Raw genomic sequence first — 116,389 nt, 5'->3', positions numbered from 1 at the left:
TTTTAAGGTATCTGCCACCAACAGATGCATATCTGTATTCCCAATCATGTGAAATCCATAGATTAGGGCCTACTGAATTTATTTCAGTTGACTGATTTCCTTATATGAACTGTAACTCAGTAAAAATCAATGAAATTGTTGCATGTTGCACTATTTTTGTTCAGTATACATCCATTTTGGAAACTGGTGCAGTGACTAGAAAGATTGTAGTCTGCAACCATTTGAGACACCATCTCTTAAGTTTAGTAAAGGGAGATGTTTAAACCCACTTCCCACTTTATGTTATAACCTTTATGTCTGCACTAAAATAGCAAACTCAAACGGCTCATGGGAAATTATTTACAGAACAACAAATACAAGTATAACAAGAATCAAAATTAATTGTTTTGACTGATTTTGGAGTCACACCACTTAGGTAGAATTTGACCACAAAGGGGTGATGAGTAAGGCAGAAGTAACCCAGTGAATATCCTCATGATAAACTAAAGGACAGAAATCACCTGAGAGCAACCATTACAAAACCTCACAGCAACTTCTATATTTTATTTTGCACAAAAATTCCCCTGCATCTTCACATTTGTTTTCCTGCATCATAAAACCATGAGACCCGTTTTTCATTTCGGTTTGCATCCCATCCAACACTCTACATAAAAACAAAAAGTTTACTTGGGTGTTACCCAGCCCCCTCGCTGGCCCAGGTCCCCAAAATCCTTGACAGTTTTGATTCTCAATTTCAGAGGTGTTATACCCACAAACAGTATCCAGTCCCTTCCGTGCCCTCTCTCAGCAGCCCCCACCCAACCATTCCCCTACTCCAGATATCTGCTCTCCCGGCCGCAATGTTTTTTTTTTAAGAAAAAAAAGGAAAAAAGGTCCAAACTACTCCAAATTGTTAAGTTCTTGTTGACAGCTATTCCATTTAACGGCCATCGTTGTATTTTCTTCTGAACAGGGCTTCTGAATGGGTCATGGCAGTTAGTACAGATGGGACCAAAAAAAAAAGATATAAAAAAAAATAAAAATAAAAAGATGAAGGACAAAACCCCTCAGTCAGCTGTGTACAGTCAACTCTAGAACGCCTACAGTGGAGAAAATTGAGGTGTTGACAGTAAATCTGCAGGTTCAAGCCTCAATAGCGAGAGAAGTAAAAACTGACAGAAGCCCTTGTCGTGTCCACTTTGGATATTAATTACCTTTTTTTGTTTTTGTTTAGTTTTTCTTCCTTTTGAAAGTTTCGATTTTTTTCTCTAAAACCTTACTTTGGGGATGATGAGATTTGTTTCAAAAAGCGCACACATGAAGGAAAATAAAATGTTAGCATCTACTGAGTATGTGTTAGTATAATTTTCCTGTCATGTTTGTCTTACTGTACATGCATGTTGTGTAGTTACACGTGTGTGTTATATAGCGAATTGTGCAGTGTGTGTATAAGATATCTGGTACAATCATGACAGACTTCAGTTGGGATGGTAACTAAAATGGCTTAAGGTCCATGTGATGGAAGGGAGAGAGAGCGTGGAGAAGGACCAACTCCTCCGACTCCCTGCCTGGCAGCGGTAGTGCAGGTCAAAGTTCAAAGGTAAAGAAATAAAAATGGGCGGTGGGTTCTCTTTCCAGGAAGTCCATCGGTCCATCTGTCAGGCGGTCAGTACGTCGTGTGGTCTCCTGGCCTAACTGTGACGCTCGGGGGGTGAAGAGGGATGTCACTGTAGTACTAAGCCAACCTGTGAACCACAGAAAAAGGAAGCTTATGATAGTTTCACCAGAAGTTAAAATGAGAACCCACATGATGACATCTGTGAGGCCTGTATACTTCTCTGCCTGGCTTAACTGCGATAGCAAGATAATCAAGTCGATGGTTCCCTCCCTCTCTCATAACACTTCCTCCTTTTGTACCAGAAAAAAACAACTACAGTACAGTCTAGGTACCACAAAACACTGTTTCAATATCATCATATTACCATGAATAATTTATATCAATGTGAAAAAAGAGTCATCACTCCAGGAACTGACTGAACTATCAGTAAATATGAACTATGGGCATCATGACGCACCTTCTCTGATCCCATGCTAGGACACTTCCAATTGTACAGATAATACTGTAGATTCCCGTCTCCGATGCCAAACTTGAGCTTCTCCAGGAAAGTCTTATTCTCCATCAGGTCCAGTGCATTGAAAACGTCAAACCCTTTCTGGATATTGACAATAGATATGGATGAGCGAGGGGGATATGGAGAGAGATGGGGAAAGGGATTGAATTAAAGATGAATTATTCACTGAGTATACAAAACATTAAGAACACTTGCTCTTTCCATGACAGACTGACCAGATGAATGCTATGATCCCTAATTGATGTCGCTTGTTAAATCCACTTCAAATCAGTGTAGATCAAGGGGAGGAGACAGATTAAAAGGATTTAAAGTTGAGACAATTGAGACATGGATTGTGTATGTGTGCCATTCAGAGGGTGAATGAACAAGACAAAAGATTGAAGTGCCTTTGAACGGGGTATGGTAGTAGGTAACAAGCGCACCAGTTTGTGTCAAGAACTGCAATACAGCTGCATTTTTCACACTCAACAGTTTCCCGTGTGTATCAAGCATGGTCCACCACCCAAATGACATCCAACCAACTTGACACAACTGTGGGAAGTATTGGAGTCAACATGGGCCAGCATCCCTGTGGAACGCATTCGACACCTTGTGGAGTCGATGGCCCGACAAACGGAGGCTGTTCTGAGAGCAAAAAAGTGGGGGTGCAACTCAATATCAGGAAAGTGTTCCTAATGTTTGGTTTACTCAGTGTAAACAGTCAATATTTGACCTGGTACCCAAATCCAACTCCCATTTGACCTCCAACCCCCAGCCGCCTGAACCAAGAGAACCAACTCACCGACTTGGCCAGAATGAGCGCGTCAGACATCAGGTCCAACAGGGTGGTGGTGGTGTGCACGTTGTAGAAGGAGTAGGCTGCCTTGAGGCTGCGGTGCACTGGATGGTTCATAATAGTAGAGGGGAGCGTGTAGAAGCTCAGGAAGTCCGTCACCTTGCCCCCAGAGGTCTGCCACAGGGAGGGAAAACACAAACTCCAACTTTACAGTCACTCCATTTTAGATGTGTGTGAAATGCATTTCCAGAGCTCTGAAGGTGACATAAGGTGAACAATGTTGTCTAGAGGTAGAAGAGTCTACAAAGGGTATCTGGATAGGTGTCCATACGGTAATGTGTAACGGTCTACTAAGACTATACCATTTACTAGGTGTGTAAGGTGCTGCAATGTTATAGGTGTCTACGGTAGTGTACATTTTAACAATGGTACTGACCACGACCAGGTAGGTGTCGATGATGTTCTCCTGGGGCAGCAGCCAGTGCTCCACCTCCTCGGGGCTCATGACGGGGGCCAGGTGGAACTGGCTCAGGTACTCCAGGAGCAGGCGATGCACCGCCGGAACATCCTTCCTGGTCATTGGCCGCAAGCCAGACGTCTTTGGTGCCTGGAGAGAAGGAGACGGAAGGTCACCGTAATCCCTTTCAACGGAGAGTTTCACGTCAACACAACAGACATTTCAAATAGAGGCATCAGGTGACGGCTGGGCGGTTGGGTGTTGTGCAGAGGATAGCCTCTAGATGGCGCTTTGCTCACTGACTCACCTCATTCAGACGGTACAGCTTCATGGTGCGTTGCATAGTCATGTTCCGGCTCAGGTGAGAGAACTTCACCTCGATCAGCTTGCGTGGGTTCAGCGAGCGATGCCAGTACCTATACAGATGATAACAGATCCCTTTTCGCTTACTTTGTTTTTGTGTTTACGAGCAAATGAATTTGGTTGGATGGGTATCCGTCTGGTGTGGGTGTAGTGTGTCTCTCAGTGACCCACCTGCAGGTGCCCACAGGTTTGGGCAGTACCACGCCAGCGGTGTAGACAGCCTGGAAGATGCCCTTCAGGTTGACCCGTCTGGTGATCTCTCGGATCAGGACTGGCGCTACCCGCTTGGAGCGCAGCTTCTTGTGGACGCACAGGAAGTTGATCTCCACCATCTTCTTATCTCTAAATGACGAAAACAGTCTAAAGTGAGTAAGGCCTCCTCTTAATGTCTGACTTCTTACAGCAAATAAACAAAGGAAATTATATAATCAAGGAGCAAATATTACATTCTTATTGTTAGCTATATTAAAATACTACAGTGTTTGGGAGTAATAAAAGTGTGTGAACAAGAGCATGATGCATATTCACTGACTGGTCATAGATGCGGATGTTGGCAGGGATGGCACTGATGAAGCCCACCAGCTTCTGGTTGGAGTTCACCCTCACCCCACAATGCCACTGGGGCAGCCAGCCTGGGGGACGCAGAGCCCTGAGGGAGAGACATCACAATTACAGGTCAGTTCCCAACTATGATAGAAAACACGAGGGCCAGGTTTTGCTGGTCAGAAAAAACTCCTGCCTTTAAAAGATAACACATCTAACATTAGAGAGATATCTATTGAAAGAGATTGTTACATAAATGAGACAAACTGAGTAACAAACGTGACGTAGTTAAGTAATAAAGCGTTACCAGAGCAGGAACTCTGGGGAGTAGTCGAAGCGGAACATGTTGTCATCATCCTCCACGTAGTTCTCATTGAGCAGAGTGTACAGCTCCTTTAGCTAAGAGGAGGAAGAGGAAGAGTAAGAGACTGAGCCACGACTGAAAGGTCTAAGGTTAAATTAAGTAGGGTAAAGTGGGGTCAGCTGATGGAATAACCACAACCAAAAGTGAAGAATTTTGATTGCTATCGCTATATTGTTTTTGGGACACTCAGTCTGGGGTGGAGGGGTTGTAGAGGAGCCTCCTCACCACAGCGGCGTCGCCCAGGTCCAAGGCGTCCCACGTGAAGCCTGGAGGAAGGCTGTAGGGCTCCTCCCGGATGTTGTCTTTGTCAGGCTCGATGGAACCATGCGATGTCACCATCTCCCCTAAGGTAAACAACAAAACGCAACGTAAGAGGATATTAGCAATCTGCATATTCAACGCAAATATACAAAGCATAAAATGTATTTTATTTAACTAGGCAAGTCAGTTAAGAAAAACATTTTATTTTACAATGACGGCCTACCCCGGCCAAACCCTCCCCTAATCCGGACGACGCTGGGCCAATTGTGCGCAGCCCTGTGACTCCCGATCACAGCCGGTTGTGATACAGCCCGGGATCGAACCAGGGTCTGTAGTGACGCCTCTAGCACTGAGATGCAGTGCCTTAGAGCGCAACGCCACTCGGGAGCCATCATAGTAGGTTTCATCCAAAAACAAAGAGGCCAATTGGACTATTCATATCAAATCTCAGGTCAGTACTACTTTTTGAAAAAATTTATAATAAATAAGAAAAAAACACATCATGGGCCTATTTTAACAATGAAAAAGGCCTTGTCTAAATTAAATCATTTATGTGACTAATTAAGTAATTATTTATTTAAGAAACAAATCTTAGGCAAATTTTAACAATGAAAGGCCTGTCTAAATGTAATTAATCTACACTGAACATAATTATAAACAAAACATGCAAAGTGTTGGTCCCATGTTTCATGAGCTGAAATAAAAGATCCCAGAAACATTTCATATGCACAAAAAGCTTCTCGCCCTCTCAAATGTTGTGCACAAATATGTTCACATCCCTGTTATTAAGCATTTCTCCTTTGCCAAGATAATCCATCCACCTGACAGGTGTGGCATATAAATAAGCTGATAAACAGCATGATCATTACACAGGTGCACCTTGTGCTGGGGATAATAAAAGGAAACTAAAATGTGCAGTTTTGTTACACAACCCAATGCCACAGATGCCTCAAGTTGAGGGAGCGTGCAATTGGCCTGCTGACTGCAGGAATGTCCACCAGAGATGTTGCCAGAATAATGAATATTAATTTCTCTACCACAAGTACAACGCAATGGTAGAAAACGATGCTGTAGTTAAAGAATTTGGCAGTTCATTCAATCGGCCTCAACCGCAGACCACGTGTAACCACGTCAGCCCAGGACATCCACTTCTGGCTTCTTCACCTGCGGAATCATCCGAGACCAGCCACCCAGACAGCTGATGAAACTGGGTTTGAAGAAATAATTTCTGCAAACTGTCAGAAACAGTCTCAGGGAAGCTCATCTGCGTGCTCGTCGTCCTTACCAGGGTCTTCACCTGACTGCAGTTCGGCGTTGGAACCGACTTCAGTGGGAAAATTCTCACCTTTGACGGCCACTGGCAAGCTGGAGAAGGGTGCTCTTCACGGATGAATCCCCGTTTCAACTGAACCAAGCAGATGACGTGTATGGCATCAAATGGGCGAGCGATTTACTGATGTCAACGTTGTGAACAGTGCCCCATGGTGGTGGTGGGATTTTGGTATGAGCAGGCATAAGCTACAGACAATGAACAATTGCATTTTAGTGATGGCAATTTGAATGCACAGAGATACCGTGACGAGATACTGAGGCCCATTGTCATGCCATTCAGCCACCACCATCAACTCATGTTTCATCATGATAATGCACGGCCCCATGTTGCAAGGATCTGTACACAATTCCTGGAAGCTGAAAAATTTCCCAATTCTTCCATGGCCTGCATACTCACCAGGCATGTCACCCATCAAGCATGTTTAGGATGCTCTGGATCAACGTGTACGATACCGTATTCCAGTTCCCGCCAATATTCATCAACTTCGCAAAGCCATTGAAGAGGAGCGGGACACCATTCCACAGGCCAATCAACAGCCTGATCTCTATGCGAAGGAGACGTGGCACGCTACACGAGGCAAATTGTGGTCACACCAGATAGTGACTGGTTCTGGTCCACACCCCCACTTTTTTTTTAAGGCATCTGTGACCAACAGATGCATATCTGTATTCCCAGTCGTGTGAAATCTGTAGATTAGGGACTGATTTCCTTATATGAACTGTAACTCAGTAAACATTTAGAAATTGTTGCATGTTGCGTTTATATACTTTTTTCAGTGTATGTAACATTGCTACACACAAGGATACACCATGACATTTTAAATTCTTAATTCAATAAAACAAACTTTTCAATGTTGTTTTTATGACGTGCGACCCATAAAATGACAACGTAGCCAACACGGGTTTCACGCTTCTGTTATTATTGTCAGCCAATCAACGTGGCACTAGTTTCATATGTAGCAAGCAACATGGGAGATTAGAGATCAATGCGAAATGGAATTGAAATTACAAAATGAAGTTAGCTAAATGAGAAGGAGAAGGCTACACCGAGTTGTTGTAAACAAGGACAGGAAGCGAACCAAAACAGACTCAATTAGCTAAGGTACAATGCATTAGGAAAGTATTCAGAGCATTTATTAAAAATAAAAAACAAGAATACCTTATTTTAAACAACATAAGTATTCAGACCCTTTTCTATGAGACTTGAAATTGAGCTCAGGTGCATCCTGCTTCCATTGATCATCCTTGAGATGTTTCTACAACTTGATTGGAGTCCACCTGTGGTAAATTAAACTGATTGGACATGATTTGGAAAGGAACACACCTCTCTATATATATATAAAGTCCCACAGTTGACAGTGAATGTCAAAGCAAAAACCAAGCCGTGAGGTCGAAGGAATTGTCCGTAGAGCTCCAAAACAGGATTGTGTCGAGGCACAGATCTGGGGAAGGGTACCAAAAAATGTCTGCAGCAGTGAAGGTCCTCAAGAGCACAGTGGCCTCGATCATTCTTAAATGCAAGAAATTTGGAACCACCAAGACTCTTCCTAGAGCTGGCTGCCCGGCCAAACTGAGCAATCGGTGGAGAAGGGCCTTGGTCATGGAGGTGACCAAGAACCCAATGGTCACTCGGACAGAGCTCCTCTGTGGAGATGGGAGAACCTTCCAGAAGGACAACCATCTCTGCAGCACTCCACCAATCAGGCTTTTATGGTAGAGTGGCCAGGCGGAAACCACTCCTCAGTAAAAAGCCCATTTGGCGTTTGCTCTCAGACCATGAGAAATAACATTCTCTGGTCTGATGAAACCAAGTTTGAACTCTTTGGCCTGAATGCCAAGCGTCATGTCTGGAAGAAACCTGGCACCATCCCTACGGTGAAGCATGGTGGTAGCAGCATCATGCTGTGGGGATGTTTTTCAGCTACAGGGACTGGGAGACTAGTCAGGATTGAGGGAAAGATGAACGGAGCAAAGTACAGAGAGATCCTTGATGAAAAACTGCCCCAGAGCGCTCAGAACCTCAGACTGAGGCGAAGGTCCACCTTCCCACAGGACAACACAGGAGTGGCTTCGGGACAAGTCTCTGAATGTTCTTGAGTGGCCCAGCCAGAGCCCAGACTTGAATCCGATCAAACATCTCTGGAGAGACCTGAAAATAGCTGTGCAGCAACACTCCCCATTCAACCTGACAGAGCTTGAGAGATTCTGCAGAGAAGAATGGGAGAAACTCCCCAAATACACGTGTGCCAAGATTGTAGCGTCATACCCAAGAAGCTTCGAGGCTGTAATCGCTGCCAAAGGTGCTTCAACAAAGTACTAAGTAAAGGGTCTGAATACTTATGTAAATGTGATATTTCAAGTCCTAAAAAAATGGTTTTGCTTCATTGTTATGCGTAATTTATGAGGAAAGAAACGATTTAATAAATTTTAGAATAAGGCTGCAACATAACAAAATGTGAAAAAAGTCAAGAGGTCTGAATACTTTCCGAACGCACTGTAGCTAGCTAAGAGTTAGCTGGCTAACATAGCTAGCCTCTTTACATCAAATTGATGCAGTCAAGAGAGGCACTACCAGAAGGGATGATAGACGTCCTAGTTAGACAAACTTGTAGATGCCATAGGTTAAGTGTGTATGGGTACTGTCTCTCTCCTGTGTCAAACACACCGACCCCTGACTATCCCTCGCACTGCTGCATGCAAGCGGAGCGGCACCTCTCTCCCAAGTCGTGCAGGCTGCAAAGCAAGCCAGTCCCCAAGTTGAAACATATAGGCGCACAGAGCGCACCCAGGACGCGCACAGAGCGCACCCAGGACGCGCACAGAGCGCACCCAGGACGCGCACAGAGCGCACCCAGGACGCGCACAGAGCGCACCCAGGACGCGCACAGAGCGCACCCAGGACGCGCACAGAGCGCACCCAGGACGCGCACAGAGCGCACCCCGAGTGGGCCATAGCGTTGTCAAATCATACAAACTTTAAAAGGCAGTCAAACAAAAGTCAAACGACCAAAGTCGTTAAGCTTGCTAGATAAACTCAACCAATGACAGAATATACCCCATTTGTCTAAATCGAGTTGATAATTATACAGATAGCAAATCAGCTCATGAATAACGGGGAGATGAAGAGAGGAAATTTATATTTTAAACAAGGTATCTTATCAGGGACCAACTCTGTTAAAAAATATATCCATATCTACTCTCATACCGTTTGTTGATCATGTGAGACAGGAGTCAGGATTTTGGGTTTCAGTGGGATTGGGATGATAGAGCCGAGACTACTGTCCTATAAGGCTACTACGCGAGTCAATAGATAAATAATACACTTGATTTAGGCTACATTACTGCAAACTAAATGTTTCTGATGAGTGATAAATGAGCTACCACTTCCACTTGTCCAGCCAGAGATCAAATATACATAGAGATTCAGTGAAACAAAAGCACAGGTTTTTGGTAGGGAGTAGAACAGGCTACTAAGCGAGTGAAGAGTGTTTCTCTCTCTGTGCTTTTTCTAAGGCCCAATGGCTGTTTCCTCATCTCTTCACTCCACTTCCCCCCACCTCTGCATTGTTCTCAACACCAGTTTAAATCAATATAGGCAACTGTTTTCTAGAAATCTGGCTTTTTTTCGGGTTCATGTCATTTCTGTGATGTCGGACCAGGGCTCGAGTTTTCAGCTCACCGAGCTTGGGTGGGACTGGGATCTAATTTTTAGTTCTGATGAAAAGTCTAAACTGCAGTCGGGTCTCGTGTGCAGTCAGGCAGTGTAAATTATGCATGAGTTTTGAAATTTATGGCGACTTTGTGTGAAGTATATATGCTAGGTTCAAGGCTTCCATGAGACAACCTGTTTGGATGATGAGCAGATTGGCAAAAATAAAATAGCACGTGTATTTTGTGGAATTGCATTAGTGCGACTTTGGGGGAAAAAGTTGTACAGTCCCGGGATCCTGGTTACCCGTGTTAATCCCTACTAGTCACTACAGTGAGGTTCTGGAGACATTTCGGTACCCCTGCAAAATGTCATACCTAGCTTGGGGACGGGCTGTGTGTCCCAGAACTGGTAGCTGCGTCGGCTTGCCTCCTCCATGGTTTTGGCAGGGCCCTGACCTACAGAAAACAGTTCAATGGCCTTTTGGATCTCCTGCAGCTTATCAGCAGGCAGCGAGTTCACCTGTGTAGAGAGAGAGAGAAAGAGAGTAATGTAGGGTTGAAAAGGAAACAATTGCCAAATGCAAAACAATGTCTTCACAGACATTCAAAAACACGCCCACTAATCTCCATTCAGTTTTGTAGAGGCCGTTTTCAAAAGTTACAGAACAATAAGTCAATGTCGGTCTTTCTAGAACTCCTCTCTCTCTCTCTCAAAGGAACAGACGGACACACAAACAAAGCAAAAACATTTGCCCCCACCCTCACTCATGTAGCCTACACACATGTACATACATCTACCTTGCCTAGCGGATCCTCCTCTGCAGGTTCTTTATTTGCCCCAGACTTCTTCTTCTTCTTTTTGTTTTTCTTCTTTTTGGCACCGCTGTCATCTCCCTGGCCCTTGTCACTACCATAGGACAAAAAAACAACATGTAACTAACTATAAAGACTTTCCATAGGCCAGGAGAGTGCCACAACTGTTTCAGTCCTCTTCATTACCAACCTAGAATACCCAGTATCTTATAAGATATGTTGGAAACAAGCATGTGGTGACCTTTTGTCCCAAATACAGATAACTTACAGTTTATCCCTAAGCTAGTTTAAATTGGTTGGAGATATTCCTCCATCCCCTGATCACCAAGGACTCTAGAAGAGCCCCCACCCCCACGCCCATTTCCTGGGCAGGACAGGACAGGGAGACAGCAGTATACTTACAAGAACAGGGGATGATCCCATTAGCGTCCAAGAGGGGAGTGAGGCTAGGGACTGGCCTGTATTTGTAACACCAGGACAGATGGTGAATCACATGACCCCTGGGGGGAGTGTGTGTGGCAATGCTTGTCTGTGTGTGTATGAACGTGTGTGTATGTGGGATATTAAGGGGACACCGTCAGGAACAATAGACGACCAAGCATTCAATGGCTTATTCGACAGGCTTCCATTCCAGCAGTCGAGCATAACTACCATCCAGAACCATTCATTTCATTTAGCTAACTAACGTTAACATGAATATTTGATAGCTAACTTATTTAGCTACCTAGCAGGGTTCCAGATGCTCGCATACACGCTGACATCATCAAGCCACACAAGGGCTGTAATCCACACCCAGTTTAAATAGGTTGTTGTTGATTGTTGGCAGAACCAATAGCTTCAATGCAACCAAGAGAGTTTTGACAATGGTTGCATCCAAGCTAAACATAACTACATGTCACTATATGGTCAGGTCAACATCGCAATTTACAGAAGGAATGATAAGAGCAGTTACTTTCATTTTCTTCTGGAAAAATAACGCTCAAGTCAGACCTCTAGAAAGATTGCTGTGTTTCCGAATTGGAATTCTAAGACGGATGACTGTTCAAAATATTTTTCCCCAGTCGGAGCTCGTTTCCAAATGTCATAGCCCCCAAGTTCCCAGTTGTCTTGAATGCACTGAAGTCTGAGATTTCTGGCATCAAGTGTATCACTCATGTCAGACAGCTGTCACCTAGCTTAACTTGGTCATTCCAAATATGCGGTGTGTTTTGGACCTCATAACTTTTGGTGGAAAAAAATAATATTTTTTTCTGTGTATTGAATCAGAAAAATATTTTGGTCAAACTCAGGCACATATTTTTTGGGGTGCATTTTCCAACTAACAGGGTGGAACCTAACTGGGTGGAAATTTGGAACACAAATTAGCCATAGCTCTGTGAGTGAGCAAGATTGAGCTAGTATAATGGTGAACACTTGAACAGGATTTTAACTTCTCTATCAAATAAATGAAAAGTGGTTCCTTTTCTCTATAACTTAGCCTAACGCCATACCCAAACAGGACACACACAAATGTATTTTGTCCCCCCACACCAAACGCGATCACGACATGCAGGTTGAAATATCAAAAACAGTTATATTAATCTGGGGACAGGTTGAAAAGCATTACACATTTATGGCAATTTAGCTAGCTAGCTTGCTGTTGCTAGCTAATTTGTCCTATTTAGCTAGCTTGCTGTTGCAAGCCAATTTGTCATAGGATATAAACGTTGTTATTTTACCTGAAATGCCCAAGGTCCTCTACTCTGACAATTAATCCACAAATAAAAACGGTAAACCGAATCTTTTCAAGTCATCTCTCCTCCTTCCAGGCTTTGTCTTTGGACTTTATATGGCATCTTTAGATTGGCATCTAAACTTTCATAATAAAAGGTGTATTACCACGACCGACCGACCTCAGTTCATCTTTCAATCACCCACGTAGGTATCACCAATGAGGAGATGGCACGTGGGTATCTGCTTCTATAAACCAAAGAGATGGGAGAGGCAGGACTTGCACCGCATTCAGTGTAACAAATAGAACTGACATATTTTAGCGCCTGGCAACGCAGACGCTCGTTGGCTCACGCGAGCAGTGTGGGTGCAATGATTGAATAACATGTATGTTTATATTTATTTTGCAATGCAAGCAGTATGGTCAGCATGTGTGGTCGTCTGAGATACCTAAAGATCGGAAAGCTGCCATGGTCATCCACCTCTTCAAAGGGGGAGAGACTCTAGACCCTAACTGTTACAGACCTATGTCTATCCTGCCCTGCCTTTCTAAGTCTTGGAAAGCCAAGTTTACAAATAGATCACCGACCATTTCGAAACCCACCGTACCTTCTCCACTATGCAATCTGGTTTCCGAGCTGGTCATGGGTGCACATCAGCCACGTTCAAGGTCCTAAATGATATCATAACCGCCATCGATAAAAGACAGTACGGTGCAGCCGTCTTCATCGACCTGGCAAAGGCTTTCGACTCTGTCAATCACCGCATTCTTATCGGCAGACTCAATAGCCTTGGTTTCTCAAATGACTGCCTCGCCAGGTTCCCCAACTACTTCTCAGATAGAGTTCAGTGTGTCAAATCGGAGGGCCTGTATTCCGGACCTCCGGCAGTCTTTATGGGGGTGCCAAAGGGTTCAATTCGCGGGACGACGACTCTTTTCTCTGTATACAGTTGTAGTCAGAAGTTTACATACACCTTAGCCAAATACATTTAAAACTCAGTTTTGCACAATTCCTGACATTTAATCCTAGTAAAAACTCCCTGTCTTAGGTCAGTTAGGATCACCACTATTTTAAGAATGTGAAATGTCAGGAGAGAATTATTTATTTCAGCTTTTATTTCTTTCATCACATTCCCAGTGGGTCAGAAGTTTACATACACTCAATTAGTATTTGGTAGCATTGCCTTTAAATTGTTTAACTTGGGTCGAATGTTTGGGGTAGCCTTCTACAAGCTTTCCACAATAAGTTGGGTGAATTTTGGCCCATTCCTCCTGACAGTGCTGGTGTAACTGAGTCAGGTTTATAGGCCTCCTTGCTCGCACACGCTTTTTCAGTTCTGCCCACACATTTTCTATAGGATTGAGGTCTGGGCTTTGTGGTGGCCACTCCAATACCTTGACTTTGTTGTCCTTAACCTCTATGGGACCGGCGGGACGAATTCGTCCCACCTACGTAACAGCCACTGCCAGCCTGTGGCGCGATTTTCAAAATCTTCTAAATCCTATTACTTCAATTTCTCAAACATATGACTATTTTACAGCCATTTAAAGATAAGACTCTCGTTAATCTAACCACACTGTCCGATTTCAAAAAGGCTTTACAACGAAAGCAAAACATTAGATTATGTCAGCAGAGTACCAAGCCAGAAATAATCAGACACCCATTTTTCAAGCCAGCATATAATGTCACCAAAACCCAGAAGACAGCTAAATGCAGCACTCACCTTTGATGATCTTCATCAGATGACAACCCTAGGACATTATGTTATACAATACATGCATGTTTTGTTCAATCAAGTTCATATTTATATCAAAAACCAGCTTTTTACATTAGCATGTGACGTTCAGAACTAGCATACCCCCCGCAAACTTACGGGGAATTCGCTAACATTTTACTAAATTACTCACGATAAACGTTCACAAAAAGCATAACAATTATTTTAAGAATTATAGATACAGACCTCCTCTATGCACTCGATATGTCCGATTTTAAAATAGCTTTTTGGTGAAAGCACATTTTGCAATATTCTAAGTACATAGCCCAGGCATCACGGGCTCGCTATTTAGACACCCGGCAAGTTTAGCACTCACCATAATCATATTTACTATTATAAAAATGTCATTACCTTTTGTTGTCTTCGTCAGAATGCACACCCAGGACGTCTACTTCAATAACAAATGTTGGTTTGGTCCAAAATAATCCATCGTTATATCCGAATAGCGGCGTTTTGTTCGATGCGTTCCAGACACTATCCGAAATAGTAAAGAAGTGTCGCGCGCTTGGCGCAATTCCTGACAATAAAATTCAAAGTATTCCATTGCCGTACGTCGAAGCATGTCAACCGCTGTTTAAAATCAATTTTTACGTCATTTTTCTCGTAGAAAAGCGATAATATTCCGACAGGGAATCTCCTTTTCGGCAAACAGAGGAAAAAATCCCAAAGGCGGGGCGGTCGGGGTCACGCGCATAAGCTAGTGTCTCTTGATGGGCCACTTGAGAAAGGCGATAATGTGTTTCAGCCTGGGGCTGGAATGACGACATTCTCTTTTTTCCCGGGCTATGAGAGCCTATGGAAGACGTGGGAAGTGTCACGTTAGAGCAGAGATCCTTAGTAAATGATAGAGATGGCAAAGAAGTTCCAGAAATGGTCAGACAGGCCACTTCCTGTAAAGGAATCTCTCAGGTTTTGACCTGCCATTTGAGTTCTGTTATACTCACAGACACCATTCAAACAGTTTTAGAAAATTTAGGGTGTTTTCTATCCATATGTAATAAGTATATGCATATTCTAGTTACTGAGTAGGAGTGGTAACCAGATTAAATCGGGTATGTTTTTTATCCAGCCGTGTCAATGCTGCCCCCTAGCCCTAACAGGTTAAGCCATTTTTCCACAACTTTGGAAGTATGCTTGGGGTCATTGTCCATTTGGAAGACCCATTTGCGACCAAGCTTTAACTTCCTTACACGTCTTGAGATGTTGCTTCAATATATCCACAAATTTCCATCCTCATGATGCCATCTATTTTGTGAAGTGCACCAGTCCCTCCTGCAGCAAAGCACCCCCACAACATGATGCTGCCACCCCCGTGCTTCACGGTTGGGATTGTGTGCGTCGGCTTGCAAGCCTCCCCCCTTTTCCTCCAAAAATAACGATGGTCATTATGGCCAAACAGTTCTATTTTTGTTTCATCAGACCAGAGGACATTTCTCCAAAAAGTACAATCTTTGTCCCTATGTGCAGTTGCAAACCGTAGTCTGACTTTTTTATGGCGGTTTTGGAGCAGTGGCTTCCTCCTTGCTGAGCGGCCTTTCAGGTTATGTCGATATAGGACTCGTTTTACTGTGGATATGGATATTTTTGTACCCGTTTCCTCCAGCATCTTCAGATGGTCCTTTGCTGTTGTTCTGGGATTGATTTGCACTTTTCGCACGAAAGAACACATCTCCTTCCTGAGCGGTATGACGGCTGTGTGGTCCCATGGTGTTTATACTTGCGTACTATTGTTTGTACAGATGAACGTGGTACCTTCAGGCATTTGGAAATTGCTCCCAAGGATGAACCAGACATGTGGAGGTGTACAATGTTTTTCTGAGGTCTTGGCTGATTTCTTTTGATTTTCCCATGATGTCAAGCAAAGAGGCACTGAGTTTGAAGGTAGGCCTTGAAATACATCCACAGGTACACCTCCAATTGACTCAAATGATGTCAATTAGCCTATCAGAAGCTTCTAAAGCCATGACATCATTTTCTGGAATTTTCCAAGCTGTTTAAAGGCACAGTCAACTTAGTGTATGTAAACTTCTGACCCACTGGAATTGTGATACAGTGAATTATAAGTGAAATAATCTGTCTGTAAACAATTGTTGTGAAAATTACTTGTGTCATGCACAAAGTAGATGTCCTAACCGACTTGCCAAAACCATAGTTTGTTAACAAGACATTTGTGGAGTGGTTGAAAAACGAGTTATAATGACTCCAATCTAAGTATATGTAAACTTCTGACTTCAACTGTATATCAATGATGTCACTCTTGCTGCTGGTGATTCTCTGATCCACCTCTACGCAGACAACACCATTCTGTATACATCTGGACCTCCTTTGGACACGGTGTTAAAAAACCTCCAAACGAGTTTCAATGCCAAACAACACTATTTCCGTGGCCTGGTTAGACTGTAAACTCTCCTTCCAGACTCACATTAAGCACCTCTAATCCAAAATTAAATCTAGAATCGTCTGTTTCGCAACAAAGCATCCTTCACTCATGCTGCCAAACATACCCTCGTAAAACTGACTATGCAACTGATCCTTGACTTCAGCGATGTCATTTACAAAATAGCCTCCAACACTCTACTTAGCAAATTGGATATAGTCTATCACAGTGCCATCCGTTTTGTCACCAAAGCCCCATATACTACCCACCACTGCGACCTGTATGCTCTCATTGGCTGGCCCTCGCTACATATTCGTCGCCAAACCCACTGGCTCCAGGTCATCTATAAGTCTTTGCTTGGTAAAGCCCCACCTTATCTCAGCTCATTGGTCACCATGGCAACACCTACCCGTTGCACGGGCTCCAGCAGGTATATTTCACTGGTCATCCCCAAAGCCAACACCTCCTTTGACCGCCTTTCCTTCCAGTTCTCTGCTGCCAATGACTGGAACGAATTGCAAAAATCACTTTAGCTGGAGACTTATATCTCTCTCACTAACTTTAAGCATCAGCTGTCAGAGCAGCTTACCGATCACTGCACCTGTACACAGCCCATCTGTAAATAGCCCACCCAACTACCTCATCCCCATGTTATTTACTTTTTTTGAACCCCAGTACCTCTACTTGCACATCATCATGTGCACATCTATCACTCCAGTGTTAATGCAAAAATGTTATTATTTCGCCACTATGGCCCCATTTATTGCCTTACCTCCCTAATCTTACTACATTTGCACACACTGTACATAGATTTTTCTATTGTGTTATTGACTATACGTTTGTTTATCCCATGTGCAACTCTGTTGTTGTTTTTGTCACACTGCTTTACTTTATATTGGCCAGGTCGCAGTTGTAAATGAGAACTTGTTCTCAACTGGCCTACCTGGTTAAATAAAGGTGAAATAAATAATAATAAAAATGTAACAGGGTGGAAATGTATGAGTGGGAAATACAGACTAACAAAATGAAACATGGAAAAATAGATAACAAAAATGTGTGTTTATATTGTTGTACCTTTGCACCACAGTTTTCCCACCAAAGAAATGATGCAACTTCCTTAATGTGGTGTCATTTTAGAAAGGGGTTGTTTTCTTAAAATGGAAAATTACAACAGACTAACAGGGTGGATAGTGATATCAGGGACACAAAGAAAATCTTAAATAATAAATACAATAATCATGAAAAAAAACGTTATTGATATGAGAATTTAACTAGGGCTATAAAATAATAAATTTAAAATAGTATTATTATTATTATTATTATAAGGCTTATATTTCTCATGTAAGTTGATGAATAATGTTCAAAATGAATAAAATTCCCTTTAAAATGCCATATTTCTGTGTTAATAAGGTAAAGTACACCTGACCTTATATTGAAAGCTTTTTGCAATTCACATTTTACACTAAATAAGTGACATTTCCTGAGGACATAAAAGGCACCGCATGGTAGGAATGAGCCAACTATGCTAAAGCATTTAGCACCTATCATGCTGGTGTTGCTGTGATGAAAAGACAGACGATGCATCATTATTTACCTGAATATGTTTATTATTTTTGACAGACAGCGTCACAAGTTCGGGAGTGAACTAACTAACAAGTCAACGTCGTTAAAAGTCATAACGTTAGCTAACTAGCTAGCCAGCTATCAGTTTCGCATTTGACTTAAGACGTCTTATTTAACATTTGGGTGCTGTTTTCTATTCTAAATCAAGTGTTCCAGTTTAATATTGTACTACAATCTGATTTGTGTTGGTCTTCACCGCATAATTGTATGTAATTGATCATAATATGGTTCAATTTCTTGTACAGTGACCAATGGTAGTTAGCTAACGTTATGCCTCGCGTTAAAAGCAAAAGGAGGAACAGCATGAAACCCTGCCCATAACAGGAAAATAACCAATTTAGATCAAATCAGAGCGAAAAGCAGGAAATAAGTAACGTTAAACCGTTAGCACCAATCATCCAAAAGAAAGTGGGAGGGATTAGTTGAATTGGGTTTGCTCAAGCCCAGCTGAGTTTAGCTTGCATCTATCTTTAAAACGAGCGCAATAGCATGACACATTTTCTATCGTGCTAAAAATAAGTGTGCACCCTTACCCATCATCAAAGTGATGCTCTTCATTTTCGCAATCACTGCAATGTCCATGGTCTTCTTCTACCTCCTCTTCTTTCTCCGGCTTCGGTGCTGTCTCATTCTCATCCGCCATCTTTAACCAGGAAGGGAAGAACCACCGCGTGCATTCAACGCCTCAAAACAACCTGCGATACTATTGGCCGACTGTTGTGGTGCATTCTGGTTCATGTAGTTATTCATGTGACAGGTTGTGAAATTGAAATCTTTTTTCAACAGCACTTTCGAAGCAGGCAAATGAATGCATGTCCCTAAACAGGACTGAGCCTCAGTTGTCTATTAAACAATGTCACGTAGATGTGACTCACCCAATGATTTATATATACACTAGATGACCACTCAGACGTGAGCTATACATAAAAAAATGAAACAATTGAATAAAATAATTTTATTTAAAGTATTGTTTTTAGAAATGACTAATTTTATAGTCCCCGCTACAACAACAAAATTCTTAAATACATGTAATTTGGTCTTTAAAATATTTAACTGCTCCTTCTGGGGAGTGCCAATATGACATCAGCGATCCAGGGTTTAGATACATCATTAGACTCACCTATGTTGATATGTTCCATCCATAGACAGTATTGGGGTGCCAGCAAATCTTGTCACCTGACCTGGGTAAAATCATATGATGCCAGTGGTGTATAGTACCTAATTAACAATACTTTAAAGTGCTACTTAAGAAGAGTTTTCGGAGATCTGTACTTTACTTTACTATTTATATTTTTGACAACTTTTACTTCACTACATTCCTAAAGAAATATTGAACTTTTTACTGACAACCCAAAGTACTCGTTACATTTTGAATGCTTAGCAGAACAGGAAAATTGTGAAATTCACGCACTTATCAAGAGAACACGTGGTCATTCCTACTGCCTATGTTCTGGTTGACTCACTAAACACAAATGCATCTTTTGTAATAATGTCTGAGTGCTGAAGTGTGCCCCTAGCTATCTGTGAATTTTAAAAACAAGAAAATGCTTTTCTTAATATAAGGAATTTGAAATGATTTATACTTTTACTTTTGATATTTAAGTATATTTTAGCAATTAAGTTTACTTTTGATACTTAAATATATTTAAAACCAAATACTTTTAAACTTTAACTCAAGTTGTATTTTACTGGGTGACTTTCACTTTTACTTGAGTAACTTCCTTACTCAAGTATGACAATTGGGTACTATTTCCACCACTGTATGATGCACTGATTTCTGTCTTTTGATTTCACATTAGTCATACATCTTTACAACATCTGGATAGGTGAAAAGAGTAAACTTATAAATGGAGGTTTAATCATCTACACTGAAATTAAATGAGTTGTGATAGTTTGATGTTCTCCAATGAATCCAGCACTACAGACTGACTAGACATTTACACTACCGTTCAAACGTTTGGGGTCACTTAGAAATGTCCTTATTTTTTAAAGAAAAGCACATTCTTTGTCCATTAAAACAACATCAAATTTATCAGAAATACAGTGTAGACATCGTTAATGTTGTAAATGACTATTGTAGCTAGAAACGGCTGATTTTTAATGGAAAATCTACATAGGGGTACAGCGGCCCATTATCAGCAACCCTCACTCCTGTGTTCCAATGGCACGTTGTGTTAGCTAATCCAAGTTTAGCATTTTAAAAGGCTAATTGAGCATTAGAAAACCATTTTACAATTATGTTAGCACAGCTGAAAACTGTTGTTCTAATTAAAGAAGAAATAAAACTGGCCTTCTTTAGACTAGTTGAGTATCTGGAGCATCAGCATTTGTGGGTTCGATTACAGGCTCAAAATGGCCAGAAACAAATAACTTTCTTCTGAAACTCGTCAGTCTATTCTTGTTCTGAGAAATGAAGGCTATTCCAAGCGAGAAATTGCAAAGAAACGGAATATCTCATACAACGCTGTGTACTACTCCCTTCACAGAACAGCGCAAACTGGCTCTAACCAGAATATAAAGAGGAGCGGGAGGCCCCGGGGGACAACTGAGCAAGGACAAGTACATTAGAGTGTCTAGTTTGAGAAACAGACGCATCACAAGTCCTCAACTGGCAACTTCATTGAATAGTACCCGCAAAACACCAGTCTCAACGTCAACAGTGAAGAGGCAACTCCGGGATGCTGGCCTTCTAGGCAGAGTTGCAAAGAAAAAGCCATATCTCAGACTGGCTAATAAAAATAAAAGATTAAGATGGGCAAAAGAACACACACTGGACAGAGGAACTCTACCTAGAAGGCCAGCATCTGTGAGGCGTCTGTTTCTCAAACTAGACACTCTAATGTACTTGTCCTCTTGCTCAGTTGTGCACCGGGGCCTCCCACTCCTCTTTCTATTCTGGTTAGAGCCAGTTTCCGCTGTTCTGTGAAGGGAGTAGTACACTGCATTGTATGTGATCTTCAGTGATGGTTGCTGATAATGGGCCTCTGTATGTACGTAGATATTCCATTAAATCAGCCATTTCCTGCTACAATAGTCATTTACAACATTAACACTGTCTACACTGTATTTCTGATCAATTTTATGTTATTTTAATGGACAAAAAATTTGCTTTTCTTTCAAAAACAAGGATATTTCTATGTGACCCCAAACTTAAGAACGGTAGTGTATATGACTCATTTATATGGCAGAAGGAGGCTCTGTGTGTGTTGTGCATACTATCTCCTACTTCACTTCCTTAAAAATAAATCCGTTTTCTCACACAGACACCATCCAAGCACAAAAACATTGAAATAGTATGCCAAAATTGAAAATACAGAAGGGCACAATGGGGTTAAAATAGTTTTTATAAAAACTGAACATGCTTCTCTAGGCTTTCACACTTAGTATTACAATAATATTACTCTCTTCTCATTCAGTACAATACAAACCAGTTTGTGAGATGAATGAAGCAAACAGCCAAATAAATACTGTGCTAATGTCACTTAGTATACTAATGTAAATGATAATATTGCCCCTGAAGCTCAGGGGAATTATTTGTTTCTATAGTACTATAAAGATGCACCATCTTCAAAGTTAGGATTTAAGTGCTTTTTGTTGTTAAATGGACTGGGAGACCTTTCAGATTTGGTGGCTGGATTTAACACTGACCCATATGAATCTGATGCCCACAGATACAAGTCACAACAAAGTACACAACTGAAGAGACATTGAGGTAAACAGGTACGCATATACTGTCTTAGCAACTATAAGAAAGAATACTAACAGCTGTTTCCATTGAAATAAGGCAAATACAGTATTGTAAACTGTCAAAACCATTTGCCGGTTTTCAAAATTAAAGTGACTTTGAATTTAAATTTAGAGGAACAGAGGAAAGAATACAAATAATAAAGTCCAGTAACAATACATTCTACTAGTGCATTGTGGATTACTGCTTCGTAATGAAAACTGACCTTGGAAATTCATGAAAGCTAATACTTCAATTATATGTATACAATATAATCATGGTCAATTGCATTAGTCTTGGTTTGACCCTCTGTGACTTTGATGCTGTTTTTATTTAGCTAAAGGAAGTTAGTGTCAGAGAAAGTACATACAGTATGCAAATGAATTCATTTTACTGAGATAATTAGAATACTGTAACTACATTAGACTATAACATTTTACAACAATGTTAAATATAATCTAAAAACTCCTATCAGAAATTGCACACTGAAAGAAGTGTGTTTCATCAATTGCAACAAACACAATTTGTTGCAAACACATTACAGAAACATTAAGTGTTGAAATGTATTCATTTTGTCACTAAGGTTAGGCATTCACTCAGTATTTTGGACTGTGCCATGCCAGGCGTGACAGACCAATACCACAACAACTAGACTTCATTTACCGATGAAATTTAGTCATATAACACTATTGTTGTCCTGGAAAAAGGAGCTCAACTACAAGTCTTGCCCTGAAAAAATGCTTCTATAAAATTCTGTAATAGTAAAAAAAGTTATAATAATTGATTGGATTTATATAGTGCTTTTCTACCAACTGAGGTACTCAAAAGAGCTTTACATAGTAGGGGGAAACTCACCTCATCCACCATCAATGCGCGGCATCCACCTGGGTGATGCACGGTGACCATTTTTTGTGCCAGAACGCTCACCACACATCAGCTAAAAGTAGCAAAAAGTTCCATATTTCTTAACTTTAAATATGTTAAAAATGTTGGGAAACGTCTTCATGATCTGCTCCAGGGACTCCAGGACACAAACCTGGCTTTGAGTGAGAAAAAAAAACTATATTGGCTTCATAGTAGATAGAGTTCTGGTGTAAAACAGGTCAGCGCCAAAGTCATGTCTCTATGGAAACACTGAATGCACTGATGACAGAGCACAGAATACTCTCACAACAGCAACATGCCAGAGAGTTTCTCTCCCAGCCAACACTATTCATCAACAGGCAAGACTCCCATCCAGGTTTGACTGAGGAGGACTGATGTCTTCCTCTCTGTAGCCAGGGAGCCCTATATGTCCTGCCAATTCTAAATTGGGTGTATGAGATGAGTACTAGGACATAGGCAGGCAGCAGCTTGTCCTTTTCACCCCAATTAGGGAGACTTTCCCTCCCCAAGATGAGATATGCATGGGGCTTATCAGAAAAGTGTGGCACTGGTTCAGGTAGATAGGGGTCATGCTTTGCCCTCACTCTTAGCCAAGGCCATGCGCTCAGACACAGTCTTGATGGGGACCCCCTTACGGGACACCTTGACATGGATGAAAAGGGTTGAAGGAGAGAGGCTGGAGCCATCTGCCTTCAGCAAGTGGACATGGCGGTAACCTAGAGAAAAATAGACTCACTGGTGTCAGTGTCACCTCACAGACACAATAGCTACACAAACACCCCTACAATACAGAGACAGTATCCTAGTACCTGTACGGAGACTGGTGAAGGGCAAGGTGTACTGGCCCACAAAGTCATTCTTGGCTTTGTGGTCATGGTCTTCCACTACAAAGCGTACCAGGGCCAGCTCAGGGACCTGCAGCTGGAAGCTCAAAGTGCTGTCCCAGCGTGGGTTAAAACCTACAGGGGGCATAGGAGAGCTGTCAGACACTGCCATCCACCACCATTCACAGCCTGAAAGTACTCCACAGACCGAGATAATGGCCTCTACATGAGAAGTATACTTTTCTGGTACTCCGAATACCTGCACTGAGCAAAGATAATGGAGTAGCTGGGGTATCTGTCATGTTTTATTATCTTTATGGTAAAGATAAACATAGGAGTGCAGAATAATGTTCCTGATCAACTTTCTGTGTGGAATAGTGCCGTGTGTGGTGGGAGTCATACAGGTGCCCTGGGAATACTTATCCTCATTCGCGGTAAAACATGAAATGTTCCTAGTACTATTATGTTCTTCTAATTATATTTTTAATATGGTTAATATGTGAACTCAAGGGTGTATACAACCCTCGTGATCCATTTTTTGAATGGGAGAATAATAGATGTGCAATAGATGAGTGGAAGGTTACCATTGTTGTCGATTCGGTGGGTTTTGTCTCTGGATTTATCAATGGCCACCCCGTGAATTTCCACCAACACCTGTGGGTCCACAATGGAGTTGGGCTTGTCTGTGTTGATCTTAGGGAGCTGCTGTGCTGATATTATCTGAACACAAAATCAACCCAATTACTTTTTGTGCCTTTGTATATAAAATTCTAATATGAAAATTATTCAAATGATTTTAGATGATTTTACAAAATGACTAATAAGGTGAAATAGTTTACTACCTTGGTCTGTTTCCATACCACTGCTAACTAAAATGTACACTACTATTCCAACAAGGCTGTTACCACATATAAACCACCACAACAGAATCTGATTCCCAGAAGGTTTCTCACACGTATGGTGAGCTGTGTGGGGATGTGTCCTGGCCCGCCTCCTGTGATCTCTGGGTTGAAGTTGGAGCTGGGGCTGCACAGGAAGCTGGGCTTGAGGATGTATCCACAGCGGCCGTTAGGCAGGAAACGGCCCTGGTTCAGATCCATCTGCTCCCCTGGAGTCTGGAAATTCAGAGCCACTGCAGAGAGAGAGAGAGGGAGGGAGAGAGAGGACAGACACGGGTGTGAAAAGAGACAACAACAACTTACCGTAACATATGAACAACAGAACACACTTTATCAGGCAGCAGAGTGTGAGGTTAGTTATTATGACAAGTGGAGTGAGGAATAGGAGGCTCATACCAAGCATTTGCAATGCTCTCAGAGGAGGCCAGGAACTTCCAGGCTAGATAATGTTAAATAAATGAGCCACCTGTACCATATCCCTCCTCCCTCCCTCCCACCCCCCACCCCCCACCTCCCACCCCCCTCCAGCCCAGAGTGCTGACCCATCGAGCAGCCGCCATTCCACATATCCTGGGGGTCGTAGTTGGAGGATTGGAGGCGCTGCCCGGAGGGGTAGATCCGGCTCAGCTGCCTGCTGTTGTGTCTGACAAACAGCTTTCCTGGAAGGTGATGAGAGGACAGGGTAAGAGCTCCATTATAATACCTCAAACGCAAATAAAAAGACAGACACACAAATATGCACAACAACGTGATGCACAAATGCACCCATGTATTCAAGGACTTTCTCTACAACTACAGCGCCAGTAAGAACTATGAGTCATTATAGGATCTCAACAGGAACTGATTCACAGACAACTGTTCGGTTCAAGTTATGTCTTCCTAAGCCCCTTGCCTGTGTCCTTGATGTGTTTGAGGGCGTCATTCTCATTGAAGGATGACATCTCATCGGGTGGTTTCTGGGTAGAGTGTTGGAACCCGCGGAAGGGGACACTTCGACAGTACACCACCAGTTCAGACAGCTCTGGGCTCAGCTTAGATGAGACCGCCTAAGCCAGCAACACAGAGTGCACAAGAGAAAAGCTTGATACACAGCGTGTTCCTGATCAATTTCTGTAGACTTACAGTGCCGTCTCAGTCACATGGAAGGTAAATGTGTAGCACCTTGGCAGGGTCCTTTTTGTCCTTTTTGTTGCTGCTTGATGCCTCGTCGTCCGAGCTGGTATCAAAGCTGCTGGTCTTCCCCAGCTGGTTCAGGTGGTGAACATCCTTCTTCCCCTTCACCAGGATACGACCCCTAAGCTCCTGCAGAGACAAGACAAAGATGCTTCAAAACATATGTTAATATTCCTGTTAGTATTCCACAATCGTTCCATAAATGGGTGAGAGAGTAGAAAAGAGACAACAGAATGGGTGAGAGAGTAGAAAAGGACAACAGGTTTCTTAGGCAGAATGGGTCAAGGGTGTGTGTCCTAGAGAGCTGGGCACAGGGGTGAGTAGAGAGCTGGTCACAGGGGGTGAGTAGAGAGCTGGCCACAGGGGGTGAGTAGAGAGCTGGGGACAGGGGGTGAGTAGAGAGCTGGTCACAGGGGGTGAGTAGAGAGCTGGGGACAGGGGGTGAGTAGAGAGCTGGGGACAGGGGGTGAGTAGAGAGCTGGGGACAGGGGGTGAGTAGAGAGCTGGGGACAAGGGGTGAGTAGAGAGCTGGGGACAGGGGGTGAGTAGAGAGCTGGGGACAGGGGGTGAGTAGAGAGCTGGGGACAGGGGGTGAGTAGAGAGCTGGGGACAGGGGGTGAGTAGAGAGCTGGGGACAGGGGGTGAGTAGAGAGCTGGGGACAGGGGGTGAGTAGAGAGCTGGGGACAAGGGGTGAGTAGAGAGCTGGGGACAAGGGGTGAGTAGAGAGCTGGGGACAAGGGGTGAGTAGAGAGCTGGGGACAGGGGGTGAGTAGAGAGCTGGGGACAGGGGGTGAGTAGAGAGCTGGGGACAGGGGGTGAGTAGAGAGCTGGGGACAGGGGGTGAGTAGAGAGCTGGGGACAGGGGGTGAGTAGAGAGCTGGGGACAGGGGGGGTGAGTAGAGAGCTGGGGACAGGGGTGTGTGCCGTACCTCAGGAGAGGGCAGGTCCTTCAGAGGCTGGTCGTTGAGGGGCTTGGTGAGCAGCCTCTTGCCCAGGATGGTGCGCAGGTGTCTGGCCATGACCGTCTGCTGCTCCACCGTACAGTGGTTCTCAAGGGACAGGATCAGGGGGTACGGGGAGGCCTACGGGGGTAAAAAAGGGTTGGTTCATAAGAGGCCACTCATTAAGATGTAAGAGAAACCATAAGCTCATTAGGTATTAAGCCAGGGTTTATTCTGGACTACACTGAGGCCAAGAAGCTGTTGGACAGCAGTCTAGTCTTATCAGACTCTGAGCCAAGACTTTGACTGTAGCGTGAACTGAACGTTGGCAAAGGCAGAAAGTCTAATGTCTAGATTCGTTTTCTGCCGCTGGCCTGCTGCTATTTACATGTTAAATCTATTTTGTTTTGATGAGAAATACTTTGCTTTCCATAAACAGTCACATATGGAAGACATATGGGCACGATGGTTAAGGTGAAACATTTGGCCTCCCTATAAACCACACAACCATCTGTCCATCATCCCCCCAAACCCACTAAGAGGGTGTCACAGGCCAGGTGTGCTCACATTTTTGGGGTATTTTCTTTGTTGTAATTTAAAAGAAAACGTTACCTACCTTGAAGGCATACTGGGCGATGGTCTCGATTACCTCTTTGAAGGGCACCTTAGAAGTAAGGGTGTGTCCATGGTAGATGACAGGCTCTCCTTTGTCCCCGTCCCAACAATCCAGCTCCACACAGCGACAGCCCTGGTTCAGAGCTCTGGTTCACACAGTACATATTCTTAGTGTGTGTGTGTGTGTGTGTGTGTGTGTGTGTGTGTGTGTGTGTGTGTGTGTGTGTGTGTGTGTGTGTGTGTGTGTGTGTGCCTGTGTGTTTATGTGTGTGCGTCTATGCGCATGCATATGTGTGTTTGTGTGTTTTCGCACGTGTCTATTCAATACCTGATGTATGGCTCGGCGCTGCTGGCGCTGGTGACCTGGTCCTTGGTGAGGTAGGTGTTGTGTGAGGATGAGATGAAGTAGTGGGCCAGAGGTCTGGTCATGTCCTGGTGCACCCGGGCGTGGTCGGGGTTAAACACATCGTTCTCCAGGGACAGCATGTACATGGTGAAACCATTCTGGGTCATGAACTGGTTCTTCTGGGCTGTAGGGAGGAGTGGCACATCAAATCATCAACCTATTAATATCAGGGGAGGAACTGGCCCTGAATTTGCAGCAATTAAATGTGTCAAATATAACAACATAAAACATTCAGATAAATAAAAGCACACTGAATGTAAGGAATGCAGTGTGAAAAAAAGTATGAAAATGTATGCACTCACTACTGCAAATGACTAAAATGTAAAATGTAAGGTCATAAAAATCCAAGGCTAAAATGATGTTCAGTGTTTCTTCGGGCCTACCCCAGTCGTTGAGCTCGTAGGTGCGGATGAGGCTCTGAGCGTGGATCAGTGATGCGTCCTCCCCCTGGTCTCCCAGGAAGTCTCTCAGCTCAGCGGTGGACAGAACACAGCCGTTACCAGAGTAATGTCTGAACACGGCGTCCAGCTCCGGCCGCCTCATCAGCTCCCTGCAGAACTCCTCGATCTCTACGTGGTCCAGACGGCCGTCACATGACCGGTCAGCTTTCTGAGAGAGGGACGGAGGAGAGGGATGGACGGAGGGACGGATCGAGGAGAAGGAGGGACAGACAGACAGAGGAGAGGGAGGGACAAAGAGACAGATGGGCGAACGGACGGACGGACAGACAGAGAGACCTTCGTTAGGGTTGTTCTGATTAAAACACACATACACAACCCCTCCACACATTTTCAAAGCGGTTCCCTAAAAACAGAGGGCTGGATCAAAGTTACTATCTTCAATTCTTATAGGTGAGCCATGTTAATATCATCAAATCTATGGGCGCTCACCGATTTGTTATGGGAGTGGCCAGCAACCCCGTCCACTCCCATAATTCATACCATATAGACAAACACACACTCCACACATTACTGCACTACAGTTGGTTTGATATTCAGTCTCTGAGGAGATGGATAGGCAGGGTTGGAGAAGGAATCACATGGTGAAGGAAGGAGCAGGAAAACAACTGGACATTAACGGAGAGGGGAGCTGAGAGACTTAGCTAGCAGTAACTATGGAGAAATGACTGGCTGCCTGATAGAGAGGGGGGAGATGGGGAAGGACGAGACCGTCTGGGGAGGGTGAAAGACAGCAGTAGAGAGAAGAGGGCAGGAGTGAGTGAGAGAGTGAGAAAGAGAGTGAGGGGCCTGCCGGTTGGCTTGCCACTGGGTTGATAATTGAGCACAGACTCCAGGCTGAGAGCGAAACACAGCCCCAATATACTCCACAGCATGCTGAGTAAACAATAGCCTTCAACCAACAACAACATCTCGCTCAGGCACATGTGCACACCCACGCAGTCAAAGTCTATGCACATTAGTGTACAAGCATACTGAATGCTGCACACACATACAGTACGTGCTCACCTTGAATAGCGAGCGTGCGTACTGTTCATTCAGGTCGATGTTGATCATCTGCAGGAGGCGTTTGACCTCGTCGTAACTCATCTTCCCATCGTCGTTCTCATCAGCCCGTCTCAGGTAGCCACGGATCCAGGTGTGGGGAGTTAAGGAGAGCAACCAGGGGAGCATTCCGAACCGCTAACCCTAAACACATCCTTAAAAGTACATTCTATGGTATATACAGTATGTATAGACACAAAACACATCTATACATACAGGCAGGGTTGATGCACATGCATACTGTATATAGGCACATTACAGACCACATCCAACTATGGGTAAGGGTCAAGTGCATCATTTCTTCATTTACAGCAATCCAGGAATCAATTGTGTAATCATTCAGAGGAGGATAAGTGGCTAATTCAATACCAGGAATTGAAATGGAATACACCCTAGTCTATGATTCCGATGTGTGTTGACTGTAGACACACATGTCCTGTTGTGCCGACATCCATCTGAAGTAAAAATACTTAAAGCCTCCTCCAAGGCCTCTGATGGAATTGAACACAGGGCTGATGTAGAAAGAGAAGCCAATATGACACCTCCCTCTTCCAGGACACGCACAACAATAAGAGCTTTTGCAAGGATGGTCTATATCAATCTACTGCAAACACTGCTGGGACATGCCAGTGTAAAACCGCACCTCAAATCTTACCCAATTACAAGCCACGGCACTAGTCTGGACATGTCCCAGAGCACATACTGCTCTATCTGCTCTCAAGATCTGGCTTTGCGTTTTACACAAGTGTGTCTGTCGTACACCTGTGACGCAAACAACCCAGCGGCTATACCAGGGATCATGTTTGACAGGATAGTCAGACTATATTTAGACGGTGCTTTTTGCTGGGCCATTGCTGCACATCTTAGGTATGCTATGGATGCCGGATGGTGCATGTGACAGTATTATGTTCAGAGTCAGTCACCATAGCGATCCTGGCTGCCCAACCTGCACTATATTTACTTTGGGTCGAAGGCTGGCAGCCTGGCACAGCGCAGCAAAGGCCCACGGGGGGGGGGTAAAGGATATTGGTCCAGTTTCTCCTTCTGGGTCATGTTGGCCACACGCTCCTTCAGCGTGCGTATCCCTCGGACCCAGTGCCTCGCCTCCTCCTCAGAGGAGCAGAGGAGGTCCAGACTCTTCCTGGCTCCTCTGAACACCACCGTAAAGCACTGATTCTCTGGTACTGACCCGGATAGTCTCCGCAGAGCCTCAGACTGGCAGCCCTCACGCACACACTCCACCTCTGTCACTGAGACTGGCACAGAGAGAGGTGGGGGAGGGAAGGTGGGAGAGGAGACGGTGGGAGAAACAGAGAGAGTAATTGTATCAATCTGGGTGTAGGAATAAACAGAATACAAACAGGGCACCAAAACACGTGGAACTTGAAGGGAGGTTCGGAGCTGAAAGGTCGTGAACTTTAGGGGGAGTGTGGTAACACCCACGTAGCAGTGTGACATGGCATCTCGGTGCTGGGGTCCTGATTTGGCTCTTAAATAATACGACCTGTACAGACACAGACCTGCGTCAGCTGCGGCTGCAGAATATGTTTACGACTCAGGCCTACATTCATCTGCATGACAAGGTCCAAATTTAACCAGCAACTCCATGACACTCAGGGCACAGCAGTCAAACTGACACTCAAGCGTAGGCAGGACCTTTGGCCCAATGCCATGACGTGTCTGTGTGTGTAAAGAGATAAAGGAAGAAAGAAGAACACCGTCTCACTGACTTTTAGAGAGATTAGCATGTATTTCAGCTCTCATTGACTTTTAGAGAGATTAGCATGTATTTCAGCTCTCATTGACTTCTAGAGAGATGAGCATGTATTTCAGCTCTCATTGACTTCTAGAGAGATGAGCATGTATTTCAGCTCTCATTGACTTCTAGAGAGATTAGCATGTATTTCAGCTCTCATTGACTTCTAGAGAGATTAGCATGTATTTCAGCTCTCATTGACTTTTAGAGAGATTAGCATGTATTTCAGCTCTCATTGACTTCTAGAGAGATGAGCATGTATTTCAGCTCTTATTTATAACAGTAACATATGTGGTGAAACCTATGTCGGGGGGGCGGTGGGTAGGGCTTTACATGCGTTGGCTGACCCTCTGCCCAGCAACACAACACCAGCCTACTACCCCATTACCCTCCCTGCAACACATCCAGAATAGAGCCCAGTGAAGGTTTCAAACATAAGACTAGCTCCACCACAACGACAACCCCATATCCCTTCATTAATTGAATAGCTGGATTTGTGGTTGGGTTTGTGGAGTAGCTTTTAAATCAGTCAGTTGGTTATTTAAGTAGATTTAGCAGTGCCTTTCTACACTGGGATCAGCTTTCCAGGCAAATAGTGACACACACAGACCAACGATGGCTCAGCCACAGGGCTGACTGTGCCAGAGCCAGGGGCAGCCACTAGACAACTGTCTCTTCTGACAACGGCCTCTTTCTGCTGAACAGCCCTCGCCTCTCCACCTCCTCAAAATCGCTGACACATTCCTGCCCATCGCTCCATGACAAGGGTGATATTTCAATGCGGAGAGTAGGGGGAAGTGTGGTGTATGTGTGTGTGTGTGTGTGTGTGTGTGTGTGTGTGTGTGTGTGTGTGTGTGTGTGTGTGTGTGTGTGTGTGTGTGTGTGTGTGTGTGTGTGAGACTGGCACAGCCAAAGTGATAAGTGCAGTGCATATTTTCTAAAGCCCATCTGAACAGAGGGGATCATGCTGAGCTGCAGGTGCCAGACCCCAAAGGCCCTTGAGACCACCTGTAGTCAGCATTTGTGTGTGTGTGTGTGTGTGTGTGTGTGTGTGTGTGTGTGTGTGTGTGTGTGTGTGTGTGTGTGTGTGTGTGTGTGTTAATGAGAATGCATACGTCCTTCGACGCAGCCACTTTTGTGTTATCAGTAGCTGTCTGCTGTAGTGGTCAGCCTGACTTTGTCATTGTTCTGCTCTAACTGTGGCCCGGTTGGGGGAAGACGACGTCACAACCCCTGACCTCCCACACCAGCCACCTGGTCTCTCACCCTGCTGTACATGAGGCCTTATCCGGAGACATACAGTACATTTGGAAAATATTCAGACCACTTGACTTTTTCAAAATTTTAATCACATATGTATTCAGACACTTTACTCAGTACTTTATTGAATCGCCTTTGGCAGTGATAACAGCCTCAAGTCTTCTTGGATCTTAAACGCCGCAAGCTTGGCACACCTGTATTTGGGGAGTTTTTCCCATTCTTCTCTGCAGATCCTCTCGAGCTCTGTCAGGTTGGACGGGGAGCGTTGCTGCACAGCTATTTCCAGGTCTCTCCAGAAAAGAGAGAACCCCTAACCCTAAACACATCCTCCAGTGGCGCTCTGGAGCAGGTTTTCATCAAGGATCTCTCTGTACTTCTGCTCCGTTCATCTTTGCCTCGATCCTGACTAGTCTCCCAGTCCCTGCCGCCGAAAAACACCCCCATAGCATGATGCTGCCACCACCACGCTTCACCGTAGGGATGGTGCCAGGTTTCCTCCAGATATGATGCTTGGCATTCAGGCCAAAGAGTTCAATCTTGGTTTCATCAGACCAGAGAATCTTGTTTCTCATGGTCTGAGAGTCTTTAGGTGCCTTTTGGCAAATTCCAAGCGGGCTGTCATGTGCCTTTCACAGAGGAGTGGCTTCCGTCTGGACACTGTAGGCCTGATTGGTGGAGCGCTGCAGAGATGGTTGTCCTTCTGGAAGGTTCTCCCATTTTCACAGAGGAACTCTAGAGCTCTGTCAGAGTGACCATCGGGTTTTTGGTCACCTCCCAGATCAAGGCCCTTCTCCCCCGATTGCTCAGTTTGGCTGGGCGGCCAGCTTTAGGAAGAGTCTTGGTGGTTCCAAACTTCTTCAGTTTAAGAATGATGGAGGCCACTGTGTTCTTGGGGACCTTCAATGCTGCAGACATTTTTTGGTACCCTTCCCCAGATCTGTGCCTCGACACAATCCTGTCTCTGAGCTCTGTGGTGGCTAATTTCTGCATTACCAAATGAGGAGAGTTAAACTTCACACACCAGTCAGAGTTATACTTAAACTACATCTTTAATAATAAGAGCTTTGCAAAAGCACTTTGACTTTCAATGATGCGCTATCTCTAATAAACCATTGAAAGTGTCAACACAAAAGTACAAAGATCTTTTATAGCCAAGATACACCCCTCTCAACGTACATGACGAACCACAGATACATAGAATGGGTCACAAGGTTAAGTTTTGTATGAAAGATATCTATAATACATAGCAGACAGCAACTGCTGTGTCAAAAGTTTTCATTGTATAGACCAGTGTCTGGTCCTCCTACTCCAAACTGGAGTCGTCTCTCCCTGGTACGGTATAGAACAGAACCATTAGCTCATGTTATCTGGAATGCTCTTTAGGCTTTATTACCCAAAGACATCATAAATCTCCTCTGTCAGTGCTCTCTCATAGAGGCCCATCCTCAGTAAGACACACACACATATGTAGACAACGTTCAATTCTGTCCTCTTCCCTTTCTGATATTCTGCATAGCACCAGGGACATGTGAAAGACAAGCCTGACCTCTCCCCTCTCTGGGCCCCAAGTGACTGAGCCCTAGCTAAGGGAAAACGTGCAACTGTCAACACCAGCGTCCAAAGGGATACATTCTAATGACAAGTATCTCACATAAGCATATTATGCAAATAAAACATCTTAATTATCTATGTTACCCAACTAATTCTGATTCATCCACCACAGCTCAATTTCGAGGCTCATAGAAAAGGGTCTGAATACTTATGTAAATAAGGTATATCTGTTTAAAATTTTTAATACATTTGTGAAAATTTCTCAAAACCTGTTTTTGCTTTGTCATTATGGGGTATTGTGTGTAGATTGCGGAGATTTGTTTTTTAAATCCATTGCTGTAACGTAGCAAAATGTGGAAAAAGTCAAGGGATCTGAATACTTTCCGAATATACTGTATATTTAGAGAGTTGGGCCAACTTTTAACATGTTGAATATTGCTCTAATTCCAGACATTCAGTTACATGGCATTGGTTACATATTCACCATGCAATGTTAATGGAGAGCTAACATGGCTGCCATAGAATGTTGAAAAGTCTTGTAAATGCATCATAATGCAGAAACCGCATTGGCCCAACTCTCTAAATACATGGCTCTGGCCGTATCCATTTCCCAAAGCAGCGGGTGCTTCCTGGGTCCCTGAGGGACAGCGATGGTAGAGAACTGGGACCTAATCTGAATTCCATGACCGAGGAATAGTCCTTGGTGAAGTGACATAGTGGGGGTGGATTGTGCAACAAGTGAAAGAGAGAGAAAAAGAAAGAGGAGAAAGAGAGAGCGAAAGAGCGATAGAAAAAAGAAAGAGAGAGAGAGATGAAGGTATAGGGAAAGAGAGCGTTACAAGGAGGTCATGCAATTACAACCTCCCATCAGCATTATCCCATTCTTAACCGTTTCCCCTCAGCTTGCCTCCCAGCCCAGGGTGTGTTAGGTTAGCAGCAGTGCTATCAGACAGACTAGTGGGTGTTAGAAGGTATTAAGGAAGTGTTGTGATCCACTTGAAGTGAACCACTGTGGCTCTATGCTGTCTGAGTCGACATGATGAATGCACTCGCCTGACCTTGACATTCATAACCCGTCACACTCTTAAACCTTGTACTCGTTAACTGGACTTTGGAATTAAGTGGACATAAACTTGTCTGTGATGTTTCCACTCTCTGTGTAGGTGGGTGTGTTTGCATGTGTGTTATCTAGGTCACTAGTATAATATGTTTGTACAGTGTGACTCGAAAATGAAAATAACAAAAAACGGATTGACTCCGGCAACTCAAAGATAGTAGTGTAGTGGTGGTTGTTACTTCACGGCCAAACCCTGCAATTGGCAGTCATAAAGAGGTTTACCCATTTGGTAGGGCTAGAATCTAGCACAAGCGTACACGCACGCGCACACACACACACTCATCCTTCGTCATGCATGCCAACAACAATAATTAGCCTGTGCCATCAGATCCCTATGGGCAGGGCCAAGGAGCCCTATATTTGTCCTATGGAACATGGAGAGGAGCCAGAGCCATGGCCTCTCATTTACCGAAGGGATACTTCAAGAGCAATCTGAGAGGCAAACCCTGTAGGTGCAGATCTATTAAACTATAGTGAGATTTGGTTTAGGAGGCCTGAGGACTAAGCGCTTCACCGGCTGCCCACCTATCCCTCTCCTTAAACCATTGAACTATGCATGTGTGTTTTTGGCTTTACTATCCTTGTGGGGACCAGAACTCACAAGGATATCAAAACAAGGAAGTTAGCACAATTGGGGACATTTTGCCGGTCCCCACAAGGAAAAAGGCTATTTTAGGCTTAGGGGTTAGGTTAAGGGTTAAAATTAGGGTTAGAATTAGGGTTATGGGTTAGGTTTAGGAGTTAGGGTTATATTTAGGTTTAGGTTAAGGTTAGGGTTATGGTTAGGTTAAGGTTAGATTTAGGGTTCGGGTTAGGGAAAATAGGATTTTGGAAGGAAATCCATTATTTAGTCCCCAGAAGGATAGTAATACAAAACTGTGTGGGTGTGACAATCGTAGTAATAACATTCGGACCAAAGCGCAGCGTGATATGGGTTCCACATGTTTATTGAATGAAACGCACAAAAACAATAAAGAACGAACGAAACGTGAAGCAAATGAAGTGCTCACAGGCAACTACACATAAACAAGATCCCACCAAACACAGTGGGGAAATGGCTACCTAAATATGATCCCCAATCAGAGACAACGAAAAACAGCTGCCTCTGATTGGGGACCATACCAGGCCAACATAGAAATAAACAACCTAGATTACCCACCCTAGTCACACCCCGACCTAACCAACATAGAGAATAAAAGGCTCTCTATGGTCAGGGCGTGACAGTGTGAGTGTGTGTGTGTGTGTGTGTGTGTGTGTGTGTGTGCGCGCATGTGAGAAAGGGGAAGCGGTCAAAGGTTTATGATTAGAAATAGCGTTCCAACAGTTTAATGGGCCAAAACATCTAGGATTACTGTCAACATTTCCTCTCTTTTTCTTTAAGGGGATTGTAATCATTAGAGTACTAATATAAAGTGCCTGCTTCCCTTTCTGATTGGCCCATTGCCTGCAAAAGATTAGCTAGCTGAGGTAAGCCAATATGTTGAGGCTAACGGATAACAAGTCTATGTACATTGTTTCTAATGCAGCTTTTATGCCTCTTTGTAACAGTGGTTGACGAATGTGAACCTTCAGCATGTTTGGAGTTTCTGTGTGTACTATATGGATGCAATACTACAGGTGATGCTGCCAAAATAAAGGAAACACCAACATAAAATGTCTTAATAGGGCGTTGGTCCACCACGAGCCAGAACAGCTTCAATGCACATTGGCATAGATTCTACAAGTGTCTGGAACTCTATTGGTGGGATAACAACACAATTCTTCAAAGAGAAATTCCATCAGTTGATGTTTTGTTGATGGAAACTCTGTCTCAGGCACCGCTCCAGAATCTCCCATAAGTGTTCAGTTGGGTTGAGATGTGGTGTCTGAGGCGGCCTTGGCATATGGTTTACAACGTTTTCATGCTCATCAAACCTCATGCCCTGTAGATGGGGGAATTGTCATCCTATGGGGACATGGTAGCCAAAATAATTGCATGCTAAGCATTTTTATACATGACCCTAAGCATGATGGGATGTTAACTGCTTTCAATATACCTTGTAGCCCTCATTTACTCAAGTGTTTCCATTATTTTGGCAGTTACCTGTATCATACAATTACACAGGTTATAGCATCTGACTTAAGTCCTGGCTCACAGCATAATATCCCTTTAATTAATTAAAGGGAAATGTAGACAAGAAGGCATTATTGTTGGCCAACGTGAAAAGCCTAAACGGCTTAGGACAAAGAGCTGGCTAAATTAGTCTACTGAATCAGGTCTAAGAGGGTTGAATTGACTACAACAAGGGAGTGTGCTTGTGGAAGTCCTGTTCGTTTGTTTATACATGATTCTTTTCTTGTATATAGCCTTCCCTTCATTCAAGGCTACTTCTCCTAATCTGATATCGGTTAAGTTTCCTTTCCAACTATTGCAAAAGCCTCAGATCCTAAAAAAACATCCCCCTCTCGTGACCACTCCCCATCCACGCTCCTCTCTTCTTTTCTGCTCACTCCCTAGCCTTCTTCTCAATCTACACCTACCCTCCACCCTCCCTTTCCCTTAATCCACACCCTTATCCTTTCTCCTTCTCCTCCCTTATGCCTCCTTTTCTCCTCGCCCACCCCTCTCTTTTCTCTCCCCCTCCCCATACCTATTCTTTTCTCCTCTTCCATCCCTCTCTTTTCTTTCCTCCTTCCCCATACCTCCCCTTTCCCCTCATCTACCCCCCTCCTCCTCGGGCCCCTACCTCCACCCCTTCCGTCCCCCATTGTATACTCACAGGTCTGTTGTGCCTTGGCCTTGCGGGAGCTCTTGGTGGACTCACACCACACGGTGACCCCGTCCTCCAGCAGACGCAGGCTGCGGCTCTTCTGCCACCTCTGGGAGCGTACCTTCACCATGTTGGAACCGTGCATCATTGTACGGACATCCTCATCATCCAGCACCCCTGGAAACACACACACACACACACACACACACACACACACAGACTGTCACTGAATTTTCCGGTATGATGTAATATAGTATGTCACTGACACTGTGTCATTGTTGAACACACCCTCCAAGTCCTTATTTCATTCACTCTAGTCTAATTCAATGTTAGGCCATCCACACCAAGCTCCACTGGCAGTTCATTGAGAGTTCAGTCTGTCTGCTCTACTGTCGTAAATGTCAGTAGAATTCTATGAGCCATGTTCCTTCTTGGCCTTCCCTTGTCATGCTATTGCAGTAAAATGACTGTGTATTTCGTAGTATAGGGACTCATAAACACTCAATATCATGTCAGGATGAAAACGGAGGGTTAAGAGTTATTTCTGGGGGGGAAAAAAACAGGTATGCTAACAAACCAGTCAAGCACAACCCATTTCAATATCTCTACTGTGGTTGTATTGTGTGTTGAGGGCTTGGCACCAGTGGGCGTTCCAGGGATGACTCACTCACCTTTCTACATACAGCAGTCATCTTCCTTTGGAAGCACCACCACCATGACTCACAAACACAGGCCATGATCTCATAATTAGGGCCTAAACTTTGTTTTATATACAAACCCCAGAAAGGAGCAACACTGAAACAAGGGTGACATTCAGGTTACTGAAGCAGGAAATCCCCACCGAATCTACTGACTTCAGAGAAGACAAACTTTTCTACATGTGAGTTAGAACTTGTTGTTTATTTCCATGGTTCGTTGCAGCATGCAGTATAAGCCAAGACTTTGGAACTCTGCACAACAAAGGAAGAAGTAGAATGCTAGGATTTGGAACGAATGCCAATACTCCAAAGATTAATCTCCCTCACAGGCCAGAGGCAGTGGAGAATTGGAAAGGGGGATTTCAAGGAAAATGAGGGGTTTACAGAGCTGCAGAAACCGATTGTCACAAATAACTAGCTAGTCAGTCAGTCTGGAGTTGCAGCAGCTCATCTAGGCAGGGAAACCGATCTCTGCTAATGGTTATTTGATACTAATGTGATTCACAGATACTGCCTGCTATCCCTGACGTTCATGTCACAAGGGACCTTTTAGAGAAAAACCAACCACCAACAACAGAAATGTTGAGCAGCTTTATCATCTATGTTAAGAGCAGAGTAAACGGACAAATATGGAAAATTGAGAGGAAAGATCGGCAGAGCTGTAACAAGACATGCACCGTCATGTTGTAAGTGTACACAGTATTGTGTACTTGGAACTGCATTCAGACATTACTGAAAACAAAGAGATAGAATTTTCTCTGTTTCTCCGTCTGACAGCTGGATGCCTCTTTGGTTCTCTGCAGTAGGTGAATGGGACCTTGTACACTGTTCAACTGCGTATTCAACTACAAAAGAGGATTTCAAAGGAATGCTTTGAAAGAAACTCTCCCGTCCTCCCAAACTCCCTTCATTTCCTCCTCTCTTCTCTAAGTCTCTCGATGAAACCCTCAATGATTTATTTCAACAACTGTTCCCATGGATGCCCTCATCTATTATTTCTCTTGAATCAGCTAAAATCCCTTTCAGAGTTCTTTATACTGCCAATGCCATGCCAGTCTCTGACTGAGCTCTTCACAAGCTTCCAGAGCTGGCCTCTATTCATGATAAAGTGCACTACTTTTGTTCAGGGCCCATAGTAGTACCAAAAGTAGTGCACTATAGGGAATAGGGTGCCATTTGGGTCGTAAACGTGGGCTATGAGAGCCAGTACACCATGAGCAGCTCAGTGCTCTCACCCATTCCCCTCCCCCTATTCCTCTCCCCCTAAGTAGAAAAGTGGGGAAGCAAACTGAGCCCAGCCATGTCTCTCTCTCTTCAGCCGTTGGTCAAACACAAAGAGAACCCTCCTCCTCCTCCTCCGCCTCCTCCCCAACCCCAAGCCTCCACCATAACAACCGTGTTTTTGACACAGTCAGTCACCAAGCTGTTACCACATGCCAAGAATTCCCACAGGCTGAGCACAAGGACCCTATTAACAGCAGGTCAATGACCATGCTAAACTGCCCTAACTGACCTGTGTTCCCACTCTGCCCATCCTCATACCACTAACCCCAACCCTTATGAGCCTGTTAAATTATTATTCCTGGACCTACTGTTGTCACCTCACTGACCTCAACCCCATTATTGTCGCTCTGTCCCGTTCCTATACCTCCCCATCCAGGAATAAGTATGAAAAATCTGTGCACATGGGTACATATGCAAATGTTCAGGGATGCTGGATACCACCACTGCCAACCGAGCCGAGAGATTTAGTATCAAGCAGTCCTCACCTTGACAACAGCACTACAGACATGTTTTATGCTCAGAGAGACTGTCCATACAGTAATACTGCTGTAATGAAGCACATGTGGGTGTGAGGGGAGAAAGAGGAGGCTTTGAGGCCCATGAGCTGGGTACTCTGTTCATCCCAGCTCCTACAGCACGCCGAGGAGAATTTTGTTGACACGCACTTTGGGCCGGCAAATTAGGCCAGCATAACAACCTGGCTGGCTAGCAACGATAAAAAGGTATGTGAAACCAAACACTTACAACAGCAGAAGGAGTGACGGGGAAACAGAAGGAATTAATTACAAAATAAAAGGTTGGGATATGGAGGAGTGAGACTCGGAAATAAGTACGAGGGTGAAGATACAGAGAGAATAGAAAAGGACATTTCTGGGCATTGTTAGACCTAACACCCTGAGACACAGCCAGGTATCTCAGGGTAAAACAGAGAACCAATTATAACATGGGATCGTTCATTTGTTATAAACATAGGTCAACATGTAGTACATTTGATGTTGGAGAATCACAAGCCCAGTCTCAGACTTCATCTTTCTTGTTCTCCATGTCTGTCTGTGGAACTAAGTACTGGACCCCATGGGACCTGCTATAAACTCTGGTCGGCTGGCCCTCGCTACATATTCGTCGCCAGACCCACTGGCTCCAGGTCATCTATAAGTCTATGCTAGGTAAAGCTCCGCCTTATCTCAGTTCACTGGTCACGATAACAACACCCTCCCGTAGCACGCGTTCCAGCAGGTATATCTCACTGATCATCCCCAAAGCCAACACCTCAATTGGCTGCCTTTCCTTCCAGTTCTCTGCTGCCAGTGACTGGAACGAATTGCAAAAATCGCTGAAGTTGGAGACTTTTATTTCCCTCACCAACTTCAAACATCAGCTACCTGAGCTGCTAACCGATCGCTGCAGCTGTACATAGTCCATCTGTAAATTTCCCACCCAATCTACCTACCTCATCCCCATACTGTTTTTATTTTATTTACTTTTCTGCACACCAGTATTTCTACTTGCACATCATCATATGCTCATTTATCACTCCAGTGTTAATCTGCTAAATTGTAATTATTCGCTCCTATGGCCTATTTATTGCCTACCTCCTCATGCCTTTTGCACACACTGTATATAGACTTCCTTTTTTTCTACTGTGTCATTGACTTGTTTATTGTGTTATTGGCTTGTTTATTGTTAACTCCATGTGTAACTCTGTTGTTGTCTGTGTCACACTGCTTTGCTTTATCTTGGCCAGGTCGCAGTTGTAAATCAGAACTTGTTCTCAACTAGCCTACCTGGTTAAATAAAGGTGAAATAAAAAAATACAAAATAAATAAAAACATAGGTGACATGTTGTATTGATTCTAGGTAAGAAATGAGCCAACTGAGGTCGAAACAGCAGTGTTAATCTCAATCAAATCAATGCTCTCAGACACAGACTGGGACAGAAGCCAAGGGAAACTTTGAACCCTGATAAGGAGGGGAGGGCACATCAAAGAACGGGACTGCTAGACTGAGAGGGTTGACATTAAGGCACAGATTTTCTGAGATCACACCAATAAATTGCCATATATCCATTTTCAGAAATGTTGGCAAATTAGCTTTTGATGTTTAAAGAAATTATGAAAGAGATTGGTGTGTTTTTTACTATCTAATCATGGCATGGGATTGTTCAATGACAGACATGTATTTGTTTAAAATATTGAGCATTTGGAAAGTATTCAGACCCCTTGACTTTTTTCACATTTTGTTACGTTACAGCCTTATTCTAAATAATGTATAAAAAAGAAAGTTTTTTTTAATTTTTTTTTTTACATTTTTGCAAATGTATTCAAAGTAAAAAACTGAAATATTACATTTACATAAGTATTCAGACCATTTACTCAGTACTTTGTTGTAGCACCTTCGGCAGTGATTACAGCATCAAGTCTTCTTGGGTATGACGCTACAAGCTTGGCACATCTGTATTTGGGGAGTTTCTCCCATTCTTTTCTGCAGATCCTCTCAAGCTCTGTCAGGTTGGATGGGTAGCGTTGCTGCACTGCAATTTTTAGCTTTCCCCAGAGATGATCGATTGGTTTCAAGTCTGGGCTCTGGCTGGGCCACTCAAGGACATTCAGAGACTTGTATCGAAGCCACTCCTGCATTGTCTTGGCTGTGCGCTTAGGGTCGTTGTCCTGTTGGAAGGTGAACCTTCACCCCAGTCTGAGGCCCTGAGCGCTCTGGAGCAGGATTTCATCAATAATCTCTCTGTACTTTGCTTTGTTCATCTTTGCCTCAATCCTGACTAGTCTCCCAGTCCCTGCTGCTGAAAAACATCCCCACAGCATGATGCTGCCACCACCATGCTTCACCATAGGGATGGTGCCAGATATCCTCCAGATGTGACGCTTGGCATTCAGGCCAAAGAGTTCAATCTTTGTTTCATCAGTCCAGATAATCTTGTTTCTCATGGTCTGAGAGTCTTTAGGTGCCTTTTGGCAAACTCCAAGCGGGCTGTCTTGTGCCTTTTACTGAGGAGTGGCTTCCGTCTGGCCACGCCACCATAAAGGCCTGATTGGTGGAGTGCTGCAGATCTGGTTGTTCTTCTGGATGGTTCTCCCATCTCCACAGAGGAACTCTAGAGCTCTGTCAGAGTGACCATCGGGTTTTTGGTCACCTCCCTGATCAAGGCCCTTCTCCCCCGATTGCTCAGTTTGGCTGGGCGGCCAGCTCTAGGAAGAGTCTTGGTGGTTCCAAACTTCTTCCATTTAAGAATGATGGAGGCCACTGTCTTCTTGAGGATCTTCAATGCTGCAGAAATGTTTTGGTACCCTTCCCCAGATCTGTACCTCAACACAATCCTGTCTCGGAGCTCTACGGACAATTCCTTCGACCTCATGGCTTGGTTTTTGCTCTGACATGCACTGTCAACTGTGGGACCTTATCTAGACAGGTATGTGCCTTTCCAAATTATGTCCAATCACTTGAATTTACCACAGGTGGACTCCAATCAAGTTGTAGAAACATCTCAAGGATGATCAATGGAAACAGGATGCACCTGAGCTCAATTTCAAGTCTCATAGAAAAGGGTCTGAATACTTACGTTTTTTATTTTTAATACATTTGCAAAAATGTCTACAAAACTGTTTTCGCTTCATCATTATGGGGTATTGTGTGTAAATTGCTGAGTATTTATTTTGTTAATCCATTTTAGAATAAGGCTGTAATGTAACAAAATGTGGAAAAAGTCAAGGGGTCTGAATACTTTCCGAAGGCACGGTATATATATACACTGCTCAAAAAAATAAAGGGAACACTAAAATAACACATCCTAGATCTGAATGAATGAAATAATCTTATTAAATACTTTTTTCTTTACATAGTTGAATGTGCTGACAACAAAATCACACAAAATAATCAATGGAAATCCAATTTATCAACCCATGGAGGTCTGGATTTGGAGTCACACACAAAATTAAAGTGGAAAACCACACTACAGGCTGATCCAACTTTGATGTAATGTCCTTAAAACAAGTCAAAATAAGGCTCAGTAGTGTGTGTGGCCTCCACGTGCCTGTATGACCTCCCTACAATGCCTGGGCATGCTCCTGATGAGGTGGCGGATGGTCTCCTGAGGGATCTCCTCCCAGACCTGGACTAAAGCATCCGCCAACTCCTGGACAGTCTGTGGTGCAACGTGGCGTTGGTGGATGGAGCGAGACATGATGTCCCAGATGTGCTCAATTGGATTCAGGTCTGGGGAACGGGCGGGCCAGTCCATAGCATCAATGCCTTCCTCTTGCAGGAACTGCTGACACACTCCAGCCACATGAGGTCTAGCATTGTCTTGCATTAGGAGGAGCCCAGGGCCAACCGCACCAGCATATGGTCTCACAAGGGGTCTGAGGATCTCATCTCGGTACATAATGGCAGTCAGGCTACCTCTGGCGAGCACATGGAGGGCTGTGCGGCCCCCCAAAGAAATGCCACCCCACACCATGACTGACCCACCGCCAAACCGGTCATGCTGGAGGATGTTGCAGGCAGCAGAACATTCTCCACGGCGTCTCCAGACTGTCACGTCTGTCACATGTGCTCAGTGTGAACCTGCTTTCATCTGTGAAGAGCACAGGGCGCCAGTGGCGAATTTGCCAGTCTTGGTGTTCTCTGGCAAATGCCAAACGTCCTGCACGGTGTTGGGCTGTAAGCACAACCCCCACCTGTGGACGTCGGGCCCACATACCACCCTCATGGAGTCGGTTTCTGACCGTTTGAGCAGACACATGCACATTTGTGGCCTGCTGGAGGTCATTTTGCAGGGCTCTGGCAGTGCTCCTCCTGTTCCTCTTTGCACAAAGGCGGAGGTAGCGGTCCTGCTGCTGGGTTGTTGCCCTCCTAGGGCCTCCTCCTCGTCTCCTGATGTACTGGCCTTTCTCCTGGTAGCGCCTCCATGCTCTGGACACTACGCTGACAGACACAGCAAACCTTCTTGCCACAGCTCGCATTGATGTGCCATCCTGGATGAGCTGCACTACCTGAGCCACTTGTGTGGGTTGTAGACTCCGTCTCATGCTACCACTAGAGTGAAAGCACCGCCAGCATTCAAAAGTGACCAAAACATCAGCCAGGAAGCATAGGAACTGAGAAGTGGTCTGTGGTTACCACCTGCAGAACCACTCCTTTATTGGGGGTGTCTTGCTAATTGCCTATAATTTCCACCTGTTGTCTATTCCATTTGCACAACAGCATGTGAAATGTATTGTCAATCAGTGTTGCTTCCTAAGTGGACAGTTAGTTTTCACAGTAGTGTGATTGACTTGGAGTTACATTGTGTTGTTTAAGTGTTCCCTTTATTTTTTTGAGCAGTATATATCACATATACAAACATTCCATTCCAGCTAAACAATGGATATAGTGTTTGGCAAAAAAACAAACATTTTCATACACATCTAAAATTGATGAATTAAAAATCTAAGATCTATTTTACACACACATGAAGGTACCTATAAGCAATCATTTCTGATGAAAAAAAACACAAATGTGAAAAATTGGTGGATATGGCGTTTTGGAAATAAACTTTTCATTCTACTACAGCAAATCAAATCCTCAATACACAACCATAAATTGTAACTTCCTCATTGTAAAATGATCACAACTTTAATTGACATTTACGTTTTACCTCATAGTTATACCACATAAAGTGAGTTATGTTTAACTTTAAGCTAAGGAAAAATGCCACAGACCACAGAAGACAACATTAATCCTATCAAATCAATTTTTATTGGTCGCATACACATATTTACCAGGTGTTATTGAGGGTGTAGTAAATAGCTTGTCAAAAAGCAGGTCATGTCATATGATGTCACCCAAACCAAAACAGCTCATTAAATTGTCATATGATCAAATAGGCTAGGGATCGTTGACAATTTTTTCTTGAGCGGATGGTCAGGGGGCTGGAACATAATAACAAATCATTTATGGACTGCAAATTGACCACAAGAAGCCCAAACAGATTACTAAAACATAATCACTTTAAACCTTGTTTACATTTGTATACAATCACTTATACGGTATCTCTATATTATGCGTGAAAATACTTTGGAACAGATTTCCAAAATTAAAATCACTTGGAGCTGATTCACCGGTCTATTTACAGTATTTTATGTCCAACAATAAAAAGATAAAGATATAGGCTATGTACTAACTAAAATATACCAAACTGCAACACTTGGCAAACACAGGCATCGATATGTGTTAATACATGTGTGGCTGATATTGCAGTCTCTCTGCAGCCAGACAGTATGCATCTACTAGGTTAATGACATTTGGAGAAAACCTTTGACCCCTAACATTTGAAAAACACAGGCCACTGGGAACTAGGTCTATGGAAACATTACTTTGTCAACATACTCTTCTTCTCTGCCATTTGGAAAATGTGTCTTCACACATACCCTAAACAAACACCCTCCCCTAAAGATTCCATACTACTACTGAATGCTATTTCACATGCTGGCAAAAGAGGATGAAGTTAATAAATGGTGCATAACTCAGGGAAGTGCCGTTTCCCTTATAGAGTATAATGGGGAAATATCCATAATGTCAGAGACATTGTAATACAAAGCGTATAGTTTTTAAATGCAGGTTCTCCTTTGGTGTGACTTAGGTTGTCCTCGATTTGATGTGCCAAAACAGCTTGTGAGAGGTCATGAAGTCCCAGAGCTGCAAGGCCAGCCGCACTTCTGACCTCCTGCATTCCAGCCAGTTACAGACACAACCATCTGATACTGTTAGTTTGGGCTGTCATGACTAACAGGACCTAATGCATGGGGAATTTATGGAGTTAGTGTTAGGATTAGGGTTAGGCATCCCACAAATCATTCAATGGCCAAGGTAAATTAATAAAAAGTGTTTCAGGTTAGTGCAGTCACATTCTGTGATAGCACCTAATCTTAGAGGCTTTCAAAACAAGAAGAGGTCATAGAACCCCTTGGTCATAGAACCAAGTCTGACATATACTACCGTTCAAAAGCTTGGGGTCACTTGTTTTTCAAAGAAAAGCACATTTTTTTTGTCCATTAAAATACATCAAATTGATCAGAAATACAGTGTAGACATTGTTAATGTTGTAAATGACTATTGTAGCTGGAAACGGCAGACTTTTAATGGAATATCTACATAGGTGTACAGAGGCCCATTATCAGCCTCCGGGATGCTGGCCTTCTAGGCAGAGTTGCAAAGAAAAAGCCATATCTCAGACTGGCTAATAAAAAGAAAGGATTAAGATGGACAAAAGAACACAGATACTGGACAGAGGAAATCTGCCTAGAAGGCCAGCATCCCGGAGTTGCCTCTTCACTGTTGACGCTGAGACTGGTGTTTTGCGGGTACTATTTAATGAAGCTGCCAGTTGAGGACTTGTGAGGCGTCTGTTTCTCAAACTTGACACTCTAATGTACTTGTCCTCTTGCTCAGTTGTGCACCGGGGCCTCCCACTCCTCTTTCTATTCTAGTTAGAGACAGTTTGCATTGTTCTGTGAAGGCAGTAGTACACAGCATTGTACGAGATTTTCAGTTTCTTGGCAATTTCTCGCATGGAATAGCCTTAATTTCTCAGAACAAGAATAGACTGACGAGTTTCAGAAGAAAGTTACTTGTTTCTGGCCATTTTGAGCCTGTAATCGATCCCACAAATGCTGATGCTCCAGATACTCAACTAGTCTAAAGGCCAGTTTTATTGCTTCTTTAATTAGAACAACAGTTTTCAGCTGTGCTAACATAATTGCAAAAGGGTTTTCTAATGCTCAATTAGCCTTTTAAAATGATAAACTTGGATTAGCTAACACAACGTGCCATTGGAACACAGGAGTGAAGGTTGCTGATAATGGGCCGCTGTACGCCTATGTAGATATTCCATTAAAAATCAGCCGTTTCCAGCTACAATAGTCATTTACAACATGAATGTCTACACTGTATTTCTGATCAATTTTATGTTATTTTAATGGACAAGAAATGTGCTTTTCTTTCAAAAACAAGGACATTTCTAAGTGACCCCAAACTTTTGAACGGTAGTGTATGTTTGGTACGGAGAAAAAAAATGATTGAAATGTAAGTCGCTCTGGATAAGAGCGTCTGCTAAATGACTAAAATGTAATGTAAATGTAATCTTGTGGAACCCATCTCAATTTGATGTCTTAATGAATGGTAGTGAAAAACCTGTCAAGTATATTTCTAAGGTTTATAAATTGTTGTTAGATCATATGCTAGTAGACACAGATGTTACTAGATTGAAACGGGAACAAGATTTACAGGTTGAAATAAGCAGAGAAGAATAGTGTTATATCTGTTTGAAAGCACACACAATGTTCCTACAACCTCAGACACAAGCTCCAGAAAAACTTCACAAAATGAATGCTGAAATGTCTTTCCCTTGTTGGCGCTGTAAGAGGAAAAAGGGTAGTTTTTATCACATGTTTTGGTTAGCAAGCACATGCAATCTTATTTCAATGTTTTGGGAATCAGTAATCAACACAATTTCAGAAATCTGTAAACATTTTATCCCTCTCATGCCCAGCTTGTGTTTGTTTGGGACTAATGAACCAGATCCATGGAACAAGAATCAGAAAAAAATATATTGATCTGTCTGTGCTCGTGGCAAAGAAATCCATAACATTATTCTTGAAATCAGATATTCCTCCTACTTTAACACACTGGCTAAATTAAATATCTAGCTACAGCCGTTTGGACAAGATTTTCTATAACCACATATATGGCCTTCCCACATCCCATTCATGGCCTTTCCACATCCCATTCATGGCAATAAGGGCGAATAAATAATGAGTGACATGTTTATTCGTTTAAAAAAAATTGTGTTGATGGTTTTGTTTGTCTGATTACATGCATTGCTGTACTTTTTTAGGTACAGTACTAGCGAGTATCTGTGTGTATGCAACACATGGGGGGGTGAAAAACGTATTATTTCATTAACTGTATCATGCATTGTGATGAAATTGTACTAACACATGCTAATAAATACATACAGTATGTTCACAAAACAAGAAGACGGAGCTTGCGTGTTACATGTAAATACACACATATAGTATGACATGGTTCTGTCATCTAGATTGACAGATATCCAGTCTTTACATGGATTTTGACAGGTACTCTGACCATCCTCAGCAGTTCTCTATTTTAGTTGAGGTGTGACTGTGAGCTAAGGGGGTTTGGATCAATAAGGGGGGGCATGGTGAGAGGGTGGTGGGAGAGCTAGGCACAGGGTCAGAGATGTTCATTGGTAAGTGAGGATCTGTGGGAGTGGGGTAAAAGCCTGAATCACAAGTGGGTCAGTGAGCTGTTGGACACCACACAAACACATGACCACTTGTCAGCACCCACACACTCTCCACTTGAGTTGAGCTCTCTTTCGACACAGTGTGTGTGTGTGTGTGTGTGTGTGTGTGTGTGTGTGTGTGTGTGTGTGTGTGTGTGTGTGTGTGTGTGTGTGTGTGTGTGTGTTTACATAGACCATTGCATAAGTGGATTTCAAGCAATAAGAGATGTGGAACGCAATAGCCTAACTGTCATTAACCTTACCCTGCACTGATTTATTTCCCCTTATGGACCAGAGCAACACACAAATACAGAGGAAAATAATAGTAATAACTAGTCAAACAATCAACAGTTGTAAAATGTAACTTTTTTTAAAGGCAAAGCTGAACTATGTGTTCTTATATCTGTTGTAGCAAAATTAAACACGATTCAAGGAAACAAATGAAAGTAGTTTTGACAGAAGAAGAAACGTTTTTAACCGAGAGTCACTATTCTCTTACCCAGTTTCCTAAGTGGGTCCTGCGCCATGGGTTGGGATTCCACTGCCTTGGGTTCATGGTCCACGGCAGTAGGTTTCTTGCTCCTGCCCAACATGATGCAAGTTCCAATGCCGTCCTCGTTGTAGTTTCCTGTCTGTGGCTCTCTTGACTGATATGAAAAAGTCAGGGGTATGTATTGGGGGAGCGCAAATTCCCAGTGCAGGTGCCGTTTTTGAACTCTTCTTGAGTTGTGTGTTTCTCCGTTGCGTCACCAGGATAGCGCACTACATTAATTCATTCCCTTTCCATGTGAAGTCCCTCCCAGCATGATTTAATAGCAGTGCGTAATCCGAGTCCAGCTAAGGGCGCAGAAACTCTTGAAAACTATACCCACTGACACAAACACAAATCACTTGTACCCACAGTCACATGTTCATATAGTCTGCCTGGCTATAGCCTTTCTTTTAACATTGCAGCCTATCAGGGGCATTGTGGTCATGGCCAAAAGAAAGTTTAACAATCTCACTGATCTATTTCATAGGTAGGGTCTATTTTTATTTTTTTACCAATGAGAGTCACTATTCTCTTACCCAGCTACCTAAATGGGTCCTGCGACTTGGGTTGGGATTCCACAGCCTTGGGTTCATGGTGCACGGCGGTAGGAGCTTTCTTGCTCCTGCCCAACATGATGCAAGTTCCAATGCCGTCCTCGTTGTAGTTTCCTGTCTGTGGCTCTCTTGACTGATATGAAAAAGTCAGGGGTATGTATTGGTGGAGCGCAAATTCTCAGTGCAGGTGCCGTTTTTTAAACTTCTCCGCAAGTCTTGAGTTTTGTGTTTCTCAGTTGCGTCACCAGGAGAGCTCTCTACAGTAATTAATTCCCATGTGAAGTCCCTCCCAGCGTGATTTAATAGCTGTACGTAATCTGAGTCCAGGCAAGGGCGCAGAAACTCTTGAAAGCTATACCCACTCATACAAATCAAATCACTAATTGTACTCACAGTCACACAGACACATGCCTCCTTTCTTTTAACATAGAAAGTATCATGGGCAATGTGGTCATGGACAAATGAAAGTTTCACAGTCTCACTGACCTATTTCATAGGTAGGGTCTATTATTATGGTATTTGAATCGATCTAATAGCCTAGCCTACACTTCACGATTCATGAAGAATTGCAATTAATCCTATATCCTACAATCTGCATGTATTTAGTGTTCTTTAGCGCAGTTCCTCAGTCCAAAATGACGCGTGGCATAAAGCAGTGTTTCGTACTCCAAACACAGGCTATAGTCACACTGTAGTTTTTGCGTTACTACATCCACTGACACACACGGCGCCACCCACCTGCAGCCAACGTTTGAAGTCTTATCACTGGGCGCCACCTAGCGGTTATATATGGTTGTACAAATCTGTTATCGCAACCCCATTGTGGGTGGGTGGGGTGTAGGCAGGAAATACTAAAGTATGAAAGCCGCTGTCATGAGAATAATGTATAATCTGGCTATTGCTTTATTACAACCAAATTCAGTTAAATCATTCAAGCAAAGTGCCAAAGTGCACAAACCTTATACATTGAATATGCCTCTAACACAATGATTAACCAGTTTCGTAATATCGCAGAGGCTGCAAGTAGCCTGGCCTACTTCTGAAGACAAAGCTATTTCTATAGCCTATCCTGCTGTTCTCTTCAAAGCCAGGCTGCAGTGTTGCCCAAGTTATGATTTATTACTTCTTCTACACCCATATATTATTAACATACAAAGTCAATTTGTGCAAAGAGAAATGCTTTTGAAGGGCACTCCACTTAATAGGTGCTATATGTCATTGTAAGTAAGCCGGGGGGAATACTAACTGTGGATTAGATGAATAGGTCTTGGTCTGCGATACTGCAGTGGCAAACCCGTGGGGTTGGGACTTAATTAGGTTTCGATAAGGGTATAAAGAGGATAATTAGGAGAAGGAGCGAGCTCAGCTGTAGGTTCCAGGACCAGGAGAGAGAGGCATGTTTCACAGGCCATTTACAGACCTATACCTACAGCATAAATGCAAACTCCTTCACTCTCTCTCTCTCACAGAACGGCACTGGGTCTCCTAATAACCTGATCCAAAGGCATCCATTTTAGAACAACCATTCAGGCTCTGTAAGCTTTGATGTGTAATATCAAAACAGAGACAAAGGATAAAACAATATAATGCAGATCCATATATTTATCTAAATACAGTATATGGCTCTGATATGTTATGGGAAAATCCCAAATGTCTATAGAATAGATCTTTTGACCCATTCTCAATTATACCCAGCCATGTTGCAGTATATATAGGGTGAGAGATTAACTCATGTCCAATAATCCTCTCAGAGGCTCTGATCCAGGAGCTGCTGTGCTTCTGCCCAGGCATATAGAGCTTCCACCGAATGCCACTGCCTCTGTAAACACCCACCTCCCCATTTGACAAACCTTACCCACCCTCCTGGTCCCCCCAGCAATCACTCCCCTTTCAGTAAACAATGGGTAATATGGCAGCCGATAGACACACAGGTTTGGCTGGTATCTGTCAACTGCCAAAAGTTTGCCTTGGACTGAAGAACGTCTGATCAGCCTACGTTGAGTGTGTGTGGTACATTTTTGTATTTGTGAGCTTGCTAACAAATGTAGAAATGTATTTAGCACAACTTACAAAGGCTTATTTGCTGTATATTAGTCTCTTTAATTCTGAGAGTTATAGCTAGCAAGCACCTCACACCAAACTAAGACTATTAACCCTTATTTAACCAGGTAGGTTGACACATTACCGGAATAGCGCCTCATAGAGAAAGTTCCTCCTCGTTTGGGCCTATACATTCGGGCATAGCCTACTCTTTCGTCAATTGCTCCAAGAAAAATGAAGATGAAAGGACCAAGAAAAAAAGAGGACAAGAAGGGAGAGATGCTTATTAAGAGAAACCAATGGAGCAAAAATAATAGAGATGAAAGAGAGGACAAAAGACTGTAAGAGAGAGCAAGGGGGTGTGAGAGGGGGAATGATTGAAGATGACAATTTAGGAGAAAATCAGGATAAGAGTGAATGTGATTGAAAGAAAGGTCTATGGTATGAGGGGGAGGGGATGCCTACCCCCTGAAAAGTAGGCTTACATGCATATAGCCTACAGTAGCCATCACACACCAAGTAGGCACAATGTGAAATGCCACTGAGATGTGCACTCTCCATGTGGGAGGAATCTCTTGCCTGCAGAGAATAAGGACATTGCATATCAGTAAAAAATATACAGACACTGTCATTTCTGTTGTCTTGTGTGCATACTTTTGGTGAAATTTGCAAATAATGCATTAAACTGTGTATTTGTTACGCAAAAAGATGCTGTGTTTGAAGAAGTAATTACTAAATTATGACAGTTTGAAGTTATCTATGCTGCTTACATTAATGCAGAGATAGAATTAGGTAATTTAACAGACTAGCTATTTCAACCACAGTAAAAAGACCTAACCACCAGCTATCATAGCTAGTAGCTACATGCTACTAACTACCTAGCATATCAACGCTAGCTCAACATTTAGTTTGATTGTATGTTTTGAATGTTAAGATGCCATATTACAATATGATGTTTCCATCGATACTGCCACTTTCGTGCATGATGTTTGCTTAGTTAGAACCTGGTTGTGGTAACATCCATGAAAATAAGGCTTGACTAGCTAGTTATTATTTGGCAAGATTCTCTAACTGGTCCTGGTACCTAGCTACTGGACGAGCTAGCTCACATGCTAATTTATGATTTCCATCAGCTTGTAATGAGAAGCGTCTATTTTATAATATGCTAATTTATACGATTATCAATGCGTTTGCCAAGACCATACAATATTTGAATTTAAAGTTATATATTTCACTGCACATGCATGATGTGTGACGCTAGCTAGCACTTTAGCTAGCCAAGCTAGTAACTAGCCAGCTCAGTCGGCAAGCCTCTAGGTCTTTTTTAATATAGAAACTGGGTCAAAGAGAGGCACGTTTAATCAACTGGTAACTAACCGTCGACAATAAGCTTAACTCTCAAATGTGGGCAATTATGTTATTTTAACATTTCAACATCGTTTGTTGTTCCGTTCTACTGAGCCTAATTTGCTACTGGCAAGCTAGCTCTCGATAAATAAAATGTCGTTTATTTAGCGTCGTTCTACACTCTTATCCTTGCGCATTAGTGGGAGGCGAGGAAAATATCGCTCCGCACTAGAGAGAATATTTTTTTTAATCAAGAAAAACCGTACACTATTTGAAACCGCATAAAATAATTGTGTAATTGTTAAAGCATTAACAAAATGAACATAGTGTGTAGCCGATAGTTAATCGTTTTTCTACACGGTCCGTAAAAAAGGACTAGTTTGTTCAGGATGACGGTCTCATTATTGTTAGAAAGAAAGGATTGTCTCAATGATTGGGAATGATCCCGAGCCCCAAAAAAGCCGAAACAGATAAAAGCCACGACATACTCATATGTCATCATTTACTAGTAGTATACAATATGAGTGGGATATCGATTAATGAAGATTAATCCACAGACTCTTCAAGACGTTCACTAATTCCCCCCTCTATTTATACATGGTAGCGTCTGAAATAATGCCCCGGGCTGCTCTCCTCATGGGACTAACGTGCACTTGATTGACTCTCGGGATAACCAATAAAAATATGATTTAAGCTTAGCAACAGCGAATATGCCGTTTTGTCCAATAGCAGAAATGAGAGGGTGGTCCTATATCCTAAAATCTGATTGGCTTAAATGTTCAAAAAATGCCCTAGAATTGTGGGTTAGGTAGTTGGACATGGACGGTCTCGCTAGTAATTTACCTACATTGGAACTACAGATCCCACAAAACAAGTAGAGTCAAGAAAAGCAGCATGCGCACTTGGCAGTGGTAGAGATGATATAAAGCCGCGAACTCCTTCTGTAGTAGCATACTGGACAGTCACTGTTGTGGAGATGAAATACGAACTTGAGAAGGACTACGAGTGCTAGCGGCACCGAAATAGTTAACGTTAGTTCGCTAGCTAGCAACAGTAGCTCTGACGAATCATTCGCGAAGTAACAAGTGTTACCATTCATAACTTTGTTTTTAAGAGTAGCGATAGTGAACGTTTCGAAAGTTAGCTGAACATTTCTTGTCAAGTAAATGTTGCTCATATTAAGACATAGAAACAGTATACTTAGCAAAAGTTATCTAAACATATTTTAATTAACATTTAGCTTAATTCACACAGAGATAACGGTTGACATGTTGTAAGGCGAACAGCCCACCCGCATACACCAGGATGACAGAACCGAGCATTGAGAAGACCCATCACCTGAAAACTTCAGATACCCCATCAGGTGGGAGAGAAAGAGTTGTGGAGCATCCCCAAACCAATGAGAGACGTGGACTGGAGACTGACGGTAGGGGGCGATATGGAGATAAACAGCAGCAAGCAGAGAGCGAAGGCGGGGTTATCCCTTCAGACAAGTTGTGGCAAATGCAAGGCGGACAGAGGGAGGTGTGCCCTAGATTCGTTGCCGGAAATGCACTTCCTAAGTGCCCAGCAGCAACACAGCCTTGCCAGGAACCAGGAGCAGATGCAGCCGGGGAAGGTGGCCTCGTAGCCCACGGAAATAGTGGAGATGGACCGCACGAGGAGACCCTGAGTCAAGTGCAAGGCGAGTGTGGGAAAAGAAGCGACTCTGGCTCTCCGGGCGCCGGGGCAGCTGTAGATGCGCGCCAGGGCAAGAAGAAACACAGGCGTCGACCATCCAAAAAGAAGCGTCAATGGAAGCCCTATTTTAAACTGTCTTGGGAAGAAAAGAAAAAGCTTGACGAGCGAGAGACAGAACGAGCGTCCCGAGTGAGAGCAGAGATGTTCGCGAAGGGGTTGCCCGTTGCCCCCTACAATACAACGCAGTTCCTTATGGATGAACACGACCGAGAGGAACCGGATCTGAATACCGAAAGTGGGCCCCGACGTCAGTTGGGGACTGGTGCTCGCCCAGAGGACACCGCAAGCGAGGACGACCTATTCGATGTCGAGGAGGAGGAGGACTATGGCAGCGGTGGTGGCAGCGACGGCATCGGGAGGCCTGGAAACGCAGGTGGGGAGTTTCTTCAGAGAGACTTTTCTGAGACCTACGAGAAATACCACATCGAAAGTCTTCAAAACATGTCCAAGCAAGAGCTGGTTCAAGAATACCTGGAGCTGGAAAAGTGCATGTCCCGTCTGGAGGAAGAGAACACCCGGTTGCGACGCGCAGCCAACCCGGACATCACAAATGATAGCCAGGTGCCCCAGTCGGATTCGGCGCGGATCAGAGAATTGGAGGGTGAATTGGAGAGACTGAGGGCGCAGAACAGTGAGCAACGTCCGCATAACCAGCAGAGCAAGGAGCGGGAGATTGTCACATTAGGTGACTAGAAATGGATAGAACCAGGTAAAATGTGGAGACTGAACGGGACTTTAAAAAATTGTCTGCAGTTTTATGAAATCGGTTTGTTAACTCGAAGGTTCGGTGACAGTCCGTAAAATTGCATTGCAATACTTTATCTTTGTTTTCTATTTGGACTGTAAAGGCGCCTGTTTAAACTTTTTCAATAAGTAATGTATATATAAAAAATAATTTCTTTTTTATAAAGAGAATGTATTTGGAAATACGTTGTTTTTTGTTTCCCTGGTATGCATGCATTAAAGTACTCTATCCCACAATTTGTTAAATGAGCAGGACATGTTTGTCCAAATGTAACATTTGTCAAACAAAGCTTCTTTTGAGAATTTCAAATAACTTTGCCACAATTAAATGTGTAAATTAACATGTACACAAACATAATTTAGTTTTTTTCATAGGGGGTAAATAAATATTGTTGCCTGATATCAACAAAGTATTTGGCTATTATCTGCAAGCCATTTTACAGCTATCGACATAGATAATTTTCTTTCCACTATTTAGGCAGATGTAAAGTGATGGAATATGCTCAATAGCCTAGTTTTTCAGATTCATTCAGATGTGTCCTTACCATCCTACTCTATTCTTAGATGAGCCACTGCCAAATCAGGTAAGTTTTGACTGCTTCACTCATGACTGAAGGCCACTATAGAGATCATATGCAGGTTGCATAATGCAACCCTTGATTTAAAAAAAAAATGCTTAGAATCTACAGTAGGCTGTACATAGCCATACGCAGGGTTGGGGAGTAACTGATTACAAAAAACTAACTGCAATCAGATTAGAGATACTTTTGAAAAAGTAGACATCTACTTGTTTTAGTTTTAAATAAAGGATGTTTGAAAAAATATATATTTTTTGTTTTCTCAATGACATTCAATTCAGCATTGGAAAAAAGGTGCAAGTTAAAGTTTGTTCCAACTGAGCGAGTCTGACCACAAGTCCGAGACCACTATGATGATCACACCAAATGCGTTCGATAGCTCCTTTTAGTCTTATTCTAATTGAGGGGAAAGTAATCAGATTAAGTTACTGAGTTTGGGTAATCCAAAAGTTAACGTTATTGATTACAATGTTGGACAGGTACCTAGTAATAGATTACATTTAGAAAGTGTTTTTATTTAACTAGGCAAGTCAGTTAAGAACAAATTCTTATTTACAATCCCGGCCAAACCTGGAGGACGCTTGGCCAATTGTGCGCCGCCCAATGGGATTCCCAATCACAACCGGTTGTGATACAGCCTGGAATCGAACCAGGGACTGTACCCAACAATGGATATATGTCTGTAGCTGATGGTTTTGTGAGGTCTCACGACTTGACATGATATCCTTACAAAAGCTATTTTGTACTCCAAAGCTCATTAGTTCACCTCTTGACCTGTCTCCGTGGTATGTGAAATGGACCTAATGTAGTAGGCTAAAGCTCATCGAGCAGATGACTCCAACTTGCTAAAATAGTCTTTCTAAACAAGGCAAGGGTCCTATTAGAGTTCCATTGCCCTACTTCCATGGTATAATTTGGGGTATGGAATTTATTGGGCCAAGGGTGATCAATGAATGTCAGGGGAGAACTCTTGTCACTTTTTCATTACTGTCATTACATTTTGCGACTACTCATAAAATGAGATTGAATTCAATGTGAATGTTAAGCCTACCATTCATACTGTTCTTACAGAATAGTATACAGCTAAATAGTGTCAAAAGAAGGATAGTTCACACAAATTACATTGGCTTTCCTACCCTGTAGGTAGTCTATGGACAAGGTATGACATAAATCAATGCTTTGTTTACCTGGCTACTGTTTCCAAACTTTTGTGGCACAAATCCAATGCAAGTCAATGATATTAGCATTTTTGTTCTTCAGGTCCAAATCATTCTAAAGTATCCAACATTGAGTGTTGCTCAATTAAGTTACTTATGTATTAAACAGTGGCCAGGTAAAACAAACCAATGCATGGATTTCTGCCATACCTTGTCCATAGATTTATAGGGTAAGGAAACCAAAATGTAATTCTGTAATTTGGGTTTACTATCCCTTTAAAGAGAGGAAAGCTAATAATGAAAAATAGATAAACAACGCTGACCCATTTAGCCTGGTTCCAGACTCAGATATGTTGTCAACATTGACACAAAGTTGCAAATAAACTTCTGTGTCAATATATTTATTCCAAAATGATACATTTTATGCATGTTTAAACTATGGAAAAAAATCCAAGATTGCAGTGATAAATAGTTCTAGGATTAAGAAATGATTTAACCCAAGCGTTTCTCGTGGCGTACTTGGAATCCACGGATTTTCCTGAGCTCCTATTTCGACGTTGTCTTGATCCTAATGTCTCGAGCTCATACTGGCAGCCATTTGGCTGCTGCTAAGAATTTTGATTTCAGTGAGGGCTACACGATAATAAGGAGTAGGACGTTTATTTCCTTTTCATGCTTAGTTTCCAACCGTATGCATTTGAAAAATATAGCCGTGGGCTGAGCACATGAAATCGCTTAACCAGCTAGAGCAGTTGGTGCTTAAGATTGCTAATTGGTAACGTCCCTCTGATTAAAATGAAGGTTAGGTAACTAGCTAGCTATATGGCTGGTCAAAATATGCATTTATTTATCAAGCTAGGCCAGCTAGCAAGCTAACGATTTCCTTGTTTTTAGCAGGACTTTGCTAGCTAGGTTTTACGCAGATTTAAACACTTAAATTTCCCAAATCAAACGTGGTGTACCGACATACAATACACAAACAAATGTATGCAAGACTTTAGGAATCTTAATTGAATGTAGTGATATAATTTGCACCAATTTCTAGTTGTCAGGTCCTCTCTGGGTGCAGGCAAAACGCATGTAGGGAAGTGTGGTGCAAGATTGAGTGCTCTACAGCAGAATAATGTGGGTAATGTAGTTCCAAGATTCATCTGTGAATTGCGCCGCTAGAGGGATACTTTAAAAAAAAGTACAGTTTTTTTATTGTGGTGCAGGATGCGTTGGGTGGATGCCAATCAGTGGTGTCACAAACCTGGTTTCCACTTTTGTTTGTGAATGAATTTTGTCCACGTGGAATGACATCCTTCCCCATTTCAATGAAATATCTGAAACTTTTGCCTAGAATGACACATGTCAGCAATGATCACAGAATACTATTGACATTAAACATTCACAAAACTTTCAAGCAACTGAAAAAATAATATTTTTAAAACGTAATTCTGTTTATTTACATCATATAACCTTGCTTTGAAGCAAAAAGCCATCGAATGAAATGGTTCCAGGTGGATAACCTTTAGTCAGTCCATTTTCTTAGAAGATTGTTTACTCAAAGCAATTCAAAATGTACTTTACACAATACAATATGTTACATATCAAGACAATATGTACAAAATATTATCAGACATAATAACAAACATAAGGTATATCACATTTCAAGAGACGGACAGCTAAACACACATTGAGTGTTGTCAAAATGTTCTACAATTTTTCTATTTATCTTTTCGATGAAGGCATGAGCAGTTTGGTTCAGCTCTGTTAAGCTCAGCTGTATGTCTCCTATTGACTGACACTTTAAATGTATACAGTTAGTTCATCAAATAAAATCTAATGCAAATGAGTTGGTACTATATTACCCTGTTCTAGGTATTGATTACCATTACTTAGAGCTTGTTATGTGTACCATACAAAACACTGTCCATGTGAAAGAACCTCTGTGTAGGAGAAAAGCAGGTGAGAGCAATATACTTTCCCTCCCCTTGCAGCATCAGGTATTCTGCTGTTTGTTAGTGCTTGTTAGATGCAAACAGACTGCATAGACAAGTCCTTGGCCAGACAGTGTTGCTCTTAATGGCCTCCCAGAGAGGCTGCTCGTATGTACGATACACGTCTTTGGGTCAGCGGCTAAGATGTAAGCACAACAACGAGAAGATAATGAATTCAGTCTGGCTTATAACTAGATGTGAAGGTTGAAGCTTTTGGCTTTGAGAGTCTGGAATAATGAGGGTTAATGGGGAGGTGAAGACTGACCATGGCACTCACTGCAGAACAAAAACACTCCAGAAATCAGGCACTTGTAGGGCAACTCTTGAGGTAAGACAAGACTAACAAAAAGTCAATTACATTTAATGATGACAAAAATCCTGTCAGGCAAAATCCTGTCAGGCAAACCAAAGAATAAGTCCCATATGACATTGGTTGAGGAACGGTTAATAAAGACTATTTGGGAAATGGAAACTCATCTTGGACCATGGCCAAGAGAATGGTATGCAAGTCTAGAAACACAGCAGACCCCAAAATGGCTACTTATGGTAACCACATTTCTGCAATCAGTCATTTGTATCCAGGAATTCTGAAGCACCCCACTCACAGTGGTCATTCACTTGAGTGAGTCTAACCTTATGGAAATGTAATATGTGACATGAAAAATCATGTGCTGATGGTATAATACTAAAAATATTCCTGATAATATAACAAATAAAATATAATTGACAGACTATACAAAATGTAACTTTGTGTATACATGCAGGTTGCATTTATAATCCTTGACGTTTAACGGCATGTTGTCAATATTTTGCGCTTTCTCTGTCACCCATAAAATGAAAGCAAATATTTCCTCTGGTACACATAGGTGGGTTTGGTCAAGCAAATTATTACCAACTAATACTTAATCCAATTGAAAAGACAGTTATGAGAGAGTTGATGCGAGTACAGTATGTGACCGTACTTTGATAAGAGAGCTGAGATGCATACAAACATTATTCGGACTTAAATTAGGTTATGGTAGATAAAGCCCTGCTTGCTGCAAAATAAGATAAGCATTGTCAGCACAAGGTAGATAGTAGTGTCAGCAAGGGGGAGAGTACATTGCTTTCTTCAAATGTGGAAATGGATGCTATCCAGCCATGAAATGGATAGGCATTTCAACGGCCAGAACTAAGGATTTTGACGAGAATTTTAATGTTGGATGAGTTATTGTATCTTTGCTAAACGAGAGAAAGTATTTCTGCATAGTACTGTGAGTCACAGAGAAAGGCCATCTGTGAGGAAACAAGAAACAGGAATTAAGTCAGGTTTAGGATGTTTCTTATTTTGTTTGTTTTAAAAACAGGTACACTCCAGAAGTCAAATCACAATAAAAGTACTTATTCTTTTCATACAAAAAAATATATATAATATATACTGTATATAAAACAAAAAATAATATATTAAGAGGAACATTTCAAGTAACATCTTGAAGGAAATTATGGTGCACCTGTGTGCACTTATGTAAACCATTAAAAAAAAATCAAAAAAAAATCAAAAAAAATAATGATAATGTAATAATATATATATATTTACAAGGTTAACTTAACAAGGCTTTGTACAAATGTTACAAAATAGTTCAACACACAAACACCTGCACACTCAAACATACTCACGGGTATTGTCAGGCAAACACACATATGTACAGATAGACAAACATCTGGGTTACAGACCACTACTGCTGTATGAGCATGTGTGTGTGTGAGAGTTATTTATGTATGTTGGCAACTAGAGGAGTGTTAGAGTCAGTTGTTCTGTGGTCGTCATAGTAACAGAATATTAAGGAAGACTGATATAGAAGTCAGTGCTGGGGCCAAAGGTTAGACAGAGTTCTCCCTCAAAACTCACATTCCAATACTGCCTGTACTCTTCTTATAGTGTACATGCTGATCTCTCAGCTAGTGTGTGTGTGTGTGTGTTTGTGAGAAAGACAGAGAGAGAGCCCACAGCCCTGTTGAAAGTGGCACTCTGTGAGGAACCCTGGGTAGGCTTGGTTTGGCATGCAATTCCCTGTGCACTGGGAGAGGACAGCCCACTTCATGTGTCAGACAGGAAGCAACAGAGAGGACAGGAAGGATCCTAGTATTCAGTAACACACTGTCTGTCTGCTGCCTGGATGAGGGTGAGTTCTTGGCTTTAACATCGAGATGAGGTCTGTCTGTCTGTCTGTCTGTCTGTCTGTCTGTCTGTCTGTCTGTCTGTCTGTCTGTCTGTCTGTCTGTCTGTCTGTCTGTCTGTCTGTCTGTCTGTCTGTCTGTCTGTCTGTCTGTCTGTCTGTCTGTCTGTCTGTCTGTCTGTCTGTCTGTCTGTCTGTCTGTCTGTCTGTCTGTCTGTCTGTCTGTCTGTCTGTCTGTCTCTGCTGTCCCATTGCAGTTTAGCATTATTTTATTTTTTATTTAAAACACAAAAAAAAGCTTTGGCAAATACTGGAATTCCCTTTGCCATGCAAACGGAGCTGAAACAAATGAAAAGGGAGCGTGAGTAGACTGGAGGCCGAAAACTGTTCTCAGACCTTTCATAAGACCCCTTGTGTCTGTCTGTGGCTCTGCTGTCCACTACTCACTGCCATCATGCAACTGACCTGGGGTCAGCACTATCTGACCCTCTGAGACAGTAGCCCTGGCTCAGCAGCTCAGGGGAGGGAGACTGAGAGGGAGGCCAGAGGCCTTGTAATTTACAGGCCTATCAGTCTCTGTCCATAGTTACAGGTACTGATGGAACCTGGAGGCTGGTGCTCGGCGTGTGACGGGGGGATTCTGTCCCAGGGGAAGAGGATGTCTTGGGTCAAGCTCCTGGGGGTCGAGGGGTGACCCCTGTGGTTTGGAAGTGGCCGGCGACATGGGTAACACGTTGGTGGCTAGCGCAGGCCTCTTGTCGCCCGTCTCGGTAGGTGAGACCACCACAGTGTGTCTTCTCCAGGCCCGTCTCTTCCTCCTCGTCTCCGGGGAGAGTGGCTTCCTCAGCCCCACGATACGCAGGTCATCAGCCGAGCCCAGCAGGCGCGCACGCACCTGGTCAGCCAGAGACCCTCGCCCCTGACCCTGCCCTGTCCCGCTGGGGGTGAAAGAGGCAGCCTCGCTGGGCAGCAGGGCTTCTTTGGGCCGGGGTGGACGCAGGCTCTCCTGGCTGCTCCCTGTGGAAGGGTTGGTCCTGGATCGGTCCCTCTGGGCCCCTGGTGCCCCAGCTCCCTCCTCCTCTCCTGAAGGCCCAGGGAGGTCCAGCAGGTCCAGAGAACGAGCCTTGGTCTTCCCTCTGTCCTTTAGCTTCTTCCTGGCCAGCGTGTCACACTGGATCAGCTTGTGGGAGTTGAAGGAGGGCCGGGTGTGCAGTCTGTGGGTGGTGGAGGACGACGAGAAGGAGGAGGAGGAGGGGGTGGTGGATCGCGCCCCACCCTCGCTCCTCTCCCCAGGGTCCTGAGTGTGTGTGGAGGGGGTGGGGGTGGTGTGCTGCGGTGCGGGGGAGACAGGATGGGGTTTGTAGTGTGTGTAGAGGAAGCTTCGTTGTGCTGCTGTGGGGGGTTGTGTGGGGGGCTGTGTGGGGGTAGGGGGTGTGAGGGTGGGTGTAATGGATGCAGGGGGGTGTTTCTCAGGTCTCTCCTGGGTAAGGGAGCGCGAGGCGAATCCGCTCTCGTTGTCCGTCTCGCTCACCAGCTCGCTGCGCTCGTCGTCAGCTTCATCACACCGTCCCTCCGACGCCAGGCTCCGCCCCAGTGTGGAGAGGGTGGAGTAACCGGAGACGATAGAGCGAGCGTCCTCTGGCCCCCGCCATGCCCTGCCCTTCACCTCCGCCGTCACCGCCTCTTCCTCAGGGAGCAGCATCACCGTCTGCCCTGCTTTCTCTTTCTCACCACTGCACGGCATGCTGGGAACTACCACCTCCTTTACCTCCACCTGCACTCTCACTCTCTCTACTACAGACTCTTCTTCTTCCTCCTCCTCCTCATCTTCCTCCTCCTCTCCCTCTGCTCGTGGGGCAGTGTCTGCTCCTGTCACCACCAGCCCCGCCTCTTCTCCCTCCTCCGCCCCCAAGTGGCTGGCTTTGATTGGCTCGTGCTCCGAGTCGTCATCTGTGCTGCTGCCCACGAGGCGGCCGTTGTGGCGATTCCGGCGCTTTCGTCCGGTGACGGCGGACATGATGGACAGGGTCAGAAAGTCCTTGGCTGTGAGGTCTCGCTTTGACCCCCACGACCCCTGAGGCAAAACAAAGTCACATAGGTCAAAGGTCGGATGATTTACACAACCTCAACCATAACTAGATAGTGTGAAGAAAAATGTTGTGACTTGCTTCAGCTCTTTGAAAGTATTTTTATGGTCGTGAAGAAGATTCTTTTATGTCTGTGAAACTGTGCCCAGTTTCTGCTATCTGTGTGATATGAGTGGCCAGAAGTTCAATAACAAGTGTAGAACAGCATAGTTGGCTATACGAGGCCTTACCTTAGATTTAGCTGAGTCACTGTTGGTTGAGTCTAAGAGAGGACAAAGAGAGAGGATCAGAGGGGAAAGGTACACTGTAAAGCTGGTCTGTGTTACATGGGAGGGGAGGAGGAGCGTAAATGGCAGTGATGGGGAGGCACAGAGCTGCTGCTCAGAAAACAATAAACCTTTCTGTTATCTAGCTAGCTAGAGCTTTTAAAACACACCATTTCGACACTGTTCTAACACAGGAAATATGACTGCTCTAATGTAATGCCAATCCAATTAGTAGAGAGTTGTGCATCCTCTGTGCCTGCCTTCTACCATTCACCTTCCCCTGAGGAACATAACCATACAGACACTGGTCACACACCACTAACACACAGAACAACGTGTCGTCACAAACCACCGAATGTCATGGAGTTGATCAAACTGACTGGTATGTGACCGGGGTTGTTGGAGAGAGGGGCGAGGGTGGGGAAAAACAACAGCATTAAGGAACCGCAGCACACACTGATGACATCACAGCAAACACTGATGACATCAACCGGTGAAGGAAGCGTCGGGGAGGAGGGAAGGCAGAATACAAGGTTGAGTAAAGGGTTTTTCAATCACCACACACTTGGTCACACGCCCTCGCCCACACTCGCTCTCACACACACTCGCTCTCACACAAACACTCTCTGTCACACTCACACGCTCTCACTCACACGCTCTCACTCACACGCTCTCACTCCCACGCTCACACTCAAACACACACACAGTCTTGTATAACTAACCTTGTGGCGAGACACAATTCAGTCCCATTCTAAATCCTATTTTCCCTAACCCTAACCTTAACCCTAACCGTAACCTGAAAACCTAACCTTAACCCTAAGCCTAGCTCCTAACCCTAAAACTAACCCTAGCTCCTAACCCTAAACCTAATTCTAATTCTAACCCCCCTGGAAATAGCATTTGACCTTGTCGGGACTAACAAAATATCCCGTTGGTCAAATCTTTTGTTTGTTTACTTTTTTCTATTCTTTGTTTACTATACCACACACACACACACACACACACACACACACACACACACACACACACACACACACACACACACACACACACACACACACACACACACACTCTAAAACCCCAGAGTAACACATGAGAGGGCCCATAGAGAATGAGTGGAGCAGGTGAGGTAGACAGGACAGACAGATGGACAGACCACTGTAGAGGGGCTTTCTCTCTCAGTGACAGAGAACACAAAGTCATTAATGACAGTGCAGGGTCATCCTCACACACACCTCCTGCCTTAGTCAAGCTGACACAGAGGGAGCCGAGAGCAACTTCCTCTGACGATGGTGACACATACCAAACACACCCACCTTTCACTAACAAACACCATCACACCAAAACTCACTATTTCTCACGCTCGCACACACACACACACACACAGGAATTGGCAGGGGAATTCCCATCCTACCGCAGTGGCTGCTCCACAGGCTCAGCTAAGAGAGGGATGCAGCAATGTAGAAGAGAAAGTGAAAGATGAGTAATAAAGAAGAAAAGAAAACCAGGTGAGAGGAAAGAAGCACAGTCTAGTGATCAAATCAGGAAAGGGAGAAACTCGGCAAGTGCAAATCATTTCAAATGTATGTCATGCCTATTTCCTGATTGTATGGGATTGGTTCAACTGTGTGGCTGTCAATAATTATTGACAGTCACTGATTGGGCAGTTTGGCTACAGTATGAACCGTGATTGGTCTGCACAGGCTGTCAGTAGCTCAGTGCAGGTTGTGACAGGTGCATTTGGGCAGTGGTGGGCGGGTCCTCACCTGACGCCTCCCCTAGCAGAGCGGTCCTGCCGATGTTGGAGAGCAAGTGGTCGATATTGGGGGCAGGCACCAGGTCCTTCGTGTCTACTGGAGTCTGAAGGGGAGAAAGGCATCGAGTCATAAACAACACATGAACACTGGATTTAAGTCCTGCATAAGAATCGGTGACTTTGTCCCAAATGGCACCCATTTCTCTATATAATGCGCTATTTTTCCATGGCCCATAGGGCTCTGGTAAAAATTAGTGCACTACGAAGGGAATAGGGTGCAATATGAGACGCAGGAAATGACACATAGATCAGATATACTGTATCATATCACATCCCCTGACTTGCAGGATTCTATTTGGGCTGTTTACTGGAGCAGATTACACCGTGAGCTCCAACATGACCGTGTGAACTGAACAGCTGTCCCCACATCGTTTCCACAGTTTGCAGAGTAAGTCCCACTGTACCTTCTCATCCTTGTCCAGGTCCTCACTGAAAAACCAGAGATACTGCAGGAGGAAACAGAGGGCGAGAGGAGACAGAGAGAAAGAAGAAGAGATCTGTGAGAAGATATTCCGACAGGGTAGCGCCAGCTCCCTGGAGGAGAGTTAACATGAAGCCAGTAAACAGGTTTGTCATTGGTTGGGATTAGAGGCTCACTCACATGTTGGATGAGCGTCTCTACTATCTTGTAGCGGTCAGGCATGTGAGTCACCATGTCTGTCATGTTGTCTTCAGACGTCCGCACCAGCGTGGGCCCGAACACCAGGGCCAAGTTCCGAGGTTCCATCTACACCCACACAGAAACAATACATCTCATTGTTCATCAGTCTTCCTTAAGAATCCGTTGCTATGACGACCACCTGTTAACACATCCGAACCGTAACACTGTAAAAAGTAGGGCACTTTACATAGGGAATAAAGTGCCATTGGGTCCGGGACAAAAGTCGGGCACTATATAGGGAACAGGGTGCCATTTGGGACCCGTTCACGTTAAAGCACTATGATAACAGTATCCGGACCTTGTTTTTCTCACAGTGGTCAGCTACCGTCTTCAGATGGCCAACCAGGAACTTGAGAGTGTGGTAGTAATGGTCCGGTAAGTCACGGATCTAACACACACACAGAGAGGGAGAGAGAGAGGGAGAGAGAGAGAGAGAGAGAGAGAGAGAGAGAGAGAGAGAGAGAGAGAGAGACACAGAGAGAGAGAGAGAGAGAGAGAGAGAGAGAGAGAGAGAGAGAGAGAGACACAGAGAGAGAGAGAGAGAGAGAGAGAGAGAGAGAGAGAGAGAGAGAGCGAGAGAGAGAGGGAGAGAGGGAGAGAGGGAGCGAGAGAGAGAGCGGTAGAGAGGGAGAGAGAGCGCGAGCGAGAGAGATAAGGAGAAATATGTCAACACTTCTGAGTATCCTGTGTAATCTGTTAAACATATCATCCTTCCAGGGAAAGACTATACCGGATATGCAAACAGAAGAACGTGTTCAGACAACGTTCACATACCAATTTTTTCATGGTCTTTAGCCGGTCCCCGGCATTCTCCATCCGGTTAGCGTCGATGAAGTCATTGTACTTATCTGTGAGGATGAGAGTAATATGAATAGTTTACAGTACATTAAAATAAAAACTAACATTCAACTGTAACTGTAAAAAGGAGGATGAATGTGAGTTGATTCACGTCTTTACTGACGGTTCATCTAACAAAACGGGACTCACCATCAGTGAAGAGGGGCTCCGGAAGTTTCCTGAAGAAAGACTTGAGCAAGCTGCTGATCACGTTCAGGTCCTGCCATTTCTGTGAAGAGGTAAGAACGGGGAGAGAGAGGTCAAAGGCAATACTAAAAGGCCTTTAGAGACATGGTTGGATAGAACAGTTGATGGTCATATCATCCTTTCCCTTTGCTGAACACTTGTATACCCCACTGATGCTGTTTAACACCATCCCGCAGATGACTAGATATACTGTGTCTATCTAACCCAGTCACGGTGTACTGTGCCTATTGCTTACTGTACGTTAGGTTGTGTGTGTGTGTGTGTGTGTGTGTGTGAGTGCCCGTGCGTGCGACTGGGTTCCTGCTCTGCTCACCTCCTCGGCAGGGTTGATGTCCGACCCCTTGTTGAGCTGGTCCTGAAGGCTGGACACCACTGCGTTGTTCCCTGGGACCCTGTAGATACCGGTGTACTCCAGACCCATCTCTTCCACCAGCCCACAGCAGATCTCCACGATCATCGGGATGAACTGGGAGGACAGACAGACAGACAGACAGAGAGGGGAGGGTCGGACAGGAGTGGACCCATATACCTTACCAGCACACATATACATCATAGTAAACAGTAGACACACACACACTGACCCATACATGTCCATATGCCATTCATTTTCAGTAAATACTTTAACAGGGCATATAAACACACACAAAATGATACATTTACAGTATATGATAAGATTAGAGGAAGGGAGGCTCTGGCTGACCTTGTTGTTGGCGGCTGGCTGGCAGTCTTCTAGCCGCACTCCAAAAGCCTTGGGCCCTGACTTCTTGGACTTCTTCATGATGTTGATCCCCCATGGTGACTTAGGGGGGCTGCTCTCATCTGGGGACAGACAGAGGGACAGTGAGTCAGACAGACACAGAGTCAGAGCAAACATCCATCTGGAATGACCACTGCTGGTTGGTTCTCTGACCTTTGCCCTCAGGTTTGGGTGAGCGCGGCGCCCCGGCAGCGTTCTCCATCTTGGCCAGCAGGAAGGAAGGCTTGGCACGGGACACCCTGGGCGAGGAGTCCGGCTTGTTGCCCGTTGGACTGGAGGCAGGGAGAGACAGAGAGAAGACTGTTACAAACTGACTCTACCAGCCAATGACAAGCAAGATGGATGTACCAAACACTACTGCTGTATAGTGACAGGTATGTGTCCCTCACCTCTGTTTCCTGTAGTCATTGAGCTTCTTACTGATCAGAGCCTGTCTTGAGAATCCCAGCTCCTGAGACAAACACACAGTCCACTCCCTCATCAATACAGCCTTACACTGTAGCAACACCAGTGAAGAAAGGTGACATGTACAACAATGTTACAGGAGATACATAAATAGAAGGCAGTGTGTGACATAAGATATGAGGGTTCTAGGGTCAGAGTTGAGAGGGTTCTAGGGTCAGAGTTGAGAGGGTTCTAGGGTCAGAGTTGAGAGGTCAGAGGGTTCTAGGTTCAGAGTTGAGAGGGGAAAGGTCAGTTGAGAGGTGAGAGTGGTGCTCTCTGACCCACCTCATTGTCGGTCTTGCTGTTCTCACTGATGACCTTGATCCAGTCCAGCATGTCCTCTCTGTCCTCGGCCTGCAGCAGGTACTCACAAAAGTCCTGAGTGGTCAGACGCAGCGCGTGCTTACGCTTGGTCTCGCTGTACGCTATGTCCACCAGGCAGCCCCGGATGCTGATTGGCTGCTCCTCGTCGGCATCGCCTCCCAGAGTGGCGCCCCGCAGGACCGCCTCCCGCTTGTCCTTGTAGAGGAAGAGCGAGTGGGAGCGCAACACCGAGAAGACCCGCCTCCACGGACGCATGCCGCTGCCCACCTTCTGCAACACAGAACGGAATGGAGAGAGTGAGAGAGGGAAAGGACCGAGAGAGAGGAAATGGTTCATTAAACTGCAGTAGGTCCTATTCCTCTACTCGTTCTTTCTCCTCCCTCTCTCTCACCTTGCCCTTCTCCGTGAGGATCTGTTTGTAGTGCAGCCATCCCTCTCTCCATATGTCACTGTAGCTGATACTGCCCAGCTCTGAGGTGGAGTGGCGTTTGGAGCGCACCTCCTCCGCCGCCCCCAGACTGTCCAGAGACTAACACACACACACACACACACACACACACACACACACACACACACACACACACACACACACACACACACACACACACACACACACACACACACACACACACACCAGGTTTTTAGGATAAACACACTGAAAAAAAAAAAGTGGTTTCAGACACACTCCCCAAGCTGCCAGAATTGGAAGGTCCTCTGCAATCTGCAGTGTGGTCACGTGTAGGGTACAGCCTACTGTTGTTGTGAAACAGGGGAAAAACTCACCCCATCAGTGAAGAAACTCTTCACTCTCTTTGGCAGCCTCCTACGGAGAATAAAACGGAGGGTTAGTTTAAAATGACTACCGCAAGATTTCCTAGGAAATGAATTGACCATATGCTCCGGATGAATCCCTCCTAATCGATTCCCACGTCTCCCCCGGTGTTCCGTTACTCACGAGAAGACGCGGCCCTCCTCTCCTCTGAAGGTGTTGAGTCCCTCGTCACATGACTTGGAGCGCTCCGTGGTGATGGCTAGAAGATAGGAGGAACGGCGACTGGATTTAATACTGCCTGCTCAGTGGGAGACGGAGCGAGTGAGAGAGAGAGAGGGAAAGAAAGAAAGAAAGAAAGAAAGAAAGAAGGAAGGAAGGAAAGAGAAGAATGTAGATGTAATGGCAGTCAGAGGATGTTAATGAGTGTGGGGTTAAGAGACGGGGGTGAGCGGTTGACAGAGAGGTGGAGGGTGGTTGGGTGAGGTGGCTGGGGTGAGGTAGCGGGTGAGAGGTGGGCTGGCAGGATGGACTCAGGTTAGGTTAGGTCTTCTCAGGTCACTTCGCTCACTACTGCCATGCAAGGGGAGTCTGTCTGTCAGACTGGGCTAAAGCTGGGTGTACGACGACCACTGGACTTCATGCTCTAGTCTATACAGAGGAAAATGTGGACCCTATTGGTACAAAACACACTTTCTACAAAAGGTAGAGTAACCACATTCACTTCAATGACGCATATGCATCTGCCTAGGCGGTTAGTCCACCGAGGAGAGACTACATTTGCTTTAGGGTGCGCATGCATCTTACCAGGCACAAAGAAGTACACAAGGCCTATTTAGCTCTTCGCCATGGAAAAATGGTCAATCAACTCATGCAGAGATACAAAGGAGCATGCTGTGTACAGTAAGCCATTCTCTCCATAGATGTGGAGGTGGCATGTCTGCTCGCATGGTACCAGACACCGCAGAGAGGGGTGCTGGGTGGGTTCTGGTATGGCTGCATGCAGGGTAGTCGGTCCGGGGTAGTCCGGCACTCACTGCAGTCGTGTGAGAAGAGCCTGGTTAGAGGGAAGGTGAAGGTGGGGGAGGCGGGGCTGGTGACGATGGCGGGCGCCGAGCTCATGCCGCTGGACACCACGGAGGAGGCGGGTACGTGGCGGGCACGGAGGTCAGCGCTGGGGCTCGTCGGCTCATCTGTGTGTGTGTGGGGGGGAGGTAGAGGGAGGAGAGGGAAGGATAGAGGGAAGAGGAGGGAAGGGAAAGGGCAGAGGTGGGAGACAGGATAGGAAGAAGGGAGGAAGGGTAGTAGAGGGAAGGTTAGGGAAGGGCAGAGGGCAGAATCAAGGTTGAGAGGGCGAGAGGGAAGGATAGAGGGAGGAGGGGAGAGGATTTGAAGGAAGGGAGAGCGATGGGGTACCACCACAGGGTTACTATAAAGGACAGAGATACTGATTTCACACGGAATGCTCAGGTTCTCTGAGAACCATTGACAAGACACATTACTACTTACTCACTTTCTTTGTCCATCCAACACACAAACACCGTACACACAGATTATAACATGTATGAAGCATCCTCAAAGAGAAAGTGGATGAAAATAGTCAGAAAAGACCAAGGCAGAACTGCAATTTAGAACTTCAATAAGGTAACTGTAAATGAGCAACGGACAATAGACAAAATAATAAGGTGGAAAGTAAAACGACATACAGAGAGATTGAAACAACACTCTATGCTGTACCTGTGTCTGCTGCCTCCATGAGAACCGTTTTTCAAATAGAAACGGAAAAGGCTTCGAGTACCATGTAATAACGCTAGGTTTCAGTTCTTTAACAACTAGCGGGTTGGGAAGTATGTGTAAGGCTGTGTGTGATTCATTGTGTTCATTTGTATGAGTGCATTACACACACAAAAAAGGAAACTATGTCTTGCTTGCAGTGATAATGTCCTGGTTAGCTGCTATGCATTTTCAAAATGAAAGCAGTCATTTCAAAGTTGAATGACAGAAATATATAAAACAACCATAAGTAATATATCCAAGATCAGGGTTGGGGAGTAACGGGTTACATATGTGTTACATATAACTGATTACAAAAAAAAATAACCGTAATCCGTTACGTTACCAGCAAAAATATTGTAATCAGATTACAGATTCCTTTGAAAAATTAGACGATTACTTGTAGGATTACTTTTAAATTCATAAAGGATGTTAGCGAAAAAATATATATTTTTGGCACCTTTCTGTTTTCTCAAAGACATCGAAATCAACATTGAAAAAAGGAGCAGGTTTAAGTTTGTTCCACCTGAGCGAGTCTGCCCACAAGTCAGAGACCGTTTGATGGATAGCGGGAAAAGAGCAGGAAAAGGCTTTGGTAGGCTACAGTCCAAGCGGTCTTCCAATGGTGCGACTGCTGTCAGCATCCAAAGACTATACATCCTACTTGAATAAAGGCTTGGAGGTAAGGACGACAGCAGTGGTGTAGCCTACAGGCGACACGGCTATCACGTATTATTGATATCTACATACATAGCGCACTGATGTGACTCACACTGCTGCTCGGGCTATTTTTTCTTACGGATTGTCGTTTTTGTGGACGACTGTGCATTTTAACCCAATAATGGTTGAATTTAAGAGGTTTAAGCTGCCTATCGTGTATTGTTTTTGCGGCTGGTGGACGGCCATGAGTGAAAAATTCACTCTTGCAACAGCTGCATAATGCAGATCCCAGTCAATGGAATAACAGTTTGAGGAACTTCCTCCCTTCTAAACTCCTCCGTGGTTTTGTGCTGCACATACTGTCAAAAACAAGTTTAATTTAAGAAGACCACAAGTGAGGTTTTTATTGCTCAATCTAATTCGTGCTGATAAAAAAAATGAATCCATGGGCCTCACAGACACATGCTCAAACTTGCACACTTTTGATAAGATTTAAACAGCTACAAATGATCGAGATATCATACAGAAACGTGAGCATTAGGCCTATAGCAAATGCAGCATATGGCGATCATTTTTCACATGCAAAGCATGCGATTCCATGAGAGCAGCATTTCTTTTTCAGCTCGAAACAACAAAATAATAAACAGAGTAGGATAATATGTCCTTCGTTTTTGAGTCATTCTCAGGTAAAACTATTTGGCTAATCTATATATAAATCCTATTCTTGAAGATCAAGGGGTATTCAATTAATTGGAATGTTTGGAAATCTGACAGACTTTTTGTTTTTTTATGTCAAGATATAGCCTAATCGTATTACAGGGGTGCGTGCTCAGTCCCGTCCTGCACTTCCTGTACACAAACCACGGCGAGGCCACGCACCACTCCAACACCATCATCCAGTGTGCTGACGACATGACGGGGGTAAGCCTGATCACCTGCGACGACGAGACAGCCTACAGGGAGGAGGTCAGTGACCTGACAGTGTGGTGCCGGGACAACAACCTCTCCCTCAATGTCATTAAGACCAAGGAGCTGATCGTGGACTACAGGGAATGGGGGTCCGAACACGCCCCCATCCACTTCGACGGGGCTGCAGCGGAGCAGGTTCAGAGGGTTCACGTTCCTCGGGATCCAAATCACTAAGGACTTAAAATGATCCACACACATACGCACAGTCATGAAGAGACAGCGCCTCTTCCCCCCTCAGGAGGCTGAAAAAGGTTGGCACGGGGCCCTCAAATCCAAGTTCTACAGCTTCTTGACGGGCTGCGTCATTGCTTGGTATGACAACAGCATAGCTTCTCTCTGCTTCCGCATGGCAAGCGGTACCGGTGCATCAAGTCTGACACCAACATGCTCCTGAAAAGCTTATTTTCCCAAGCCATAAGACTGCTAAATAGACCCTTGTATTTCTTTGTATTTTTTTGCACTCTCTATGCACACTCACAGGACTCTATACAGTCACACACACTGACACTCCAACACGCACATACCATGCGCACACATTTATACTGACTTTACACACGCACTCACATACAATCTTCATTTACGCTGCTGCTACTGTTTATCATATATCCTGATGCCTACTCACCTTACCCCTATACATATCTACCTCTGTCAATCCAGTATCCCTGCACATTGTAAATATGGTATTGGAACTGACCCTGTGTATAGCTACTGACCCTGTATATAGCTACTGACCCTGGAACTGACCCTGTGTCACGTCCTGACCATTGAGTGCTCTTATTTTCTGTGGTAGAGTAGGTCAGGGCGTGACTGTTTTTTTTTAAATCTAGTTGAATTTTTCTATGTTGTGTTCTAGTTTCTTTTTTCTATGTTGTTTTTTTTGTATGATTCCCAATTAGAGGCAGCTGGTCATCGTTGTCTCTAATTGGGGATCATATTTAAGTAGTTGTTTTCCCACCTGTGTTTGTGGGAGATTATTTTGAGTTAGTGCATGTTGCACCTCTATTGTCACAGTTTGTGTTTTGTTTGGCTAAGTTTCACAATATAATAAAGATGTGAAATGTTACGCATGCTGCACCTTGGTCTGTTTCCACACACACATACACACACACACACACACACACGACACCCTGTATATAGCTTCTTACTTTCTCGTATTCTTCTTATTTATAAAAAAGAAATGTAGTGTGTTTTTGTTCTACTGTATGTTATTTTTCGCACTAATTATTGACTACTGCATTGTTGGGTTTAGAGCTCGCAAGAAAGGCATTTCACTGTTGTGCGCGTGACATCAAACCTTGAAACTTATCTGTATTAAAGTACAAAGCAATGGGTTAAAAGAAGCCTACATACACCATAATGCAACATCAATGTATGGCCAGCTATGTAAACTCTAACGTTGATTTATCCTGCAATAGATGTCGTTCAATTGGTAATATTCATTTTTGTCTTCATCTAATGCCTCTTATGTAATCTAAAAGTAACTGAAAGTAATCTGATTGTTACTGAGTTTGGGTGATCCAAAAGTTACATTACTGATTACAATTTTGGACAGGTAACTAGTAACTCTAACAGATGTAATTTAGAAAGTAACCTACCCAACCTTGTCCAACATAACCCTACAACGTTCATCTCAACCATTCTAAAACACACACAAGGGGATGTGAAACCAGCCAGCCACAACACACTTTCTGATTGACACAGAGGATTATGGACTAGACTAGTGTTTGCATGTAGGGAGGGAAGGGTAGGATTTTGCCCATGTTTAACTTTTGTAGCTTCAGGTCCTAATGCTGGCCTCACTAATAATGCTGGCCTCACTAACTAACTGTCTGTGAGTACCTTCACTAAACAGCAGAGGGCAGCAGATCTTCAGTCTCAAATGGAAGCTATGGCTCAAAGACTACTTGGCTCTCAACTCGAAACCAACCCCTATAGCCGTAACTTGAACTTTTGAAACTGAATGTTATGCTTTCTTGTATTGTTACAAGGTGCTCAAAACATAACTTTTCATGCAAGACTCATCCCTCTCTCCCCCATGTCTGTTTCTTCTCTGACCATACCTCTCCACAGACATCATATTCTCCCCTCTATTCCTCTCTGCTTCCACTTTCACTGCACTTCCACCTGCTTTCCCCTGTCTCTCGACATCTCCCTCACCCCTCCTCTTCTCTCTGTATCAGTCCATTTCTCGTCTTGGTGCTAGGTCCAGCCCAACAGAGGCAGTAGGAGAAGAGGCAGAGGCGGAAACATTCCCAATCTGGGATGTGGAATCTGCCTGTTTACAGCCGAACCCAGAAATAGCCGCTCTCGCTGCCTGTGGGTTTAACAAAGGCCATCATTAACAGGGCCAGCAGCAGCAGAGCAGCGCCAGTAGAGAGAGGAGCTCCCAGCCACCACACTACAGGACTGGAGAATGGAGCAGGGCTCTATACTACTACAACACACTCCTATAGCCTACTATCACTTCCCCTTCTCTATAGGAGACGCCATGACCTCACCCGCTCACACAGAGACACAGAGAGAGGGTGAAAGAGAGATGTCTTTGAGAGCATAGGCCATGTTTTGGCCAGCTCAGTATGTGTCTGTTGTGGGGAGGGTATAGTGTGGAGGGGCAGTGGACATCTCCCAGTGGTACACAAAGGCAGCATTGAGGGCAGTGGGCACAGAGTGCAATGTCTGAGGCTGGCAGTGTGACAGAGACAGTCTGGACCCCTACTCTACTGTGACTCACAGGGGGTCCCACTACCCCCAAAAGGAGGCTCAGGGGGGACAGTGTAACCTGCCATCCTAATAAGACCCAATCCTAGGATTTACAGTATAAATGCTCCAATAGTAAATCCTTTCATTGGTTTTGCTACCGCAAGCTACCAACACTATTCAAAAGGGGACTACAGTGAGTGAAAGCACCATATAGAGAAACGCTAAGTCAAACGACCGATACTAGAGGGCAAGAGAAGCCAACCACCATCCAGGACAGCACAGACTCCGTGCTTTTGTGCGTCTGTCTACTACACAGCCTCATCATCTACAGCCTATTAAATCATGATCCCAAACAACCAGATCACAGATCCTATCAGGAAGTGGATACGATGGAGAGATAGAGAAACAGCAAGAGAGAAGTTTGAAGTTTCAGTCTTTGGTCATTAAACGTGCCTCAGCTTGCATCCCTGACTCTTGAGCAGGAAGGAAGAGAAGCAGCAAGAATTTTCTCAGTTTCCTGGTTTTCTTCCTTATTAAATCTCTTTATAGGTCTCTCTCTCTCTCTCGCTCTCTATGTTCCTCAAGGTTTGGCCCCACATTGAGGGCATCTATCCATCTCTCCATTTTAACGTCGGCACAAGTTTCCGACGCAGCTCATTTGAATCTGCTTTGCACTTTGCTGACCTCGGTTGTTGTCCTGACCATCTGAGGGTGTGGAGTAGCCTACCTTGCTTTATTGTGTTACATAGTGGGATTAAAATTGATTTAACTGTAATTTTTAGTCAACGATCTACACGAAATACTCTAAACTCTAAAGTTAAAGATGAATTAAAAATAAAACAGTAATATGCCTTGATTAGTTAAGCATTCACCCCCCTGAGTCAATACATGTTAGAAGCACATTTGGCAGACGATTACAGCTGTGAGTCTTGTGAGTAAATCTCCTAAGAGCTTCGCCCACCTGTATTGTGCGATATTTGCCCAGTATCCTTTAAAACATTTTTATCTTCAAGCTCTGTCAAGGTGTTGGGGATCATGGCTAGACAGCAATCTTTCAAGTCTTGCCATAGATTTTCAAGCAAATTTAAGTCAAAACTGCAACTTGGTTATTTCCAGAGTCAAGCATACCCATAACATGATGCAGTCACCACCATGCTTGAAAATAAGGAGGAAGTGATGTTTTGGACCAAACATAAGGCTTTGCATTTTGGCCAAAAAGTGTATTCCTTTGCTGTGTTTTTTTGCAATATTGCATTAGTGCCTTATAGCATATATATGCATGTTTTGGAATATTTTTATTCAGTGTATTTGTATTCTTCTTTTCACTCTGTCATTTAGGTTAGTATTGTGGAGTCACTACAATGTTGTTGAGCCATCTTCAGTTTTCTCCCATCACAGCCATTGAACTCTGTAACTGTTTTAAAATCACCAATAGCCTCATGGTAACATCCCTGAGCACGCACGCACGCACGCACGCACGCACGCACGCACGCACGCACGCACGCACGCACGCACGCACACACGCACACACGCACACACGCACACACGCACACACACACACACACACACACACACACACACACACACACACACACACACACACACACACAGTTTCATTCCTGTCATGCAGCTCAGTTCAGAAGGATGACTGTATCTTTGTGTCTGGGTGGTTTAAATACATCATCCACAGCATAATTATTAACTCGGCCATGCTTAAAGAGTATTCAATGTCTGATTTGTTATTTTTACCCATCCACCAATCACTGCCCTTCTTTATGAGGCTTTTGAAAAACTCCCTGGTCTTTGTAGTTGAATCTGTACTTGACATACAATACTTGACTGAGGGACCTTACATATGTGGTATGTATGGGGGACAAAGGAAGGGTTAGTCATTTAAAAATTATGTCAACCCTATTATTTCACACAGAGTGAGTCCATGTAACTTATGTGCTTTTTTTTAAAGCCAAATTTCACTCGTGAACTCATTTAGGCTTGCCTAAACAAAGGGGGAGAATACTTATGCACCAACTCTATTTTAGTTATTCAAGTTTTATTAATTTGTTAAAATTTGTTGCATTTTCTATTCACTTTGAGATTATGGAGTAATTTGTGTAGTTTAATGACATCATTTATTTTTTAATCTATTTCAATCCCACTGTATAAACGCAACAACATGTGAAAAAGGTTCACGGGGGTGTGTAGACTTCCTATAGGTACTGCAAGTGGCCCTGGCCTGGTCCTGCCTTAGCTGTGGTTGGTTGGTTCACCTGTGGTTTGACTGTAGGGCTAGAGGCTATGGTCTGTTGATTAGTACTGTACTGGATGTAGGAGTAGCTGGCTATTTACTGAGGCCCTGTTATGTTCATCATGTGTTCTTTCAGCAGCAGAGCAGAGGCAACAAGCTGAGACACGACCAGATACCTCGTGTTCTGTTCTCACAAACACACTGTACATACACACATACATACATACATACATACATACATACATACAGTGCCTTGCGAAAGTATTCGGCCCCCTTGAACTTTTCGACCTTTTGCCACATTTCAGGCTTCAAACATAAAGATATAAAACTGTAATTTTTTGTTAAGAATCAACAACAAGTGGGACACAATTATGAAGTGGAACGAAATTTATTGGATTTTTCAAACTTTTTTAACAAATAGAAAACTGAAAAATTGGCCGTGCAAAATTATTCAGCCCCTTTACTTGCAGTGCAGCAAACTCTCTCCAGAAGTTCAGTGAGGATCTCTGAATGATCCAATGTTGACCTAAATGACTAATGATGATAAATAGAATCCACCTGTGTGTAATCAAGTCTCCGTATAAATGCACCTGCTCTGTGATAGTCTCAGAGATCTGTTTAAAGCGCAGAGAGCATCATGAAGAACAAGGAACACACCAGGCAGGTCCGAGATACTGTTGTGGAGAAGTTTAAAGCCGGATTTGGATACAAAAATATTTCCCAAGCTTTAAACATCCCAAGGAGCACTGTGCAAGCGATAATATTGAAATGGAAGGAGTATCAGACCACTGCAAATCTATGAAGACCCGGCCGTCCCTCTAAACTTTCAGCTCATACAAGGAGAAGACTGATCAGAGATGCAGCCAAAAGGCCCATGATCACTCTGGATGAACTGCAGAGATCTACAGCTGAGGTGGGAGACTCTGTCCATAGGACAACAATCAGTCATATACTGCACAAATCTGGCCTTTATGGAAGAGTGGCAAGAAGAAAGCCATTTCTTAAAGATATCCATAAAAAGTGTTGTTTAAAGTTTGCCACTAGCCACCTGGGAACTTTTTGGCAACAATGCAAAACGTTATGTTTGGTGTAAAAGCAACACAGCTCATCACCCTGAACACACCATCCCCACTGTCAAACATGGTGGTGGCAGCATCATGGTTTGGGCCTGCTTTTTTTCAGCAGGGGCAGGGAAGATGGTTAAAATTGATGGGAAGATGGATGGAGCCAAATACAGGACCATTCTGGAAGAAAACCTGATGGAGTCTGCAAAAGACCGCGGGACGGAGATTTGTCTTCCAACAAGACAATGATCCAAAACATAAAGCAAAATCTACAATGGAATGGTTCACAAATAAACATATCCAGGTGTTAGAATGGCCAAGTCAAAGTCCAGACCTGAATCCAATCGAGAATCTGTGGAAAGAACTGAAAACTGCTGTTCACAAACGCTCTCCATCCAACCTCACTGAGCTCGAGCTGTTTTGCAAGGAGGAATGGGCAAAAATTTCAGTCTCTCGATGTGCAAAACTGATAGAGACATACCCCAAGCGACTTACAGCGGTAATCGCAGCAAAAGGTGGCGCTACAAAGTATTAACTTAAGGGGGCTGAATAATTTTGCACGCCCAATTTTTCAGTTTTTTATTTGTTAAAAAAGTTTGAAATATCCAATAAATTTCGTTCCACTTCATGATTGTGTCCCACTTGTTGTTGATTCTTCAAAAAAAAGTACAGTTTTATATCTTTATGTTTGAAGCCTGAAATGTGGCAAAAGGTCAAAGTTAAAGGGGGCCGAATACTTTCGCAAGGCACTGTACATACATACATACATACATACATACATACATACATACATACATGTGTGATTACAGTAGAACACACATGTAGTAAGAAAATACACAAACGTTCAAACAGTTACGAAGCCCAGAGGGTCAATCTCAGCAAATCCAGACATAATGCCAAAAGTTAAGGTTATTATTAGTTTCAACCAATTCAAATATACTATTATTCTTTTTTGTTGTCATTTAGCAGACGCTCTTATCCAGAGCGACTTACAGGAGCAATTAGGGTTAAGTGCCTTGCTCAAGGGCACATCGGCAGATTTTTCACCTAGTTGGGGATTCAAACACTGGCCCAACGCTCTTAACCGCTAGGCTACCTGCCACCCAACTTGGCTGGAATTAAAATGGAATTCATGGCAGTGACATAGAGAGAGAAAAATATTCTCCCTGTTGTGAAAGCAGACAGACTGAAAGCTAGTGACAGACAAAGTCAGCTTCCACCTCCTCTCCTGTGAATGGAAAGGGGATCTGAGCGACTTGGTGAGGAGGGGGTGGGGGGGGTTAGTGAAGTCCTGTAAATTATGATTCAATCAAACACTACTAATACTGTCTGCATGTCTGTGGGAAGTGCCAGTATTACCCAACACAAACAAAGACACAGGCTGGAGACCGAGTGAGGAAAAGCCCGGAGCCTGGCCACACAGGTAGACCGACAGAGGAAATGAAGGTTACAGAGAGAATGGTTCTAAATACAGGCCAAGTCATAGTCTATGTCCCCCCCCCCCTCTTTCTGGTCAATCTTTCTGGTAAGCTTCTTGTTTGTTTTTACGAACAGTTAGTTTCCAGTAAGTTTCAGTAAGATCAATCAGGAGGAATATGTTTGTGTCTTAAACGGAAGTGTGAGTGATGGGGTCACATAGAGGGGTAGGGAGAGGAAGAGGACTGTGTGGTGGTGGAGGTGCTTACCTATAAAGGGAATGGAGGCCATTGCGTCATCCTCTACAGACAGGGGGGCCAGGTTGCCATTGGTACGGTGCGGGGCACCATCTCCTGAGGGGCGAGGGGCGGGGGCAGTCTCGTGGGGTTCAGGGGGGGAACACAGGGGGTTCTGTGCCATCTACAGGCAGGGTGTAGTGGGGGTGGCGCATGGCGTGGGCGCTCCTTCGTCCCGTGGGGGGTTTCTGTCTCAGTTTGACTTCCGGGGTCTGAGCTACCACCTCCACCTGGCCTTCCATTGCCCCCCTCTCATGGTTGGTGGGGCGGTAGGCCCTGTCAAGGGGCTCGGGGGTGGTGGAAGCCAGGGGGGATGGGACTGAGGGGACAACACCCTCTGGGGGGCTGGTTTTGGGGGTGGGGGCCCAGCTGAGGTGGGGGCCAAGGTAGGAGGGGTCCCTGAAGGAGGGTTGCTGCATGATGCGGCCTGTCTTGCGGTTGAAGGAGGGGCTGTAGCTGCGGTAACCGACTGGCTGGTCGTCCAGGCTCTGTCCGGTGGGCAGACGTCTGCTCTGAGGGGCTGGTTGTTGGGGCTGGGGCTGTGGGTGAGACTGTGAGTGGGGTTGGGGGTGGTTTTTGTGGTGCGGCTGTGCTTGTCGGCCCATAGAGGGGGCCGGTGCAACACCGTAATGGTTTCCCTGCCTCTGGTAGGCCTCAGTCCTGGGTGCTTGCTGTGAGGCCTGCTGCAGCCAGGCGGGCCTCTCGGAACGGGGCGACTCCAGCATCTCCAGCGAGCGGCCATAGCGGTCGTACTGTACCAGCAGGTTCTCCGACCGGGCTCTGCTGCCGTAGAAGGAGGGGTGACTCTGGTCCCGGGCCCCCTCCCAGTCTCCATAGGTCCAAGAAGGGTCCCCGTGGGGGCCTGGGCCCGACTGCTGCAGTAGCATCAGGGTATCCTGGGAGGCGCTGTGGGGCCAGCCGCCCGGACCCCGGCGGTGGCACCCAGGGCCTGTCTCACATAGTCTGTCCTGAGAGTAGCTGCGGTGGCGGTGGTGCATGCTGCCACTGCGGCCCTGGCGCTGCTCAGCAGCTTGGCTGTAGTACCACTCAGACAGGGCCTGTTGGCAGTGCTGGCTGCGGCTGGGGCTCGGCTGGGGAGGGCTGGCCCAGGCCTGGCTGCCCTTCTGGGGCTGAGAGGAGGCGGTGGTGGCAGTGCCAGCAGCATTGTGGTTGACATAGTGGACATGCAGAGGGCTGCTGAGGGGCCCTCCTGAAGAAGAAGATGAGGAGTAGGAGCGGCCCCTGGTCTGTCCCGTAGGCTGCTGCCCGGTCACACCGTACTGGATCTCCTCTGTCCTGTAGGGGGGGCTACTGTGGCCCACGCCCCCCGGCTCTCTGCCCAGTCCCTCCTGCCAGCTGGCCGGGCTGCCCACGGTGGAGCGGTTGTCCAGGGGGGACAAGGGGCTGGCGGAGCCTGCCCAGCGGCTCCAGTTGTCCAGCTGGTTCTGGCCCATGGGGGCCGGGGCCCCGGCGGGAGGCTGGGACTTGGCGCGGGGAGCGTAGCAGAGGGGCGGAGGTACCGGTAGGTTCCGGGCTCCCCCTGTGTAAGGCTCGTTGCCCCTCAGGTAGGCATCCTGGGAGTATGCCTGTAGGTGGAGACAGAGAGGAAGAGAGGTGAGACACAAATAGGAGGAGTTCAGGTGACGAACAGAGGTCAGAGGTCAGAGGGGAGGAAGGAGCGGGATCAGTAGATGGACTCAATGATTCAATACAACTGCTTTGACAGTCACAGGGTTGACCGGCACAGCATTCCACTAAAGCTCCTTGTTAACTATGATGTTGCAGAGCAAGCGACGTCGAGAATCATCTGTGTTCATCCTCCTACCACCTCAGTCTGCTCAGCCACAGTGACTCTCAGGGGCCCCAACTCAGCCTCCAACACAAACACAGCTACTCGTTAGCTGCAGGCACTAGCACGCGCCTTGAGCAAGAGCCACAACACAGCAACCGTCTGCAGCCGCACAGACCCACAGCAATGTTCCGAATACACCACTGCAACAAAACACTGACAACAGCAAATCTGGATCTATTAAAAACCAGCACAGAGTCTCACTGCTACAACCAGCTTGATCCAATACACCCGCAACAACAACACACATCTGAAGCATCGTTCAGCGTTCCGCCCCTCAAGCGACAGCTGCAACACCGATTAAGAAACTACAAAGCCACAGACTTAAAACATCTTTGCACAAAATGAATTCACATCAAAAGGCAACACTTACAGATGAAGTGTTCAGCTGGTGTTCAGGCTTCACCTCAGAGAGCAGGGCAGGCCCACACTCAGTCTGGCAGTGTCTCTCAGGCTCAATACTGGCTTGAAGTCACTCACAGCAGAAGAGGAGAGGAGGGGAACTCCTCAATGCACCATTCTGTTTGCTTCCCACAGACACTAACACTCCCGTCGCTACGATTTACCACTCTCCTTCGTTCTCGAGGTTATGTCTCAACTTCTTCTTTACACTCCTTTTTTGTCTCTCTCGCTGTTTTTTTCTGCTATCTGTCGAACTTTCTTCTTCGTTCAGTATGCTGTCCTCAGACAAGCCTTTCCAAAGTCCCTCTTCCCTCTCTCTCTCTCTCCCTCACTCTACCCTGTGGGAGGGTGGAAGGGGGCGTAACAAGTGCTGGTGATGTCACCATTGGAATGCAATCGATGCCCATGGTGCAGTGAGGGGCGGAGTGAGAGGAGAGAAGGGTGGAGGAGTGGAGTGGTAAGGGAGTGGTAGTGGGGTTGAAGGAGGGCAGTATTTGGAAGGGGAAAGAAAGGGTGCTTGGTGGGTAGGGGTTTGTGTGTGTGAGAGAGAGAGAGAGAGAGAAGCCCAGGTCGGGCGCCCAGGTCTGGGAGGTTGTGTCAGCGTTCTTGCCCATGGGTTGCTCCTCCTGGGCCAGAGGAGAGGCGGTGACATGCTCTGCTCTGCATGTCTGGTCATGTGTGTAAGTGGTGGAGCAATTTATGGACTGAGGCAAAGTGTGTGTGTGTGTGTGTGTGTGTGTGTGTGTGTGTGTGTGTGTGTGTGTGTGTTACGCTTCTACAGAACTTTGGATAATAGCTTGAATGAATGTGTGTTGTAATCCAGCTACAGACTAGAAAGCATCTGCGTCACAGTGAGGTCACAGTGAGGTCACAGTGAAGCTAGTTCCTGAGAGTTTAGATTTTCAACTCAACTCAAAGCAATGGAATGACAAGAACGACTATATCCAAGATGTTATCTCTCCGTAGTATTAGTATTCTTAAAATCAATTCATTTATCCGGAGAGAGTGAGTATTTCTATTAGGGTGTAGGGTGGCAGAAATATCATACTCACACTTACCAGCTGGAGAACATCTTCATCTTTTGGCATTATAGAGAGCTCCAACACACTTTCACTGTGGAGAGAACGAGAAGAAAGGCGAGAGGGACAAGGAAGGGAGAGAGCAAAGAGAGGGGGAACCGAAGAGAGGGGAGAGAAGGAGGAAGGGGAGAAGGGAAAAAGGAACACAGATGGAACGATAGAAAAACAATTATAATTCCACATTTTTTCCAAACTCATCATGTTACAGTAAGAGAACACTTTTCCCCCAGTTGTGACGAAGGGTTTTGTTTTGCTTTGAGATGAGTTGATCAGCAACCATGTCACAGGAGACCCTGTTGACGATGACCCTGGTGACTCTACTGCTCTCAGTGGATGTGTTCTGTACACTCATTGCGCCAAGCTATTCTCTTTAGGAGGATGTACTCACACAAGTCAAGGAAGACTTACTCAACTGAACATGTTCCACATTCCAGAATGTTGCGGTACATACATAAAACATACATGTCTCGTAGATAAACAACACCCACACATATAGTGCATTCGGAAGGAATTCAGACCCCTTGACTTTTTCCACGTTGTTACATTACAGGCTAAAAAGGATTAAATAAAAAAATGTCCTCATCAGTCTACACACAATACCTCAAAAGACAAAGCAAAGTTTTTGCAAATGTATAAAAAAAATGAACAAAAATACACAATTTACGTAAGTATTCAGACCGTTTGCTATGAGACTCAAAATTGAGCTCAGGTCCATCTAGTTTCCATTGATCATCCTTGAGATGTTTCTACAACTTGATTGGAGTCCACCTGTGGTAAATTCAGCTGATTGGACATGATTTGTAAAGGGACACACCTGTCTATGTAAAGTCCCACAGTTGACAGTGCATGTCGGAGCAAAATCCAGGCCACGAGGTTGAAGGAATTGTCCGTAGAGCTCCAAGACAGGATTGTGTCGAGGCACAGATCTGGGGAAGGGTACCAAAAAATGTCTGCAGTATTGAAGGTCTTCAAGAACATAGTGGCCTCCATCATTCTTAAATGGAAGACGTTTGGAACCACCAAGACTCTTCCTAGAGCTGGCCGCCCGGCCAAACTGAGCAATCGGGGGAGAAGGGCCTTGCAAGGTTAGGGAGGTGAGAAGGGCCTTGGTCTGACAGAGCTCCAGAGTTCCACTGTGGAGATGGGGGAACCTTCCAAAAGAACAACCATCAGAGAGGGAGAGAGAAAAAAGGGTTGAGAGCATCAGAGGTGAAGGAACAGGTGTTCTTATGTAACAGTGTAGGTTCCGTCCCTCTCTTCGCCCCAACCCGGGCTCGAACCAGGGACCCTTGCACACATCAACAACTGACACCCCACGAAGCATCGTTACCCATCGCGCCACAAAAGCCGCGGCCCTTGCAACGCAAGGGGCAACCCTACTTCAAGTCTCAGAGCGAGTGACGTCACCGATTGAAACGCTATTAGCGCGCACCACCGCTAACTAACTAGCCATTTCACATCGGTTACACTTACGTATTCCAGAAGCTGGATGTGGAGGTCCTGGGCTGGTGTGATTTTTTTTGCGTACACTGACTAGACGCTAGCTAAGTTAACGTTGTTTTGTTCTTTTTGTTTTACTCTGCCTGCAAACACGCTGGATGATTCAGAATTCATTGAAGCGCTTGAAAGATTCATTGACGAGAGATACTTACGAACTCAAAGAAACATGTCGCTGGTTTCGGAGGATTCAAGCATTAAGGACAACAAATGCAATCAACAAAACAAACCAAAGCCAAGTTGGCCAAGCGGGATCAACGATGGAACCAAACCATCCCCAAGCAAGAGGGCGCGCAGGGAGAGTGGGGAGAGGTTTACTGATATGGATGCTGACTTGTTAAAATCCATCAATGAAAGGCTTGCCAAACTTGATATCTTGGATATATTACGAGAGGACATCAATGCATTATGTGCCAGTCTAGAATTCAGCCAATGTCAGATGGATGATCTAAGGAAAGAGAACACGGTGCTGAAAGGTACTGTAGACTCTATTCATGGCAAGGTGGAGGTGGTGCAAAGGGAGAACAAACAACTTAAAGAAACCTTGCTTGTTGATGTACAGTGTCGATCAATGCGGGACAATCTAATATTTTCAAGGATACCGGAGAATGACAGCAGCAGAGGCTGTGAGGACACTGTCCGTGACTTTATGTCAACTCAACTGAAACTGCCCACTGATGTTGTGTGTAATGTCACTTTCTCCAGAGTCCATAGAATGGGTAAGGCCTCTGGGAATAGGCCACAGGCTATTATTGCATGTTTTGACAAATTTAAGCGAAAGGAAATGACGAAGAGCAGGGGCATAGAACTCAGAAACACTGATTTTGGAATGAATGATCACTTCCCTGCCGAGATCAATGAAAGGATTTTTTTTTATCCCATCATGAAGGAAAAGTGTTGCCTGAATCAACAAGTCTCCATGGTGATGGATAAACTTTACATCAACGGGCAATTGTATCGGGACTCTAGAGTACCTCCCTGGCTATTTTAATTCAATGTTCAAATCTGAGTTTGTGAGTTGTAGTGGATCATGACAACTTTAACTATAACGAATACATGCTCTATTGATCTGCACTTGACAAGGAAGGGGTTGCATATAGCTCAGGTTAATGTACAGTTGAAGGCGGAAGATTACATACACTTAGGTTGGAGTCATTATAACTCGTTTTTCAACCACTCCACAAATTTCTTGTTAACAAACTATAGTTTTGGCAAGTCGGTTAGGACATCTACTTTGTGCATGACACAAGTAATTTTTCCAACAATTGTTTACAGACAGATTATTTCACTGTATCACAATTCCAGTGGGTCAGAAGTTTACATGCACTAAATTGACTCTGCCTTTAAACAGCTTGGAAAATTCCAGAAAATTAAGTCATGGCTTTAGAAGCTTCTGATAGGCTAACTGACATAATTTGAGTCAATAGGAGGTGTACCTGTGGATGTATTTTAAGGCCTACCTTCAAACTCAGTGCCTCTTTACTTGACATCATGGGAAAATCAAAAGATATCAGCCAAGACCTCAGAAGAAAAATTGTAGACCTCCACATGTCTGGTTCATCCTTGGGAGCAATTTCTAAATGCCTGAAGGTACCAAGTTCATCTGTACAAACAATAGTACGCAAGTATAAACACCATGGGACCACACAGCCGTCATACCGGTCAGGAAGGAGACACATTCTGTCTCCTAGAGATGAACATACTTTGGTGAGAAAAGTGCAAATCAATCCCAGAACAACAGCAAAGGATCTTGTGAAGATGCTGGAGGAAACAGGTACAAAAGTATCTATATCCACAGTAAAACGAGTCCTACAGTGAGGGAAAAAAGTATTTGATCCCCTGCTGATTTTGTACGTTTGCCCACTGACAAAGAAATGATCAGTCTATAATTTTAATGGTAGGTTTATTTGAACAGTGAGAGACAGAATAACAACAAAATAATCCAGAAAAACACGTCAAAAATTTTATACATTGATTTGCATTTTAATGAGGGAAATAAGTATTTGATCCCCTCTCAATCAGAAAGATTTCTGACTCCCAGGTGTCTTTTATACAGGTAACGAGCTGAGATTAGGAGCACACTCTTAAAGAGAGTGCTCCTAATCTCAGTTTGTTACCTGAATAAAAGACACCTGTCCACAGAAGCAATCAATCAATCAGATTCCCAACTCTCCACAATGGCCAAGACCAAAAAGCTCTCCAAGGATGTCAGGGACAAGATTGTAGACCTGCACAAGGCTGGAATGGGCAACAATACCATCGCCAAGCAGCTTGGTGAGAAGGTGACAACAGTTGGTGCGATTATTCGCAAATGGAAGAAACACAAAAGAACTGTCAATCTCCCTCAGCCTGAGCCTCCATGCAAGATCTCACCTCGTGGAGTTGCAATGATCATGAGAACGGTGAGGAATCAGCCCAGAATTACATGGGAGGATCTTGTCAATGATCTCAAGGCAGCTGGGACCATAGTCACCAAGAAAACAATTGGTAACACACTACGCCATGAAGGACTGAAACCCTGCAGCGCCAGCAAGGTCCCCCTGCTCAAGAAAACACATATATATCCCTGTCTGAAGTTTGCCAATGAACATCTGAATGATTCAGAGGACAACTGGGTGAAAGTGTTGTGGTCAGATGAGACCAAAATGGAGCTCTTTGGCATCAACTCAACTCGCCGTGTTTGGAGGAGGAGGAATGCTGCCTATGACCCCAAGAACATCATTCCCACCGTCAAACATGGAGGTGGAAACATTATGTTTTGGGGGTGTTTTTCTGCTAAGGGGACAGGACAACTTCACCACATCAAAGGGATGATGGACGGGGCCATGTACCGTGAAATCTTGGGTGAGAACCTCCTTCCCTCAGCCAGGGCATTGAAAATGGGTCGTGGATGGGTATTCCAGCATGACAATGACCCAAAACACATGGCCAAGGCAACAAAGGAGTGGCTCAATAAGAAGCACATTAAGGTCCTGGAGTGGCCTAGCCAGTCTCCAGACCTTAATCCCATAGAAAATCTGTGGAGTGAGCTGAAGGTTTGAGTTGCCAAACGTCAGCCTCGAAACCTTAATGACTTGGAGAAGATCTGCAAAGAGGAGTGGGACAAAATCCCACCTGAGATGTGTGCAAACCTGGTGGCCAACTACAAGAAACTTCTGACCTCTGTGATTGCCAACAAGGGTTTTGCCACCAAGTACTAAGTCATGTTTTGCAGAGGGGTCAAATACTTATCTCCCTCATTAAAATGCAAATCAATTTATAACATTTTTGACATGTATTTTTCTGGATTTTTTGTTGTTATTCTGTGTCTCACTGTTCAATTAAACCTACCATTAAAATTATAGACTGATCATTTCTTTGTCAGTGGGCAAACGTACAAAATCAGCAGGGGATCAAATACTTTTTTCCCTCACTGTATATTGACATGACCTGAAAGGCCGCTTAGCAAGGAAGAAGCCACTGCTCCAAAACCGCTATAAAAAAAGCCAGACTACGGTTTGCAACTGCACATGGGGACAAAGATCATACTTTTTGGAGAAATGTCCTCTGGTCTGATGAAACAAAAATAGAACTGTTTGGCCATAATGACCATCGTTATGTTTGGAGGAAAAAGGGGGAGGCTTGCAAGCCGAAGAACACCATCCCAACCGTGAAGCACGGGGGTGGCAGCATCATGTTGCGGGGGTGCTTTGCTGCAGGAGGGACTGGTGCACTTTACAAAGAGGGCAAATTATGTGGATATATTGAAGCATCACCTCAAGACATCAGTCAGGAAGTTAAAGCTTGGTCGCAAATGGGTCTTCCAAATGGACAATGACCCCAAGCATACTTTCAAAGTTGTGGCAAAATGGCTTAAGGACAACAAAGTCAAGGTATTGGAGTGGCTATTACAAAGCCCTGACCTCAATCCTATAGAAAATTTGTGGGCAGAACTGAAAAAGTGTGTGCGAGCAAGGAGGCCTACAAACCTGACTCAGTTACACCAGCTCTGTCAGGAGGAATGGGCCAAAATCCACCCAACTTATTGTGGGAAGCTTGTGGAAGGCTACCCAAAACATTTGACCCAAGTTCAACAATTTTAAAGGCAATGCTACCAAATACTAATTGAGTGTATGTAAACTTCTGACCCACTGGGAATGTGATGAAAGAAATAAAAGCTGAAATAAATCACTCTACTATTATTCTGACATTTCACATTCTTAAAATAAAGTGGTGATCAGTCATATCTAACTAAGACAGGGAATTTGTACTAGGATTAAATGTCAGGAATTGTGAAAAACAGAGTTGAAATGTATTTTGCTAAGGTGTATGTAAACTTCCGACTTCAACTGTATGTAGCCTTCCTAACAAAATACATGAGGTTTTTAACTTGGTCAACATAAATAATATTCATATTTTGGCTTTGACCGAAATGCATTTAGATGCATCTGTAAATGATGAGCAAATAAATATTCAAGGATATAATCTACTTAGAAGAGACAGGAATAGGAATGGTTGGGGTGTAGCGCTGTACATTCAGAATCATATACCTTTTAAGAGGAGGGATTACCTTAATGTATGTCAAATAGATGCACTATGGGCTCAAGTACATCTGCCTCACTAGGCACCCATATTGGTAGGATGTGTGTATAGACCTCCTAGCTCTAAGGTGTCCTATCTGGATGACTTATGCACTGGGTTTGATCAGGCCACAGATAGCAACAGAGATGTATTTATCTTGGGTGATTTTAATATAAATTGGAAGGATCACAATAATTCGAATAGAACAAAATTGATGAGATATGCCGAGAACTGTGGTTTGAAACAAATGGTTAATGATACTACTAGATCATCAACTAAGTTGGGTCATCGTTCAAACACATGCATTGATCTGATCTCCTGTAGTATACCATTGCAATGCTTAAAAGCCAGATCAATGCCAGTGGGCTGGACAGACCATAATATTGTGACCATAACCATGAACACCAAGGTTCCAAAGAAACCCCCAAGGATTGTGGTCAAGAGAAATTTTTAAACATTTAATCATGAGCTATTTCAAAATGATTTGGCTGCTGCACCCGGGGAGCTGATTTATCTAGAGGATGATTTAAATCACACTACAGAATGTTTTATTGATTTGCTCACTGAGGTAATGGACCATCATGCACCAGTAAGAAAGAGTACAGTTGGGGCTTGTCCATATCCATGGATTGATGATCAACTGGGTGAGGTTTTTTTTCTCAAAGAAATATGGCAAAAGCCTTAGCAGCCAAATCTGAACCAGAAATTGATGAACAGAATTATAGAACATTACGTAGTTATGCAGTTAAATTGAATCGTAAGAAAAAAAACTGTATTTTACAACAATGCTTTTATTGATCGTAAAAATGATTGTAAAAAGGTATGGAATACAGTTAAGAGCTTACTTGGTACATCTATCTCATCATGCCCATCTAGTGTGGAGGTTGACGGAAGAACAATAACAAAACCAGCTGACATTGCCAATCATTTTGCAGATTCTTTTACAAAATTTTTTTTATTTACTGAGCAATAATGTAAACACACATTCTTCCAAACAAGCTATTGTCCAATGGATTGATGATCATATTATGAGCAACAAGACCTGCTCTTTTAGTCTACAAATGGTGTCAGTAGAGGAGGTGTTGAACCTATTGAAGTCATTACCCGATGGTAAATCTACAGGTTATGATCTTATTGACAATATTTTACTTCGCTATGCTGCTCCCCAGATTGCAGCTCCACTGAAATACATATTTAATTGGTCACTGGAAAAGGGGACGTTTGCAAATGTATGGAGGCATGCTAAACTGTGTCCTATTCCGAAAGACAGCAAAGAACCCATTACTCCAGGCAATAGTCGACCAATTAGTAACCTCCCTTCACTCAGTAAGATATTGGAAGGTATTGTGAGTAGACAAATATGGGAGTACATGGAAAAGAATGATCTGATTACATCCAATCAGCGTGCTTATTGCAAAAACCATTCCACTACCACAGCATTGGTTGACATGACTGACCAGTGGCTCAATGATATGGATAATGGCAGGTTTGTAGGTGTAATATTTTTAGATTTTAGTGCAGCATTTGATTTAGTGGATCATGAAATCATTTTGACAAAATGAATGCATTATGGTTTTAAGGAGGCAGCAATGAATTGGGTACAGTCATATCTAACTATATCACTACACTTCCGGTTTGGAGCGAGCAGTCGCACCACGCTTCGCTCCACAGGTAATATTCCACTTCGCTACATTACAACGGCTTGATTTGTTTGATCTGAGCAATTCTTCTTAGCTAGCTACATAGCCGTCTTTGTATCAAAGATAATTGTGTAGTTTAGAGTAACTGAGTAATTATCGAGGCTAGCTATCTTCGTCCTCCTAACGTAGTCAACACTGCTAGCTGCTAGCTAGCTAGTCATCACCGTTAGCTAGCCAACTTCTACCGACTAGCAGCACCGCAGAAACTATTACATTACAACGCAACGACTTGATTAGTGTGGTGTTGGTGTTAGTTAGCCAGCTACATAGTTGTCTGTGCTGTCTCTGTATCTAAGATAATTGTGTAGTTTGAGTTTGAGTATTATCGAGGTGTGCTAGCCAGCCGCGACGCCAGACTTACTCAACACACCTAGTCATCATTAACCCACTGCCAGCTAGCCATCCGTTACCGACTAGCAGCGCTGTAGTTACTAATACTAAACAACGGAACGATTTGACTAGTGCAGTGTTACCTAGCTAGCTACCTAGTTGTCTTTGTCATAACTTGATAATTGTTAGCTAGCCAGCCATCGAGGTTAGCTAGCCAGCTATTTCCGTCCCCCGCGACGCCATTTTTCCTAACCTAGCCAACTATTACCGACGAGCAGCATTGTTGAAACTAAATACACTACAAGGAACGTCTTGATTAGTGTTATGTTAGCTAGCTAGCTACAAAGTTGCTTTGTATCATGACAAGGTGTAGTACTGAAACTACCGAGGTTACCTAGCCAGCTACACGTTCAAAGTCAACAACGCAGCCACTGCTAGCTAGCCTACTCCACCAGCCAGCAGTACTGTATCATTTTAGTCAATAACATTTTTGCAACGTAAGTTTAACTTCCTGAACATTCGAGACGTGTAGTCCACTTGTCACTCCAATCTCATTTGCATTAGCGTAGCCTCTTCTGTAGCTTGTCTACTATGTGTCTGCCTATCCCTGTTCTCTCTCCTCTGCACAGGCCATACAAACGCTCCACACCGCGTGGCCGCTGCCACTCTAACCTGGTGGTCCCAGCGCGCACGACCCACGTGGAGTTCCAGGTCTCCGGCAGCCTCTGGAACTGCCGGTCTGCGGCCAACAAGGCTGAGTTCATCTCAGCCTATGCTACCCTCCAGTCCCTAGACTTCCTGGCGCTGACGGAAACATGGATCACCACAGATAACACTGCTACTCCTACTGCTCTCTCCTCGTCTGACTACGTGTTCTCGCATACCCCTAGAGCATCGAGCCAGCGGGGTGGTGGCACTGGAATCCTCATCTCTCCCAAGTGGACATTCTCTCTTTCTCCCCTGACCCATCTGTCTATCTCCTCATTTGAATTCCATGCTGTCACAGTTACCAGCCCTTTCAAGCTTAACATCCTTATCATTTATCGCCCTCCAGGTTCCCTTGGAGAGTTCATCAATGAGCTTGACGCCTTGATAAGTTCCTTTCCTGAGGATGGCTCACCTCTCACAGTTCTGGGTGACTTTAACCTCCCCACGTCTACCTTCGACTCATTCCTCTCTGCCTCCTTCTTTCCACTCCTCTCCTTTTTCGACCTCACCCTCTCACCTTCCCCCCCTACTCACAAGGCAGGCAATACGCTTGACCTCATCTTTACTAGATGCTGTTCTTCCACTAATCTCATTGCAACTCCCCTCCAAGTCTCCGACCACTACCTTGTATCCTTTTCCCTCTCGCTCTCATCCAACACTTCTCACTCTGCCCCTACTCGGATGGTATTGCGCCGTCCCAACCTTCGCTCTCTCTCTCCCGCTACTCTCTCCTCTTCCATCCTATCATCTCTTCCCTCTGCTCGAACCTTCTCCAACCTATCTCCTGATTCTGCCTCCTCAACCCTCCTCTCCTCCCTCTCTGCATCCTTTGATCTCCTCTGTCCCCTATCCTCCAGGCCGGCTCGGTCCTCCCCTCCTGCTCCGTGGCTCGACGACTCACTGCGAGCTCACAGAACAGGGCTCCGGGCAGCCGAGCGGAAATGGAGGAAAACTCGCCTCCCCTGCGGACCTGGCATCCTTTCACTCCCTCCTCTCTACATTTTCCTCTTCTGTCTCTGCTGCTAAAGCCACTTTCTACCACTCTAAACTCCAAGCATCTGCCTCTAACCCTAGGAAGCTCTTTGCTACCTTCTCCTCCCTCCTGAATCCTCCTCCCCCTCCCCCCCTCCTCCCTCTCTGCGGATGACTTCGTCAACCATTTTGAAAAGAAGGTTGACGACATCCGATCCTCGTTGCTAAGTCAAACGACACTGCTGGTCCTGCTCACACTGCCCTACCCTGTGCTTTGACCTCTTTCTCCCCTCTCTCTCCAGATGAAATCTCGCGTCTTGTGACGGCCGGCCGCCCAACAACCTGCCCACTTGACCCTATCCCCTCCTCTCTTCTCCAGACCATTTCCGGAGACCTTCTCCCCTACCTCACCTCGCTCATCAACGCATCCTTGACCGCTGGCTACGTCCCTTCCGTCTTCAAGAGAGCGAGAGTTGCACCCCTTCTGAAAAAACCTACACTCGATCCCTCCGATGTCAACAACTACAGGCCAGTATCCCTTCTTTCCTTTCTCTCCAAAACTCTTGAACGCGCCGTGCTTGGCCAGCTCTCTTGCTATCTCTCTCAGAATGACCTTCTTGATCCTAATCAGTCAGGTTTCAAGACTGGGCATTCAACTGAGACTGCTCTTCTCTGTGTCACGGAGGCTCTCCGCACTGCTAAAGCTAACTCTCTCTCCTCTGCTCTCATCCTTCTAGACCTATCTGCTGCCTTTGATACCGTGAACCATCAGATCCTCCTCTCCACCCTCTCCGAGCTGGGCATCTCTGGCACCGCGCACGCTTGGATTGCGTCCTACCTGACAGGTCGCTCCTACCAGGTGGCGTGGCGAGAATCTGTCTCCGCACCACGTGCTCTCACCACTGGTGTCCCCCAGGGCTCTGTTCTTGGCCCACTCCTATTCTCGCTATACACCAAGTCACTTGGCTCTGTCATATCCTCACATGGTCTCTCATATCATTGCTATGCAGATGACACACAATTAATCTTCTCCTTTCCCCCTTCTGACAACCAGGTGGCGAATCGCATCTCTGCATGTCTGGCAGACATATCAGTGTGGATGACGGATCACCACCTCAAGCTGAACCTCGGCAAGACGGAGCTGCTCTTCCTCCCGGGGAAGGACTGCCCGTTCCATGATCTCGCCATCACGGTTGACAACTCCCTTGTGTCCTCCTCCCAGAGTGCTAAGAGCCTTGGCGTGACCCTGGACAACACCCTGTCGTTCTCCACCAACATCAAGGCGGTGACCCGATCCTGTAGGTTCATGCTCTACAACATTCGCAGAGTACGACCCTGCCTCACACAGGAAGCGGCGCAGGTCCTAATCCAGGCACTTGTCATCTCCCGTCTGGATTACTGCAACTCGCTGTTGGCTGGGCTCCCTGCCTGTGCCATTAAACCCCTACAACTCATCCAGAACGCCGCAGCCCGTCTGGTGTTCAACCTTCCCAAGTTCTCTCACGTCACCCCGCTCCTCCGCTCTCTCCACTGGCTTCCAGTCGAAGCTCGCATCCGCTACAAGACCATGGTGCTTGCCTACGGAGCTGTGAGGGGAACGGCACCTCCGTACCTTCAGGCTCTGATCAGGCCCTACACCCAAACAAGGGCACTGCGTTCATCCACCTCTGGCCTGCTCGCCTCCCTACCTCTGAGGAAGCACAGTTCCCGCTCAGCCCAGTCAAAACTGTTCGCTGCTCTGGCACCCCAATGGTGGAACAAGCTCCCTCACGACGCCAGGACAGCGGAGTCAATCACCACCTTCCGGAGACACCTGAAACCCCACCTCTTCAAGGAATACCTGGGATAGGATAAGGTAATCCTTCTAACCCCCCCCCCTTAAAAGATTTAGATGCACTATTGTAAAGTGGTTGTTCCACTGGATATTATAGGTGAATGCACCACTTTGTAAGTCGCTCTGGATAAGAGCGTCTGCTAAATGACTAAAATGTAAATGTAAATGTAACTGACAGGAAACAGTCCATCTATATCAATGGTTCATTTTCTTCCCCTCATGCTTTAAACTGTGGAATACCGCAGGGCAGCTGCCTTGGGCCACTTCTGTATTTAATATCTACCAACGACCTTCCATATGCCTTATCTGAAACTCAAGCTACTATATTTGCAGATGATACTACAATTTATACAGCAAGACAATCAGTTCAACGGGTACAGCAAGCTTTACAAGGAGATTTGGAGAATATCAGGGAGTGGGTTTGCCGGAACAAACTTGTTTTAAACACCAAGAAAACCAAAGTTATGTTGGTCTGTTCCACTAAGAAAAGGCCAACACAGCATTGAATACAATTAAGTATGGGGGGAGTACAAATTGAGGAAGTGGCAGAAACCAAACTACTGGGGGTGCAGCTAGACAACTGCTTATCATGGTCGTCTCAAATAACTAATCTATGTAAAAAAATATATTAAAACAGCATGCATGATCAGAAGGATAGCTAAATATTTACCAGGGAAGATTCTTAAGCAAATAACCCAAGCATTAATTGAGAGTCAGGTGAACTACTGTTCTGTGGTCTGGGGAAATGCATCAGCAAGTGAAATTAGGAGGCTGCAGATTGCACAGAACAAAGCAGCAAGGATTGTTTTAAGGTGGAGATATGGTTCTTCTGTTGTAGTCATGCGCAATGTTCTTGGTTGGTCATCAATCAACAAGATAATTGAAAAAAACATGCTTATTTTATTTCATAATATACACCATTTAAAACGGCCAAACTCTATTCACAACGGTATTCAGTTGGTAAGAGACAGACATTCAGTAAATACTAGGAACAGATTGTCCATAGATTGTGTTATCCAGACAGAAAAGAGAAATAGGCAAAATAACTTTTCGATTTAGAGCAATAAAGAAATTGAATAATTTAACTGAGCAAATCATAAACCTTTCAATATATAAATTTAAACAATACTTTAAAACCATTTCAATATAATACATAGGAAAGTTTTGCTGGACTATGGTAGATGAAGAATCAATATATATTTTTAGACTAAGTATTTATCGGGTCAATATGTTAGTGTATTTTGTCTGTAACAGTATGTTATATGTGAAAATGTGATCGTATTATAAATTGTATTTTAATGTTTAAGGACTCTTGGAAGATTAGTCCAAATTAGGACTAAAAGAGATCCAAATCAAATCAAATCTCTGCAGCACTCCACCAATCAGGCCTTTATGGTAGAGTGGCCAGACGGAAGACACTCCTCAATAAAAGGCACAACAGCCCACTTGGAGTTTGCCAAAAGGCACCTAAAAGACTCTCAGACCATGAAAAACAAGATTCTCTGGTCTGATGAACCAAGATTGAACTATTTGGCCTGAATGCCAAGCGTCACGTCTGGAGGAAACCTGGTACCATCCCTATGGTGATTCATGGTGTTGGCAGTATCATGCTGTGGGGATGTTATTCAGCTGCAGGGACAGGGACACTAGTCAGGATTGAGGGAAAGATGAACGGAGCAAAGTACAGAGAGATCCTTGATGAAAACCTGCTCCAGAGAGCTCAGGACCTCAGACTGGGGCGAAGGTTCACCTTCCAACAGGACAACAACCCTAAGCACACAGCCAGGACAACGCAGGAGTGGCTTCGGAGCAAGTCTCTGAATGTCCTTGAGTGGCCCAGCCAAAGTCCAGACTTGAACATCACTGGAGAGACCTGAAAATAGCTGTGCAGCGATGCTCCCCATTCAACCTGACAGAGCTTGAGAGGATCTGCAGAGAAAAATGGGATTAGCTCCCCAAATACAGGCGTGCCAAGCTTGTAGAGGCATACCCAAGAACGCTCGACGCTGTAATCGCTGCCAAAGGTGCTTCAACAAAATACTGAGTAAATGGTCTGAACACTTATGTAAATGTTACATTTCAATGTATTTTTTATTCACCCTCTGAATAGCACACATACACAATCCGTGTCTCAAATTGTCTCAAGTCTTAAAAATCCTGTCTCCTCCCCTTTATCTACACTGATTGACATGGATTGAACGCATTTCTAAAAAAATGGGTTTTTTTGTCATTATGGAGTATTGTGTGTAGATTGATGAGGGGAAAAAACAATTTCATCCATTTTAGAATAAGGCTGTAACGTAACAAAATGTGGAAAAAGTCAAAGGGTCTGAATACTTTCCGAATGCATTTTACATACTGTGGGTACACACAGACACACACAGACACACACACGCACACGCAGTACAGTGGCTCTTACCTGTTCTGTATGAGGGCGATCACCTGGGAGTAAGTTTTCCCCAGGACACTCTCTCCATTCACCTTCACCAGCCGATCCCCTGCATCACACGTACATACATATTTAAATCACAGTAGGACCAAACACAGCACAGATATTTAGTGATACACTCTCAATTACAAAAGAAAAAGGGAGCAATCCCTCCACCCCCATTACTGACCCCCGACGACCCCCCCCCCAGACACAGGACACCAGCAGAGGGACATCCTGGTGGGTCAGGTCAGGGGAGGGAAGGTCAGGGAGACCCCAGAGCCAGACTTCCTGCTGGGGGATGGCTGAGAGGGGGGTTTGGTAGGCACTGAGGATTTGTGTATGGAAATATAGAACTATGTGCTTGCAGTAGGTGCTGTGAAGTCGGGAAGGACAAGGTGTCACCTAGGGGTTTGTTGTGTGTTGACATACCGGATCGTAAGCCTGAGGCAAAATGCTTGTATCTGTTTGTGTGTTTGGCAGGAGAAGGGATGATTCATTTGTTATGTGTTAGTGTGTGGATGTGTTTTGGTGGTGCAAGTATGTGTGTGTGTGTTTGAGACTATGTGTATATATTTATATAGGAGTAATGGTTTAGCTTGGCTGGGCTGCAGGGAGAGGAATGCTGCCCAGCTTAGCCTGCAAGACACAACAGGAAAACGTTTGCTGGGTATTTGTCAGTCTGTGTCATTCCGCTCTGATTAGTATCATTACTAATTTCCAAAGACAATAATGCAACTTTAATGTGTGTGTGTTTTTGCTGAACATGGACTGGTTAGTATCCTTGTTGAATCACTGGAAGCACCTGACTCCCTCTCCCTCTCATCATCTATGTGTGATCATGTCTGATGCTCTTAAGGTTATTTCCATTGCAAATCAGACTGTTCCTGCACACACTCAATCTCCCGTCCATTTCGTTCTCTTTCAAACAGACATTTTCCTTACCTGTACACAAGCCACCCTGGTGAGCGGGACCTCGCTCTCTCACATTCTTGACAAATATGGTGTCCATTGGCTCCAACCTACTTCTCCCTACGTGGAACATGCAGGATGTTACTGTCACTTCATTCTTCAATTGATTAAATAGGACCTGATGATAACTATTAAATAGATCATTGCCCACTGGGCACAGACGTCAATTCGTCGTCTATTCAATGTTGGTTCAAGGAGGACAACTCTATGCACAGGTCCAAGTGGCTAGAGGGGTGGTGACATCATCGAGAGACCAGAGTCTAGTGGTGATGGTGTAGACTGAGGGAGGTAACTTACCCTTCCCATTCCCGTTCTCCTCGTCCTGTGAAGACAATGAAAAACCACATCAACACTGATATCCAGGCCCATACAGACAATGTTACCCAGGGAACAAAGCGCCATGGCAACCTAAACACCTGTTCCCAGAACGTCCACCTCTTTCCAGGAAACCAGAATGACACGGATATTAGGAAGGGTAGAGTTGGGTGAGGAAACAGCCATGACGCCTTAAACTAGTGTACAACAGAAGTGTATCGGTGTGCACCACAGACACTGTGCATGAGCAAGAGCTCAGGGGACACTCTTGAACGTTTGACAGCTTCCATTCACACAAACAACCGCACGTGCACACCAGAGGAGGCTGGTGGGAGGAGCTATAGGAGGATGGGCTCATTGTAGCGGCTGGAATGGAATAAATGCAACAGAGTCCAACATGTCCTCCTATAGCTCCTCCCAACAGCCTCCTCTGGTGTGCACGTGCGGTTGTTGGTGAGAATGGAAGCTGTCAAACGTTCAGAGTGTCCCCTGAGCTCTCGCTCATGCAGTGTCTCTCTCTTCGCAAAACAAAAGGCAGTTCAACCATGTAGCTCTTCTTTTACAAGCTGATTAGTGAGGAGTGACTTCCCTGGTATCCCAGCCAGGTCTCTCAGACAAACAGACCTGTTCTGGTTTATGAGCTCCTAACGTTCAGCACACACACACAGCAGAGACACTCAGACGGGTTTGACTGTCTGCAGGTGGTGATGTCACACACAGAGCCAAACACGTGTAGTTGTCTGCGTCAGACAGACGAGGGCAGCACTGAGCACACAGTCTGTCTATCATAGGTGCTGTTTGATAGGGTGATAGACTGATGTAGGCGCACGCACGCACACAAACACACACACACACACACACACACACACACACACACACACACACACACACACAGAGCTGAGTGGACGGTTTGGAGTGACTGCCTCCTGTCTGGCTTTAGGCAGAGCTGAGTGGGCTCATTCCTGCCTCCACAAACAATAGTGTGGGTTTATGGCCAGAGAAAGGAGGGCTGCAGCCCCAGAATAGAGCCATGAGCCAGGGACGCTCCCCAGCTGAGCTGACCACCCCTGTCTGGACACACGTGGGCCTGGGGTGGGGCTGAGGACCGAGAGATGGAGGTGTACTATCCTCATCTCTACATCTCGCTCAGATTATCTCTCTCAGATTATCTCTCTCCCTGTGGATATAGATGTAGGGTTAGGGACAGCTGCCGTGCATGCACTGATCAGTCCGTCAGGACAATCATCAGGCATGTGTCCATGATGAAGGGAGTCACATCATACAGGTCTTTGATGGGGCCCTAATGAGGGGCAGTCACCCCTGAGGCCCCTTCAGATGGGTAGGGACAGAGGGCTGCGTTCTCTGTGCCACTCGCTGCCCCTCACAGCAGCATGTGACCCTGGGGACAGGACAGGGCAGGCAGCAGTGGGCCCATTGTCCGTGGTGGTCCTGGTAGAGGGCATGGTACTGCCGGCCCAGGCTGGGGGTAATGTGAGAGTGGTACCAGGCGGGCCAGGACAACAGAGCCTATTGACACTGGGTGTCTCTCAAATGTCACCCTATTCCCTTTATAGTGCACTACTTTTAACCAGGGCCCATTGGGCTGTGGTCTAAAGTAGTACACTATATAGGGAATAGGGTGCCATTTTTTGGACGCACCCACTGTGCCCTGTCCTGACTGCAGCTGCTGGGCTGGGGGCTGAAGGGGGTTCATCATAATAGGGCCCTTGTTTCGGCTGGCTGTAACCCCCCGTCCCCCTCCCCCGTCGCTCTATTCCACATCTGTAGCTCTGTCTTCCCCCACACCTCAGAGAACAAAACAAAAACACCCACCGGGATGATGCTTTTTCTGAGGAGATTGTTATCCATGATGCTGAATGGCTGTATAGTTAAGACAGAACATATATTTCAGTAAACACTGTTGTTGTCCCTGTACTGTTTCTTTCTTTTGGAAAAAGTAAAACGTGAGCCAAAAGGTACACTGGCAGTGGTAGCATTGTCTGTCCACAGACGGTAAGACAGACTGCTAATGGAACTCTCTCTCTCCTTAAATCGGTCATACGGGAGTATGGAGGTTGTGTATCACCGGAGTTGCATCCCCTTCTGTCCTTTGCTTGTTTATCCATCTCTACTCTAATGACAGGGCTCTTCTTATGGTATCCATCTGTCTATGTCGCTAATCTGATGAACTCATATCAGTCTACCCCAACACTTTAATTGGCTACGCTTGTTCAGTCCCTGCATTTAATTGGCTATGCTTGGCTTTTCCCCCCATTGTGTCCTGATTCTCTTGACCTTACTGCTCTGCTCCTGTGTTCGGATCGACCTACGACCTTCCTGCCCTGTGATCTGATTGGTCCTGTCTTACTGCCCCCCCCCTACAGCTCCAGTGATATGAGAGCCTATCTGCCCATATGATATGATTGGCTCAGTCTTAAAGGGATAATCCACCCTAGAAATGAAATGTGACGTGATACTTCATCAAGATACGGATCTCATCACTGGAGAGGAGAACCTTTCATAACGCTTTTAAAACAATTATCTGAACACTATGGGCATACTTGTGTAGAACACATCCATCTGTCTATATCGTCACAACAAAGTCTGTATTTTGTTGAAATGTCCTCAAAGTTCACAGTGCACCGTCTGTTTAATATCTTTTCTTCTTTCAACTACCATGGCACAAACCTGTTTTCTCCTCTAGTCTCCCTGCGAGTTGCCATAGCAACCAGACTCGCACAGCATTCAGCTAGAAACTCTACCAGGTCGAACATGGTGATATTGTAACTCCTAAATAAAGCAACACCTCACGGCACAACGCCTCTCCCCTATTTGACCTAGATAGTTCGTGTGTATGTATTGATATGTAGGCTACGCATGCCCCATTTTTAAATTGATGTAGTTCTGTCCTTGAGCTGTTCTTGTCTATTAATGTTCTGTATTATGTCTTGTTTCATGTTTTGTGTGGACCCCAGGAAGAATAGCTGCTGCTTTCGCAACAGATAATGGGAATCCTAATAAAATACCAAAATTGATAGTGCAGTTTGTTTCTGGGATTTTACAACTAGCTACTGTAACTACTTCACATGCTGATATTGACTTTGGTATTATGGTGTGTAGCAATTTTTTCTAGCTAGCTGCCTAGCTAGCCAGCCAGCCTTTCTGGAGAGAGCATTGCATTATGGGGTTTGTAGTCGACTTGATCTCTGCAGATTTCGACAAGAATGATTTTTTTGCTTCCTAATTTATTATACATTTTTCTTCACAACATATGTTGCTCTTAGATATTAGCGTTATTTAACAATGTAAATCATAGGAATTTGTAGATCTGAGTGGATTATTCTTTTTAAAGCCCCCTGTTGTTGTGTCCAGTGATGGTACCTTGAGGCTGGTGTGCAGGGCAGACTCTGGTGGGTAGACGATGAAGTGGCGCAGCGTGAAGCCAAAGCCCTGTGAGTTCTTCTGGAGTAGTAGCGTCCGGGGGCCTTGCCAGCCAACGCCGACCCCCTCTCCTCCAGCCCCCATCGCAGGCCGAGGGTTGTCGCCGGCCGAGGAGAGCCCATCTCTCCACCCCTTTGCCTGTTGAACAGAGAGAAATAAAAACATGTGAGACTCAGGTCATATCCCCAAAACAATCACTTATGTCACCCCTCCAACGGTCAACACTCCATTAGTACTTAACCAGTTCCTCCTTCCACCAAGTATTCCCAGGAAAAAGTTTCAGAACTTTATGGAACTGGCACAAATCCATGCTATACTTGGAGCCATAGCAACAAGAGACAAACCCCAGTGACATCACCATTTAATGGGCTGCTGGTTACTTCTTTAGTGACTTCCCCTGCAGGCAGGAATAGGAATGTGTCTGTTTCTGTCTTGGGAGACATGGGGACAATGAGTGTGTGTGTGTGTGTGTGTGTGTGTGTGTGTGTGTGTGTGTGTGTGTGTGTGTGTGTGTGTGTATCCATATGTTTTAATGCTAGTAGGGGAGAGGTGAGCACGGCTGGCCCATAGGGCCAGGCACTCCCCACATGGCACCCAGCACCACAACAATGTCCCATAAACCACTAGGGGGTCCTGGGGGGTTCCGACCGCTGTCAGGAAGAGCCCAAGTCTAGACGGTGTGGAGCGGGGGGGGGGGGGGGGGGGGGTTACATCCTGAGCACGCTCAGGAATGCTCAGGACGGAACTCTAGACAATTAAGGAATGCCTGTAACCAATCAGGATTGACCTTGGTCAGGTCATAGTGCACCAGAGTGCTGTGAAGGGGTCAGGGTGATTCAGAGTAGATTTCCACTCATTTTCCCCAAAGAAGGCAAATACCAAACATGACAGATACACGTGAGAACTAACACCCTGATGCTGCTGCCACAACCCACATTTCAAACACAACCACTTGACCAAACAGGGATGGGAGGAAGACACAGCCTTCCTAAATGTAGATGAGCCTGTTTGGTCAAAATACCTATTGACTCTTCTGTATAGAAGTACAGTTACTTAATTGTACCGGTGTCTCTCCTCCTGACTCTCCACTCTGAGGGTGTGTGTGTGTGTGTGTGTGTGTGTGTGTGTGTGTGTGTGTGTGTGTGTGTGTGTGTATCTCCATATATTTTAATGCTAGTAAGTGAGTGGTGAGCACGGCTGGTGCAAGCACTTTATACTCGTATCAGTATACGGGTTGAAAATGGCAGATTTGGACACTGATAAGCGCCTAAATTGGAACGCAGTGGCTGTACCGTAACAAGCTGTACATGACATCAGAGCTCAGGGTCTCCACTTGACATCGCTTTAAGGGTTTTGACTGACAGACGTTCTGAACTACGTGATGAAGTCTCTCCCGCTGATTGGGCAACTTTTGCAAATGTTGTTGTCGTCTGAATGAGGGAAGTGCTGTAAATGAAAAGGTCCCGATGTTTTTGGAAAGATGAGAGGTTGAAAGTTATAATAAATACCGCTTTGGCGTCATACAAGCAAGACAAAACACCTGTGAGTCCAAATGTGCACTTCACATTTCCATTTGGGATTTATAATGGACCGTTTTTGGATTGCGTAAACAACGGCAATTGGGTGATCGTGGGGATGCAGGGTTGTGTTCCAAAAAGGAAAAAAAAAGTACAAGTGTACTGGCTCTAGTGGCTCAACGGCACAGCTAGGAGAGCTTAAAAAAAAGCACCTTATTGTTGAAGACTGTTCTTGTAATCTTATATTGCACCTACCCCACATTCTCTAAGAATATTCCTATCATGTTACTGAACGTATTCAGATTATTATCAGATTTCGTTATCAACAAATGCGGCAAAAAGTACAGTAAATGTAAAATGCACATAAAATCAATAGTGTAACGTTTGGATTCAGTCTTGTGTCAGATGAACTGTTCTCAACTTTAGTCTAATAATGTTCCCATAATCTCTAAACTGTTCCCTTTTAATTGCTACCATGGTTATGCATATGCTTTTCATATTTCTTCTGTAAAAGCATTTCAATGTATCACTATCCATATAGGTTACTTCCCACGTGTGTAAGGGGTTAACCCCCAACACAAACCCTATACAGTGGCTTGCGAAAGTATTCACCCCCTTGGCATTTTTCCTATTTTGTTTCCTTACAACCTGGAATTAAAATAGATTTTTTTTGGGGGGGGGTTGTATCATTTGATTTACACAACATACCTACCACTTTGAAGTAGTAAAATAATTTTCTTTGTGAAACAAACAAGAAATAAGACAAAAAAAACAGAAAACTTGAGCGTGCATAACTATTCACCGCCCAAAAGTCAGTACTTTGTAGAGCCACCTTTTGCAGCAATTACAGCTGCAAATCTCTTGGGATGTGTCTCTATAAGCTTGGCACATCTAGCCACTGGGATTTTTGCCCATTCTTCAAGGCAAAACTGCTCCAGCTCCTTTAAATTGGATGGGTTCCGCTGGTGTACAACAATCTTTAAGTCATACCACAGATTCTCAATTGGATTGAGATCTGGGCTTTCACTAGGCCATTCCAAGACATTTAATGTTTCCCCTTAAACCACTTGAGTGTTGCTTTAGAAGTATGCTTAGAGTCATTGTCCTGCTGGAAGGTGAACCTCCGTCCCAGTCTCAAATTTCTTGAAGACTGAAACAGGTTACCCTCAAGAATTTCCCTGTATTTAGCGCCATCCATCATTCCTTCAATTCTGACAAGTTTCCCAGTCCCTGCTGCTGAAAAACATACCCACAGCATGATGCTGCCACCACCATGCTTCCATGTGGGGATGTTGTTCTTGGGGTGATGAGAGGTGTTGGGTTTGCACCAGACATAGCGTTTTCCTTGATGGCCAAAAAGCTACATTTTTGTCTCATCTGACCAGAGAACCTTCTTCCATATGTTTGGGGAGTCTCCCACATGCCTTTTGGCAAACACCAAACGTGTTTTCTTATTTTCTTTCTTAAAGCAATGGCTTTTTTTTGGCCACTCTTCCGTAAATCCCAGCTCTGTGGAGTGTATGGCTTAAAATGGTCCTATGGACAAATACTTCCATCTCTGCTGTGGAGCTTTGCAGCTCCTTCAGGGTTATCTTTGGTCTCTTTGTAGTCTCTCTTATTAATGCCCTCCTTGCCTGGTCCGTGAGTTTGGTGGGCGGCCCTCTCTTGGCAGGTTTGTTGTGGTGCCATATTCTTTCCATTTTTTAATAATGGATTTAAATGGTGCTCCGTGGGATGTTCAAAGTTTCAGATACTTTTTTATAACCCAACCCTGATCTGTACTTCTCCACAACTTTGTCCCTGACCTGTTTGGAGAGCTCCTTGGTCTTCATGGTGCCGCTTGCTTGGTGGTGCCCCTTGCTTAGTGGTGTTGCAGACTCTGGGGCCTTTCAGAACAGGTGTATATATACTGAGATCATTTGACAGATCATGTGACACTTAGATTGCACACAGGTGGACTTTATTTAACTAATTATGTGACTTCTGAAGGTAATTGGTTGCACCAGATATTATTTACGGATGACGGATCACCACCTCAAGCTGAACCTCGGCAAGACGGAGCTGCTCTTCCTCCCGGGGAAGGACTGCCCGTTCCATGATCTCGCCATCACGGTTGACAACTCCCTTGTGTCCTCCTCCCAGAGTGCTAAGAGCCTTGGCGTGACCCTGGACAACACCCTGTCGTTCTCCACCAACATCAAGGCGGTGACCCGATCCTGTAGGTTCATGCTCTACAACATTCGCAGAGTACGACCCTGCCTCACACAGGAAGCGGCGCAGGTCCTAATCCAGGCACTTGTCATCTCCCGTCTGGATTACTGCAACTCGCTGTTGGCTGGGCTCCCTGCCTGTGCCATTAAACCCCTACAACTCATCCAGAACGCCGCAGCCCGTCTGGTGTTCAACCTTCCCAAGTTCTCTCACGTCACCCCGCTCCTCCGCTCTCTCCACTGGCTTCCAGTCGAAGCTCGCATCCGCTACAAGACCATGGTGCTTGCCTACGGAGCTGTGAGGGGAACGGCACCTCCGTACCTTCAGGCTCTGATCAGGCCCTACACCCAAACAAGGGCACTCCGTTCATCCACCTCTGGCCTGCTCGCCTCCCTACCTCTGAGGAAGCACAGTTCCCGCTCAGCCCAGTCAAAACTGTTCGCTGCTCTGGCACCCCAATGGTGGAACAAGCTCCCTCACGACGCCAGGACAGCGGAGTCAATCACCACCTTCCGGAGACACCTGAAACCCCACCTCTTCAAGGAATACCTGGGATAGGATAAAGTAATCCTTCTAACCCCCCCCTTAAAAGATTTAGATGCACTATTGTAAAGTGGTTGTTCCACTGGATATTATAGGTGAATGCACCAATTTGTAAGTCGCTCTGGATAAGAGCGTCTGCTAAATGACTAAAATGTAAAATGTAAATTTAGGGACTTCATAGCAAAGGGGGTGAATACATATGCACGCACCACATTTCCGTAAACATTTTGGGGGAATTGTTTTAAACAAGTTATTTTTTTCATTTCACTTCACCAATTTGGACTATTTTGTGTATGTCCATTACATGATATCCAAATAAAAATCTATTTAAATTACAGGTTGCAATGCAACAAAATAGGAAAAATGCCAAGGGGGGTGAATACTTTTGCAAGGCACTGTATTTCACTTCCTGTGCCCCCTCCCCCCTCCACACACTCTGACCTCGCAGGGCCAATCACCCGGCCCGCTCAACAACAGGAAGTGGCAGGCTGGGGACAGGAAATATGGTACCGTAGAGGAGGGATAACCAGGCGTACAGATCACCTAGAAATACAAAACCACAGGGGGTCAGCTCGCTCTCAATATCCCTTGCGTCTACAATACAGTACCTCTCTCCTCTGTTCTTCCTTGCATTCTACCGCTCTCCCTTCTCCTCCCTTCCACCATCACCACATATACATTCTTGCCATATGATCCAGTGACCTTTACAACACCTCTTTCCCGCTCGATGCACAGCTCTCCATATAGCCGCTGATGTAACCTTGTTCTCACCATTTCACAATGCCCAAGAAATTCTCCCATAAACAGACGAGAGGCATGAGAATAACAAGAGAGAACGTTTAAATGAGAGATGCATGAAAGTGAGGGGGAGGGAAGAGAAGGGAGGAAAATAAAGAGAGAGTGAAAATGAAAGAGTAGGCTTAAGATCTGAAGAGAGAAAGAAAGAGACCAGCCAGAGGGAATTCCACAGAGGGAGCGGTTGGATTGAGGCATGTTGAAACACACACTGACGGGGACTGGCAAGGAGGGGGGTGAGGAGAGCGAGGGAAGAAGAGAATGATAGAGAGAGGGAAGGAGCGAGTGGAGAGGAATGGAGCGAGAGCAGGCTGGGCCAAGTGCGAGACAGGTTCCAGCACGCTGGTTTCAACCGCACAGCCCCTCCCGGCGCTTGGAATACCAAACCCTGTGATTACCCCAAACACACAGAGACTGGAGCTCTGGGCCAGAGATGATTCCCACTGCCTGTCAGCCTGCCTGCCTGTCCCTGACTGTGTGGGACATCTGTGACTACCTGGCTATTCTCCACTAACCCCCCCCCCCACTAGTCTCCATCTAACTACAGTAGGTTACACTCCAGACTCTAGGTTACACTCCAGACATGAGATCTAACATCATTGGTTAAACTTACATCTGTCTCTCAGCTTATGTAAACCCAGACTGTATTTAGGCTACACCTGATAGTCTAGTCTGGCCTCTCCTTTCCATGGCCACTCTCTCACCAACCTTCTAGATGAGGAAACCTTTCTCTAGGCTAGCCAATCCAAAAGGGGAACATTTGCCATTTCAGACGACTGGCATTTCACTCTGCAGTTCTCTGAAATCTGCCTAGATATCTCAAATCAAATCAAAGTGTATTGGCCGTGCACACAGATTTGCAGATGCTATCGCAGGTGCGGCAAAATGATTGTGTTTCTAGCGCCAACAGTGCAGTAATACCGAGCAATAATACAAAAATACACACATAATTCAGAAAAATAAAGAAATTAAGATATCAGAATGAGCAATGTCAGAGACAAGAATATAAATATATATACATATGTATATAAATGTACTGCATATACATATAGTGGTGTGTAAAGACAGTATGGACAGTATATGAACAGAAAAGGCATGTGCAGCAGTAGTAAGATAATAGTAGTATCTAGAAGAAACTCACATGAATAGGCTAATCATGATATGCAAATTACGCAATATGGAGCCCAGCCACATGCCATTAATTAGGCTAATTATCACATCTACATGAACCATAATGAAAACTCCTATTAAAATGCCACATGGGGCCCCCAGGAAACCACACACAATATTTCCCATCATTCCTATTAGTCTATATAACCACATCCACATTGTTTTCTATTGTGGTGGGCAGCAGACAGGTGTCCATCTCTCCACCACATCAAATCAAACTTTATTAGTCACATGCGCCGAATACAACAGGTGTAGACCTTACAGTGAAATGCTTACTTACGAGCCCCTAACCAACAATGCAGTTTAAAAAAATACGGATAAGAATAAGAAATAAAAGTAACAAGTCATTAAAGAGCAGCAGTGAAATAACAATAGACTATAAAAAGCGGGGTACCGGTACAGAGTCAATGTACGGGGGCACCGATTAGTTGAGGTAATATGTACATGTAGGTAGAGTTATTAAAGTGACTATGCATAGATGATAACAACAGAGAGTAGCAGCGGTGTAAAATAGGGGGAGGGGGTGCAAATAGTCTGGGTAGTCATTTGATTAGATGTTCAGGAGTCTTATGGCTTGGGGGTAGAAGCTGTTTAGAAGCCTCTTGGACCTAGACTTGGCACTCTGGTACCGCTTGCCGTGCGGTAGCAGAGAGAACAGTCTATGACTAGGGTGGCTGGAGTCTTTGACACATTTTAGGCCCTTCCTCTGACACCGCCTGGTATAGAGGTCCTGGATGGCAGGAAGCTTGGCCCCAGTGATGTACTGGGCTGTTCGCACTAACCTCTGTAGTGCCTTGCGGTCGGAGGCCGAGCAGTTGCCATACCAGGCAGTGATGCAACCAGTCAGGATGCTCTCGATGGTGCAGCTGTAGAACCTTTTGAGGATCTGATGACCCATGCCAAATCTTTTCAGTCTCCTAAGGGGGAATAGGTTTTGTTGTGCCCTCGACTGTCTTGGTGTGCTTGGACCATGTTAGTTTGTTGGTGATGTGGACACCAAGGAACTTGAAGCTCTCAACCTGCTCCACTACAGCCCCGTTGATGAGAATGGGGGCGTGCTCGGTCCTCTTTTTCCTGCAGTCCACAATCATCTCCTTTGTCTTGATCACATTGAGTGAGAGGTTCTTGTCCTGGCACCACACTGCCAGGTCTCTGACCTCTTCCCTATAGGCTGTCTCGTTGTTGTCGGTGATCAGACCTACCACTGTTGTGTCATTGGCAAACTCAATGATGATTTTGGAGTCGTGCCTGGCCTTGCAGTCATGAGTGAACAGGGAGTACAGGAGGGGACTGGGCACACACCCCTGAGGGGCCCCCGTGTTGAGGATCAACGTGGCGGATGTGTTGTTACCTACCCTTACCACCTGGGGGCCGGCCCGTCAGGAAGTCCAGGATCCAGTTGCAGAGGGAGGTGTTTTGCGCCTTGGTCCTTAGCTTATTGATGAGCTCTGAGGGCACTATGGTTTTGAACGCTGAGCTGTAGTCAATGAACAGCATTCTCACATAGGTGTTCGTTTTGTCCAGGTGGGAAAGGGCAGTGTAGAGCGCAATAGAGATTGCATCATCTGTGGATCTGTTGGGGCGATATGCAAACTGGAGTGGGTCTAGGGTTTCTGGGATGATGGTGTTAATGTGAGCCATGTCCGTATGAACCACTACATCACCAGCCTAAAGATGATACAGTTATGAAGTGATTATTAAGCTATATATTAGTTCAGAGAGATTGAAATTGATGGTGAAGGAAAGGAATGCCTGACAGACCTCTATCAGACACACACACACACACACACACACACACACACACACACACACACACACGCGACGCTAGAGCCACTGGGGGAACAATGGTCTTTCAAACAGCTGAGAGCTGCATCCCGTTTGAAAAGTGGAGCTTTACAGAGGTTACAAACGCTGACACGCTTTTAATCCAGAGATCCACTGTCCGCTCCGTAGCACTGGTCTGAGAGCTGGACGGATGGGTGGATGGGGACGGGAGAAGAGAAAGGGACACGAACTGAAGTGATAAGTACTGCTACTTTACGGGTCAATAGTTCTTCCTGGTCAGATCAGGTAGTCAGGAAAAACCCAGGGCCCGACCACATCATCTACTGTATATCAAAGGCCCTCCCACCTGTATAGTTGTCTCTCTTCCGGCTCCTCTCCAAGCCAGAATACATCCCAGTTCAAACTAGCATGACAGCCAACGTCTGACTGTGTGTCGGTACAGACGAAAGGCCAGCCGCACCATGACAGCCTCTTAAGCACAAACAGTATTTCACAATAGAGGATAAACAGTCATTCGGCATACCTGACGCACAGCTTCAAAAAAAACAGCGTCTCTGTCTTTTACACAACCGCCTGAATTCCTCCGTCCGTGTGTTGTTTGTTGGTTTGTTTGCTCAAGAACCTGTCTGAGCCCTCTGTCAGATCAAGTCAGTTGATGTCACATCAGTTAAACAGGGTTTTCTCCTCGAGCAACTCCGCTGAATATGAATCTCCAGTAATACATACCCCCCCCCATCCTCCCAAAAACAGTCTCTAACCTACACCCCAGGGGGAAATAGGTAGGACTGGAGAGGCCTAAGCTAGCACAACTTAACTATCTGTATAAGTATCTTCTTATTGTTTGCCTAACCTGAGCTTTTAGTCTACACTGAACAAAAAATGTAAAACGCGACATGTAAAGTCTTAGTCCCATGTCTGTAGTAAAGCCATTTTGTGGGGGAAAACATATTCTGATTGGCTGGGCCTGGCTGCCAAGTGGCCTGTAACTCATTGAAATCGTTGAAATTGTCGCATGCTGCGTTTTATATTTCTGTTCACCATACCTCCACAGATCCTAACCATAATAACCCAAACTCTCCTTAAGCCCTACACTCGGTGGCATACAGGCAACAGTAAAGTCTATTAGGCTACTGTATCAAAATGTGTCTGCTCCCATCAGAGAGAGATACTGAGAGTGCTGGCCTCACCAACCTGGCCATTAGAGCAACATTAGAAATGACATCATCGCTGTGGCATTTAACTGGCCTTAGCCACATACTGTTGCACTGGTGTTACTATCCTGGTCAACACAATTACTGTGGGAGATGGCTGAGATTCCAGGACTGATGCTGTACATATTACTGGTGTTACTATCCTGGTCAACACAATTACAGAGGGAGATGGCTGAGATTCCAGGACTGATGCTGTACACATTACTGGTGTTACTATCCTGGTCAACACAATTACAGAGGGAGATGGCTGAGATTCCAGGACTGATGCTGTACACATTACTGGTGTTACTATCCTGGTCAACACAATTACAGAGGGAGATGGCTGAGATTCCAGGACTGATGCTGTACACATTATTGCGAGAGGCCATTACTGCACACAGACAGTGTGTTTATGCCAGATATGTCCGTATACTATAGCCTGGCTGCTCTTTCCCCTGCCTGCCTACATTCCCCAAGACGCCATCTCTCAACTGTGTGTCTGAGAGACAGAGAGAGCAAACACACACTGCGCTTCAACACACACACACACACACACACACACACACACACACACACACACACACACACACACACACACACACACACACACACACACACACACACACACACACACACACACACACACTAAATGAGTGCACATGGATGAGAGATGCCCTGAATTCTGCAGGCCTGGAGGGCGCATTGCCCCTCCACCCCCCCCCCTCTAACTGCCACATAACAAGCCCCTTCGTCTGCCTTAACTCACTAATTAGTACCGCCCCTCCAGGGGGAAACAGTCAATATGGCACAACCGTCTAAAGAGGACAACACAACTATAGCTGATGCTTAATGATTACCGCATTATTGTCGCTCACATTCAGCATCACACTGCCACAGACACCAGTGGCGGCTGCTGGGGGGAGGACAGCTCTTAATTATGTCTGGAACGGAGCGAATGGAATGGCATCAAACACATGGAAACCACTCATTCCGTTCCAGCCGTTGCCACGAGCCCGTCCTCCCCAATTACGGTGCCACCAACCTCCCGTGACAGACATAAAGAAAACACATTAGGAGAAGCTCTCTCTTGCTGACACACAAACACACAAGCAAGCATACACACTGCGCAATTAGCAAAACACCAGTTCCACATAACTCTATGGACTGAGATTCTGAGGTAGACCCACAAACCTCCACCATACAGACCCCCTGCCCACAGGCGTGGTGGGCAATGGGCATAGTCCTTACCCTGGGCTGGTGAGAACGTTGCAGGGCCCTGCTGGTGCAGCCGTGCCCATTGCCGACCGGGACTGGCCTCATGGTGGGGGGTGAAGGTGAGGACAAGGGGGCACCACGCAGCACTGCCAACCAGATGCAGCGAGGCTCGGCGGCACTACAGTCCACCCCTACGGGATTCTGGAAGCACCACTCTGACTCAGCTGGTAGAGCAGGGTAGGGGGGCATAGCCGCGGGCATTGGGGCGCAGAGATTACCCGACACGGGCCGACCTGATGCCAACATGTGCCACACACACACACACGAGGGGGCAAAGTCTTGATGCTATCGCACAAACACGCTATTTTCCAGTAAACGACGCAGGTGTCAGAGTAACACATGCATCCTCTCTGGCCAAGTCCTACTGTCAGCATCAATCCATGGAGATAAAACAAGCAGTGAAAGCAGAAACCAAGAGGGCTGAGTAGCTCTTCAGATGGGCCAAGATCATCCCTGAAGAAGAAAATCCCAATAGTTCCAACCAGTTCAGTCTAGTCCCCTGTTCTCCTCTGGGTTCCTCTCATCCCGATGCTGGCACGTCTCCAAAGATACCTGCTTTTAGTCCCATATCCCAGTCTCAAACTCCTGACCTCCAAGGACATAAAGGAGCTTTCCAAGGCACACACACTCACACACACGCTGGGGGGGGGGTTGCACGCATGCCGTGGTGGGGCGTCCTGGGCCCTGAGAAGATATCAAAGAAGTCCTGGAAAGCAGATGTACGCCGGAGTGTGTGTGGTAGCAGAGAGGTCTGGTTTCCCTACAGACAGACAGACGGTCTGACTGACTGACTGACTGACAAAGCGACTGACAGACTAACTGACAGTGCCTCTCCTCTCCCAGCACAGCAGTGTCCTGTCCAGCGGTGTTCAGCAGGACACAAAGCCACTGTGTCTGTCAACCCCCCTAACACACAAACTGTCACAGCTAGAGGGCTGGCTCCTCTGTCTCTCCTCCCTCCCACCCGCTCTCCTCCCTCCCTCTCTCGCTCTCTCTCTTTCCCGCCCTCCCTCTGTCTCTCTCTTCCCGACTCTCTCTCTCTCTCTCTCTCTTTCCTCCTTTTGTCAGCCTCCAGCTCGTTGTCCCGCTTCACTTCTACCAATTCATCCTTCGCTCCGTCTCTGTCCCTCGTTCACGCTCTCACTCCTCTCCTCCCTCCTTTCTGCCCTCCGCTCCGTGGGATCCATTCCAATCTGTCACTCAAAATCCACTTTTCTGACAGAGAGCCAAAAACACACACAACATCCAACATGTACAACGTGAACAACTGAGGGCCGGGCCCCCGACACCGTTCTCCACTCTTGAAGTCCGGATGGAGTTTTCAACTGTAGGCTGGTGATGTGGTAGGCCTAAATCCAACAGTAGGTCCCTGTGGCTCTGTCCTGCCCTGTGATCGTAGAGGGAGTTGAGTGGCGCTTGGTGTACGTGTGAAAGAGACACAGGCACAGTGACACAGCTATGATCCCGGCACTCAACTCACACACAACAACCCCCCCCACCTCCTGCCCCTCAGCCCCCCCCAACAAATCCGATTTCAAACACAAAGAAAAACATGCTACACGACTTTACCCACCCACACGGTTTCTCTCTCCTGTTCTCTCCTGTTCTCTCCTGTTCTCTCCTGTTCTCTCCTGTTCTCGCCCTCTCCAGCAAAATCGAGAGGACATGGGATCAAGTTGAGCAGACGCAGTGGAACAACTGCGAGAGCAGAACGAGAGAGAGAGAGAAACAGGCTGCCGCTTCACTCCAGCAGCCCCACCGCCAGCCAGGCAGACCAGAATAAAACAGCTGCAATTGAACATTCATTTGACACTGACCCCCCCCCCCTCACACTAAGTCATGAATTCACACATACAAACACTAAAACAAACAGCGACACACACACACACACACACGCACGCACACACACACGTGCACACACGCACACACACAGCAGAGTTCTCACCAAACATCCAGGGGTCCTGAGTGTGTGTGAAAGTGTCAGGCAGGTGACCATGGTGAGTCTGACAGAGCTAAGACTTCATGATCCTCTCTCTAGAAACACACTGCATAGACCTGTTACTGAGGAGGTTAGACTGGTTTCACCTGCTGCCATACAGCAGGGCAAGCACCAACACGATCACAACACCTGAACACACACACACACACACACACACACACACACCGTGCCCTCCAGGCACACACAGAAAATACACTAGGTGAGCCTGCAAAGTGTATGTTGAAATACCATGTGTTTGATGTATTTGATACCATTCGCTCCAGCCATTACCACCTGTCCTCCTCAATTAAGGTGCCACCAACCTCCTGTGATAAACACCCACCATCTATACCCAATACAAATGTGCAGACGTACAAACTGTACTATACACAAACACACTACACAAAAGGGAACGCTCCTTCCACACACAGACATACACATGGCCCGTTGAGTCACACACGTGTATAAATACACTTGCTGGGGTGTAATTACGCTCTCATAAAGACTAAAATCCTATAGGCTGTGGGCTGTGACTGTGGGCTGTGACTGTGAGGGGTTGTGTTCAGCCTGTTGCCAGACCGGAGGTTTGGGTTCTAACAGACCGCCAAGCAGAACCCGCCCAGGACCGGACGGAGAGACACCGGGACCAGATTACTCGGGGGGGGGGTCCCATTCAGAAAAAGACCACAGCCAGATGGAAGCTTCAGAATGGGACTGGCCTTGATAGGGGACACTGTGTGTATGACATCATAAGCTGGCACCACCCTACGATGAGCCTTCCTGGTTCAATCAATGAAAATGATCTGCTTATCACAAGACTCACATTGAGTTTTGCTATGGAGTTTTGCCAATAACAGACAAGCCCAATTGGTCTCTA

General features: G+C 45.0%; 4 protein-coding genes across 7 annotated transcripts; 1 reads left to right on the top strand and 3 right to left on the bottom strand.

Annotated features, from left to right (window-relative positions):
- Positions 1-523: 523 nt before the first annotated feature.
- Positions 524-18,852, bottom strand: LOC106607243 (glycylpeptide N-tetradecanoyltransferase 1). 4 transcript variants are annotated; one of them, XM_014204015.2, is made up of 12 exons: positions 18,690-18,852; positions 10,656-10,764; positions 10,233-10,377; positions 4,839-4,957; positions 4,557-4,648; positions 4,239-4,355; positions 3,878-4,048; positions 3,651-3,759; positions 3,323-3,493; positions 2,893-3,060; positions 2,055-2,192; positions 524-1,724 (listed from the first exon to the last, which is right to left on the bottom strand). In XM_014204015.2, exons 1-12 carry the CDS (start codon positions 18,797-18,799, stop codon positions 1,704-1,706), a joined length of 1,470 nt encoding a protein of 489 aa, XP_014059490.2. In that variant the 5' UTR covers positions 18,800-18,852; the 3' UTR covers positions 524-1,703. The 4 variants fall into 4 exon arrangements, with proteins under 4 accessions (XP_014059490.2, XP_014059488.2, XP_014059487.2 ...); XM_014204013.2 differs by having other exon boundaries at positions 10,650-10,764; positions 18,690-18,847; XM_014204012.2 differs by having other exon boundaries at positions 10,650-10,767; positions 18,690-18,826.
- Positions 18,853-21,482: 2,630 nt separating this feature from the next.
- Positions 21,483-50,546, bottom strand: LOC106607244 (1-phosphatidylinositol 4,5-bisphosphate phosphodiesterase delta-3-A). Its single transcript, XM_014204017.2, has 15 exons — positions 49,340-50,546; positions 37,570-37,737; positions 30,154-30,382; positions 29,091-29,220; positions 28,008-28,233; positions 27,547-27,748; positions 27,220-27,364; positions 26,592-26,744; positions 25,650-25,790; positions 25,381-25,534; positions 25,031-25,147; positions 24,543-24,721; positions 24,174-24,309; positions 23,575-23,724; positions 21,483-23,481 (listed from the first exon to the last, which is right to left on the bottom strand). The coding sequence occupies exons 1-15, from the start codon at positions 49,431-49,433 to the stop codon at positions 23,333-23,335; spliced, it is 2,373 nt and encodes a 790-aa protein (XP_014059492.1). The 5' UTR covers positions 49,434-50,546; the 3' UTR covers positions 21,483-23,332.
- A 3,741-nt stretch (positions 50,547-54,287) lies between these two features.
- On the top strand, positions 54,288-56,623 carry hexim (HEXIM protein). The gene has a single exon (NM_001139959.1). It carries the CDS (start codon positions 54,619-54,621, stop codon positions 55,744-55,746), a length of 1,128 nt encoding a protein of 375 aa, NP_001133431.1. The 5' UTR covers positions 54,288-54,618; the 3' UTR covers positions 55,747-56,623.
- A 2,330-nt stretch (positions 56,624-58,953) lies between these two features.
- Positions 58,954-114,492, bottom strand: LOC106607247 (rho GTPase-activating protein 23-like). Its single transcript, XM_014204019.2, is given in 25 exon segments — positions 58,954-63,744; positions 63,988-64,019; positions 65,790-65,883; positions 66,244-66,285; positions 66,441-66,566; positions 66,799-66,888; positions 67,275-67,348; positions 67,488-67,566; positions 67,858-68,010; positions 68,245-68,363; positions 68,455-68,573; positions 68,691-68,752; positions 69,031-69,339; positions 69,461-69,598; positions 69,853-69,892; positions 70,025-70,139; positions 70,876-71,031; positions 80,935-81,082; positions 81,084-82,547; positions 84,271-84,325; positions 98,312-98,390; positions 99,266-99,352; positions 99,590-99,614; positions 102,989-103,186; positions 113,508-114,492. Coding segments are annotated over 25 exon segments (5,520 nt in total). The 5' UTR covers positions 113,736-114,492; the 3' UTR covers positions 58,954-62,256.
- Between the last annotated feature and the right edge of the window lie 1,897 nt (positions 114,493-116,389).

This window comes from Salmo salar, chromosome ssa06 (assembly GCF_905237065.1).
Source record: "Salmo salar chromosome ssa06, Ssal_v3.1, whole genome shotgun sequence".
NCBI lineage: Eukaryota > Metazoa > Chordata > Actinopteri > Salmoniformes > Salmonidae > Salmo > Salmo salar.
Note: the sequence above shows the minus strand (reverse complement) of the source record. Positions and strands in the feature narration are given on the sequence as shown.

What these genes read in the sequence shown, in the direction of transcription:
- LOC106607244 (XM_014204017.2), bottom strand. Translation starts at nt 49,433, where the DNA reads ATGTTGGGCAGGAGCAAGAAACCTACTGCCGTGGACCATGAACCCAAG. An exon ending in ACGCACGCTCGCTATTCAAG is followed by an intron (nt 28,234 to 29,090) that starts GTGAGCACGTAC and finishes TCCCTCTCTCAG; the next exon opens with AAAGCTGACCGGTCATGTGA. An exon ending in AGGACCTGCCCTCTCCTGAG is followed by an intron (nt 25,791 to 26,591) that starts GTACGGCACACA and finishes TTGTCTCTGCAG; the next exon opens with GAGCTTAGGGGTCGTATCCT.
- hexim (NM_001139959.1), top strand. Translation starts at nt 54,619, where the DNA reads ATGACAGAACCGAGCATTGAGAAGACCCATCACCTGAAAACTTCAGAT.
- LOC106607243 (XM_014204012.2), bottom strand. Translation starts at nt 18,799, where the DNA reads ATGGCGGATGAGAATGAGACAGCACCGAAGCCGGAGAAAGAAGAGGAG. An exon ending in ACCTGGGCGACGCCGCTGTG is followed by an intron (nt 4,649 to 4,838) that starts GTGAGGAGGCTC and finishes TCCTCCTCTTAG; the next exon opens with CTAAAGGAGCTGTACACTCT. An exon ending in TCGACACCTACCTGGTCGTG is followed by an intron (nt 3,061 to 3,322) that starts GTCAGTACCATT and finishes TCCCTGTGGCAG; the next exon opens with ACCTCTGGGGGCAAGGTGAC.